The 144,179-nt window shown below is 49.0% G+C and overlaps 1 protein-coding gene across 1 annotated transcript; it reads right to left on the bottom strand.

Annotated features, from left to right (window-relative positions):
- Window positions 1-38,624: 38,624 nt before the first annotated feature.
- On the bottom strand, window positions 38,625-125,204 carry LOC137305284 (collagen alpha-1(V) chain-like). Its single transcript, XM_067974137.1, has 44 exons — window positions 125,184-125,204; window positions 118,445-118,498; window positions 116,080-116,124; window positions 114,503-114,556; window positions 114,337-114,381; window positions 112,707-112,760; window positions 109,927-110,034; window positions 108,921-108,974; window positions 103,990-104,043; window positions 102,872-102,916; window positions 102,593-102,646; window positions 101,702-101,746; window positions 100,707-100,760; window positions 99,693-99,746; window positions 96,905-96,958; window positions 96,693-96,800; window positions 95,332-95,421; window positions 92,235-92,288; window positions 90,058-90,165; window positions 86,261-86,368; window positions 84,751-84,803; window positions 84,013-84,067; window positions 81,383-81,490; window positions 80,213-80,266; window positions 79,891-79,948; window positions 79,747-79,799; window positions 78,604-78,657; window positions 77,465-77,572; window positions 76,009-76,062; window positions 74,166-74,219; window positions 74,020-74,073; window positions 69,849-69,902; window positions 68,740-68,847; window positions 64,528-64,581; window positions 63,603-63,656; window positions 61,894-62,001; window positions 60,425-60,478; window positions 58,631-58,666; window positions 56,507-56,560; window positions 54,928-55,198; window positions 49,565-49,677; window positions 48,050-48,118; window positions 45,687-45,920; window positions 38,625-38,778 (listed from the first exon to the last, which is right to left on the bottom strand). The coding sequence occupies exons 1-44, from the start codon at window positions 125,202-125,204 to the stop codon at window positions 38,632-38,634; spliced, it is 3,324 nt and encodes a 1,107-aa protein (XP_067830238.1). The 3' UTR covers window positions 38,625-38,631.
- Between the last annotated feature and the right edge of the window lie 18,975 nt (window positions 125,205-144,179).

Genomic DNA, 144,179 nt, shown 5'->3' with positions numbered 1-144,179 from the left:
TCATATAAGTTATGGACTGAGTCCACCCCACCTTGTATTTTACAGAATGTAAGACAAGATATGTACTGAGTTCACCCCACCTTGTATTGCACAGAATGTAATATAAGATATGGACTGATTCCACCCCACCTTGTAATGTCCAAAATGTAATATAAGATATACACTGAGTCCACCCCACCTTGTATTATACAGAATGTAATATAAGATATGTTCTGAGTACACCCCACCTTGTATTGTAGAGAATGTAATGAAAGATATGTCCTGAGTCCATCCCACCTTGTAATGTACAGAATGTAATATAAGATATGGACTGAGTCCATCCCACCTTGTAATGTATAAAATGTAACACAAGATGTGTTCTGAGTCCACCCCACCTTGTATTGTACAGAATGTAATATAAGATATGTACTGAGTCCACCAGAACTTGTAATGTACAGAATGTAATATAAGATATGTTCTGAGTCCACCCCACCTTGTAATGTACAGAATGTAATTTAAGATATTTTCTGAGTCCAACCCACCTTGTAATGTACAGAAAGTAATATGAGATATGTACTGAGTCCACCCCACCTTGTAATGTACGGAATGTAATGTAAGATATGTTCTGAGTCCACCCCACCTTGTAATGTACAGAATGTAATTTGAGATCTGTACTGAGTGCACCCCACCTTGTATTATACAGAATGTAATATAAGATATGCACTGAGTCCACCCCACCTTGTAATGTAGAGAATGTAATTTAAGATATGTTCTGAGTCCTGCCCACCTTGTAATGTACAAAATGTAATATAAGATATGCACTGAGTCCACCCCACCTTGTAATGTACAGAATGTAATGTAAGATATGTTCTGAGTCCCCCCCACCTTGTAATGTACAGAATGTAATTTGAGATATGTACTGAGTGCACCCCACCTTGTATTATACAGAATGTAATATAAGATATGTACTGAGTACACCCCACCTTGTATTATTCAGAATGTAATATAAGATTTGTACTGAGTCCACCCCACCTTGTATTGTACAGAATGTAATATAAGATATGTACTGAGTCCACCCCACCTTGTATTATACAGAATGTAATATAAGATATGTACTGAGTCCACCCCACCTTGTATGATACAGAATGTAAGATAAGATATGTACTGAGTCCACCCCACCTTGTATTATACAGAATGTAATATAAGATATGTACTGAGTCCACCCCACCTTGTATTGTACAGAATGTAATATAAGATATGCACTGAGTTCATCCCACCTTGTGTTATACAGAATGTAATATAAGATATGCACTGAGTTCATCCCACCTTGTTCTGTACAGAATGTAATCTCCGATGTGGGCTGAGTCCACCCCACCTTGTATTATTCAGAATGTAATATAAGATATGTACTGAGTCCACCCCACCTTGTGTTATACAGAATGTAATATACAATATGGGCTGAGTCCACCTCACCTTGTTTTATCGAGAATGTTTTATTAGATATGTTCTGAGTCCACTCCACCTTGTATTGTACAGAATTTAATGTCAGATATGTACTGAGTCCACCCCATCTTGTAACGTACAGAATGTCATATGAGATATGTACTGAGTATACACCACCTTGTAATGTACAGAATGTAATTTAAGATATGTTCTGAGTCCACCCCACCTTGTAATGTACAAAATGTAATATAAGATGTGCACTGAGTCCAGCCCACCTTGTATTATACAGAATGTAATATAAGATATGGACTGAGTGCACCCCACCTTGTAACGTACAAAATGTAATATAAGATATGGACTGAGTCCACCCCACCTTGTAATGTACAAAATGTAATATAAGTTATGGACTGAGTCCATCCCACCTTGTAATGTACCGAATGTAATTTGTGATACATACTGAGTCTACCACAACTTGTAATGTGCAGAATGTAATATAAGATATGTATTGTTTCCACCCCACCTTGTATTGTACAGGATATAATATCAGATTTGTACTGAGTACACCACACCTTGTATTGTACAGAATGTAATATAAGATATGTACTGAGTCCACCACAACTTGTAATGTACAGAATGTAATATAAGATATGTTCTGAGTCCACCCCACCTCGTATTTTTCAGAATGTCATATAAGATATGTTCTGAGTCCACCCCACCTTGTAATGTACAGAAAGTAATATGAGATATGTACTGAGTCCACCCCACCTTGTAATGTTCAGAAAGTAACATGAGATATGTACTGAGTCCACCCCACCTTGTAATGTGCAGAAAGTAATATGAGATATGTACTGAGTCCACCCCACCTTGTAATGTACAGAAAGTAATATGAGATATGTACTGAGTCCACCCCACCTTGTAATGTACAGAATGTAATTTAAGATATGTTCTGAGTCCAGCCCACCTTGTATTATACAGAATGTAATATAAGATATATACTGAGTCCACCACAACTTGTAATGTACAGAATGTAATATAAGATATGTTCTGATTCCACCCCACCTTGTATTGTACAGTATGTAATATAAGATATGTTCTGATTCCACCCCACCTTGTATTGTACAGAATGTAATATAAGATATGTTCTGATTCCACCCCACCTTGTATTATACAGAATTTAATATAAGATATGTTCTGATTCCACCCCACCTTGTATTGTACAGAATGTAATATGAGATATGTTCTGATTCCACCCCACCTTGTATTGTACAGAATGTAATATAAGATATGTTCTGATTTCACCCCACCTTGTATTATACAGAATGTAATATAAGATATGTTCTGAGTCCACCCCACCTTGTAATGTACAAAATGTTATGTAAGATATGGACTGAGTCCACCCCACCTTGTAATGTGCAAAATGTAATGGAAGATATGTTCTGAGTCCACCCCACCTTGTAATGTACAAAATGTCATCTCAGATATGCACTGAGTCCACCCCACCTTGTATTGTACAGAATGTAATGAAAGATATGTACTGAGTACACCCCAGCTTGTATTGTACAGAATGTAATAGAAGATATGTACTGAGTCCACTCCACCTTGTATTGTACAGAATGTAACATAAGATATGTAATGAGTCCACCCCACCTTGTGATGTACAAAATGTAATATAAGATATGTTCTGAGTCCACCCCACCTTGTAATGTACAGAATGTAATTTAAGATATGTTCTGAGTCCACTCCACCTTGTAATGTACAGAACGTAATGTAAGATATGCACTGAATCCACACAAGCTTGTATTATACAGAATGTAATATAAGATATGCACTGAGTCCACCCCACCTTGTATTATACAGAATGTAATATAAGATATGCACTGAATCCACACCAGCTTGTATTATACAGAATGTAATATAAGATATGCACTGAATCCACACCAGCTTGTATTATAGAGAATGTTTTATAAGATATGTACTGAGTCCACCCCATCTTGTCACATACAGAATGTAATTTGAGATATGTACTGAGCACACACCAGCTTGTATTGTGCAGAATGTAATATAAGATATGTAATGAGTACACCCCACCTTGTATTGTGCAGAATGTAATATAAGATATGTACTGAGTCCACCTCCCCTTGTATTATACAGAATATAATATAAGATTTGTACTGAGTCCACCTCCCCTTGTATTATACAGAATATAATATAAGATATGTAATGAGTACACCCCACCTTGTATTGTGCAGAATGTAATATAAGATATGTCATGAGTACACCCCACCTTGTATTGTGCAGAATGTAATATAAGATATGTAATGAGTACACCCCACCTTGTATTGTGCAGAATGTAATATAAGATATGTAATGAGTACACCCCACCTTGTATTGTACAGAATGTAATATAAGATTTGTACTGAGTCCACCTCCCCTTGTATTATACAGAATATAATATAAGATATGTAATGAGTACACCCCACCTTGTATTGTGCAGAATGTAATATAAGATATGTAATGAGTACACCCCACCTTGTATTGTGCAGAATGTAATGTAAGATATGTAATGAGTACACCCCACCTTGTATTGTACAGAATGTAATATTAGATTTGTACTGAGTACACCACACCCTCTGTGTAATAATCCCCTCTGTGTAATAATCCCCTCTGTGAAATATTCACCTCTGTGTAATATTCCCCTCCGTGTAATATTCCCCTCTGTGTAAGTTATGTACTGAGTCCGCCCCACCTTGTATTGTACAACAACTTGTATTTATAATATATATATATTACTGGTATATTTCTGATGTATTTATATATTTTGACGTGTATTTGCACAGGGACATCACGGCTGCAGGTACGGCAGCCGGCTTGGACGAAATGGAGGCCAGCGGGGAGTCCGGCCCGGACAAAATAGGGGCGAGCGCGACCACCATTTTGGAAAAAAGGCGGCTGCGCCGTCCGCCGCCATCTTCGTCAGATGGCGGCAAGGAGCCCACAGGGTGTCCCCAGTGATCCCGCAGTGAACCCAGAATGATGCCTGGGTGAACCCAATCAGCCCAGAGTGACGGTCTTGACGTTCAGACCACCACCACAACAACAAGAACTCCCACAACAATGTCCCAGTGACCCCCCCGCGAGTGTCCCCTGAATGTCCCAGTGACCCCCCCACATTGTCCCCTGTATATCCCAGTGATCCCAGTGTGCACCCAGTGACCCCAGAGTAAGCCAGGCATTACTCACGTGCTCCCCATTGGGTCCAGGCTGCGGTGAAGGTCTCAGTCAGTCAGTCCCCAGCGGAGAGAACGATTCTTGGCCCAGGATTTCTCCCACTCCTCCCCCTCCTCGCAAAATGTCTCTTTCTGGATCATCTCCTTGCAGCATTTCATCAAAAAGATTCCTGAGGGGGGAGGGAGAGAGAGAGAGAGGGAATTGATTAAAATACAAAAGCAAGGGATTAAAAAGGCACAGCAAGAGCCCAGAACTCCCTCCCTCTCTCTCTCCCTCTCTCGCTCTCCCTCCTCCCCTCTCTCCCTCCCTCTCTCTCTCTCCCTCCCACTCCCTCTCTCACTCTCTCTTTTTCCCTCCCTCCCTCTCACCCCCTCTCTCTCTCCCTCTCTCTCTCCCTCTCCCCCCTTCTCTCACTCCCTCTCTCCCTCTCTCTCCCTCCTTCTCTCCCTCTCTCTCTCTCCCCTCTCTCTCTCCCTCTGTCTCTCTCCCTCCCTCTCTCCCTCTCTCACACTCCCCCCCTCTCTCCCCCCTCTCTCTCTCCCTCTGTCTCTCTCCCTCCCTCTCTCACACTCCCCCCTCTCTCCCTCTCTCTCCCTCTCTCCCCCTCTCACGCCTCTCCCTCTCTCACACTCCCCCACTTGCACAGAATCTCTCCCGAATCCAAGTCTGCAGCTTGTTTCTCCCCTGCCTTTCCTCTGAATGCCTCTAACCGGTGCCGCACTGCCTGTCTGAGCTGCTCAGTGTTTGCTGCAGGGTCCAACCCTCCCCTGGGTGTGTTTTCTCTTCTGTCCCTGGGCCCCGCACACACCTGCTCTGGACATTGTTGCAACTTTTGTTCTGTCAGTTGCTGTCAGCGAAAGGTCAACAGCTTTTCCCTCAACTGTTTTCTCTTGTTTGAATTAGCAGCTCGCCCCTCCCTGTTCGATCTCTCCCCCTCCCTGTTCGATCTCTCCCTCTCCCTGTTCAATCTCTCCCACACTCTGTGAAATATTCCCCTCTGTGTAATATTCACCTCTGTGTAAGTTATGCACTGAGTCCAACCCACCTTGCAATGTACAGAATGTAATATGAGATATGTACTGAGTCCACCCCACCTTGTATTGTGCAGAATATAATATAAGATATGATCTGAGTCCACCCCACCTTGTAATCTACAGAATGTAATATAAGATATGAACTGAGTCCACCCCACCTTGTATTGTACAGAATGTAATTTTAGATATGTACTGAGTCCACCCCACCTTGTATTATACAGAATGTAATATGAGATATGTACTGAGTACACCCCACCTTGTAATATTCAGAACGCAATGTAAGATATGTACTGAATCCACACCAGCTTGTCATGTTCAGAATGTAATATAAGATATGTGCTGAGTACACCCCACCTTGTAATGTATAGAATGTAACACAAGATATGTACTGAGTCCACCCCAGCCTGTATTTTACAGAATGTAACATAAGATATGTACTGAGTCCACCCCAGCCTGTATTTTACAGAATGTAACATAAGATATGTACTGAGTCCACCCCACCTTGTAATGTTCAGAACGTAATGTAAGATATGTACTGAATCCACACCAGCTTGTCATGTTCAGAATGTAATATAAGATATGTACTGAGTCCACCCCACCTTGTATTGTACAGAATGTAATAGAAGATATGGACTGAGTCCACCCCACCTTGTATTATACAGAATGTAATATGAGATATGTACTGAGTCCACCCCACCTTGTATTGTACAGAATGTAATACAAGATATGTTCTGAGTCCACCCCACCTTGTATTATACAGAATGTAATATGAGATATGTACTGAGCACACCCCACCTTGTAATGTTCAGAACGTAATGTAAGATATGCACTGAATCCACACCAGCTTGTCATGTTCAGAATGTAATGTAAAATATGGACTGAGTCCACCCCACCTTGTATTGTACCGAATGTAATATAAGATATGGACTGAGTCCACCCCACCTTGTAATGCACAGAATGTAATATAAGATATGTACTGAGTCCACCCCACCTTGTATTTTACAGAATGTCATATAAGTTATGGACTGAGTCCACCCCACCTTGTATTTTACAGAATGTAAGACAAGATATGTACTGAGTTCACCCCACCTTGTATTGCACAGAATGTAATATAAGATATGGACTGAGTCCACCCCACTTTGTATTGTACAGAATGTCATATAAGTTATGTACTGAGTCATTTCCACCTTGTATTGTACAGAATGTAATATAAGATATGTAATGAGTCCACCCCAGCGTGAATTGTCCAGAATGTAATATAAGATATTTAATAAGTCCACCCCACCTTGTATGATACAGAATGTAATGAAAGATATGCACTGAGTCCACCCCACCTTGTATTATACAGAATGTAATGTAAGATATGTACTGAGTACACCCCAACATTTATTGGACATAATGTAATATAAGATATGTACTGAGCCCACCCCAACTTGTAATGTATAGAATGTAACTTTAGATATGTACTGAGTCCACCCCAGCCTGTATTTTACAGAATGTGATAAAATATATGTACTGAGTCCACCACAAGTTGTATTGTACAGAATGTAATACAAGATATGTACTGAGTCCACCCCACCTTGTAATGTACCGAATGTAATATAAGATATGTCCTGAGTCCACCCCACCTTGTAATGTACCGAATGTAATGTGAGATATGTACAGAGTCCATCCCACCTTGTAATGTACAGAATGTAATTTAAGATATGTACTGAGTCCACCCCACCTTGTAATGCACAGAACGTAATGTAAGATATGTACTGAATCCACACCAGCTTGTATTGTACAGAATGTAACATGAGATATGTGCTGAGTCCAGCCCACCTTGTATTATTCAGAATGTAATATAAGATATGTACTGAGTACACAACACCTTGTATTGTACAGAATGTAATATTTGACATGTAATGAGTACACCCCACCTTGTATTGTACAGAATGTAATATGAAATATGGACTGAGTCCACCCCACCTTGTATTGTACAGAATGTAATTTTAGATATGTACTGAGTCCACCCCACCTTGTATTATACTGAATGTAATATAAGATACGTACTGAGTACACCCCACCTTGTATTGTACAGAATGTAACATAAGATGTGTACTGAGTCCACCACACCTTATATTATACAGAACGTAACATAAGATATGGACTGAGTCCAGCCCACCTTGTATTGTACAGAATGTAATGTAAGATATGTACTGAGTCCACCCCACCTTGCAATGTACAGCATGTAATTTTAGATATGTACTGAGTCCACCCCAGCCTGTATTTTACAGAATGTGATAAAAGATATGTACTGAGTCCACCACAACTTGTATTGTACAGAATGTAATATAAGATATGTACTGAGTCCACCCCACCTTGTAATGTACTGAATGTAAGATAAGATATGTGCTGAGTCCACCCCACCTTGTAATGCACAGAACGTAATGTAAGATATGTACTGAATCCACACCAGCTTGTATTGTACAGAATGTAACCTGAGATATGTACTGAGTCCACCACACCTTGTATTACTCAGAATGTAATATAAGATATGTACTGAGTACACACCACCTTGTATTGTACAGAATGTAATATTTGACATGTAATGAGTCCACCCCACCTTGTAATGTTCAGAACGCAATGTAAGATATGTACTGAATCCACACCAGCTTGTCACGTTCAGAATGTAATATAAGATATGTGCTGAGTACACCCCACCTTGTAATGTATAGAATGTAACACAAGATATGTACTGAGTCCACCCCAGCCTGTATTTTACAGAATGTAACATAAGATATGTACTGAGTCCACCCCAGCCTGTATTTTACAGAATGTAACATAAGATATGGACTGAGTCCACCCCACCTTGTAATGTTCAGAACGTAATGTAAGATATGTACTGAATCCACACCAGCTTGTCATGTTCAGAATGTAATATAAGATATGTACTGAGTCCACCCCACCTTGTATTGTACAGAATGTAATAGAAGATATGGACTGAGTCCACCCCACCTTGTATTATACAGAATGTAATATGAGATATGTACTGAGTCCACCCCACCTTGTATTGTACAGAATGTAATACAAGATATGTTCTGAGTCCACCCCACCTTGTATTATACAGAATGTAATATGAGATATGTACTGAGCACACCCCACCTTGTAATGTTCAGAACGTAATGTAAGATATGCACTGAATCCACACCAGCTTGTCATGTTCAGAATGTAATGTAAAATATGGACTGAGTCCACCCCACCTTGTATTGTACCGAATGTAATATAAGATATGGACTGAGTCCACCCCACCTTGTAATGCACAGAATGTAATATAAGATATGTACTGAGTCCACCCCACCTTGTGTTTTACAGAATGTCATATAAGTTATGGACTGAGTCCACCCCACCTTGTATTTTACAGAATGTAAGACAAGATATGTACTGAGTTCACCCCACCTTGTATTGCACAGAATGTAATATAAGATATGGACTGATTCCACCCCACCTTGTAATGTCCAAAATGTAATATAAGATATACACTGAGTCCACCCCACCTTGTATTATACAGAATGTAATATAAGATATGTTCTGAGTACACCCCACCTTGTATTGTAGAGAATGTAATGAAAGATATGTCCTGAGTCCATCCCACCTTGTAATGTACAGAATGTAATATAAGATATGGACTGAGTCCATCCCACCTTGTAATGTATAAAATGTAACACAAGATGTGTTCTGAGTCCACCCCACCTTGTATTGTACAGAATGTAATATAAGATATGTACTGAGTCCACCAGAACTTGTAATGTACAGAATGTAATATAAGATATGTTCTGAGTCCACCCCACCTTGTAATGTACAGAATGTAATTTAAGATATTTTCTGAGTCCAACCCACCTTGTAATGTACAGAAAGTAATATGAGATATGTACTGAGTCCACCCCACCTTGTAATGTACGGAATGTAATGTAAGATATGTTCTGAGTCCACCCCACCTTGTAATGTACAGAATGTAATTTGAGATCTGTACTGAGTGCACCCCACCTTGTATTATACAGAATGTAATATAAGATATGCACTGAGTCCACCCCACCTTGTAATGTAGAGAATGTAATTTAAGATATGTTCTGAGTCCTGCCCACCTTGTAATGTACAAAATGTAATATAAGATATGCACTGAGTCCACCCCACCTTGTAATGTACAGAATGTAATGTAAGATATGTTCTGAGTCCCCCCCACCTTGTAATGTACAGAATGTAATTTGAGATATGTACTGAGTGCACCCCACCTTGTATTATACAGAATGTAATATAAGATATGTACTGAGTACACCCCACCTTGTATTATTCAGAATGTAATATAAGATTTGTACTGAGTCCACCCCACCTTGTATTGTACAGAATGTAATATAAGATATGTACTGAGTCCACCCCACCTTGTATTATACAGAATGTAATATAAGATATGTACTGAGTCCACCCCACCTTGTATGATACAGAATGTAAGATAAGATATGTACTGAGTCCACCCCACCTTGTATTATACAGAATGTAATATAAGATATGTACTGAGTCCACCCCACCTTGTATTGTACAGAATGTAATATAAGATATGCACTGAGTTCATCCCACCTTGTGTTATACAGAATGTAATATAAGATATGCACTGAGTTCATCCCACCTTGTTCTGTACAGAATGTAATCTCCGATGTGGGCTGAGTCCACCCCACCTTGTATTATTCAGAATGTAATATAAGATATGTACTGAGTCCACCCCACCTTGTGTTATACAGAATGTAATATACAATATGGGCTGAGTCCACCTCACCTTGTTTTATCGAGAATGTTTTATTAGATATGTTCTGAGTCCACTCCACCTTGTATTGTACAGAATTTAATGTCAGATATGTACTGAGTCCACCCCATCTTGTAACGTACAGAATGTCATATGAGATATGTACTGAGTATACACCACCTTGTAATGTACAGAATGTAATTTAAGATATGTTCTGAGTCCACCCCACCTTGTAATGTACAAAATGTAATATAAGATGTGCACTGAGTCCAGCCCACCTTGTATTATACAGAATGTAATATAAGATATGGACTGAGTGCACCCCACCTTGTAACGTACAAAATGTAATATAAGATATGGACTGAGTCCACCCCACCTTGTAATGTACAAAATGTAATATAAGTTATGGACTGAGTCCATCCCACCTTGTAATGTACCGAATGTAATTTGTGATACATACTGAGTCTACCACAACTTGTAATGTGCAGAATGTAATATAAGATATGTATTGTTTCCACCCCACCTTGTATTGTACAGGATATAATATCAGATTTGTACTGAGTACACCACACCTTGTATTGTACAGAATGTAATATAAGATATGTACTGAGTCCACCACAACTTGTAATGTACAGAATGTAATATAAGATATGTTCTGAGTCCACCCCACCTCGTATTTTTCAGAATGTCATATAAGATATGTTCTGAGTCCACCCCACCTTGTAATGTACAGAAAGTAATATGAGATATGTACTGAGTCCACCCCACCTTGTAATGTTCAGAAAGTAACATGAGATATGTACTGAGTCCACCCCACCTTGTAATGTGCAGAAAGTAATATGAGATATGTACTGAGTCCACCCCACCTTGTAATGTACAGAAAGTAATATGAGATATGTACTGAGTCCACCCCACCTTGTAATGTACAGAATGTAATTTAAGATATGTTCTGAGTCCAGCCCACCTTGTAATGTACAAAATGTAATATAAGATATGCACTGAGTCCACCCCACCTTGTATTATACAGAATGTAATATAAGGTATGTACTGAGTGCACCCCACCTTGCATTGTACAGAATGTAATGTAAGATATGTTCTGAGTCCACCCCACCTTGTAATGTACAGAATGTAATTTGAGATAGGTACTGAGTGCACCCCACCTTGTATTATACAGAATGTAATATTAGATATGCACTAAGTCCACCGCACCTTGTATTATTCAGAATGTAATATAAGATATGTACTGAGTCCACCCCACCTTGTAATGTACAGAATGTAATGTAAGATATGTTCTGAGTCCACCCCACCTTGTAATGTACAAAATGTAATGAAAGATATGGACTGAGTCCACCCCACCTTGTAATGTACAAAATGTAATATAAGATATGGACTGAGTCCACCCCACCTTGTAATGTACAGAATGTAATGTAAGATATGTTCTGAGTCCACCCCACCTTGTAATGTACAGAATGTAATTTGAGATATGTACTGAGTGCACCCCACCTTGTATTATACAGAATGTAATATAAGATATGCACTGAGTTCATCCCACCTTGTGTTATACAGAATGTAATATAAGATATGCACTGAGTGCACCCCACCTTGTATTGTACAGAATGTAATATAAGATATGTACTGAGTCCACCCCACCTTGTGTTATACAGAATGTAATATACAATATGGGCTGAGTCCACCTCACCTTGTATTATTCAGAATGTAATATAAGATATGTACTGAGTCCACCCCACCTTGTATCATACAGAATGTAATATAAGATATGTACTGAGTCCACCCCACCTTGTGTTGTACAGAATGTAATATAAGATATGTACTGAGTCCACTCCACCTTGTATTGTACAGAATGTAATATAAGATATGGACTGAGAACACATCACCTTGTTATGTATAGAATGTAATACAAGATATGTACTGAGTCCACCCCACCTTGTATTATACAGAATGTAATATCAGATATGTACTGAGTCCACCCCACCTTGTATTATACAGAATGTAATATAAGATATGTACTGAGTCCACCCCACCTTGTCATGTACAGAATGTAATATAAGATATGTACTGAGTCCACCCCACCTTGTATTATACAGAATGTAATATACAATATGGGCTGAGTCCACCCCACCTTGTTTTATAGAGAATGTTTTATAAGATATGTTTTGAGTCCACTCCACCTTGTATTGTACGGAATTTAATGTCAGATATGTACTGAGTCCACCCCATCTTGTAACGTACAGAATGTAAAATGAGAAAAGTACTGAGTATACACCACCTTGTAATGTACAGAATGTAATTTAAGATATGTTCTGAGTCCACCCCACCTTGTAATGTACAACAAAATGTAATATAAGATGTGCACTGAGTCCACCCCACCTTGTATTATACAGAATGTAATATAAGATATGGACTGAGTGCACCCCACCTTGTATTGTACAGAATGTAATATAATATATGGACTGAGTTCACCCCACCTTGTATTGTACAGAATGTAAGACAAGATATGTACTGAGTTCACCCCACCTTGCATTGTACAGAAAGTAATATAAGATGTGTTCTGAGTCCACCCCACCTTGTAATGTACAAAATGTAATATAAGATATGGACTGAGTCCACCCCACCTTGTAATGTACAAAATGTAATATAAGTTATGGACTGAGTCCATCCCACCTTGTAATGTACAGAATGTAATGTAAGATATGTTCTGAGTCCACCCCACCTTGTAATGTACAGAATGTAATTTGAGATATGTACTGAGTCCACACCAGCTTGTATTGTACAGAATGTAATTTAAGATATGTGCTGAATCCACCCCATCTTGTAACGTACAGAATGTAATATGAGATATGTACTGAGTACACACCACCTTGTAATCTATAGAATGTAATATAAGATATGTAATGATTACACCCCTCCTTGTATTGTACAGAATATAATATAAGATATGTACTGAGTCCACCCCACCTTGTATTATACAGAATGTAATATAAGATATGTACTGAGTCCACCCCACCTTGTATAATACAGAATATAATATAAGATATGTACTGAGTCCACCCCACCTTGTATTGTACAGGATGTAATATAAGATTTGTACTGAGTACACCCCACTTTGTATTGTACAGGATGTAATATCAGATTTGTACTGAGTACACCACACCCTGTTTTGTACAGAATGTAATATAAGATACGGACTGAGTCCTCCTCACCTTGTATTATAGAGAATGTAATATAAGATATGTACTGAGTCCACTCCACCTTGTATTGTACAGAATGTGATATAAGATATGGACTGAGAACACATCACCTTGTTATGTCTAGAATGTAATACAAGATATGTACTGAGTCTACCCCACCTTGTAATGTATAGAATGTAATATAAGATAGGGACTGAGTGCACTCCACCTTCTATTGTACAGAATATAATGTAAGATATGTACTGAGTCCACCCCACTTTGTATTATACAGAATATAATATAAGATATGGACTGAGTCCACCCCACCTTGTATTATACAGAATATAATTTCAGATATGGACTGAGTCCACCCCACCTTGTATTATACAGAATATAATATAATATATGGACTGAGTCCACCCCACCTTGTATTATACAGAATATAATATAAGATATGGACTGAGTCCACCCCATTCACTTAACCTGTCAATATCCCTTTGCAGACACTTTGTGTCCTCATCACAACTTGCTTTTCCACCTGTCTTTGCATCATCAGCAAATTTGGCCACAAGACACTCTGTTCCTTCATCCAAGTCATTGATATATATTGTAAATAGTTGAGGCCCCAGCACTGATTCCTGCGGCACCCCACTCGTTGCAGATTGTCATTTTGAAAATAACCCTTTTATCCCGACTCTTTGTTTTCTGTTAGCTAGCCAATCCTCTATACATGCCAGTATATTACCTCCAACACCATGAGCTCTTATCTTTGAAAAATCAACAAAGCCATTCCCTGCTTTCTGTTTGACCTCATTTTATCATGACCAATTCGACACGTTGGGCAATGAGTGCTAAAAACATATTCACCGCGTGCTCAAAACATAGGCCACTTTCCATATTTAACATAGCATTCCAAACTGCCAGGTGTACAATTCCTGTCACTGGACCATACCTTCTTTATCACTTCTCAAGGGTATGGTATTTGATTTTGTGCAATAGTGTGAAACGGGTGATCGCGAATCGTCAGTCCATTTTACATCACTCCATTTGTGAGCCATTAGATAAGTGTTTCCTATCAGTCACAATTATGTGTTCATTGATATTATATAAACAAACAATTTCATTACCACTTGGGAATTCGTTCAACACAGTTAGGACCATCACTGCTATAAAGGTCATGACATTCCCTTGAGATGCAGTCCACTCAAGTTATTCATAGATGGCGATTATCCAATCTATACAAATTTAAGCATTATAATGTCCGAATCGTCCCAACAATATCATAGAATCTTGACACTCTAAATCCTCAACAACATGCACCCAAATATCAATCAGTAGCTGGTATCCCAGAATATGGCTCCCTACCTAATCCAGTGGCGCTGTGGCTATTTTCAATGCGCGTAAGAACATAAGAAATAGGAGGAGAACTAGGCCATACAGTCTCTTGAGCCTGTTCCGCCATTCAATAAGATCATGGCTGATTTTTTACATTAACTCCAATTACCCGCCCTATCCCCATATCCCTTGATTCCCTTCGTGTCCAAAAATCTATCGATCTCAGTCTTGAATATGCTCAACGACTGAGCATCAACAGCCCTCTGGGGTAGAGAATTCCAAAGATTCACAACCCTCTGAGTGAAGAACTTTTCCTCCTCTCGCTCCATAATGGCCGACCCCTTATCTTGAGACTATGACTCCTCGTTCAATACTCTCGAGTCAGGTGGAAACAGCCTCCCAGTATCTACCCTGTCAAGCCCTCCAAGAATTTTATACGTTTAATGAGATCAACTCTCGTTCTTCTAATCTCCAGAGAGTATGCGCCCATTCTATTCATATCTCTCCTCATCCCAGGAATCAACCTAGTGAACGTTCATTGCACGCCCTCTAAGGCAGGTATATCCTTCCTTAAATAAGGAGACCAAAACTGCACACAGTTCTCCAGGTGTGGTCTCACCAGAGCCTTATATATTTGCAGTAAGGCCTCCTTACTCTTAAACTCCAACCATCTTGCAATAAAGACTAACATACCACTTGCCTTCCTAATTGCTTGCTGTACTTGCATATTAACTTTCTGTGATTCGTGTGCAAGTACGCCCAAATCCCTCTCACTGCCAACTTTTCTTAGACTCTCATTTAAAAAAAAATATTCTACTTTTCTATTCTTCCTACCAAAGTGGATAGTTTCACATTTTCCCTATATCATACTATATCTGCCACCTTCTCACCCACTCACTTAGCCTGTCTATATCCCTTTGCAGCCTCATTGCATCCTCCTCACAGCTTACTTTCCAACCTAGCATTGTATCAGCAGCAAACTTGGATACATTACACTCGGTCCCCTCATCTAAGTCATTCATATATATTGTAAACAACTGAGCCCCAAGCACTGATCCTTGCGGCACCCACTAGTCACTTTATCTGAATGCACACAGCATTCGCAATGAGGTAGATGAATTGACGGCACAAATAGAAGTAAATGGGTCTGATCTAATTGCCATTATGGAGACGTGGCTGCAGGGTGACCAAGACTGGTAACTGAATATTCAAAGATATTTGAAATTTAGGAAGGACAGCCATAAAGGGAAAGGAGATGGGGTAGCACTGTTCATGAAGGATGAGATCAGTACAGTAGTGAGAAAGGATCTTGACTCAGAAGATGAAGATGTAGAATTAGTTTGAGGGGAGCTATGAAACAGCAAGGGGCAAAAAATATTGGTGAGAGTTGTTTATAGGCCATCAAAAGTGGTGGTAATGTAGGGCATGGTATAAAGCAGGAAATTAGAAATGCATGTAACAAGGATAATACAATAATCATGGGGGACTTTAATCTACATATAGATTGGCAAACCAAATTAGCACTAATATGGTGGAGGACGAATGCCTGGAATATATACAAAATGGTTTTCTAGATCAGTATGTTGAGGAACGAACTAGGGAACAGGCTATTTTGGATCTAGCATTGTGCAATGAGAAAGGGTTAATTAATAATCTTGTTGTAAAGACGCTATTAAGGAAGATTGACCATAATATGCTAGAATTCTTCATTAAGTTTGAAAGTGATGTCGTTCAATCCAAAACTAGGGTCTTAAAAGGTAATGATTCTATAAAGGTATGAGGTGCAAGTTTGACTGTGGTTGATTGGGGAACTACATTAAAAGGTATGATGGTCGACAGTCAATGTCTACTAGTACAGGCTAGTATTTAAAGAATTAACACATAATTTACAACAAATATATATTCCTTTAAGGCACAAAAACCCAACAGGAAATGTGGTCCAACCGTGGCTAACAAGAGAAATTAAAGATAGTATTGAATCAAAGGAAGAGGCAGATAAAGTTGCCAGAAAAAGCATTAAGCCTGAGGATTGGGAACATTTTAGAATTCAACAAAGGAGGACCAAGAAATTGATAAAGAAAGGGAAAATAGAATATGAGAGTAAACTAGCGAGAAACATAAAAATGGACTGTAAAAGCTTCTATGGGTATGTAAAAAGGAAAAGACTGGTGAAGGCAAATGTGGATCCCTCACAGTCAGAGGCGGGAGAATTCATAACGTGGAATAAGGAAATGGCAGAGAAATTAAACAAATACTTTGTGTCTGTCTTCACGGAAGAAGACACAAAAAACCTCCCAGAAATACTAGAGAACCAAGGGTCTGGCGAGATTGAGGAACTGAAAGAAATTAGTATTAGTAACAAAATGGTGCCAGAGAAATTAATGGGACTGAAAGTCGAAAAATCCCAAGGACCTGACGATCCACATCCCAGGGTTTTGAAAGACGTAGCTATAGAGATAGTGGATGCATTGGTGGTCATCTTCCAAAATTCTATCGATTCTGGAATGGTTCCTGCAGATTGGAGGGTAGCAAATGTATCCCCACTTTTTAGAAAAACGAGGGAGAGAGAAAACAGGGAATTACAGACCTATTAGTCTGACATCAGTAGTGGGGAAAATGTTAGAATCGACTATAAAGGATGTGTTTACATGACACTTAGAAAATAACAATAGGATTTGGCAGAGTCAACATGGATTTATGAAAGGAAAATCATGTTTGACAAACCTACTGGAGTTCTTTGAGGATGCAACTCGTAGAAGAGATAAAGGGGAACCAGTGGATTTGGTGTATTTGGATTTTCAGGAAGTTGGTGAACAAAGTTAGAGCACATGGAATTGGGTGTAATATACTGGCATGGATTGAGAATTGGTTAACAGACAGAAAACTGAGAGTAGGAATAAAGGGGTATTTTACAGGTTGGCAGACTGTGACTAGTGGGGTATCACAGGGATCGGTGCTTGGGCCCCAGCTATTCACAAGATATCAATGATTTGGATGAGGGGACCAAATGTAATATTTCCAAGTTTGCTGATGACACAAAACTAGGTGGGAATGTGAGTTGTGAGGAGGATGCAAAAAGGCTTCAAGGGGATATAGACAGACTAAGTGAGTGGGCAAGAACATGGCAGATCGAATATAATGTGGAAACATGTGAATTCTTCCAACTTGGTAGGAAAAACAGAAATGCAGATTATTTTTTAAATGGTGAGAGATTGGGAAATGTGGATGTTCAAAGGGACCTGGCTGTCCCTGTACATGAATCACTGAAAGCTAACATGCAGGTACAGCAAGCAATTAATAAGGCTAATGGTACGGTTGGCCTTTATTACAAGAGGATTTGAGTACAGGAGTAAAGATGCCTTACTGCAATTATATAGGGCCTTGGTGAGACCGCGCCTGGAGTATTGTGCACAATTTTGGTCTCCTTACCTAAAAAAGCATATACTTGCCATAGAGGGAGTGCAACGAAGGTTCACCAGACTGATTCCTGGGATGGCGGGATTGTCGTATGAAGAGGGATTGAGTAGACTAGGCCTATATTCTCTGGCGTTCAGAAGAATGAGAGGTGATCTCATTGAAACATACAAAATTATTACTGGGCTCGACAGAGTAGATGCAGGGAGGATGTTTCCCCTGGATGGGGAGTCTAGAACCTGGGTCACGGTCTCAGAATAAGGGGTAGGCCATTTAGGACTGAGATGAGGAGAAATTTCTTCATTCAGAGAGTGTTGAATGTTTGGAATTCTCTACCCCAGAGGGCTGCGGAGGCTCAGTCACTGAGTACATTCAAAACAGAGATCGATAGATTTCTAGATATTAAAGGCACCAAAAGATATGGGATATTGCAGGAAAATGGCGTTGAGGGAAGAGGCCAGCCGTGATCTTGTTGAATGACGGAGCCGGCTCGAGGGGACGGATGGCCTCCTATTTCTTATGTTCTTACAATCTGCCAACCCGAAAATGACCTGTCTATTTCTAATCTCTGTTTTCTTTCTGTTAACCATTCCTCAATCCATGCCAATATATTACCCCCAATTTCATGAACCCTAATTTTGCAGAACAACCTTTTGTGTGGCACCTTATCAAATGCCTTCAAAAATCTAAATACACTTCATCCACTAGTTTCTCCTTATCTTCCCTTCTAGTTACACCTTCAAAAAACTCTAATAGATTTGTCAAACACCATTTCCCTTTCATAAAAACGTGTTGACTCTGCCCAATCTTATTATGATTTTCCAAGTGCCCTGTTGCTACGTCCTTAATAATTGATTCCAACATTTTCCCTATTACTGCTACCAGGTTAACTGGCCTATAGTTTCCTGATTTCCCTCCATTCTTGAATAGGAGGGTTACATTCGCTAACTTCCGATCCACCATGTACAGAATACTGCAGGTAAAATGGAACGATTCATTCCTGTCTCGTTCTCTATGGTCAGTGTATGTCTGATTGACAGCTCCTGTCTCGTTTCGTCTCGTACAGTACGTCGTGTGTGTGTCTCAATGAAATCTTCGGTACATGTACAGGACACAGAAGGTAAAAATGAATGATTCACTCCCGTCTGATACTTTATGACCCGTGTCTGCCTCAGTTTCAACTCCTGTGCACATACAGCACACAGCAGATAAGAAGGAATAATCCAGTTTCAGACTTATTTCTCTCCTCCCCTTCTAAGCTGACCCACCACCCCCAAACTGACCACTCACTCCCAACCAGTCCCAACAACAACAACAACAACAACAACATGCTGACCACCCAACTTCCCTTCTTGGCCCCCATGTTAGCTGATATTGTTAATGGTTCCGTCTCCTCAGGTACTGTCCCCCTCCCCTTCAAATCTGCCATCATCACCCCCCTCCTCAAAAAAAACACCCTTGACCCCAGTCCTTGCAAACTACCGCCCCCATCTCCATACTCCCTTTCTGCTCTGAAGTCCTTGAATGTGTTGTCGCATCGTAAATCCATGCCCATTTGTCCCACAACTCCACCATTGGCGGCCGTGCCATCAGCTGCCTCGGCCCGAAGCTCTGGAATTCCCTCTCCAAACCTCTCCGCCTCTCTCTCCTCCTTTAAGACGCTCCTTAAAACCTATCTGTTTGACCAAGCTTTTGGTCACCTGGCCTAACATCTCCTGATGTGGTTGACTTTCAAATTTTGTTTGATGATCGTTCCTGTGAAGCGCCTTGGGATGATTTGCTACAATACGGGCACTCTATAAATGCAAGATGTTTTTCTTGTTGTTGTGGGGCCTGTGGAATTTCAGGGCCTTGGTGTCTGGGGTCTTGTGGAATATCAGATTGCCCCCTCCTCACATTAACTGTGAGCCCTGTTTTATAAATAGTGCTGAGGAACTTTAAACACAAGAAGTGACACAGAGGTACTGTGATACAGAGAGACACCAACAGAGGGAGACGACAGCAAGCGGGAGAGTCTGGATCACCCGCTAACTCTGGACGAACTGACAAAGGCCGTCCGATCCTTCGAGAAGAGTAAGACTCCCGGAAGCGACGGCTTACCGGTGGAGTTGTACTCGGCTCTGTGGGACTGGATACGCCCAGACCTGCTGGAAGTGTACGGGGGTATGCTCCTGTCAGGCAGCATGTCAGACTCCATGAGGAAAGGCATCATCACCCTCATCTGCAAGCAGAAGGGGGAGAGGGAAGAAATCAAAAATTGGCGACCCATCTCACTACTTCACGTGGACTACAAAATTCTGTCCAAGGTCATCGCCAATCGGGTCAAGTCAGCCCTGGAGGTGGTGATCCACCCCGATCAGACCTGCGCCGTACCCGGCAGGAAGATCTCTGATAGCCTGGCGCTACTCAGGGATACGATTGCCTACGTACAGGACAGGGGGGTGAACACCTGCCTGATCAGCCTGGACCAGGAGAAGGCCTTTGACAGAATATCCCACACGTACATGATGGACGTGCTCTCCAAAATGGGGTTTGGGGAGGGAATCCGCAATTGGATCCGACTGCTCTACACAAACATCAGTCGCGCAGTTTCAATCAACGGGTGGGAATCAGAAAGCTTTCCGATCAAATCTGGAGTCAGGCAGGGCTGTCCTCTCTCCTCCGTCTTGTTCGTGTATTGCATCGAACCCTTTGCCGAGTCCATCAGGAGGGACGCGGGCATAAGAGGGGCGACGATCCCAGGCAGCGGAGGCACTCAGGTCAAGGCCTCCCTGTACATGGATGACGTTGCCGTCTTTTGCTCAGATCAGCTGTCGGTCCGCAGATTGATGAGCATCTGCGACCAGTTCGAACTGGCCTCGGGGGCCAGGGTAAATCGTAGCAAGAGCGAGGCCATGTTCTTTGGGAACTGGACCGACCGATCCTTTGTCCCCTTCACCGTCAGGTCGAATTACCTGAAGGTGGTGGGGATCTGGTTCGGGGGGGCCGGGGCGTGCACCAAAAACTGGGAGGAGCGTATCTCCAAGGTTAAGCAGAAACTGGGACTGTGGGATCAACGATCCCTCTCGATCGTGGGCAAGAACCTGGTCATCAGGTGCGAGGTGCTCTCGGTGTTGCTGTACGTGGCGCAGGTCTGGCCCATACCTCGCTCCTGCGCCGCGACAGTCACCCGAGCCATCTTCCGCTTTGTCTGGAGATCAAAAATGGACCGTGTCCGCAGGGTCACGATGTACAAATCTCCAGAGAAAGGGGGGAAAGGCGTGCCCAACATGGCCCTCATCCTGATGGCCACCTTTGTGTGCGGCTGCATCAAGCTGTGCATAGACCCTCAGTACGCAAACACAAAGTGTCACTACGTGCTGAGGTTCTACCTGTCCCCGGTGTTGAGAAGGATGGGCCTGGCCACGCTGCCACGGAACGCTCCATCCAGTTGGACCGTTCCGCCCCACCTGTCCTTCGTGGAAAGGTTTGTGCAGGAAAACACCTTTGACCACAAGGCGATCAGCAAGTGGTCCGCACGTAACGTCCTCGAGACCCTGCGGGAAAAGGAGATGGTGGGTCCTGTCGGTTGGTTCCCCGAGCAGACTGTCAATGTCATTTGGCAGAACGCCTCATCGCCAGAGCTCTCAAACAAGCACCAAGACCTAGCTTGGCTGGTGGTGAGAAGGGCCCTTCCCGTCAGATCCTTCATGCACTCCCGGACTCTCAGCGCCACCGCGCGCTGTCCCAGAGGAGGCTGCGGTGGAGACGAGACCGTCACCCATCTCCTTATGGAATGTGCCTTTGCAAAGAAGGTCTGGAGAGAGATGCAGTGGTATCTGTCCAGGTTCGTCCCGAGCAGTTCCGTAACACAGGTTTCTGTGCTCTACGGGCTGTTCCCGGGGACGCACACTGAGACGGACATCAACTGCTGCTGGAAGACCATCAACTCGGTGAAAGACGCCCTTTGGTCTGCCTGAAACTTGCTGGTCTTTCAGTACAAGGAGCTGTCCTCGACCGAGTGTTGCAGACTGGCACATTCCAAGGTCCAGGACTACGTGCTGAGGGACGCACTGAGGACGGGTGCGGCCGCCGCAAAGGCTCTGTGGGGAAAGGCAACCGTTTAGAGCCTTCCCGCCATTATATACCGAGGGGCTGCAATCAGGGAGAAACCCCCTCGGGCAGAATGTAAAATTCAAATTGCTGTAATGTACCTGTAATGAATCTGAAATGGACCTGAAATGAATCTGTGAGCAATAATCTGTGTTGAGTATGATGCAATGAGACACCCTAGAGTGTCATGAACTGTAATTATGTCCAATGTGTTCATTGAACTGTACTTGACGTAACCTGCAAATTGTATAATCTGTATTGTGTACGTTTGGAATGTGATATGACAACTGTATTGTCTGTACTGCTGCAAATTTTATGAATAAAGTATATTTTTTGAAAAAAAAACAGAGGGAGATCGATAAAGGGGAGATGGAGCACAGTGATACAGAGAGACACCAACAGAGGGAGATCGATAAAGGGGAGATGGAGCACAGTGATACAGAGAGACACCAACAGAGGGAGATCGATAAAGGGGAGATGGAGCACAGTGATACAGAGAGACACCAACAGAGGGAGATCGATAAAGGGGAGATGGAGCACAGTGATACAGAGAGACACCAACAGAGGGAGATCGATAAAGGGGAGATGGAGCACAGTGATACAGAGAGACACCAACAGAGGGAGATCGATAAAGGGGAGATGGAGCACAGTGATACAGAGAGACACCAACAGAGGGAGATCGATAAAGGGGAGATGGAGCACAGTGATACAGAGAGACACCAACAGAGGGAGATCGATAAAGGGGAGATGGAGCACAGTGATACAGAGAGACACCAACAGAGGGAGATCGATAAAGGGGAGATGGAGCACAGTGATACAGAGAGACACCAACAGAGGGAGATAATAAAGGGGAGGTGGAGCACAGTGATACAGAGAGACACCAACAGAGGGAGATCGATAAAGGGGAGATGGAGCACAGTGATACAGAGAGACACCAACAGAGGGAGATCGATAAAGGGGAGATGGAGCACAGTGATACAGAGAGACACCAACAGAGGGAGATCGATAAAGGGGAGATGGAGCACAGTGATACAGAGAGACACCAACAGAGGGAGATCGATAAAGGGGAGATGGAGCACAGTGATACAGAGAGACACCAACAGAGGGAGATCGATAAAGGGGAGGTGGAGCACAGTGATACAGAGAGACACCAACAGAGGGAGATAATAAAGGGGAGATGGAGCACAGTGATACAGAGAGACACCAACAGAGGGAGATCGATAAAGGGGAGGTGGAGCACAGTGATACAGAGAGACACCAACAGAGGGAGATCGATAAAGGGGAGGTGGAGCACAGTGATGCAGAGAGACACCAACAGAGGGAGATAGATCAAGGGGAGATGGAGCACAGTGATACAGAGCGACACCAACAGAGGGAGATAATAAAGGGGAGATGGAGCACAGTGATACAGAGAGACACCAACAGAGGGAGATAATAAAGGGGAGATGGAGCACAGTGATACAGAGAGACACCAACAGAGGGAGATCGATAAAGGGGAGATGGAGCACAGTGATACAGAGCGACACCAACAGAGGGAGATCGATAAAGGGGAGATGGAGCACAGTGATACAGAGAGACACCAACAGAGGGAGATCGATAAAGGGGAGATGGAGCACAGTGATACAGAGAGACACCAACAGAGGGAGATAATAAAGGGGAGATGGAGCACAGTGATACAGAGCGACACCAACAGAGGGAGATCGATAAAGGGGAGATGGAGCACAGTGATACAGAGAGACACCAACAGAGGGAGATAATAAAGGGGAGATGGAGCACAGTGATACAGAGAGACACCAACAGAGGGAGATCGATAAAGGGGAGATGGAGCACAGTGATACAGAGAGACACCAACAGAGGGAGATAATAAAGGGGAGATGGAGCACAGTGATACAGAGCGACACCAACAGAGGGAGATAATAAAGGGGAGATGGAGCACAGTGATACAGAGAGACACCAACAGAGGGAGATAATAAAGGGGAGATGGAGCACAGTGATACAGAGAGACACCAACAGAGGGAGATCGATAAAGGGGAGATGGAGCACAGTGATACAGAGAGACACCAACAGAGGGAGATCGATAAAGGGGAGGTGGAGCACAGTGATACAGAGAGACACCAACAGAGGGTGATCGATAAAGGGGAGATGGAGCACAGTGATACAGAGAGACACCAACAGAGGGAGATCGATAAAGGGGAGATGGAGCACAGTGATACAGAGAGACACCAACAGAGGGAGATCGATAAAGGGGAGATGGAGCACAGTGATACAGAGAGACACCAACAGAGGGAGATCGATAAAGGGGAGGTGGAGCACAGTGATACAGAGAGACACCAACAGAGGGAGATCGATAAAGGGGAGATGGAGCACAGTGATACAGAGAGACACCAACAGAGGGAGATCGATAAAGGGGAGATGGAGCACAGTGATACAGAGAGACACCAACAGAGGGAGATCGATAAAGGGGAGATGGAGCACAGTGATACAGAGAGACACCAACAGAGGGAGATCGATAAAGGGGAGATGGAGCACAGTGATACAGAGAGACACCAACAGAGGGAGATCGATAAAGGGGAGATGGAGCACAGTGATACAGAGAGACACCAACAGAGGGAGATCGATAAAGGGGAGATGGAGCACAGTGATACAGAGAGACACCAACAGAGGGTGATAATAAAGGGGAGATGGAGCACAGTGATACAGAGAGACACCAACAGAGGGAGACAGATAAAGGGGAGATGGAGCACAGTGATACAGAGAGACACCAACAGAGGGAGATCGATAAAGGGGAGATGAAGCACAGTGATACAGAGAGACACCAACAGAGGGAGACAGATAAAGGGGAGATGGAGCACAGTGATACAGAGAGACACCAACAGAGGGAGATCGATAAAGGGGAGGTGGAGCACAGTGATACAGAGAGACACCAACAGAGGGAGATCGATAAAGGGGAGATGGAGCACAGTGATACAGAGAGACACCAACAGAGGGAGATAGCGAGAGGTGTGAATTGGAACAATCACAGACACAGGGATCACTCTAATGCTGATTGTACTGAGCAATGGCCCTCTTGTAATGATGTAATTTTGTGCAGTGAGTTAAAGGGATCTGTTCTATTCCGTGTAAAAGCAGCTGGATAGACACTGAGTCCTCACCCACCAGTGAGACAGACAGACAAAGCTCACTATATACATCCCAGGGACACGAACAGGCCCAACTGCAGAATATACAGAGTGAGCAGGGCAAATGTGTGGAATCGCAGGGATAAAATGGGGAACGAGGAAGAGAGGGAGAGAAAACAGCAGGAGGGGGGAAACTATAAGAACAGAAAGGGTGCAGAGAAAAATCAACCAAATGAGAGGTGAGAACTGAACAGGTATCAGAGAGACAGGCAGCAGGATAAATACAGACAGACACAGTGATGGATCAAGACAATGAAACCGTGCAGCTGAGTGAGGCTCCCCTCGGTGCATCAGCCCAGTCTCTGACTGTACTCTATGGTTGACGGAGCCTGGCAGGGAGCAGCTCATAGACCTGGATCCCAGTGAAAGGCCTCACACAGGCCTCAGGAAGGAACCATTTGGGACACTGACACAGGGCAAGAGACCCAGTCCCCCTCTGGTTTACAGACAGGCTCACCTTGCACTCTCTCACACTGGGGGGCTGAGTTAAGGTGGGAAAAGCAGGTACATGATAGGTGAGGGGCTTTGGACTGGGAGGAGGGGACTTTTGGCTGATAAGTCTTAACTACATCAGGGGAGGGAGACTGACCCACCCTCTCTCTGCCCCTGGGATGTGCTACTGCAGTCAGGTCGGTAAGTGTTTCTGTATCTTTAAACTCTCTGTCTCACTTACACCCCCGGTGTAATTACCCCACTGTGAACTGTCCCTCCGTGTAATTACCCCACCTGTGAGCTATCCCCCGGTATAATCCGCCCTCCCCCCGGTGTAATTAACCCCCCACCCAGTGACCCGCCCCCAGTATAAATCCCACCCCCCCCTGTGTAATCTCCCCCTCTGCTTCCTATCTCTCTGACCCTGTTGCTCTCTCTCTCTCCCTGTCTTTGTCTCTCTCTCTCTGCCTCTGTCTCTCTTTCTCTCTATGTTCTCTCTTTCTGTCCCTTTCCCTCTCTCTCTCTCCCTTTCCCTGTCTCTGCCTGATGCATTCTCTTTCTCTCTCTGTTCCCATCTCTCTCTCTGTCCCTTTCCATGTCTCTCTGCCTATCCTTGTCTTTTTCTCTGTCTGTCCCTAACTCTCTCTCTCTCTCTCTCCCTTTCTCTCCCTATGCCGTTCTCCCTCTCTCTGTCAATATCTCTTCCCATCTCTCTCTGACCCTATCTCTTTTTATCTCTGTCTCTCTCTATCCTTCTTTCTCCCTCTCTCCTTCCCGCTCACTTTCTCACTCTCTATGTACCACCCTCTCCCTCTCTCCCTATCAGTGTGTCTCTCTTTCTCTCCATCTCTGTGTCCCTGTCTCTCTCTTTCTCTCTCTCTTTGTCCCTGTCTGTCTTTATGTCTCTCTCTCTTTGTCCCTGTCACTCTCTCTCTCTCTGTCTCTATCCCTGACTCTCTCGCTCTATCTCTTTGTGCCAAGTCTCTCTCTCAGGGCCCAGAATATATCCCTGGTTTATTGAGTCCTGTAACTGTTGCAGGGATTTAAAATGGGCTGAGAAGGGGGTTTAAAAAGATGTTTAAAAGTGGTTTAAAATTGGCTTTTTCAAAGAGTTGAAAAGAGTATTAAAAAGGTGTTTAAAAGGGGTTTAAAGAGGGGGTTATAAAAAGGGGGGTTAAAAAGGAGGTTTAAAAGTGGGTTTATAATTGGGTTTTAAGGAGGGGTTTAAAATGGGGCATAAACAGTAGTTTTACAGGAGGGTTCAAAGGAGTTCTAAAGGCAGGTTAAATGGGTTTTAAAAGGGAGTTAAAAAGGGTTAAAGATGGGTTTAAAACGGCAGCGAAAATTGGTTTATAAAGGGGTTAACAATGGATTTTAAAATGGGTTTAAAAAGAGGTTTGGGTGGCATTTAAAAGGGGGGTCCAAAAAGGGGATTTGAGTAGGTGGTTTAAAAGGGGGGTTAGAAATGGGATTAAAACATGTTCAAAAGAGGGGTTAAGGTTGGTTTTAAAGGAGTTTAAAAAGGGGTTTAGAAGGGAGTTTAAAAGGGAGTTCTGAAACAGTCCTGTATCTGTTACAGGGGTCCTCAGGGGCAAGTATGGAGCCAGTGCTGTGCCAGCATTCATTGTGGTCGTAATCCAGATAGTTGGCACCAATATCAGCAACTTCATTCCCCAACCCAAGATACTCTGTGACCAGAGGGCACTACTGGATACAGGCAGTGGAATTAAAGGGCAGAATGAAAGCCTCATTTAACATTCCAATATCAGTTTAGTTTGTCTGGGCCCATTGTCTCAGTGGCCCCCTCCTCTGAAAGAGGGCACTTGTACAATGTATTGTTTTTGTGCTGGAGGCACTGGGATATCCCAGCACCGCCCGAGTGGCCCATTCAAAAAAGTTCCAACCAAAGGGTTAATGGGGAAGTTGCTACACCTGTCAATCATTGTTGGAACTGAGCTCCGAGATCCAATGCTGTCCAGGCGATAAAAGTCGCAATGAGTCCTGACTCCCCCAGGTGCGTCGAGGAGGCTCAAGTGTCTGGAGCGATCCCGTCCGATATAATCCCCGCTCGGACGGAATCTCTCATCGGCGCCAGGCCCCGAAACCTCCCTCGGGAACCTGCGCCTCACAACTCGGGCAGCATCTCGGAAATCCCCTCCGTGCCGTTCCACTCTGTACGGAGGGGTTTCCTGTAGGGGTTGCTCCTGCACACTCTCCACTTCACTCCGCCCTTGTCTCCCGTCCTAACGCGCCTTGGCTGAGGCCCGTATGCAGTTCTACCCGGGTCAGCATTTGGGTAAATGGGTCACAGCATTTGGGCAGAAATGTCTGGTGACTTCTGGCCCCACGCCCAGATTTCTGGGGAACTCCTTTGATCTGGAATGAAATGTTTACTATGTGCAGTGGATTGTGAATCTTTGAACATTTCCTCTAACGTGGCTTGTAATATTGTAAGATGTCCTCTCTGTAAGGTGAGGAACATCGTGTATATTTGACCTGCAGTTCATCCCACACCGAGTCCCCATTAAAGTGGAATGTGCTTCACTCCAGTAAATGAACAGTTGGCTCATCGCTAAACTCAATCACCGTCCTACGTGGCCGTCCACCGACCAGATGGACTCGAGTGACCCTGGGACTTTGTTCCGCCGTTCCACTCGCCCTGTCTCTGGACCCTCAAACAGCAAACCCTTGGCTGCTGCTGTCTGAGGACCTGACCAGCGTGAGAGACATCGATACCGAGCGGCCGCTTCCCGACAGCCCGGCGAGGTTTGACGTCTGTGTCCCCGTCCTGGCCACTGAGGGATTCACGGTGGGGACTCACTACTGGGAGGTGGGGGTGAGCGACAAGACCAAGTGGGATGTAGGGGTGACCAGAGATTCCAGCGACAGGAAGGGAGGCATCGCCCTAAAGGCCAAGAATGGAGACTAAGCATTGTCCCTGAGCAATGGGAACTGGTTCTGTGCTCTAACATTCATTCTAAGTACATTCAAAACAGAGATCGATAGATTTCTAGATATTAAAGGCATCAAGAGATATGGGGATGGTGCAGGAAAATGGCGTTGAGGTAGAAGATCAACCATGATCTTGTTGAATGGCGGATCAGGCTCGAGGGGTCGGATGGCCCACTCCTGCTCCTATTTCTTATGTTCTAACCTCACTGACAGTCATCACATTGGCTCTGAGGGTGAAGCCCAGCCGGATTAGGGTTTACTTGGACTATGATGGAGGCCAAGTGTCCATTTACACTGCTGCTGACATGTCTCATCTCCACACGCTTATGGAGGCATTTGCCAAGAGATTGTTGCCTTTCTTTTGCCCCTGTTTGAATGGCACTGGGGACAATGGCGCTCCTCTCGCAGTGTGTTGAATGTGTCTTGGTAACGTCGACAGATCTGGTCAGCTCGAGCTGCTCTTGGGGAGCTCGGTGTATTATTAAAAACACTTCACTGGGAATGTATAACCGTGAGTGTGAGAGCGGGAGCAATCAACGATTACAATTGTCTTTCAAATCTAACCTGCATTGACCAATCGCTACTCTCTAAACCTAGTGGGGCAGGAATGTGTATTACATGGGGGGAGGGGGAGGGGATGTGTATTACACGGGGGGAGGGGGAGGGGATGTGTATTACACGGGGGGAGGGGGAGGGGATGTGTATTACACGGAGGGAGGGGGGAGGGGATGTGTATTACACGGGGGGAGGGGGAGGGGATGTGTATTACACCGGGGGGAGGGGGAGGGGATGTGTATTACATGGGGGGAGGGGGAGGGGATGTGTATTACACGGAGGGGCAAGGATGCATATTACACAGGGGGGCAAGGATGTTTATTACACGGCGGGGGGGCAAGGATGTGTATTACATGGGGGGTTAGGGATGTGCATTACACAAGGGGGCAGGGATATTTATTACACGGGGGCAGGTGTGTGTATTTCACGGAGGGAAGGGATGCGTAATACAGGGGGGGGCAGGGATGTGTCTTACATGGGGGGGGGCAGAAACATGTATTACACGGGGGGCAGGGATGTGAATTACACTGGGAGGGATGTGTATTACAAGATGTAGAAATGTGTATTACACGGGGGTTGGGGTGTGTTTTACATGGCGGGGGGCAGGGTTGTGTATTACACTGGGGGCAGAATATTACACGGGGAGCAGGAATGTGTATTATACTGGGGGGGGGCAGGGGTGTGTATTACACGGGGGGGGCAGGGATGTGTATTACACGGGGGGCAGGCACGTGTATTACACTGGGAGGGATGTGTATTATAAGGGGCAGAAATGTGTATTGCACGGGGGTTGGGGTGTGCGTACTACACGGGGATTGTGGTGTGTTTTACACGGGGGGGGCAGGGTTGTGTATTACACTGGGGGCAGAATATTACACGGGGAGCAGGAATGTGTATTATACTGGGGGGGGGCAGGGGTGTGTATTACACGGGGGGGGCAGGGATGTGTATTACACGGGGGGCAGGCACGTGTATTACACTGGGAGGGATGTGTATTATAAGGGGCAGAAATGTGTATTGCACGGGGGTTGGGGTGTGCGTACTACACGGGGATTGTGGTGTGTTTTACACGGGGGGGGCAGGGTTGTGTATTACACGTGGAGCAGGAATGCGTATTATTTGCGCGGCAGGGATGTGTATTATATTGGGGGCAGGGATGTGTATTATACGGGGGTCAGGGATGTGTATTACATGGGGGGGGGGGTCAGGGATGTGTATTATATTGGGGGCAGGGGTGTGTATTATACGGGGGTCAGGGATGTGTATTACATGGGGGGGGGTCAGGGATGTGTATTATATTGGGGGCAGGGGTGTGTATTATACGGGGGTCAGGGATGTGTATTACATGGGGGGGGCAGGGATGTATATTAAATGGGAGCAGGAATGTGTATTACATGGGAAGTAATGTTTCTTCATTGTACCTGTGTCTCCACATCTCCATTACTATGAAGTATAATGTTCAAAAATTTCATCCTTGACAAATACACAAAATTTCTCCTGGTCCTTTTTGTCCCTCCGTGGGTCCCCACCCTCCATGGATCTCCTGTCACAGCCCAATTATTCTATCCCCCCACAGATAAATAACCTGCCAACAACCACAGACCAACAGGAAGCAACCAAAGTGAATGGTGCACTTCATAGTTAAACTGCATCTGCAATACCATTCCTTACTGCACTTTGTGCTCAACATAATCTTCATGAGGTGATGGTTATATTTGACCCTTGTATAAAAATAGTTGGCAAACGTGTGTCATTCTGGCACCCAATATGGTTTATTTATAGAATAATGGATACCCGGGAGTGAGTTACAGACTGGAATCTAATCGAGGGGTTCAGATGGTTTATATATAGAATAATGGATACCCGGGAGTGAGTTGCAGACTGGAATCTAATCGAGGGGTTCAGATGGTTTTATATATAGAATAATGGATACCCGGGAGTGAGTTACAGGCTGGAATCTAATCGAGGGGTTCAGGTGGTTTATATATAGAATAATGGATACCTGGGAGTGAGTTGCAGACTGGAATCTAATCGAGGGGTTCAGATGGTTTATATATAGAATAATGGATACCTGGGAGTGAGCGACAGACTGGAATCTAATCGAGGGGTTCAGATGGTTTTATATATAGAATAATGGATACCCGGGAGTGAGTTACAGACTGGAATCTAATCGAGGGGTTCAGATGGTTTATATATAGAATAATGGATACCCGGGAGTGAGTTACAGACTGGAATCTAATCGAGGGGTTCAGGTGGTTTATATATAGAATAATGGATACCCGGGAGTGAGTTACAGGCTGGAATCTAATCGAGGGGTTCAGATGGTTTATATATAGAATAATGGATACCCGGGAGTGAGTTACAGACTGGAATCTAATCGAGGGGTTCAGGTGGTTTATATATAGAATAATGGATACCCGGGAGTGAGTTACAGGCTGGAATCTAATCGAGGGGTTCAGATGGTTTATATATAGAATAATGGATACCCGGGAGTGAGTTACAGGCTGGAATCTAATCGAGGGGTTCAGATGGTTTATATATAGAATAATGGATACCCGGGAGTGAGTTACAGACTGGAATCTAATCGAGGGGTTCAGGTGGTTTATATATAGAATAATGGATACCCGGGAGTGAGTTACAGACTGGAATCTAATCGAGGGGTTCAGATGGTTTATATATAGAATAATGGATACCCGGGAGTGAGTTACAGACTGGAATCTAATCGAGGGGTTCAGATGGTTTATATATAGAATAATGGATACCTGGGAGTGAGTTACAGACTGGAATCTAATCGAGGGGTTCAGATGGTTTATATATAGAATAATGGATACCTGGGAGTGAGTTACAGACTGGAATCTAATCGAGGGGTTCAGATGGTTTATATATAGAATAATGGATACCCGGGAGTGAGCTACAGACTGGAATCTAATCGAGGGGTTCAGATGGTTTATATATAGAATAATGGATACCCGGGAGTGAGTTACAGGCTGGAATCTAATCGAGGGGTTCAGGTGGTTTATTTATAGAATAATGGATACCCGGGAGTGAGTTACAGACTGGAATCTAATCGAGGGGCTCAGATGGTTTATATATAGAATAATGGATACCTGGGAGTGAGTTACAGACTGGAATCTAATCGAGGGGTTCAGATGGTTTATATATAGAATAATGGATACCTGGGAGTGAGTTACAGACTGGAATCTAATCGAGGGGTTCAGATGGTTTATATATAGAATAATGGATACCCGGGAGTGAGTTACAGACTGGAATCTAATCGAGGGGCTCAGGTGGTTTATTTATAGAATAATGGATACCCGGGAGTGAGTTACAGACTGGAATCTAATCGAGGGGCTCAGATGGTTTATATATAGAATAATGGATACCTGGGAGTGAGTTACAGGCTGGAATCTAATCGAGGGGTTCAGATGGTTTATATATAGAATAATGGATACCTGGGAGTGAGTTACAGGCTGGAATCTAATCGAGGGGTTCAGATGGTTTATATATAGAATAATGGATACCTGGGAGTGAGTTACAGGCTGGAATCTAATCGAGGGGTTCAGATATATATACATGGAATAATTCTGGTCGATGAGTTCCTCCAGGCTTTTCGAGGGGAGGGGGAGGGGTCAGACACATTACACCCGGGTGGTGGAGAAGCCCAGGGCTCCCGCACCACACCAACTCCGGTTCATCAGAACCGTGTCCCTCACACTTCACTGAGGCACCACAGCATCCATGTTGCACACCATCCCTAGTACATGAAGCTTGAAGCCTTTACCTCCAGGCAGGTGGCAATTGATTTCATTCAAACCGGTTGGGCCGGTTTGCTGGGTCTGCTCATGCTCAAAAGGGTCACATTTCTCCAGTGCCCGACACGACCGCCAGCACCAAAGAATTATCCTTCTGGTCAGGCAGGTATTTGACACACACGCACCGAAACCCTTCACCGCGGCTGTGAGTCTCCAAACCCGAGGGATCCACAGAGGAAATGTTTCCCATCTGCTTGACAGAGTGAACACTCTCGCCCTGGAGGCACACTTTGTGAAGCAAACGCTGCGAGGCCCCAGTGTGGGCTGAGGGGACGTCATCGGGCCCGTCCTTGGTCTGATCTGGACATCCCAGGCGTCGGCTGGCACCACAAGGTAAAGGTGCGGCCACTGGTCGCAAGCTGTCCCGCCTTCACTGGCTGCAGGGCGGGAGGAAGTCAGGGACAGTCATGGAGGCCGCGCTATCCCAGCAATCACTGCGGGTGTGAAACCCCTCTATTCAGACACCAGGCCCTTTAGATCCAATGGAGGGCATTCACCAGAGGCATGAACGCTGGGATGACCCGACCTTCATAGACATCTCTCCAATACCAGTACGAGAAGTCCTGGAACAGGGCCCATTGGAGACTGCCCATCAGGAGCTGGCACCTTAGACTCCTGCCAAATGGGGGAGAAGGATTAGATCTCCATATATAGAAACACAGGAAATAGGAGCAGGAGTAGGCCATTCGAGCCCTGCTCCCCCATTCAATGTGATCATGGCTGATCCTTTATCTCAATACCACATTCCTGCTCTCTCTTCATACCCCTTGATGCCTTTTGTGTCTAGAAATCTATCTAGCTCCTTCTTAAATATATTCAGTGACTTGGCCTCCACAGCCTTCTGTGGTAGAGAATTCCACAGGTTCACCACCCTCTGAGTGAAGAAATTTCTCCTCATCTCAGTCCTAAATGGCCTACCCTGTATCCTAACACTGTGACCCCTAGTTCTGGACCCCCATCCTGTCTGTCTAACCCTATCAGAATTTTATATGTTTCAATAAGATCCCCTCTCATTCTTCTAAACTCGAGTGAATACAGGCCGAGTTGACCCAATCTCTCCTATTACAACAGTCTTGCCATCCCAGGAATCAGTCTGGTGAACATTCACTGCACTCCCTCTATGGCAAGTATATCCTTTCTTAGGTCAGGAGACCAAAACTGCACACAATACTCCAGGTGTGGTCTCACCAAGGCCCTGTATAACTGCAGTAAGACATCCTTGCTCTTGTACTCAAATCCTCTTGCAATGAAGGCCAACATACCATTTGCCTTCCTAACTGCTTGCTGCACCTGCATGTTTGCTTTCAGTGACTGGTGTACAAGGACACCCAGGTCCCTTTGTACATCAACATTTCCCAATCTATCACCATTTAAATAATACTCTGCCTTTTTGTTTTTCCTTCCGAAGTGGATAACTTCACATTTATCCACATTATACTGCATCTGCCATGTATTTGCCCACTCACTCAACTTGTCTAAATCACCTTGAAGCCTCTTTGCACCCTCCTCACAACTCATGAACCCCTCCCAGTTTTGTGTCGTCAGCAAACTTGGAAATATTACATTTGGTTCCCTCAACCAAATCATTGATATATATTGTGAATAGCTGGGGCCCAAGCACTGATCCCTGCGGTACCCCACTAGTCACTGCCTGCCACCCCGAAAAAGACCCATTTATTCCTACTCTCTGTTTCCTGTCTATTAACCAATTTTCAATCCATGCCATTATATTACCACCAATCCCATGTGCTTTAATGTTGCACACTAACCTCTTATGTGGGACTTTATCAAAGGCCTTCTGAAAATCCAAACACACCACATCCACTGGTTCTCCCTTATCTATTCTACCAGTTACATCCTCAAAAAACTCCAGTAGGTTTGTCAAACATGATTTCCCTTTCATAAATCCATGTTGACTTTGTCCAATCCCGTTGATATTTTCTAAGTGTCCTGTTATCACATCCTTTATAATAGACTCTAGCATTTTCCCTACTACTGATGTTAGGCTAACCGATCTGTAGTTCCCTGTTTTCTCTCTCCCTCCTTTTTTAAATAGTGGGATTACATTTGCCACCCTCCAATCTGCAGGAACTGTTCCATAATCTATAGAATTTTGGAAGATGACAACTAATGCATCCACTATTTCCATGGCTACCTCTTTTCGTACTCTGGGATGCAGATTATCAGGCCCTGGGGATTTATCGGCTTTCAGTCCCATTAATTTCTCCAGCACTACAGAGACCAACCTCCTCCAGTCAAAACATTCAACTGTTGGGAAGAATCCACTCATTTAAATTTGCAGCGAGAGGGGGGAGCATGCGTTTATTTATCAATATATTATGTTATTTTAATGCATAACATTTTAAAATAGCATTCAATAAATTAGTCTCATATCTAAATGCGCGGGGAACATAATGTCACCAAACCCAAAATGATAAGAAGTTTTCGTGTGTTGGTGCTGGTCCCTTGGTGGGTGTTTTGTCTGTGTGTGTGTGTGTGTGTGTGTGTGTCTCGTGTAACAAACCCAGTGCTACAGATCATGTCGTGAGCTGATCAAAGTAAAGAAAGAACGAACTCGCATTTATATAGCGCCTTTCACAACCTCGGGAAGTCCCAAAGCTCTTCACAGCCAATGAAGTACCTTTGATGTGTAGTCACACTAAGTTTTAAAAAAGGGAGACAGGCAGGGTGATATTGGTGATTTACGATCTATTAAAAGATTCGCTCCACTCAGACACAAACAGTACAGTACAGCGAGTGACCTACCACATGGCGACTACACTTAATTTCTCAGACAAAAAAAAAGGAGACGATAAAATGAAACAGCGCAAGTGAAAGATTGTAACTCGGTGATGTGCTGGGTCCAGGGTCTGTAACGGGGGGCTGTAATGAAAGACTGTAACTCGGTGATGTGCTGGGTCCAGGATCTGTAACTGGGGGCTGTAATGAAAGACTGTAACTCGGTGATGTGCTGGGTCCAGGATCTGTAACTGGGGGCTGTAATGAAAGACTGTAACTCGGTGATGTGCTGGTCCAGGATCTGTAACGGGGGGCTGCAATGAAAGACTGTAACTCGGTTATGTGCTGGTCCAGGATCTGTAACGGGGGGCTGTAATGAAAGACTGTAACTCGGTGATCTACTGGGTCCAGGGTCTGTAACTGGGGGCTGTAATGAAAGATTGTAACTCGGTGATGTGCTGGGTCCAGGATCTGTAACTGAGAGCTGTAATGAAAGACTGTAATTCAGTGATGTGCTGGGTCCAGGTTCTGTAACGGGGGGCTGTAATGAAAGATTGTAACTGGGTGATGTACTGGGTCCAGGGTCTGTAACTGGGGGCTGTAATGAAAGACTGTAACTCAGTTTTGTGCTGGATCCAGGGTCTGTAATGGGTGGCTGTAATGAAAGACTGTAACTCGGTGATGTGCTGGGTCCAGGGTCTGTAACTGGGGGATGTAATGAAAGCCTGTAACTCGGTGATGTGCTGGGTCCAGGATCTGTAACTAGGGGCTGTAATGAAAGACTGTAACTGGGTGATGTGTTGGGTCCAGGGTCTGTAACTGGAGGCTGTAATGAAAGCCTGTAACTCAGTGATGTGCTGGGTCCAGGGTCTGTAACTGGGGGCTGTAATGAAAGACTGTAACTCGGTGATGTGCTGGGTCCAGGGTCTGTAACGGGGGGCTGTAATGAAAGCCTGTAACTGGGTGATGTGCTGGGTCCAGGGTCTGTAACGGGGGGCTGTAATGAAAGCCTGTAACTCGGTGATGTGCTGGGTCCAGGATCTGTAACTAGGGGCTGTAATGAAAGCCTGTAACTCGGTGATGTGCTGGGTCCAGGATCTGTAACTAGGGGCTGTAATGAAAGACTGTAACTCGGTGATGTGCTGGGTCCAGGGTCTGTAACTGGGGGCTGTAATGAAAGCCTGTAACTTGGTGATATGCTGGGTCCAGGATCTGTAACTGGGGGCTGTAATGAAAGACTGTAACTCGGTGATGTGCTGGGTCCAGGATCTGTAACTGGGGGCTGTGGTCAAGAGTATAAAATGTGAGGGAGGGATAGAGGGAGAGAGAGAGAGAGAGAAGATGGCAGCAGGACATGGGGAGATCATGTGTTAGTGAGTGAGAGAGTGAAGGAAAAGAGAAAAGCATTGGGAGAGAGAGAGGGGGAGGGTTAAAAACACACGAGCCACCTACAGGGGTTTCTATACAGAAAATTAACACAACAAGCAGCAATTTATAGATATATTTTACATTAGAAATAAAAAATACTTACAAACATATAATAACACTCTGAGCACCTTTTTTTTAAAGGAGAGTAAATACAATTTTTTGGAGCACCATATTTACTAGTAAAGCTTCACAGACTTCATTCATCTTTTTATTTGCTGTTTGGTTCAATTTACGGCAGGTTTGCGAATTAAATAAAATCGTCTCTCTCTCTGTTGTGGTTTTATATTACAATCTATGGAGAACATTTTTAATAAAAAAAACACATTTCTCTTTTTGCCGCTTTCCTTAAACAAGAAAAACACCGACGTCATACCAGGCCGCTATCACCGCAGGGAAAGGGGCCTTAAAGGGCCAGTACGGGGTGGAGGGAAACGGTTCTTAAAGGGACTATACCGGGGGAGGGAAACTGCTCTTAAAGTGATAGTACGGGGGAGGGACACTGGTCTTAAAGCGACAGTACCAGAGGTGAGGGAGGGAAACAGGTTTTAAAGGGACAATATGGGGAGGAGGGAAACTGGTCTCAAAGGGACAGTACGGGGGAGGCGGTGGGAAACGGGTCTTAAAGGGACAGTATAGGGAGGGGGTGGGAAACGGGTCTTAAAGGGAAAGTACAGGGAGGGGGAGAGAAGCGTGCCTTAAAGGGACAGTATGAGAGGGGAGGGAGGCAAACGGGTCTTAAAGGGACAGTGCGGAGGGAAACAAGTCTTAAAGGGACAGCGGAGGGGGAAAGCAGTAGACAAATTGATATATATTTTTCAACACTTTGTTCTTCACACAAACATGTAACTGTTCTCTGAGGGTCTTCAGGTCGGAGAACACAGTCGTCATGGCAAGTTGCTCGCTGAGGTTTTCTCTCTTTTCCCGAGGCGTTGCTTGGTCGTACGACAGCTATGGATAAGGGGGTGAGGGAGTGGGCGAAAGGGGTCAGTGGCGGTGATAGTGACGCTGGTCGTGGTGAGGTGGGGGAGAAGGGGGTTTTTTTTAGCCCTGGAAGCAGACGGGTCCCACATCGAATCCAAACTTTTGGTTGGGTTCGGCAAAGTCGGTGAACAGCACGTCGACGAACGGCATCTGCTCCACCTGAGGAGTGTTGATCTCCAGCACCGTTTTGTCATTGCCCTTCCTCACCTGGGCCGGGACACAAGGAGACGGGGAGTTAGTGGGGCCGCACAGGAGTCAGACACTAAACAAGATCATCCCCACATCAACCGCACTCCACCTGTGTTTAGCTTTTCTGTCACTCCAGGTATTATCTCCAGGTTCCCCCTCCCCCCAGGATTACTCTCCAGTTTCCCCCTCCCTTTCTCTCCCCCCAGGATTAATCTCCAGTTTCCCCCTCCCTTTCTCTCCCCCCCAGGATTAATCTCCAGTTTCCCCCTCCCTTTCTCTCCCCCCAGGATTACTCTCCAGTTTCCCCCTCCCTTTCTCTCCCCCAAGGATTAATCTCCAGTTTCCCCCTCCCTTTCTCTCCCCCCAGGATTAATCTCCAGTTTCCCCCTCCCTTTCTCTCCCCCCCAGGATTAATCTCCAGTTTCCCCCTCCCTTTCTCTCCCCCCAGGATTACTCTCCAGTTTCCCCCTCCCTTTCTCTCCCCCAGGATTACTCTCCAGTTTCCCCCTCCCTTTCTCTCCCCCCAGGATTAATCTCCAGTTTCCCCCTCCCTTTCTCTCCCCCCAGGATTAATCTCCAGTTTCCCCCTCCCTTTCTCTCCCCCCAGGATTAATCTCCAGTTTCCCCCTCCCTTTCTCTCCCCCCAGGATTAATCTCCAGTTTCCCCCTCCCTTTCTCTCCCCCCAGGATTAATCTCCAGTTTCCCCCTCCCTTTCTCTCCCCCCCAGGATTACTCTCCAGTTTCCCCCTCCCTTTCTCTCCCCCCAGGATTACTCTCCAGTTTCCCCCTCCCTTTCTCTCCCCCAGGATTACTCTCCAGTTTCCCCCTCCCTTTCTCTCCCCCCAGGATTAATCTCCAGTTTCCCCCTCCCTTTCTCTCCCCCAGGATTACTCTCCAGTTTCCCCCTCCCTTTCTCTCCCCCCAGGATTAATCTCCAGTTTCCCCCTCCCTTTCTCTCCCCCAGGATTACTCTCCAGTTTCCCCCTCCCTTTCTCTCCCCCCAGGATTAATCTCCAGTTTCCCCCTCCCTTTCTCTCCCCCAGGATTACTCTCCAGTTTCCCCCTCCCTTTCTCTCCCCCCAGGATTAATCTCCAGTTTCCCCCTCCCTTTCTCTCCCCCAGGATTACTCTCCAGTTTCCCCCTCCCTTTCTCTCCCCCAGGATTACTCTCCAGTTTCCCCCTCCCTTTCTCTCCCCCCAGGATTAATCTCCAGTTTCCCCCTCCCTTTCTCTCCCCCAGGATTACTCTCCAGTTTCCCCCTCCCTTTCTCTCCCCCCAGGATTACTCTCCAGTTTCTACCTTTCTCTCGAGAAGGTGGAGAATTTTATTACGATAAAGTAGGCCCCGTTTCCACGGTGACTCTCTTGCACCTCGCCTCAGTATCCACTTTCTACGATGACCGTAGCCCAGCCCAATCCTCTCCTCCCTCAGTGCCCACTATCTACGATGACCGTAGCCCAGCCCAATCCTCTCCTCCTTCAGTGCCCACTTTCGACGATGACCGTAGCCCAGCCCGATCCTCTCCTCCCTCAGTGCCCACTATCTACGATGACCGTAGCCCAGCCCAATCCTCTCCTCCCCCAGTGCCCACTTTCTACGATGACCGTAGCCCAGCCCAATCCTCTCCTCCCCCAGTGCCCACTTTCTACGATGACCGTAGCCCAGCCCAATCCTCTCCTCCTTCAGTGCCCACTTTCTACGATGACCGTAGCCCAGCCCAATCCTCTCCTCCCTCAGTGCCCACTTTCTACGATGACCGTAGTCGAGCCCAATCCTCTCCTCCCCCAGTGCCCACTTTCTACGATGACCATAGCCCAGCCCAATCCTCTCCTCCCTCAGTGCCCACTATCTACGATGACCGTAGCCCAGCCCGATCCTCTCCTCCCTCAGTGCCCACTTTCTACGATGACCGTAGCCCAGCCCGATCCTATCCTCCCCCAGTGCCCACTTTCTACGATGACCGTAGCCCAGCCCGATCCTCTCCTCCCTCAGTGCCCACTTTCTACGATGACCGTAGCCCAGCCCGATCCTATCCTCCCCCAGTGCCCACTTTCTACGATGACCGTAGCCCAGCCCGATCCTCTCCTCCCTCAGTGCCCACTTTCTACGATGACCGTAGCCCAGCCCGATCCTCTCCTCCCTCAGTGCCCACTTTCTACGATGACCGTAGCCCAGCCCAATCCTCTCCTCCCCCAGTGCCCACTTTCTACGATGACCGTAGCCCAGCCCGATCCTCTCCTCCCTAAGTGCCCACTTTCTACGATGACCGTAGCCCAGCCTGATCCTCTCCTCCCTCAGTGCCCACTTTCTACGATGACCGTAGCCCAGCCCGATCCTCTCCTCCCCCAGTGCCCACTTTCTACGATGACCGTAGCCCAGCCCGATCCTCTCCTCCCCCAGTGCCCACTTTCTACGATGACCGTAGCCCAGCCCGATCCTCTCCTCCCTCAGTGCCCACTTTCTACGATGACTGTAGCCCAGCCCGATCCTCTCCTCCCCCAGTGCCCACTTTCTACGATGACCGTAGCCCAGCCCGATCCTCTCCTCCCTAAGTGCCCACTTTCTACGATGACCGTAGCCCAGCCTGATCCTCTCCTCCCTCAGTGCCCACTATCTACGATGACCGTAGCCCAGCCCGATCCTCTCCTCCCTCAGTGCCCACTTTCTACGATGACCGTAGCCCAGCCCGATCCTCTCCTCCCCCAGTGCCCACTTTCTACGATGACCGTAGCCCAGCCCGATCCTCTCCTCCCTAAGTGCCCACTTTCTACGATGACCGTAGCCCAGCCCGATGCTCTCCTCCCTAAGTGCCCACTTTCTACGATGACCGTAGCCCAGCCCGATCCTCTCCTCCCTAAGTGCCCACTTTCTACGATGACCGTAGCCCAGCCTGATGCTCTCCTCCCTAAGTGCCCACTTTCTACGATGACCGTAGCCCAGCCCGATCCTATCCTCCCCCAGTGCCCACTTTCTACGATGACCGTAGCCCAGCCCGATCCTCTCCTCCCTAAGTGCCCACTTTCTACGATGACCGTAGCCCAGCCCGATGCTCTCCTCCCTAAGTGCCCACTTTCTACGATGACCGTAGCCCAGCCCGATCCTATCCTCCCCCAGTGCCCACTTTCTGCGATGACCGTAGCCCAGCCCGATCCTCTCCTCCCTAAGTGCCCACTTTCTGCGATGACCGTAGCCCAGCCCGATCCACTCCTCCCTAAGTGCCCACTTTCTACGATGACCGTAGCCCAGCCCGATCCTCTCCTCCCTAAGTGCCCACTTTCTGCGATGACCGTAGCCCAGCCCGATCCTCTCCTCCCTAAGTGCCCACTTTCTACGATGACCGTAGCCCAGCCCGATCCTATCCTCCCCCAGTGCCCACTTTCTACGATGACCGTAGCCCAGCCCGATGCTCTCCTCCCTCAGTGCCCACTATCTACGATGACCAGAGCCCAGCCCGATCCTCTCCTCCCTCAGTGCCCACTTTCTACGATGACCGTAGCCCAGCCCGATCCTCTCCTCCCTCAGTGCCCACTATCTACGATGACCAGAGCCCAGCCCGATCCTCTCCTCCCTCAGTGCCCACTTTCTACGATGACCGTAGCCCAGCCCGATCCTCTCCTCCCCCAGTGCCCACTTTCTACGATGACCGTAGCCCAGCCTGATCCTCTCCTCCCTCAGTGCCCACTTTCTACGATGACCGTAGCCCAGCCCGATCCTCTCCTCCCCCAGTGCCCACTTTCTACGATGACCGTAGCCCAGCCCGATCCTCTCCTCCCTAAGTGCCCACTTTCTGCGATGACCGTAGCCCAGCCCGATCCTCTCCTCCTTCAGTGCCCACTTTCTACGATGACCGTAGCCCAGCCCGATCCTCTCCTCCCTAAGTGCCCACTTTCTACGATGACCGTAGCCCAGCCCGATCCTCTCCTCCCCCAGTGCCCACTTTCTGCGATGACCATAGCCCAGCCCGATCCTCTCCTCCCTAAGTGCCCACTTTCTGCGATGACCATAGCCCAGCCCGATCCTCTCCTCCCTCAGTGCCCACTTTCTACGATGACCGTAGCCCAGCCCGATCCTCTCCTCCCTAAGTGCCCACTTTCTGCGATGACCGTAGCCCAGCCCGATCCTCTCCTCCCTAAGTGCCCACTTTCTGCGATGACCATAGCCCAGCCCGATCCACTCCTCCCCCAGTGCCCACTTTCTACGATGACCGTAGCCCAGCCCGATGCTCTCCTCCCCCACTGCCCACTTTCTGCGATGACCGTAGCCCAGCCCGATCCTCTCCTCCCCCACTGCCCACTTTCTGCGATGACCGTAGCCCAGCCCGATCCTCTCCTCCCTAAGTGCCCACTTTCTACGATGACCGTAGCCCAGCCCGATCCTCTCCTCCCTCAGTGCCCACTATCTGCGATGACCGTAGCCCAGCCCGATCCTCTCCTCCCCCACTGCCCACTTTCTGCGATGACCGTAGCCCAGCCCGATCCTCTCCTCCCCCAGTGCCCACTTTCTACGATGACTGTAGCCCAGCCCGATCCACTCCTCCCCCAGTGCCCACTTTCTACGATGACCGTAGCCCAGCCCGATCCTCTCCTCCCCCAGTGCCCACTTTCTGCGATGACCGTAGCCCAGCCCGATCCACTCCTCCCCCAGTGCCCACTTTCTACGATGACCGTAGCCCAGCCTGATCCTATCCTCCCCCACTGCCCACTTTCTACGATGACCGTAGCCCAGCCCGATCCACTCCTCCCCCAGTGCCCACTTTCTACGATGACCGTAGCCCAGCCCGATCCTATCCTCCCCCAGTGCCCACTTTCTGCGATGACCGTAGCCCAGCCCGATCCTCTCCTCCCCCAGTGCCCACTTTCTACGATGACCGTAGCCCAGCCCGATCCTCTCCTCCCCCAGTGCCCACTTTCTGCGATGACCATAGCCCAGCCCGATCCTATCCTCCCCCAGTGCCCACTTTCTACGATGACCATAGCCCAGCCCGATCCTCTCCTCCCTCAGTGCCCACTTTCTACGATGACCGTAGCCCAGCCCGATCCTCTCCTCCCTCAGTGCCCACTTTCTGCGATGACCGTAGCCCAGCCCGATCCTCTCCTCCCTCAGTGCCCACTTTCTACGATGACCGTAGCCCAGCCCGATCCTCTCCTCCCCCAGTGCCCACTTTCTACGATGACCGTAGCCCAGCCCGATCCTCTCCTCCCCCAGTGCCCACTTTCTGCGATGACCATAGCCCAGCCCGATCCTATCCTCCCCCAGTGCCCACTTTCTACGATGACCGTAGCCCAGCCCGATCCTCTCCTCCCTCAGTGCCCACTTTCTACGATGACCGTAGCCCAGCCCGATCCTCTCCTCCCCCAGTGCCCACTATCTACAATGACCGTAGCCCAGCCCGATCCTATCCTCCCTCAGTGCCCACTTTCTACGATGACCGTAGCCCAGCCCGATCCTCTCCTCCCTCAGTGCCCACTTTCTACGATGACCGTAGCCCAGCCCGATCCTATCCTCCCCCAGTGCCCACTTTCTGCGATGACCATAGCCCAGCCCGATTCTATCCTCCCCCAGTGCCCACTTTCTACGATGACCGTAGCCCAGCCCGATCCTATCCTCCCTCAGTGCCCACTTTCTACGATGACCGTAGCCCAGCCCGATCCTCTCCTCCCTCAGTGCCCACTTTCTACGATGACCGTAGCCCAGCCCGATCCTCTCCTCCCTCAGTGCCCACTTTCTGCGATGACCGTAGCCCAGCCCGATCCTCTCCTCCCCCAGTGCCCACTTTCTACGATGACCATAGCCCAGCCCGATCCTCTCCTCCCTCAGTGCCCACTTTCTACGATGACCGTAGCCCAGCCCGATCCACTCCTCCCTCAGTGCCCACACTTTCCAGCAGTGATTGACTGCATAGCGATCAGAAGGAAACCCCTGGCTCATTCGCCCTTTTGTAACCCAGGCCCCTGTGACGGGGAATCCAGTTTGGATTCGTGTCCATGGACCTTCTGCTCTTCATGTGTTAGACGGTGAAACCTTTCTACATTTCGCGGATATTCTGTACACATCATGTTGAGTGATCAGACTGCACGATGGGAGATCGGGGTCATCACCGAATACGTCCAGGTCAGGTACAGCACGGGTTAGATACAGAGTAAAGCTCCCTCTACACTGTCCCATCAAACACTCCCAGGGCAGGTGCAGCACGGGTTAGATACAGAGTAAAGCTCCCTCTACACTGTCCCATCAAACACTCCCAGGGCAGGTACAGCACGGGTTAGATACAGAGTAAAGCTCCCTCTACACTGTCCCATCAAACACTCCCAGGGCAGGTACAGCACGGGTTAGATACAGAGTAAAGCTCCCTCCACACTGTCCCATCAAACACTCCCAGGGCAGGTACAGCACGGGTTAGATACAGAGTAAAGCTCCCTCTACACTGTCCCATCAAACACTCCCAGGGCAGGTACAGCACGGGTTAGATACAGAGTAAAGCCCCCTCTACACTGTCCCATCAAACACTCTCAGGGCAGGTACAGCACGGGTTAGATACAGAGTAAAGCTCCCTCTACACTGTCCCATCAAACACTCCCAGGGCAGGTACAGCACGGGTTAGATACAGAGTAAAGATCCCTCTACACTGTCCCATCAAACACTCCCAGGGCAGGTACAGCACGGGTTAGATACAGAGTAAAGCTCCCTCTACACTGTCCCATCAAACACTCCCAGGGCAGGTACAGCACGGGTTAGATACAGAGTAAAGCTCCCTCTACACTGTCCCATCAAACACTCCCAGTGTCAGTTTGTTGGTGAAAACGGGACAGGTTCATTCCCTGGCCACGCACTCAATGCGGAACCTGCCCAAATTCATTTCACATTCCGTAACAATGTTCTACAGACAAACAGGAGAGCGTTACTCGGGAAAGAGCAGAGACTGACCGCACAGCCGTCCACAATGGCCTTGATGTAGGGGTTGTTGTCGAATGACATCTCCTCGTCGTTGGAGCCCAGGAAGCGCATGGCTTTGTCGTAGTTGTCGGCTGCCAGCTGGTACCAGGCGACTGAGCGGTGGCAGTGATAGGTGAAGTTTTGGCGGGCTGCCACGCTCAACAGTCGCAAGAAGGTCATCTGGACAACGCCGATGGGGTTACTGTCAGAGTCCACGTAGGAGAGCTGGAGGAGAGGGTGTGGGAAAGAAAGAACTTGGATTTACATCAAGCCTTTCACCACCTCAGGATGTCTCAAATCACTCGACTCCCTCAGTACTGCACTCCCTCAAACAATACAGGACTCCCTCAGTACTGTACTCCCTCAGACAATACAGGACTCCCTCAGTACTGCACTCCCTCAGACAATACAGGACTCCCTCAGTACTGCACTCCCTCAGACAATACAGGGCTCCCTCAGTACTGCACTCCCTCAGACAATACAGGACTCCCTCAGTACTGTACTCCCTCAGACAATACAGGACTCCCTCAGTACTGCACTCCCTCAGACAATACAGGACTCCCTCAGTACTGTACTCCCTCAGACAATACAGGACTCCCTCAGTACTGCACTCCCTCAAACAATACAGGACTCCCTCAGTACTGCACTCCCTCAGACAATACAGGACTCCCTCAGTACTGCACTCCCTCAGACAATACAGGACTCCCTCAGTACTGCACTCCCTCAGACAATACAGGACTCCCTCAGTACTGCACTCCCTCAGACAATACAGGACTCCCTCAGTACTGCACTCCCTCAGACAATACAGGACTCCCTCAGTACTGCACTCCCTCAGACAATACAGGACTCCCTCAGTACTGCACTCCCTCAGACAATACAGGACTCCCTCAGTACTACACTCCCTCAGACAATACAGGACTCCCTCAGTACTGTACTCCCTCAAACAATACAGGACTCCCTCAGTACTGTACTCCCTCAGACAATACAGGACTCCCTCAGTACTGTACTCCCTCAGACAATACAGGACTCCCTCAGTACTGCACTCCCTCAGACAATACAGGACTCCCTCAGTACTACACTCCCTCAGACAATACAGGACTCCCTCAGTACTACACTCCCTCAGACAATACAGGACTCCCTCAGTACTGTACTCCCTCAGACAATACAGGACTCCCTCAGTACTGTACTCCCTCAGACAATACAGGACTCCCTCAGTACTGTACTCCCTCAGACAATACAGGACTCCCTCAGTACTGCACTCCCTCAAACAATCCAGGACTCCCTCAAACAATATAAGACTCCCTCAGTACTGCACTCCCTCAGACAATACAGGACTCCCTCAGTACTGCACTCCCTCAAACAATACAGGACTCCCTCAGTACTGCACTCCCTCAAACAATACAGGACTCCCTCAGTACTGCACTCCCTCAGACAATACAGGACTCCCTCAGTACTGCACTCCCTCAAACAATACAGGACTCCCTCAGTACTGCACTCCCTCAGACAATACAGGACTCCCTCAGTACTGCACTCCCTCAAACAATACAGGACTCCCTCAGTACTGCACTCCCTCAAACAATACAGGACTCCCTCAGTACTGCACTCCCTCAAACAATACAGGACTCCCTCAGTACTGCACTCCCTCAGACAATACAGGACTCCCTCAGTACTGCACTCCCTCAAACAATACAGGACTCCCTCAGTACTGCACTCCCTCAGACAATACTGGACTCCCTCAGTACTGCACTCCCTCAGACAAAATAGGACTCCCTCAGCACTACACTCCCTCAGCACTACACTCCCTCAGCACTACACTCCCTCAGACCTGACTGTAATGTCAGCAATCCGGGGGTGAGGTTTGATCCCACGACCTCCTGACCCCGAGGTGAGAGTGCTGCTCGCCTATCAGAAGCCACACTTTCCAGGTAAATAGATTTGAAATTGAGGACAAACAAAATGAGGAAAATAAGTTCACCATTGAACGCGTCAGTTAGAAAATGAATGAAACTAACGTTAGATTGGAACAGGACCTCCGGGATCTGATTAAAGAGAGGAAATAATGGGGCCAATGGGGTAACAGGCTGGACCCAGGTCCGGGATTTAATATTCTGATTGATGTGTAAAATTGGGCCTTGGGTGTTCATCTTATGATTTTCTATGCTGCCGTCCTCTTGTCCTGATGATTAATTCATCCCCGTGGTTTGGTTGTCTTGATGTGACCTCTCCTACCTCACCCAGATGCCCATTACATACACACACATCACGCACACATATAAACATATCCACACATGTACATACACATACCACTGTGGCCCGGTCTCCCTCACCTGCCCCGCTTAGTTCCCATTCCTTACCTGTGCCCCTCGTTTGAACTCACTGAACCAGGCCCCAGGGTACTCGTTGTTCCACGAGGACATCTTCACCTGGAGATCACAATCAGAAAGTGAGGCAGTCTGATGGACTTTCAAAGTCTCAGTCAGAGTCAGAACCAACAGTACAAGTGTGAGGATTCCCCACCCAGTATTCCCCATGAACCACATGGTACCAGATTGTGGGTAAGAGAGCGAGAGAGAGAGAGGGAGAGAAAGAGAAAGAGTGAGAAAGAGAAAGTGTGTGTGTGTGTGTGTGTGTGTTGGTGTGTCTGTTTTCTGCGGGGGCATGTGCTTGTGTGTTGGTGTGAGTGGGTGTGTGTGTTGGTGTGTCTGTTTTCTGCGGGGGCATGTGCTTGTGTGTTGGTGTGTGTGGACGCGTGTGTCGGTGTGTGCATGTCCGCGTGTGTTGGCATGAGTGGACATGTGTGTTGGTGTGAGTGGGTGTGTGCGTTGGTGTGAGTGGGTGTGTGCGTTGGTGTGAGTGGGTGTGTGCGTTGGTGTGAGTGGGTGTGTGCGTTGGTGTGAGTGGGTGTGTGCGTTGGTGTGAGTGGGTGTGTGCGTTGGTGTGAGTGGGTGTGTGCGTTGGTGTGAGTGGGTGTGTGCGTTGGTGTGAGTGGGTGTGTGCGTTGGTGTGAGTGGGTGTGTGAATGTGCATGTGTGTTGGTGGGCATGTGCTTGTGTTGGTGGGCGTGGGCACGTTTGTGGGTGGGCATGTGTAGGCGTGTGTCTGGGTATGTGTTGGTGTACATGTGGACGTGTGTGTTTGCTGTGTGCTCGTGGGCGTGACTTGGTGTGTGTGTGCCTGCGCACCTGTGTGCGCGCATTCCTGTGTGCGTGTGTGTAAATATGTGTGTGTACATGAATGTATGTGTGTGTGTTCATGTGTGTGCGCACATGTGTGTTAATGTGTGTTTGAATACATGTGTGTGTTTACATGTGTGTGTGCATGTGCGTACCTGTATATATGTGTATGCTTTTGTGTGTGTTTGAGTACGTGTGTGCGCACGTGCATGTGCATATGCATTTTTAAAAACTCATTCATGGGATGTGGGCGTCGCTGGCGAGGCCGGCATTTATTGCCCATCCCTAATTGCCCTTGAGAAGGTGGTGGTGAGCCGCCTTCTTGAACCGCTGCAGTCCATGTGGTGAAGGTTCTCCCACAGTGCTGTTAGGTACAGAATTCCAGGATTTTGACCCATAATTTTGTGTACACATGTGTGTGTGTGTGTGTGTGTGTATACGCGTGTATGTGTGAGTGTGTGCATGTGCATGTGTAGGCGTACATGTGTGTGTACATGTATGTGTTTAAGTGTGTGCACGTGTATGTTTTTATATGTGTACATGTGCGTCTGTGTGTGTGTACGTGTATCTGTGTACGTGTGTGTGTGTACTTGTGGAGGTATGTGTATGTTTGTTTGTGTACGTGTGTTTGTGTACGTGTACGTGTGCGTGTGATGGACCGAGATTTGTCCAGGATGATGCAGAGTCTTCACTCACCCCTTGGGATTTCTTGTCTGGGAAGAGGCAGGTCTCTCCACCAGCTGTGAAGTTGCAGTAAACCCTGAAGGAATCGGCTGAGCAGCCCTGGTTCGGGTCAATCCAATATTCACCTGAGGGGAGGAGGAGGGAGAGAACACAGTGTAAAAACCACATCCAATTAAAGAACCCTGGAGACAGAAAAACCTGGAGACAATCACTGTGGACAGACCAGGCAGCCATTTTGCACACAGTAAGGTCCCACAAACAGCCACAGAAGACAAATGGTCAGTCAATCTGTTTTTGGTAGTGATGGTTAAGAATACAAGAAACAGGAGCAGGAGTAGCTCATACGGCCCCTCGAGCCTGCTCCGCTGTTCAATAAGATCATGATGTGGAGATGCCGGTGATGGACTGGGGTGGACAAATGTAAGGAGTCGCAAAACACCAGGTTATAGTCCAACAGCTTGTGCACTGCACCTGATGAAGGAGCAAAGCTCCGAAAGCTTGTGATTTCAAATAAAGCTGTTGGACTATAACCTGGTGTTGAGCGACTCCTTACAATAAGATCATGGCTGATCTTCAACCTCAACTCCACTTTCCCGCCCATTCCCCATATCCCTTGATTCCATTAGTGTCCAAAAATCTATCGATCTCAGTCTTGAAAATACTCAACGACTGAGCACCCACAGCCCTCTGGGGTAGAGAATTCCAAAGATTCACAACCCTCTGAGTGAAGAAACTTTTCCTCATCTCAGTCATAAATAGCTGACCCCTTATCCTGAGACTATGACCCCTAGTTCTGGATTCTCCAGCGGAAAACAGCCAGAGGAACCAGCCTCTCAGCAACGACCCTGTCACGCCCTCTAAGAATTTTATATCTTTCAATGAGATCACCTCTCATTCTTCTAAACTCCAGAGAGTATAGGCCCATTCTACTCAATCTCTCCTCATAGGACAACCCTCTCATCCCAGGAATCAATCTAGTGAACCTTCATTGAACTGCCTCTAAGGCAGGTATATCCGTCCTTAGGTAAGGACATGGGAACTGTACACAATACTCCAGGTGGTCTCGCCAGAGCCCTATATAATTGCAGCAAGACCTCCTTACTCTTATATTCCAACCCCCTTGCAATAAAGGCCAACATACCATTTGCCTTCCAAATTGCCTGCTGTGCCTTTGTGTTAACTTTCTGTGATTCATGTACAAGGACACCTAAATCCCTCTGAACACCAACATTTCTTAGTCTCTCACCTTTCAAAAAAATATTCTGCTTTTCTATTCTTCCTACCAAAGTGGATAATTTCACATTTCCACACATTATACTCCATCTGCTACCTTCTCGCCCATTCAATTAATCTGTCCATATTCCTTTGCAGACTCCTCACAGCTTACTCTCCCACCTAGCTTTGTATCATAAGCAAACTTGGATACATTACACTTGGTCCCCTCATCTAAGTCATTGATATACATTGCAAACAGCTGAGGCCCAAGCAGTGATCCTTGCGGTAACCCACTAATTGCAGCCTGCCAACCCAAAAGTGACCCGTTTATTTTTACTCTCCTTTTTTCTGTCCCTTTACCAATCCTCTATCCATGCTAATATATTACCTCCAATCCCATGGGCCCTAATCTTGTGTAACAATCTTTTATGTGGCACCTTATCGAATGCCTTTTGAAAATCTAAATATACTACATCTACTGGTTCCCCATTATCCACCCTGCTAGTTACACCCTCAAAAACTCTAATAGAATGTTCAAACACGATTTCCCTTTCATAAAACCATGTTGACTCTGCCTAATCATAATATGATTTTCTAAGTGCCCTGTAACTTCGTCCTTAGTAATAGATTCTAGCATTTTCCCTACGACTAATGTCAGGCTAACTGGCCTGTAGTTCCCTGTTTTCTCTCTCCCTCTTTTCTTGAATAGTGGGGTTACATTTGCTACTTTCCAATCCACGGGGAGCGTTTTAGAATCTAGGGAATTCTGGATGATCAAAACCAATGCATCCACTATCTCTACAGCCACCTCTTTTAAATCCCTAGGGTGTAGACTATCAGGTCTAGGGGATTTATCAGATTTTAGTCCCATTAATTTCTCCAGTACTTTTTCTTTACTAATATTAATTACTTTAAGTTCCTCACTCTCATTAGACCTTTGGTTCCTCACTATTTCTGGTATTTTTTTGTGTCTTCCACTGTGAAGACAGATACAAAATATTTGTTTAACGTCTCTGTCATTTCCTTATTCCCCATTATAATTTCTCCTGTCTCTGCCTCTAAGGGACCCACGTTTACTTTCGCTGCTCTCTTCCTTTTTACATACTTGTAGAAGCTCTTTACAATCTGTTTTTATATTTCTTGCTACTTTACTCTCATATTAAACTTTCTCCCTCTTTATCAATTTCTTGGTCATCCTTTGCTGATTTCTAAAACCCTCCCAATCCTCAGGCAACATTGTAAGCACCTTCTTTTAATCTAATACTATCCTTAACTTCTCTAGTCAGCCACGGTTGGATCACTTTTCTGTGGAGTTTTTATTCCTCAAGGGAATGTATATTCGTTGAGAATTATGAATTATTTCTTTAAATGTTCACCATTGCTTATCCACCGTCAGTGGTTTGAGCCCATAATCCAGGCTGGCACTTTAAGTGCTTTCCCGAGGGATCGCCAATGTGACCTCAACAGTAAAAGGCAGATGCTATCAGGTTACCCTCATCACTAGGATCAGAGCACTTCACTCTCAATGAGGGCCAGATCCAGCTCAGCTCCAACTGAGGCAAGGAGTCCCAGAGTCCACGAGTCCCAGAGTCCACGCGTCCACGAGTCAATGGGGTAGATCTTGACTTTGTGCGACAGCGTAAAGCGGGTGATAGCGGATTGGCAGCCCGTTTTATATCACTCCCGATGTTTATTTCCGTTGATTCCAAAGTCAAAATCTATCCCAATGAGTTCTGATTACAGGCAGTCCTGAGACTAACCCAACCGAGGCAATAAGTCCCAGAGTCCGTGAGTCCCAGAGTCCGTGAGTCCCAGTCTCCGTGTGTCCCAGAGTCCGTGTGTCCCAGAGTCCGTGAGTCCCAGAGTCCGTGAGTTCCAGAGTCCGTGTGTCCCAGAGTCCGTGAGTCCCAGAGTCCGTGAGTCCCAGTCTCCGTGAGTCCCAGTCTCCGTGAGTCCCAGTCTCCGTGAGTCCCAGTCTCCGTGAGTCCCAGAGTCCATGAGTCCCAGTCTCCGTGAGTCCCAGTCTCCGTGAGTCCCAGTCTCCGTGAGTCCCAGTCTCCGTGAGTCCCAGTCTCCGTGAGTCCCAGAGTCCATGAGTCCCAGTCTCCGTGAGTCCCAGTCTCCGTGAGTCCCAGTCTCCGTGAGTCCCAGAGTCCGTGAGTCCCAGTCTCCGTGAGTCCCAGTCTCCACGAGTCCCAGTCTCCGTGAGTCCCAGAGTCCGTGAGTCCCAGTCTCCGTGAGTCCCAGAGTCTGCGTGTCCCAGAGTCCGTGAGTCCCAGTCTCCGTGAGTCCGTGAGTCCCAGAGTCCGTGAGTCTCAGAGTCCGTGAGTCCCAGAGTCTGCGTGTCCCAGAGTCCGTGAGTCCCAGTCTCCGTGAGTCCCAGTCTCCGTGAGTCCGTGAGTCCTAGAGTCCGTGAGTCCCAGTCTCCACGAGTCCCAGTCTCCGTGAGTCCGTGAGTCCCAGTCTCCGTGAGTCCCAGAGTCTGCGTGTCCCAGAGTCCGTGAGTCCCAGAGTCCGTGAGTCCCAGAGTCCGTGAGTCCCAGTCTCCGTGAGTCCCAGTCTCCGTGAGTCCGTGAGTCCCAGTCTCCGTGAGTCCGTGAGTCCCAGTCTCCGTGAGTCCGTGAGTCCCAATCTCCGTGAGTCCCAGAGTCTGCGTGTCCCAGAGTCCGTGAGTCCCAGTCTCCACGAGTCCCAGTCTCCACGAGTCCCAGTCTCCGTGAGTCCCAGTCTCCGTGAGTCCCAGAGTCCGTGAGTCCCAGAGTCCGTGTGTCCCAGTCTCCGTGAGTCCCAGTCTCCGTGAGTCCCAGAGTCCGTGTGTCCCAGTCTCCGTGAGTCCCAGTCTCCGTGAGTCCCAGTCTCCGTGAGTCCCAGAGTCCGTGTGTCCCAGTCTCCGTGAGTCCCAGTCTCCGTGAGTCCCAGAGTCCGTGTGTCCCAGTCTCCGTGAGTCCCAGTCTCCGTGAGTCCCAGTCTCCGTGAGTCCCAGTCTCCGTGAGTCCCAGATTCCGTGAGTCCCAGAGTCCGTGAGTCCCAGTCTCCGTGAGTCCCAGTCTCCGTGAGTCCCAGAGTCCGTGAGTCCCAGTCTCCGTGAGTCCCAGTCTCCGTGAGTCCCAGTCTCCGTGAGTCCCAGAGTCCGTGAGTCCCAGTCTCCGTGAGTCCCAGTCTCCGTGAGTCCCAGAGTCCGTGAGTCCCAGTCTCCGTGAGTCCCAGTCTCCGTGAGTCCCAGTCTCCGTGAGTCCCAGTCTCCGTGAGTCCCAGAGTCCGTGAGTCCCAGTCTCCGTGAGTCCCAGTCTCCGTGAGTCCCAGAGTCCGTGAGTCCCAGTCTCCGTGAGTCCCAGTCTCCGTGAGTCCGTGAGTCCCAGTCTCCGTGAGTCCCAGTCTCCGTGAGTCCCAGTCTCCGTGAGTCCCAGAGTCCGTGAGTCCCAGAGTCCGTGAGTCCCAGAGTCTGCGTGTCCCAGTCTCCGTGAGTCCCAGAGTATGTGTGTCCCAGAGTCCGTGAGTCCCAGTCTCCGTGAGTCCCAGTCTCCGTGAGTCCCAGTCTCCGTGAGTCCCAGAGTATGTGAGTCCCAGAGTCCGTGAGTCCCAGAGTCTGCGTGTCCCAGAGTCTGCGTGTCCCAGTCTCCGTGAGTCCCAGTCTCCACGAGTCCCAGTCTCCGTGAGTCCCAGTCTCCACGAGTCCCAGTCTCCACGAGTCCCAGTCTCCGTGAGTCCCAGAGTATGTGAGTCCCAGAGTCCGTGAGTCCCAGAGTCTGCGTGTCCCAGAGTATGTGTGTCCCAGTCTCCGTGAGTCCCAGTCTCCACGAGTCCCAGTCTCCACGAGTCCCAGTCTCCACGAGTCCCAGTCTCCGTGAGTCCCAGTCTCCACGAGTCCCAGTCTCCACGAGTCCCAGTCTCCACGAGTCCCGGTCTCCGTGAGTCCCAGTCTCCACGAGTCCCAGTCTCCGTGAGTCCCAGTCTCCGTGAGTCCCAGTCTCCGTGAGTCCCAGTCTCCGTGAGTCCCAGTCTCCGTGAGTCCTAAGACTCTCAGTCACCCACTGCCTGTGATTCCCAGGGACGGAAGTGTGAACTTGGTGGAGTGGCTGTGCTGTCCCACCGCCTTCCGTTTCAGGCCGGGTGAACCTGCCCAACAGGACAGTGAGATTTATTATTTCACGGGTACTCACCATCCTTGTAGTCTTCATGGCAGAGCTGCAGGTCCCTGCAGGTACGGGCTGGATTTTCCTTTGTTCCGATGGGGTGTTTCATCTGCTCGATCTCCACTTTCAGCGAGTTCAGGGATCCGAATATCTCCTCCATTCCATCGGCATAGTCGAGAATCTGGTCTCCCATCATCAGCTCGTCCGACATGATCTGGCTTCCATCGATGGGCACCGATCGCTTGCTCTTCTTGCGCCTCTGGATGGGCAGTGGTTGAATGACTTCGCCTGAGGGACCCTGAGGAAGACGAGACGGTGAAGAGATAGCGACGTGGGCGGCAGGTGACAATTGGTGGGCGGACTTGTCCCCTCGAAACCCTGAGGAGATGCCCAGAGCATCGATAGCACGAGAGGGATCTGAGAGTTAATCAGCGACCCGGCACTCCCAGCACAGATCCTCGCTCGAAGGCAGCCCTCTGTCTTTGGTACCCGATACTTTTAACTGTGCCACCCTAACCCCCTGCCCTCCTCCTTGAATCCTTTGCCCAACAGGGGACAACTTTCTTAGATCCAAGTTCTCCAGACCACTGTCAAGCTCTCCACCGCCCCCCAATCATGCTACGAACCAGAGAGACAAGTCCCGGGGCGGATGATCTTTCCGCATAACTCAGCCTTCTAACTTCGGGGAACAGCCTCATATCCATCCACTGGACCCCAATAATTCTACCTCTTTCCTGTAATACGGAGACAAAAATTCGCTTCCTCTACACTGTCCCATCAAACACTCCCAGGGCAGGTACAGCACGGGTTAGATACAGAGTAAAGCTCCCTCTACACTGTCCCATCAAACACTCCCAGGGCAGGTACAGCACGGGTTAGATACAGAGTAAAGCTCCCTCTACACTGTCCCATCAAACATTCCCAGGGCAGGTACAGCACGGGTTAGATACAGAGTAAAGCTCCCTCTACACTGTCCCATCAAACGCTCCCAGGGCAGGTACAGCACGGGTTAGATACAGAGTAAAGCTCCCTCTACACTGTCCCATCAAACGCTCCCAGGGCAGGTACAGCACGGGTTAGATACAGAGTAAAGCTCCCTCTACACTGTCCCAGTTGAGTTTGTGCAGCATTCTTAATTGCGCTAGTGAAATATCTATTTTTAGAATCAGCCGTCTTTGTGGCATCTCTGAGTGAGTTGCTGGTCTCTGGAAGGAGATTTTCATCAGATCATTCTGGGCTGGATTTGAACCCAGAGCCGTGAACTGAAACGACAGTGTCTCACCCACTGTACCAGCCTGCCCCAATCTCACTTCTATACAGGAAAGGCTGTCTGGAAACTGTAGATTTCTGCTCTTTGTCCTCACCGGAGGTAGGTGGGCAGCCCCGGACGAGGTGGGAATGGATAATTGGAGAGTACGACACAGCGGAGAAAAGTGGCCATCCTGACGTCTACCTTTGCACCAGGAGACGGTCCGACCCATCGGAGACTACGCCTCTCCCCAGATTCTCTCAGCTGGGTCAAACCTCATCGCAACAGCTATCTACTACGGCACTGTCTTCATGTGTAGGAGTGAAAGGGCAGAGAACGTAAGAAAGTCCGACTTACAGGAATACCAGGAGGACCAGGAACACCTCGCTCGCCTTTTGGACCAGCATTACCCTGTATAAATCAGAGGGAGAGAAGACACATTTAAACATAACAGCAACAACTTGCATTTATATAGCCCCTTTAATGCAGTAAAACGTCCCAAGACGCCACACAGGAGTGATTATCAAACAAAATTTGACACCGAGCCACATAAGGAGATATTAGGACAGGTGACCAAAAGCTTGGTCAAACTGGTAGGTTTGAAAGGGCGTCTTAAAGGAGGAGAGAGAGGCGGAGAGGTTTAGGGAGGGAATTCCAGAGCTTAGGGCCCATGTAGCTGAAGGCACGGCCGCCAATGGTGCAGCGATTAAAATCAGGGATGCACAAGAGGCCAGAATTGGAGGAGTGCAGAGATCTTGGAGAAAACAAAGGCAAGAGATGGAGGAGGAGAACAGTGGGTCACTCTCCCTTTAATAAGCGCTCCCTTGGTCGTACAATACTGCTCTTCAACGTTGGGGCTGAGGTGCTGTCATAGTTGGAACATTTTGGTCAACACTTGCACCTGAAGTGCCTCTGCTCCCCATTTCAACGAACGTGTGAACCCGGGTGAATGAGTTTCACACAAACACGTTACAAGTATCGTTTAGTCGAGCGCCCGCCCCTCAGAAACTGACAGAACCAGGACCAGGGCGTCCTCCCGATCTCCCGGCGTAACCCCGGTGGAAAGCCCTGAGAAAACGGCGAGGGATCGGGAGAACCCTCCTGCAGGAACTGGACGCCAAGACGCTCCGGCATCATCGGAAACCTCATTCCCGAGTCTCGGCACCGAGATTCCTCTGCAGAGTGATTCGTGCGGCAGCGTGCCTGAGCACGAGTGAAACTCATCTCAACGAGCGGTGAGAGAGTCCCGTGTCGATTACCTCCCAAAACTCACCCTCACCCAGACCCAGGCTGTGGTCACGCCCACTGCTCTTGCACGGATAAAAAGGGGGACATCGCAGTGTAACTCAGCAGGGACGGTTCCCATCTGGCTCCCGAGCAGATGAAAACCAGGCAGTTTGAGAACCCTTCCCCTCTCTTCCTCTCCCCTGCCTCGCCCGCACCACCCACAAAGGCCAGCCTCACGCAGCTGCGAGTTCACGGTATAACTCCAATCCCTGCTCAAAGTGACATGTGAGCCTCCCGCGAACGTTGAAGCTTTGGATGGATTCTTCTGAATGTGAGGGGAGAGTGGAGCCAATGAATTTATTGGGCGAATACATCCATATGAGACACAAGAGGGAAGCCTGAATGAGCAAAAGGCCATTCGGCTACTTTCTCCAATAGATCATGTACAATTCGCACATCATGGGCTCCCCCCAGCCTGCTTAATACTCCAAGCGAGGTGAGTGACAGCAGTTAACTTTGGTGAAAACTCCGGGGCAACAGTCTTAACATTAGAAACAACACTGCCCAATCTCGGCAAGCCGCAATCCACAGATCACATTCCCATGGCCCCTGAATGAACTGGAACCATTGTGATCATGAAAGACTTGCATTGATATAGCGCCTTTCACGACCTCAGGACGTCTCAAAGCGCTTTACAGCCAATGAAGTACTTCTGAAGTGTGATCACTGTTGTAATGTTGGAAATGCGGCAGCCAATTTGTGCACAGCAAGATCCCATTAACAGCAATGAGGTGATGACCATGTGTTTTAGATGTTGGTTGAGGGATAAATATTGGCCAGGACACTGGGGAGAACTCCCCTGCTCTTCTTCGAAATAGTGTCATGGGATCTTTTACGAACACCTGAGAGGGGAGACGGGGCCTCGGTTTAACGTCTCACCCGAAAGACGGCACCTTTGACAGTGCAGCACCTCCCTCAGTACTTTACTGAAGTGATCTATCGAGTACACGATCGTCTCCATCTACACTTCTCACTACAAACCCTCAGTCTCGTTCACCCATCTCTTTTTTTTCAAAGAGCTTCATTGACGCAATATCAACTGATTGCTTCTCCTGGGAGTCCAGTATTCCGTGGAGGGAAACATTCTTCCCCAAACAAGAAACTCTCCTTTTCCGTTTGCGTCCTCTAGATCTGCGATCGCGTTTTGCTTTCAACAACTGGCTCAGGATGTAACTGTGAAGAGGGTCGACTCACCATAGAACCTTTCGAACCTTTCGGACCAGCGGGACCCTGGAAGAGGAGGAGAGAAAAGGAACACAAAGTGAGGGAGACTGCAGTGAAAGTTTGAGTGCCTGCCCGTCAGCAAAGTCCCGCACTTTAAAGGGCGCAGCAGCACCAACTGAAGGAACTCCAATATGGACCATTGCATCGTGGATGACATCACCACGTGTACCTAGGTTTAGAAATACTGACGCCTCTGTATCAGCAGGTAGGAGACAACCTCCATGTTTCTTGTCAAGTTTGTGCTTCTCCAGGTAGAAACTTTCACAAAGAGGTGAAGGGATATCGGTGCAGGGGAACGAAACACACTTCCATTTCGTGTACCCGCGGCAGGTTCTCCTGTTCCTGTGGATATTGGATCACCTGGGCACAGGGAATGTCGGGGAATCGGGCAGGCTCCCTTGTGGACATGAACTCTCTGTCCAATGTCCCTGTACTCAAGGCTCCCGGGCAAACCGACAGCCTCGGAGGCAGGAACAGGACAATCGACCGCTCGTGTCAGTATCAAACACTCCCAGGGCAGGAACAGCATAGATTAGAGACAGAGTAAAGCTCCCTCTACACTGTCCCATCAAACACTCCCAGGGCAGGAACAGCACGGGTTAGATACAGAGTAAAGCTCCCTCTACACTGTCCTGTCAAACGCGCCCAGGGCAGGTATAGCGCAGGTCAGAGACAGAGTAAAGCTCCCTCTACACTGTCTCATCAAACACTCCCAGGGCAGGTACAGCACGGGTTAGATACAGAGTGAAGCTCCCTCTACACTGTCCCATCAAACACTCCCAGGGCAGGTACAGCACGGGTTAGATACAGAGTGAAGCTCCCTCCACACTGTCCCATCAAACACTCCCAGGGCAGGTACAGCACGGGTTAGATACAGAGTAAAGCTCCCTCTACACTGTCCCATCAAACACTCCCAGGGCAGGTACAGCACGGGTTAGATACAGAGTAAAGCTCCCTCTACACTGTCCCATCAAACACTCCCAGGGCAGGTACAGCACGGGTTAGATACAGCGTAAAGCTCCCTCTACACTGTCCCATCAAACACTCCCAGGGCAGGTACAGCACGGGTTAGATACAGAGTAAAGCTCCCTCTACACTGTCCCATCAAACACTCCCAGGGCAGGTACAGCACGGGTTAGATACAGCGTAAAGCTCGCTCTACACTGTCCCATCAAACACTCCCAGGGCAGGTACAGCACGGGTTAGATACAGAGTAAAGCTCCCTCTACACTGTCCCATCAAACACTCCCAGGGCAGGTACAGCATGGGTTAGATACAGAGTAAAGCTCCCTCTACACTGTCCCATCAAACACTCCCAGGGCAGGTACAGCACGGGTTAGATACAGAGTAAAGCTCCCTCTACACTGTCCCATCAAACACTCCCAGGGCAGGTACAGGGTTAGATGCAGAGTAAAGCTCCCTCTACACTGTCTCAACAATGTGCCCCAGCCCCAATTTTAGAAGAGTGCCCCCTCCAGCAGCAGAGAGGCGTTTTCCCATTTCCCACGGCAACCATCCAATATCCCCTCTGACTGAGGTTGCCAGCTGGTACCTAAAGTATCAGCAGTTTGATCCTGGGGACCCAGGCCCACTGGACCAGGGCAAGTCTCGGCAGAATCTAAGCTGAGACTAACCTGATAGGGTGAGATGAAGTAGGGTGGGAGGAGGTAAGTTACTGCCGGGCTAAGTTACTGCCGGGTACGGTGATGCTCTTGAGCTCAGTGCCATTAAACAGCGTTATCTCCGAGCGGTGGTTAAACTTACCGGTAAACCAGGAGGACCTGAAGGACCCGAAGGGCCACTCCCACCAGAAATACCCTAGGGTCAAGGAGAAGAAAAAGTGAAAAATAAACACGCCATTGAGCACGAGGGAAGCTCTTTACTGCTTTAGGTAACTTGGTGATCCCTGTGGTGGGGCTCATGGAAAAATGTTTCTCTGCTTCTCTCTCAATTTCTATTCTTTCTGTCTCCCTTTTTCTGCACTTGGTTCTGTGTGTGTGTATGTGTCTCTCTCTCTCTGTCTGTCTGTCTGTCTGTCCGTCACTCACTCCCTCTCTGTCTGTCACTCACTCTCTTGCTATCTGTCACTCACTCACTCCCTCTGTCCCTCCGTCACTCCCTCCCTCCGTCATTCCCTCCCTCCGTCACTCCCTCCTTCCGTCCCTCCGTCACTCCCTCCTTCCGTCCCTCCGTCACTCCCTCCCTCTATCCCTCCATCACTCCCTTCCTCCATCATTCTCTCCCTCCATCATTCCCCCCCTCCATCACTTACACTCACTGTCACTCACACTCACTGTCACTCTCTGTGTTGCTCTCATTTTTGTTCTGTACATCTCCCAAGTTGTCTGTAAGCCTCTCTTTCCATGTCTTTAAATGTCTCCCAGAACCAACCAGTATATACAAGTATCAAACTTGTCTAAAGCTAATAGTGTTTTGGTGTAATAGCCTCACACTGTAATACTCTAAACACTGTAAATAGTCCAATGCTGCAGCGTAACACAGTCACAGCATACTGCTCTAATAGTAGAACACTTAGTCTAACATTGTAAAAACGCAACACCACGAGGGACCGACCCCACGAGGGACCCCGACCCCACGAGGGACCGACCTCACGAGGGACCCCGACCCCACGAGGGACCGAACCCACGACAGACTCCGACCCCACGAGGGACCCCGACCCCGCGAGGGACCGACCCCGCGAGGGACCGACCCCGCGAGGGACCGACCCCGCGAGGGACCCCGACCCTGCGAGGGACCGAACCCACGACAGACTCCGACCCCACGAGGGACCCCGACCCCGCGAGGGACCGACCCCGCGAGGGACCGACCCCGCGAGGGACCGACCCCGCGAGGGACCCCGACCCTGCGAGGGACCCCGACCCCGCGAGGGACCGACACCTTCACACAAGAGTTGACAGTCATTCAGGAACTCAAGCAAATGGCCGTTCTTCCTGTGAGAGCTGAGTGAGTGTCGAGGTATCGCAGCCCACCATGGATCCAAGGCCCACACACACTCAACAAGCAATTTCACTCCACCCTTGCCCAGCGGCACTGAGGCCAAGTGGCTGATACCAGCTGACACAGCGCAGACCAGGATTGAACCTGGGACCTTCGGGGAGCTGTAACGATTTCATTCTGTAATAGCACAACACAGACACGGTAATAAATACTGTTACTAAAATGCTGCAGGAAACTGGTGCCAGTTTTGAACCCTGGAGAATGTGGGTAATTACATTGTCTCCTTTATGACCTTCTATTCCCTGAGGACCCTGGAGACCTCGGTCTCCCTTCTCTCCCTGCTCTCCTGGAGGTCCAATTAATCCAATGAGACCAGGGTGACCCTGAAACAGAAACACAGAGGGGTGAACATGTGAAATTAAAGGGAGTAAAAGTAGCATCACAAACTGGTCAATACAGAACTGCAGAACGACAAATATATGATTCACACAGGGTCAAACGAAGACCCAGATAGAGGGACCAGAGGGGAACAAACATAGACACAGATACAGGGCCCAGAGAGGGACAAACATAGACCCAGATAGAGGGCCCAGAGAGGGACAAACATAGACACAGATACAGGGACCAGAGAGGGACAAACATAGACACAGATAGAGGGCCCAGAGAGGGACAAACATAGACCCAGATAGAGGGCCCAGAGAGGGACAAACATAGACACAGATACAGGGACCAGAGAGGGACAAACATAGACACAGATAGAGGGCCCAGAAAGGGACAAACATAGACTCAGATACAGGGACCAGAGAGGGACAAACATAGACCCAGATAGAGGGCCCAGAGAGGGACAAACATAGACACAGATACAGGGACCAGAGAGGGACAAACATAGACACAGATAGAGGGCCCAGAGAGGGACAAACATAGACACAGATAGAGGGCCCAGAGAGGGACAAACATAGACCCAGATAGAGGGCCCAGAGAGGGACAAACATAGACCAAGATACAGGGACCAGAGAGGGACAAACATAGACACAGATACAGGGACCAGAGAGGGACAAACATAGACTCAGATACAGGGACCAGAGAGGGACAAACATAGACCAAGATACAGGGACCAGAGAGGGACAAACATAGACACAGATAGAGGCACCAGAGAGGGACAAACATAGACACAGATACAGGGACCAGAGAGGGACAAACATAGACTCAGATACATCGGCTCCCGGTCCGGCAATGCCTCCATTTTAAAATTGTTATCCTTGTGTTCAAATCCCTCCATGGCCTCGCCCCTGCTCCCTGTCTCTGTAACCTCCTCCAGCCCTACAACCCTCCGAGATCTCTCCGCTCCTTAAATTCTAGCATCTTATGTACCCCCGATTTTAATCGCTCCACCATTGGTGGCCGTGTTTGGCTAGGCCCTAAGCTATGGAATTCTCTCCCTAAACATCTCCGTCTCTCCACCTCTCTCTCCTTCTTTCAGACACTGCTTAAAACCTATCTCTTTGACCAAACTTTTGAGCACCTGTTCTAAAATCTCCGTATTTGTCTGATAATCTCTCCTGTGAAGCGCCTTGGGACGTCTTACTTTGTTAAAGGCGCTATATAAATGCAAGTTGTTGTTGATCACACGTAGAATGTGTCAAATTACCTCACAGGGCATTTGCCGCACATCCAGTGTCAAGAGGTGGCAGCATTGCTGCGTTTTGGACCCTCAGCCCGGTTTTTGAGGGGACGCCGTGCTGATTCCTCGAGATCACACCAATCGCCGTGGAATGAGCTGACATTCCAGATACTTGCTGGTACTTCCTGGTCCATGACCAATCCTTAGGGAGCACACTTCCCAACAGGGGAAGTGAAAGGCCCATCTTTCTAGATTTCAGTATGAGATGAGTGAGAGGCTGGTGTTCATAACCTGTGTGACCCCCCCCCGCAATGAAATCTGCCCATCCTTTGGAACACTGCAGGTGTGACTGGGAAGTCTTACCTTCTCTCCCTTAGCACCACCATCTCCCTTCAAGCCAGGTAAACCCGGTGGTCCCTACAGAACAGAGGAATCAAACAGGAGAACAATTATCATCATAAGTCTACAGTATGGTGCACAACACAGTAATGCAACCCAAGTACATTGATATACCTGAAAACCAACCCAGATACATTGATATACCTGAAAACCAACCCAGATACATTGATATACCTGAAAATCCACCCAGATACATTGATATACCTGAAAACCAACCCAGATACATTGATATACATGAAAGTCCATCCAGATACATTGATATACCTGAAAATCTGCCCAGATACATGGATATACCTGAAAATCCGCCCAGATATATGGATATACCCGAAAATCTGCCCAGATACATGGATATACCTGAAAATCTGCCCAGATATATTGATATACCTGAAAATCCACCCAAGTACATCGATATGCCTGAAAACCAACCTAAGTACATTGATGTACCTGACAACCAACCCAAATACACTCAGGTACCTGAAAATCTGCCCAGATATATTGATATACCTGAAAATCCACCCAAGTACATCGATATACATGAAAACCAACCTAAGTACATTGATGTACCTGAAAATCCACCCAGATACATTGATATACCTGACAACCAACCCAAATACACTCAGGTACCTGAAAATCCGCCCAGATACATCCACATGCCCCATAAGCCCACCCAGATACATTCACAAGACCCACAATCCTACTCAGAGACTGACAGATTACCCTAAGAATTAATGCTCACAGAACCATCTCATTGGATTCATGGAGCTCAGAGCTACATCTTGTTCACAACCAGTGGCTTCATGTATCAAACCTATCTCTGTATCCCTGACTGGCCTGGATGTCCCAACAGGCAGTATGGGCCAGAGGTGAAATGCCAGCATAGTTTACGTACCATTGGACCAGGAGGTCCAGCCTGTCCAGAGATTCCAGGAGATCCTTGTTCACCCTGTCAAAGGAAGAAAGTCATCAGTAACAATAGGAGATAAAACAGAGAGACAGAGAGAGGAGAAAAGGAGAGAGACAAGAAAAGAAGAGAGACAGGCAGATGGAGAGAGAGGGGAGAAAAAGAGAGGGACAGAGAGAGAGGGGGGAGAAAAAGAGACAGACAGAGAGAGAGAGGAGAAAAAGAGACAGACAGACAGAGGGACAGACAGACAGAGATAGAGAGAGAGCAAGAGAGAAACAGACAGAGAAACAGAAAGAGATTGACAGACAGAGACAGATACAGACAGAGAGAATGTGTGAGAGAGTGTGAGGGAGAGCATGAGAGAGTTTGCGAGAGAGAGAGCACTAGAGAGAGAGCGAGCAAGGGCGCGAGAGAGAGAGCAAGAGAGGGAGCGAGGGCGCGAGAGAGAGGGAGCGAGGGCGCGAGAGAGAGGGAGCGAGGGCGCGAGAGAGAGGGAGCGAGAGCGAGGGAGCGAGGGCGCGAGAGAGGGGGAGCGAGAGCGAGGGAGCGAGGGCGCGAGAGAGGGAGAGCGAGGGCGCGAGAGAGAGGGAGCGAGGGCGCGAGAGAGGGCGCGAGAGAGAGGGAGCGAGGGCGCGAGAGAGAGGGAGCGAGGGCGCGAGAGAGAGGGAGCGAGGGCGCGAGAGAGGGGGAGCGAGGGCGCGAGAGAGGGGGAGCGAGGGCGCGAGAGAGGGGGAGCGAGGGCGCGAGAGAGGGGGAGCGAGGGCGCGAGAGAGGGGGAGCGAGGGCGCGAGAGAGGGGGAGCGAGGGCGCGAGAGAGGGGGAGCGAGGGCGCGAGAGAGAGGGAGCGAGGGCGCGAGAGAGAGGGAGCGAGGGCGCGAGAGAGAGGGAGCGAGGGCGCGAGAGAGGGGGAGCGAGGGCGCGAGAGAGAGGGAGCGAGAGAGAGGAGCGAGGGAGCGAGAGAGAGGGAGCGAGAGAGAGGGAGCGAGAGAGAGGGAGCGAGAGAGAGGGAGCGAGAGAGAGAGAGCGAGAGAGAGGGAGCGAGAGAGAGGGAGCGAGGGAGCGAGAGAGAGGGAGCGAGGATGCGAGAGAGAGGGAGCGAGAGAGAGGGAGCGAGGACGCGAGAGAGAGGGAGCGAGAGAGAGGGAGCGAGAGAGAGAGAGCGAGAGAGAGGGAGCGAGAGAGAGGGAGCGAGGGCGCGAGAGAGAGGGAGCGAGAGAGAGAGAGCGAGAGAGAGGGAGCGAGAGAGAGGGAGCGAGGGCGCGAGAGAGAGGGAGCGAGAGAGAGGAGAGAGGGAGCGAGAGAGAGGGAGCGAGAGAGAGGGAGCGAGAGAGAGGGAGCGAGAGAGAGAGAGCGAGAGAGAGGGAGCGAGAGAGAGGGAGCGAGGGAGCGAGAGAGAGGGAGCGAGGATGCGAGAGAGAGGGAGCGAGAGAGAGGGAGCGAGGACGCGAGAGAGAGGGAGCGAGGACGCGAGAGCGAGGGAGCGAGAGAGAGGGAGCGAGGACGCGAGAGCGAGGGAGCGAGAGAGAGGGAGCGAGGGCGCGAGGGAGAGAGTGAGGGCGCGAGGGAGAGAGAGTGAGGGCATGAGAGGGAGAGAGCGAGGGCACGAGAGGGAGAGAGCGAGGGTACGGGAGAGAGAGCGAGGGTACGGGAGAGAGAGCGAGGGTACGGGAGAGAGAGCGAGGGTACGGGAGAGAGAGCGAGGGTACGGGAGAGAGAGCGAGGGTACGGGAGAGAGAGGGAGGGCACGGGAGAGAGAGCGAGGGTACGGGAGAGAGAGCGAGGGTACGGGAGAGAGAGCGAGGGTACGGGAGAGAGAGCGAGGGCACGGGAGAGAGAGCGAGGGCACGGGAGAGAGAGGGAGGGTACGGGAGAGAGAGCGAGGGTACGGGAGAGAGAGCGAGGGTACGGGAGAGAGAGGGAGGGCACGGGAGAGAGGGCGAGGGTACGGGAGAGAGAGCGAGGGTACGGGAGAGAGAGCGAGGGTACGGGAGAGAGAGCGAGGGTACGGGAGAGAGAGCGAGGGTACGGGAGAGAGAGGGAGGGCACGGGAGAGAGAGCGAGGGCACGGGAGAGAGAGTGAGGGTATGGGAGAGAGAGCGAGGGCACGGGAGAGAGAGGGAGGGCACGGGAGAGAGAGCGAGGGTACGGGAGAGAGAGCGAGGGTACGGGAGAGAGAGCGAGGACACGAGAGACAGCACGAGAGGGAGAGAGCGAGGGTACGGGAGAGAGAGCGAGGGTACGGGAGAGAGAGCGAGGGTACGGGAGAGAGAGCGAGGACACAAGAGACAGCACGAGAGGGAGAGAGTGTGAGCGCGAGAACTCAGAATTCCACTGTTCAAACTGATAGCGTGTACACCTCCCCTGCGCAGTGGCTGCACCTCTTCAATCCCATGTACTCATGGGTTCACACACCTCTCCACCTGATGGAGACTCCTCTGGGAAACGTCCTCCCCACCTCGTGCACTTGTACCGGATCTGCACACTCCTGTATCGAGGAACGCAGAGGCTGATCGAGAGGCCACCTGCGGTAGATCAGCAGTAGCGAAGGCCGGGGAGAAGCACCCTTGGGCGCCTCTCCCACCTCAAGCAGTCGGGCAGGATTCACAGCTCTTCCGCCGCGTTCAGCGGCGCGGAAGGGTTCCGTGCCGCACTGGTCTCCTACTCTGGGGCGGGCTGTCCCATCGCGTGAACCTCTGTCCCCACCTCGTGTACCCACACAGGGCGGGCACCTGTTCTGACCCACGCAGCTCAGCTCCCTCCCCCAACGCGGGGGCTCATCGCGTACATGAGACGCCGCGCACGCCTCCTGTGCGTGAGGGTTTGCGCACACTCCACCCTCACAGACTCGTAGAGGAAGTGCACCCCGTCCTGCCTCAACTTGTACAGCGGACGCTCGGTACTGATCCCTGACTGATGTACGGCAAACGGTAAATATCCACATTCCAAGAAATAGATTTACCAGAATGGTTCCAGGGGTGATGGACTTCAGATATGTGGAGAGACTGGAGAAGCTGGAATTGTTCTCCTTAGAGCAGAGAAGGTTACGGGGAGATTTAATAGAAGCGTTCAAAATAATATGGGGTTTTGAGAGAGTAAAGAGGGAGAAACTATCCCGAGGGACTGGCGAAGGTGCAAATAAGATTTACTAGGATGATACCAGAATTGGGAGGATATATTATCGGGAAAGATTGAACAGGCTGGGGCTCTTTTCTCTAGAAAAGAGAAGGCAGAGGGGCGACCTGATAGAGGGCTTTAAGATTATGAAAGGGGTTCGATAGGGTAGACGTACAGATGTTTCCACTTGTGGGGGAGACCAGAACCAGGGGGCCATAAATATAAGAGAGTCACTAATAAATCCAATAGGGAATTGAGGAGAAACGTCTTCAGCCAGAGAGTGGTGAGAATGTGGGACTCGCTCCCACAAGGAGTGGTTGAGGTGAGTCGCATTTAAGGGGACGCTGGATAAACAAATGAGGGAGAAAGGAATGGAAGGATATGGTGATGGGGTGAGATGAAGTCGGGAGGGGGGAGGCTCGTGTGGAGCATAAACACCAGCATGGACCTGTTGGGCCGAATGGCCTGTTTCTGTGCTGTACATTCCATGTAGTTCTATGTAAACAGTTTCCACTGGCAGGTGGGTCGGTGACCAGAGGATACAGATTTAAGACAATCGGCGAAAGAACCAGAGGGGAGATGAGTCTTTTTTTTTTAACGCAGCGAGTTGTTCTGATCTGGAATTCACTGCCTGAAAGATTCAATCATAACTTTCAAAAGGGAATCGGATAAATACTTGAGAAGGAAAAAACGCAGGGCTGCGGGGAAAGGGCAGGGGAGTGGGACTAATTGGAAAGCTCTTTCAAAGAGCCGGCCCAGGCACGGTGGGCCGAATGGCCTCCTTCCGTGACTTCAATGAGCTGAATCACTGAGGCAGTCACTGAGAAAGGTGAAAGAGAAACTTCTATCGTGTTCTGGGGTGCAGCCTTTGAGTTAAGGAACGGACGAGGGTCTTTATCGCTGTCTCACCAGAGCGCAAAAACCCACCGAGACATCCCTCACCGTTCCACCAGTTAAACTGTTGTCAGTCGCGGCTCAGGGGACACCTTTAAGAGGTTCGCTGAGCAGTTCCCTGTCAGAACGCACACGCGTGACAACCGATGTCTGAAACCCCCTCCCTCCTCACCGACCAACAGGACTCACCACAGCACCAGGAATGCCCCGGAGACCCTCGGGACCCTGTTTCCCTGGGGTGCCCTGCGGGCCGACAGGACCAACCTTCCCAGGAGGTCCTGCTGCACCAGATTCACCCTGAAATAAAAGCAAAGAAACAGCCAACAGGTTAACGAATGGAAACCTGCAGCATCAGGTCCCACGGCCGCTCGGCCGCCCCGCGACATGGCCAATCGGACGGTTTGGAGCCATCTTCTCCTCTCCTCCCTCCCTCCCCCCCCCCCCGCCCGCCCCCATTCTCCGCTCCTCGAGCCGCTGGCTCCTGGCCAGGTGACTGGAACCCCCCCGCCGCCCACCCCCGACCTCTGCTGTGTCGCCCATTCTTCCGTACGCCAACCCCGACCGTAAACGTGGGCCTGTAAATAAACCAGAAGGGTGAGGCACAGCCCACCCTGTCCACGGCCAATATCCGCGCACTCCCACAACGGGGGGCAGTGAGCTCGGCGGGGTGGGGGGGCGGAGAGTTGGGTTTTTTTCCCCCCCTCGATCCGAACAAGGGATCACTGAGGCCAAACGGAACACCCCAGAGGGAGATTCGAGAGGGGAAGGCCCGTCACACCGACCGGCCACTGATTCATCCACCGGGATCAGGAAAGAATCATCCTGAGGCTCACCCCTCTCCAGCTCTCGGACATACCGGCGGGTCTCCCGTGGCATTGCTCCTGGTTACAGCAGCTGCGCAACAGGAGCCTCAGAGTGCACTCGGTATTATTCCGCTGCTGAAAGGGAGCTGGTTTTCAGCTGCTCCGTCCTCTTGAAGGCCAGGGTGTCCAGATGTCCACCCCACGTCGCCTCCTCTCCCTCCATTCACCAAAGCCTCTCCGAGGTGCCGGGAGGCTGGTCTACCGACTGGGCGCCCAGGCAAACCGTTCGGGCACCAGATGCTGCCCCTCGCCTTCTTGAAATGGCTGTTGGACCACTTCCCAGTGGTAGGCCTTGCACTCCACGGGCACGGCTGTGGCAGGCTCCACCGCATGGCCCACCCTCCCCGACCCCAGCACCGTGTCCCCTCCCTACCTCCGCACCGACTCGAGCGAACGGCCCCAGGATGGGGGGGGGGGGTCTCAGAAACCCGTTACCTTGCTTCCTTTTTCTCCCTCTCGCCCCTCGGGACCGCGTGCTCCGGCCGGACCCTGCGAGAAAACAAACAGAGAGAGAGAACGAGATGTTACACCCGGAGGTGGAGAAGGACAGGGACCATCACCAGCACTGGAAACCTGAGAATGGGGAGGTGACGTCAGAAAATGCGAGAAGGCCTTTCGGCCCCAACAAGACGTCCCGTGATGGCAGGTCAACTCCACCTCGCCACATCCGCCCTGACGCACCCCCCAGTCAACCGGTTTACAGGGCCCACCCCCGTGGGCCTCCCCGGCAACTTATTCCGCCATTCTATCAACCTTCATCGGTGAAGAAGACTTCCCCATTTATGTCCACCACGCTCATTAGTACTTGTGTTCCCCCAACAACCCCTCATTGCATTCGACAGTTTCTTCATCATCGTTCAGGGGCTGCACTGTGAGCCTCCAGGAGGCCCAACAAGGGCAGGAGCGCGGGGCAACGCCAGACAACGTTTGAGTGACCGAGGGCAGGGGGCTTCAAATATAGACCTCACTCAGGCCCTAAACCCCAGATATAGACCTCACACAGGCCCTAAACCCCAGATATAGACCTCACACAGCCCTAAACCCCAGATATAGACCTCACACAGCCCCTAGACCCCAGATATAGACCTCACACAGCCCTAAACCCCAGATATAGACCTCACACAGCCCCTAGACCCAGATATAGACCTCACACAGCCCCTAGACCCCAGATATAGACCTCACACAGCCCCTAGACCCCAGATATAGACCTCACACAGCCCCTAGACCCCAGATATAGACCTCACACAGCCCCTAGACCCCAGATATAGACCTCACACAGCCCCTAGTCCCAGATATAGACCTCACACAGGCCCTAGACCCCAGATATAGACCTCACACAGCCCCTAGACCCCAGATATAGACCTCACACAGCCCCTAGACCCCAGATATAGACCTCACACAGCCCCTAGACCCCAGATATAGACCTCACACAGCCCCTAGACCCCAGATATAGACCTCACACAGCCCCTAGACCCCAGATATAGACCTCACACAGCCCCTAGTCCCAGATATAGACCTCACACAGGCCCTAGACCCCAGATATAGACCTCACACAGCCCCTTGACCCCAGATATAGACCTCACACAGCCCCTAGACCCCAGATATAGACCTCACACAGCCCCTAGACCCAGATATAGACCTCACACAGCCCCTAGACCCCAGATATAGACCTCACACAGCCCCTAGACCCCAGATATAGACCTCACACAGCCCCTAGACCCCAGATATAGACCTCACACAGCCCCTAGACCCCAGATATAGACCTCACACAGCCCCTAGACCCCAGATATAGACCTCACACAGGCCCGAGACCCCAGATATAGACCTCACACAGCCCCTAGACCCAGATATAGACCTCACACAGCCCTAAACCCCAGATATAGACCTCACACAGGCCCTAAACCCCAGATATAGACCTCACACAGCCCTAAACCCCAGATATAGACCTCACACAGCCCTAAACCCCAGATATAGACCTCACACAGGCCCTAAACCCCAGATATAGACCTCACACAGCCCCTAGACCCCAGATATAGACCTCACACAGCCCCTAGACCCCAGATATAGACCTCACACAGCCCTAAACCCCAGATATAGACCTCACACAGCCCTAAACCCCAGATATAGACCTCACACAGGCCCTAGACCCAGATATAGACCTCACACAGCCCTAAACCCCAGATATAGACCTCACACAGCCCCTAGACCCAGATATAGACCTAACACAGATCCTAGACCCCAGATATAGACCTCACACAGGCCCTAGACCCAGATATAGACCTCACACAGCCCCTAGACCCCAGATATAGACCTCACACAGCCCTAAACCCCAGATATAGACCTCACACAGGCCCTAGACCCAGATATAGACCTAACACAGGCCCTAGACCCAGATATAGACCTCACACAGCCCCTAGACCCAGATATAGACCTCACACAGCCCCTAGACCCCAGATATAGACCTCACACAGCCCTAAACCCCAGATATAGACCTCACACAGGCCCTAGACCCAGATATAGACCTCACACAGGCCCTAGACCCAGATATAGACCTCACAAAGCCCCAAGACCCAGATATAGACCTCACACAGGCCCTAGACCCAGATATAGACCTCACACAGGCCCTAGACCCAGATATAGACCTCACACAGGCCCTAGACCCAGATATAGACCTCACACAGCCCCTAGACCCCAGATACAGACCTCACACAGTCCCTAGACCCAGATATAGACCTCACACAGGCCCTAGACCCAGATATAGACCTCACACAGCCCCTAGACCCAGATATAGACCCCATACAGCCCCTAGACCCAGATATAGACCTCACACAGCCCCTAGACCCAGATATAGACCCCATACAGCCCCTAGACCCAGATATAGACCTCACACAGGCCCTAGACCCAGATATAGACCTCACACAGGCCCTAGACCCCAGATATAGACCTCACACAGGCCCTAGACCCAGATATAGACCTCACACAGGCCCTAGACCCAGATATAGACCTCACACAGGCCCTAGACCCAGATATAGACCTCACACAGGCCCTAGACCCAGATACAGACCTCACACAGCCCCTAGACCCCAGATATAGACCTCACACAGTCCCTAGACCCAGATATAGACCTCACACAGGCCCTAGACACAGATATAGACCTCACACAGCCCCTAGACCCAGATATAGACCCCATACAGCCCCTAGACCCAGATATAGACCTCACACAGCCCCTAGACCCAGATATAGACCCCATACAGCCCCTAGACCCAGATATAGACCTCACACAGGCCCTAGACCCAGATATAGACCTCACACAGGCCCTAGACCCCAGATATAGACCTCACACAGGCCCTAGACCCAGATATAGACCTCACACAGCCCCTAGACCCAGATATAGACCTCACACAGCCCCTAGACCCAGATATAGACCTCACACAGCCCCTAGACCCCAGATACAGACCTCACACAGCCCCTAGACCCAGATATAGACCTCACACAGCCCCTAGACCCAGATATAGACCCCATACAGCCCCTAGACCCCAGATATAGACCTCACACAGCCCCTGGACCCAGATATAGACCTCATACAGCCCCTAGACCCAGATATAGACCTCACACAGCCCCTAGACCCCAGATATAGACCTCACACAGCCCCTAGACCCAGATATAGACCTCACACAGCCCCTAGACCCCAGATATAGACCCCATACAGCCCCTAGACCCCAGATACAGACCTCACACAGCCCCTAGACCCCAGATATAGACCCCATACAGCCCCTAGACCCAGATATAGACCTCACACAGCCCCTAGACCCAGATATAGACCCCATACAGCCCCTAGACCCCAGATATAGACCTCACACAGCCCCTAGACCCAGATATAGACCTCACACAGCCCCTAAACCCCAGATATAGACCTCACACAGCCCCTAGACCCAGATATAGACCTCACACAGCCCCTAGACCCAGATATAGACCTCATACAGCCCCTAGACCCCAGATATAGACCTCACACAGCCCCTAGACCCAGATATAGACCTCACACAGCCCCTAGACCCAGATATAGACCTCATACAGCCCCTAGACCCCAGATACAGACCTCACACAGCCCCTAGACCCAGATATAGACCCCATACAGCCCCTAGACCCAGATATAGACCTCACACAGCCCCTAGACCCAGATATAGACCCCATACAGCCCCTAGACCCCAGATATAGACCTCACACAGCCCCTAGACCCAGATATAGACCTCATACAGCCCCTAGACCCCAGATACAGACCTCACACAGCCCCTAGACCCAGATATAGACCCCATACAGCCCCTAGACCCAGATATAGACTCACACAGCCCCTAGACCCAGATATAGACCCCATACAGCCCCTAGACCCCAGATATAGACTCACACAGCCCCTAGACCCCAGATATAGACCTAACACAGCCCCTAGACCTGAGATTTAGAATTCACGGCTCCTGGGCTCCTGATGAGTTGAATCAGCACAGAGCAGGTATCAAACCTAAGGCCTTGCTGGTCTGTATGCGTCAGGCACTCACCGAATAAAGCCCCTAAGCATTCCGTATGAATAACCTTATCGCAAATGTTTGCTTACCCTCTTTCCGGGAGGACCTGGTGGGCCCACTTCACCAGTTGGACCTGGAGACCCCTGCGTGAGAAGGAAACGGAGAGAAAGGAGTCAATGAACCTTCAGAGACACCCAAACAAAACCTGTGGGATCAGAGCTCCATCACTACTTACAGCTTGTCCTTGCTCGCCGTCCTCTCCACTTTCACCTTTGGCACCATCTTGACCCTAAAACGGGAAGAAAAGAAAGACAAGTCTAAGCTTGACTACAATCAAACAGCTCTGGTTGACGGGCCCAACTGAATCCCTTCTGAAAAGGGGCCACGTAATGGTGGGCTCCAATTTTAAACAGGAGAACAAGTAGCTCATAAGAGTAATTTCTGGCTCACATTTCAGTTGCACAGATTCTTAGCTGCAAGGTGAAGGGATGAGGCCTAAAGTGTAGGACGGGGTCAGGTGAAGGGCCGAGGCCTACAGTCTAGGACAGGGTCAGGTGAAGGGCCGAGGCCTACAGTGTAGGACGGGGTCAGGTGAAGGGATGAGGCCTACAGTGTAGGACGGGGTCAGGTGAAGGGCCGAGGCCTACAGTGTAGGACGGGGTCAGGTGAAGGGCCGAGGCCTACAGTGTAGGACAGGGTCAGGTGAAGGGCCGAGGCCTACAGTGTAGGACGGGGTCAGGTGAAGGGTCGAGGCCTACAGTCTAGGACAGGGTCAGGTGAAGGGCCGAGGCCTACAGTGTAGGACGGGGTCAGGTGAAGGGTCGAGGCCTACAGTGTAGGACGGGGTCAGGTGAAGGGTCGAGGCCTACAGTGTAGGACGGGGTCAGGTGAAAGGATGAGGCCTACAGTGTAGGACGGGGTCAGGTGAAAGGATGAGGCCTACAGTGTAGGACGGGGTCAGGTGAAAGGATGAGGCCTACAGTGTAGGACGGGGTCAGGTGAAGGGTCGAGGCCTACAGTGTAGGACGGGGTCAGGTGAAGGGTCGAGGCCTACAGTGTAGGACGGGGTCAGGTGAAGGGCCGAGGCCTACAGTGTAGGACGGGGTCAGGTGAAGGGCCGAGGCCTACAGTGTAGGACGGGGTCAGGTGAAGGGCCGAGGCCTACAGTCTAGGACGGGGTCAGGTGAAGGGCCGAGGCCTACAGTGTAGGACGGGGTCAGGTGAAGGGCCGAGGCCTACAGTGCAGGACGTCACCAAGTTTGAAAAGAGTTATGGATTAGATAAATGGAGAACGTCTAAGCTACGCCCAAGAACTTGTAGTTCATAGAAAGAAGGCAAGACCAAGGGAGGGGAGGAGCTCCAGAGGTTTTGAGGTCCTGAGAAAGAGTGAGTTCGAGCAGGAAAACATGAGGATACAGGGAGGGGGGAAAGAACACACAGGATCCCATTGGACGTCAACCCAGAATTCAGAGCCGGAGCTCCAGGTCACCACCCACCCCTGGTTTGAACCCTGCATCTTCTGACTCAGAGGTGGGAATATTACCACTGAGCCAAAGGCTCTCTCCAAATAAGGTGATGCTAAGCTTGGCTTTGAAAAGCTTGTCGAATGTAGCAGGAAGGGATGATTGTGGGAGGGGACGAGTTTCAAGTGTTTGAGGTCCTGGGAAAGGATCGAGTTGGAGTGGGAAACGGTGTAGTGAGTTTTGATTCAACACAGGAAGGAGGGAGACTTCAAAGTTCCCCTGCAAGTCACACACCATCCCGACTTGGAAATATATCGCCGTTTCTTCATCGTCGCTGGGTCAAAATCCTGGAACTCCCTTCCCAACAGCACTGTGGGAGAACCTTCACCACACGGACTGCAGCGGTTCAAGAAGGCGGCTCACCACCACCTTCTCAAGGGCAATTAGGGATGGGCAATAAATGCCGGCCTCGCCAGCGACGCCCACATCCCGTGAATGAAACAGAAAGACAGAGTGGAAGGAACAGGGGAGCAAAGTTCAGACGAGCGACAATAGCACCAATAACATTTTTTAAGAACGAGGATGAGAAGTTCTGCAAAGTCCGTTGACACTTACGCGTGGTCCAAGTTCACCAGGCGGGCCGGGATCACCAGGGAAACCAACAGGACCCTGCGGGGAGAAAGAGAGGTGAAATAAATGGCAGGTCAGTCAACCTGCAGCATCACCGCCGCACAATAAGAGACGCCCAGCTACAGCAAAGGGTTCGGACGGTCAATGGGTCCTCTGCTCACAGACCCAACACAGAGGGCACAGGACATCAGGAAACCCCCTGCTTACTGACCATCAGCAGAGAGAAGGCAACCTGCCCAGGACATTCGTATCATGACCTTACTCCAGAGACGGTGGAGAAGGTTTTATTTATACATGATGGTCCTCTCCGTCCGTCCTTTCAATGAACATAGGGAAATTAGGAACAGAAGTAGGCCATTCAGCCCCTCAGGGCTGCTCGGCCATTCAGTTAGATCATGGCTCATCTGCGCCTCAACTCCATTTCCCCACCTTTGCTCCGTATCCCTTGATACCCTCACCTAACAAAAATCTATTGACCTTAGTCCAATTGTCCCCTAGAATCCATAGCCTTTTTGGGGAGGGAATTCCTGATTCCCACTGCCCTTTGTGTGAAAAAGTGCTTCCTGATTTCGCCCCTGAATGGCCTAGCTTTAATTTTAAGATTGTTTTAATATTTTTAACACTTCAAATCTGGTTGCCACGTCAACAAGTATCAATTTCTGTCCAGACAAAGTCTGCCACAAGAGTAGGTGCAGAGTAAAGCTCCCACTACTCTGCCCCAACCTCCAGCCATCACATTCCTCACATCATCCAGCCCGATGTTACAACTGGTGGTGAATGATGGAATACGAGAGCCTGGTCTTCAGTTGCTTCCAAGCCTTTATTCACAGAGATCCACATTAAACCCACAACACCCCCTAGATCAGCTCTCTTTTCAATGGATACAAGAGAGTCCCCAATTGATGTGCACCGCCTGAATACAATTAACACTAATTGATATAAATCACATGGATCCCATGAGCACCCGAGGCCTCTCTCAATGAGACTGCCAATTGGTGCCATTGTGTGCTGGAGGCCAATGGCCACGCGGAACTGGGTTGAGACGGCCCGAGTCCTTTTCACATAGCGGCCTTACAGCCAGCAGACAGAGGAGACTGACATCCCATTGGTCTGGGCTGGAATCAAACCCAAGGCCCGCAGGTGAAAGGTCACCATCTAACCCACTTGCACCAATCGGATTCCCTGCACTGGTTGTTGCAGAACTCAGCATACGGCAGCCAATAGCGTAAGAACTACAGCCATAGTCTACGCAGGAAGGGCGCATCTCAACTCAAGTCCAGGCCTTCCCCTCGGGCTGGTACATGGGATTCTGAACCAATTAACCCCATTCCCGGAGATAACTGAGCGAAACCTCTCAATCATCGGCTCTCTGAAAGCTGAACGCTGCAGTCGCAGAAAGAGTTGAAAATATAGCAGCGAGGCAGATTTGCGGCCGGCTTACAGGATTGCCCTTGGGTCCATCGTCACCGGTGGGTCCTTTGGTGCCTGCAGGTCCAGCAGTGCCCGGCTGTCCAGACTCTCCTTTCTCTCCTCTTTCACCTTTAGGACCCTGTTTTTTAAATAAAAAAGAACCACATGAGAAAGGGCAGGTTATTTCTTGCCTGTTGGATCGACAGTCTCCTTTTAGCTTCGCTCCCGGTTTCCTCTGGCCTCCTCTCCCAGCGACGCCCCCCCACTCTGGCTGAGCTACCGTTCCAATGGGCCACCTGCCAAGCCTTCAGCGACTCGCCCGAGCGGCCCTTCTTGGCGTCAGGGCCTGGACAGAGAGCGACGGTTTGCTCCGTGCCCAATTTGGACGTGCCCTCACCCAACTTCCACGCGTCTGCACCATCCCGACAGCGATCGTGAGGTGGCAAGTCGAGCTCCCCAGCAGGATGGGTGCTCACTTTTGCTTTCTTAAATTGAGACGGAAACAGGTTGCGTTCATACAGCACCTTAATGTCGAAAAAAAATGTCCCGAGTTGGATCTCAGAGGCGTGACCAGACAAAAATGGACGGCCAGCGAAGAAAGTTATTCGGTGGGGGTGGGGGGGTGACTTGGTCAAAGGGGTGGGTGTTAAGGAGGGTCCTCAATGAATAGAGGGAGCCGGAGAGGTTTTGGGGAGGGAATTCCACAGCGAGGGAACAAGGCGGCTGAAGGCATGTGGTGGGACGGCCAATGGTGGGCCGAAGGGAAGCGGGGGGGGCATGCAGAAGGGATGGTTGAAAGTTCGAACCATTACCTTGGATTGGATCGGTGTTAATCAGCTCAGGATAACCCTAAGTGTGGCATGAACAGACTGGTGTCACTTATTACCTCCTCCCCTCTCCGTCACCCGATTGAGGAATAAATCAGCCTGCGATCAGTGCGACTCAGCCGGCCCAGTCGGAGATTCTGATTAGGGTGGATGATACTGGGCGCCAGATCATTGCCGCTCCCCACCCTGCCCAGACAGTCCCCTCTCTCCCTTCCAATCCGGCTTGCTGCCTGTTGCCCGCTCTCGAGGTTTATTCCCTAACCCTTCCGACGTGGCAGGGCCGAGATGCTCCTCCCGCCGACCGCAGCCCCACTCTGGTGAGGACCCCGGGCGTTGTACGTACCCTTCGTCCGGGAACGCCTTGAATTCCTGGAGCTCCAGATTCACCAGATTCGCCCTGAAGGGAAGACGACATTTCGGGTGAGGATGAGGCGAACGACAATTACAGCAGCTCAATAAATGTTCTCGATAATCCGGATCAATTTACAACAAAGACCGAAGGTTACCCCTCCCCCTGTTTGCGACGGAGTTCGAAAATCCAAGAGTAAATGTCGTCAAGACAATTGAAATATCCATTCTATTAAAAAGACCCATCATCTATTGTGTCTCCATGCCCAGTTGACTGGCCATCCAGCCACTCACTATACATATGGTCACTGAGTCTCTCTCAGTCTGATTTACTGATCATTAACTCACTATATACCGTCCTCTCTCTGTTGAAATCAAGATTCGACATAACGGGGGTGATTTTAACCCCCGAGAACGGGTGGGTTGGGGGCGGGCGGGAGTTGAAAATAGTTGTTTTTTGGGTCGCGACCGCAACCCGGCTTTATTTCCGGGATCAACGTCGGGGCGGAAAAGTCCAGGCTTCTCACTGGGAAATGCAAAGTCCGAAAATTTTGCCACCCGAAAAAACAATTATTTTCAACTCCCGCCCGTCCCCAACCCACCCGTTCTTGGGGGTTTAAAATCACCCCCTAATGTCTTCAAGTCAGACTTTCCAAGGACCTCAAAACCAGGTCCATTCTTTCCTGCGTTGCTTTTCCCTTCTTCCAATAATCTACAGGCTTCGAAATTCCAAGCTTGGCATCATCTAACCATTGCCTCTCGAGTCCACTCTTCTCTACTCTTTTCAATCTGCACTCTGGCCCCTTCACTTAAGGTTTCCAAAAAGAAAGATAAGAGGGCTACTAGGGAAAGAAAAAATTGCAGGGCTATGGGAAAGAGCAGGGGAATGGGACTAATTGGAGAGCTCCTTCAAAGAGTTGGCACAGGCCCGATGGGCCGAATGGTCTCCTCCTGTGCTGTACCTACTATGATACTTTCAGTGTCTCTCAGTCCAGTTTACTAAATGTTCAAGTAACTCTATGACCCAGAATTGGTGCTGATCGAATTGCCCTCTCTTTGCTGATGATAAACCGTTGAGTTGTACATGACGATAGCGTCAACTCTTTCCTGCGTTGGGTGAGGTTTTCTGACAGCTCACCTTTTCGCCGAGAGACCCTGGGTTACCGAGACCTCCGGGGGGACCTTGGGACCCTGCGGACACAAGACGACAAGAACGGGGTCAGAGGTGAGCACGGCCACGGGTTTGCAAACAGCGAATTCAAACTAACAAAGGAAGGCGGACTTACATCTGCTCCGGAAGGACCAGCCGGGCCTCTTGGACCTGGGGGGCCAGGTGGACCCTGCGAAGGGAAAGACAAAGAGAATCATTAGGGACAGCATCTTAGGACGGTACAGGAGGAGGTAACAGCACAGTGTGAAGCCGAAGCTTTTTCTTCTGACCACTGCTCGTTCACAAACAACGTAAAGAAAAATATCCACCTGTCCCTTTGGTATTAAGCTCACGCGGATTGAAGTTAGGGGGTCTCTCTTGTAATCTCATTGTTAGTAATAACACAATACTATTAAAAGCCGAGAGACCTCGACAAGTAAGGACAGGAACTCACCATTGGACCAACATCACCAGTTTCACCCTTCTCTCCCGAAGGCCCAGGCATGCCCTGGAATATCAAACAATATCAGTCAATTCATCATCATAGTCTCTCAACCATAAAACACACTCCGATACGATTCACCCAATACACTGTACAAAACATAGTCGCACTGTGGGGGGAGGGGATTGTAGGGTAAGGTAGGACTGTGGGTGAGGGGTCGTAAGGTGAGGCAGCACTGTGGGTGAGGGGTCGTAAGGTAAGGCAGCACTGTGGGTGAGGGGTCGTAAGGTAAGGCAGCACTGTGGGTGAGGGGTCGTAAGGTAAGGCAGCACTGGGTGGAGGGGTCGTAAGGTAAGGCAGCACTGTGGGGGAGGGGTCGTAAGGTGAGGCAGCACTGTGGGTGAGGGGTCGTAAGGTGAAGTAGCACTGTGGGTGAGGGGTCGTAGGTGAGGCAGCACTGTGGGTGAGGGGTCGTAAGGTGAAGTAGCACTGTGGGTGAGGGGTCGTAAGGTGAGGCAGCACTGTGGGGGAGGGGTCGTAAGGTGGGGGGTAGACTGGGTTACACAAACTTCAAACCGCTGATTGATGACATCCACTATATTTAAGAGCAGGGTAACCAGGGAGGGTGGGGAGAAAGGGGGGGGGGTGGGGAGAAAGGGGGGGGTGGGGAGAAAGGGGGGGGGTGGGGAGAAAGGGGGGGGGGTGGGGAGAAAGGGGGGGGCGGGGAGAAAGGGGGGGCGGGGAGAAAGGGGGGGGCGGGGAGAAAGGGGGCGGGCAGAAGGGGGGGCGGGGAGAAGGGGGGAAGGGGGGGGTCGGGGAGAAGTGGGGGGGGGGGTCGCATCAAAACAAGGGTCAGAGACCTCATTCCCACCCTCCCCCCGGCCTGGCCTGTGTCACCATTCCACCCTCCCCCCGGCCTGGCCTGTGTCACCATTCCACCCTCCCCCCGGCCTGGCCTGTGTCACCATTCCATCCTCCCCCCGGCCTGGCATGTGTCACCATTCCATCCTCCCCCCGGCCTGCCGTGTGTCACCATTCCATCCTCCCCCCGGCCTGGCGTGTGTCACCATTCCACCCTCCCCCCGGCCTGCCGTGTGTCACCATTCCGCCTTCCCAGACCCAGGAATTTCAGGATCGCCCCTTTCTTTTCCGACTTTCTTTCGAGGGAGATCGGACCCTCACCTGCAGACCGATCGGACCAGGTGACCCTGGGAATCCTCTTGGACCTTCGTCACCCTTCTGTCCGAAATAGCCTTGCTGACCTCTGGCCCCAGGCTCTCCATCAGCACCCTGAGAAGGAGACACAATCAACAGTGAGCGATGACACAGTAACAGTTTCAGGCAGGAGAAGCCCTTCGGCCCATCGAGCCCACCTATCCACAGAGTTCCTTCGAATAAGCCTGAACCCCATTTGTGGGCAAGAACCCACCTGGTTCCTTCTGGAAACTCATTAGGGTTTCTTGGTCCACCAAGGAATCTGTTCCACATACTTACCAACCGTTTAGTAAATCAGAAAAGTACCAAGATGGCCTCCGAGTGGGGGCTGTCCGCCTTGGCCACACGCTACTGGTCAGTGTTGAGCCTTGTCATACAACTGAGGGGTCACCTCAGGCCACAATGGTCAACGTGATTCTAAGTGGCCATCTGCGTCTGTCCCGTGGACTGCAGGGGCCAGACAAGTGCCGCAAATGTATTTCTCATCAACCGTCCAGGGGTTAAACGACTGTTCGGTGGTGAGCCTCAAACAAGTGTTGTGCGCCAACTGCGAATAATCGTCGCTAGTCCGTGAGTCCCGTTCGACCTTTTGCCGAACTCTTGCTCGCATTTTAACCAAATTCAAAGTAGAAACTCTGGGGTAATTTTAACCTAACGAGCCAGGCGGAACGCTGGTTTTTACGCCCCCCGTCTCCCACCCTCCCTTCTCTCCCTCCCTTCTCCTCCTCCCTTCTCCCTGACCTCGTCTCCCTGACCTCGTCTCCCCCCTCTCCCTTCTCCCCGCCTCCTTCTCCCCACCCCCTTCTTCCCCTCCCTCCTCCCCGGCCCCCTTCTCCCCCTCCCCCTTCTCCCCCTCCCCCTTCTCCCCTCCCATTATACTCCTCTCCCTTCTCCCCTCCCCCGCCCCCCTCTCCCCGCCCCCCTCTCCCCGCCCCCTTCTCCCCCCCTCCCCACCCATTCTCCCCCCTCCCCACCCATTCTCCCCCCTCCCCACCCATTCTCCCCCCTCCCCACCCATTCTCCCCCCCTCCCCACCCATTCTCCCCCCTCCCTACTCACTGCCCCCTTCTCCCCCTCCCCCCTTCTCCCCCCTCCCCCTTCTCCCCCTCCCCCTCCTCCCCCTCCCTACTCACCGCCCCCTTCTCCACCTCTCCCCCTCACTTCTCCCCCTCTCCCCCTCCCCCCTTCTCCCCCTCCCCCTTCTCCCCCTCCCACTTCTCCCCTCCCACTTCTCCCCCCCTCCCTACTCACCGCCCCCTTCTCCCCCTCTCCCCCTCTCCCCCTCTCCCCCCCTCCCCTCTCCCAATATCACTCTCCACAGATTTTAACGGACAGTAAAATCATGGCAGGATGTAAAACCAGCATCACTCCCAATCCCTCAGTTTCCCGACGGGCGAGTTAGCTTAAAATTACCCCCTGTGTCTTTGCTGACTTTTTCTGAAATTACCCCACTTTTTATACAGGGGATTCAATGTTTAATCCCCCGCTGACATTCTCCATCTTTTTAAACACTGAAAATAAAACCTCAGGCAATAAACACCGATTTTAATGATCTGTACATATCTGAGAGTGCTGTTCAAAGATGTCAGTATGTAGCTAGTCTCTACAGGAACAAGAATACTATCTGAACTGTGAACCTTGTGATCTGCCAAATATCCTATTATTCAGCTGTACCCGGGGCCCTGATATCCACTGTAATCGATGTGAATCAATTGGCAAATGAATTTCAATATAGGTAAGTGTGAGGTGGTGCATTTTGGTAGGAAGAATAAGGAGGTCACATACTGCTTGGATAATAGAGTCTAAATGGGGTAAAGTCAAAGAGATCGAGGGGTACAGATACACAAATCATTAATAGTAGCGACGCTGGTTAACAAGGCCATAAAAAAGGCAAATCAAGCACTGGGGTTCATTTCTAAAGGGATAGAATTGAAAAGCAGAGAAGTTATGTTGAACTTGTATAGAACCTTGGTTAGACCACACTTGGAGCACTGGGCACAGTTCTGGTCTCCATATTATAAAAAGGACGTAGAGGCATTGGAGAGGGCGCAAGGCTGATACCAGAACTGAGAGGATACAACTATCAGAAATGACTGAACAGGCTGGGGCTCTTTTCTCCAGAAAAGTGAAGGCTGAGGGTGACCTGATGGAGGTCTTTAAAATCATGAAGGGATTTGATAAGGTAAATGTGGGAGAAATTGTTTCCACTTCTGGGGAGTCCAAAACTAGAGGCCATAAATATAAGAGAGTCACTAATAAATCCAATAGGGAATTCAGGAGAAACCTCTTTACGCAGAGTGGTGAGAATGTGGAACTCACTATCACAGGGAGTAGTTGAGACGAATAGCATAGATACATTTAAGGGGAAGCTGGATAAACACACGAGGGAGCAAGGAATAGAAGGATATGGTGATGGGGTTAGATGATGAGGTGGTAAGAGGAGCTTGTGTGGAGCATTAACACCGGCACAGACCGGTTGGGCCGAATGGCCTGTTTCTGTGCTGTAAACTCGATGTAAATTCGATGTAATGCAGCCGATTGTCTATTGGTAAAAGGTCCTGAAAGATCACAAAATTCCAATAACGGTGGATACTTACAGAAGGACCTGGCTGACCGACTGGACCGATGGGACCAGGAGGACCTGGTGGGCCTGAACAAGATACAAACACAGAGAAACTGTTACAAATCTGTGCACCAAAATGATCAAAAATATGTGACGAAACACAGCAATGATTTACCAGTTATGTTTAGATTGCAGAGGACACTTCAACATTTCACACATTTCTGTAAATTTATATTTATGACCCAACTGGATTTCTATTTCCAACGAGTTAATTTAATTTAAAATTATAGTGGTGGCTGTTGGAAGCTCTAAATTGTATTGGGCCAGAGGTGGGGAGGAGGCCAGAGACAATGGTGAGATCCTGATTGATATATATTACTAATTAAATACCAACGTTCAGATTATATTTGCTGTTAGTTTTCCGGCCTGCTCTCCTGAAGGCACAGACTCTTCTCTGGAGTAAGCCCTACAGGTGAAAGCTGCCCCCTGGTACTTTCTCAAGTCTACATTATTCACGTGTAGGCCGGGACACAAGACCCTGAAATTCCACAGGCCCCTGGACGTCAAGGCCCATCCCATAGTTTGGTGAGGGTGTAGACATGGTAGGTTTAGGATAATGTCCATTTAGTGACCCTCCTCCCTCCGATTCCCATGGTTAGCTTGGCATCTGGAGATTCACGCGGATAAGGCCTCAGGCACCCACACCGTTCCCCTCCCTGTTTGTTGGCGTCCGTTTGTAACGAAGGCTGGTGAATTAAAAGTTGTACTCACATGTTCACCTTTGTCGCCCTTCCTTCCCCGATGACCCGCCTCACCAACTTCACCCTGAAAACAAAGGGTAACACATTTACCAGTGACTTGCATAATAATTGAACCAGAAAACCCATCAGTTTGCTGCAATAATTCAATATGTATTTATATTGTGAACAGATCCTGTGCTCCACACCCAAACCCACTCTGTGACCCAAGGTGATGGTCGGGATCTTTCTGTTACAACTGATCCCTGAACTTTGTGTTTGCGTGAAATTTTGCACCACAATTAATTCTCGTTAATAGGAGAGACCTCCAACAAATACTTCCTGTTCACAGGTACAGTCCGCCACAAGGACCCCCAACTCTAATTTATTTTACCTTCGAGCAAATACTCGCATAACACTACTTCAGCTTTCGTGCCCCTCAATCGCTTTCTCTGCCAAATATCTATCCAGTTCCTTGTTGAATTTGCTAAGGACATCTGCCTCCCCACGCAGACTCCTCCATATATTCACCTTCCCCTGTACAAAACAGTCCAATCCGTTCACCCTCCCTCCTCTCAGATTGAGGAACATTAGGAACAGGAGGAGGCCATTCAGCCCCTCGAGCCTGTTCCGCCATTCAATTAGATCATGGCTGATCTGTATCTCAACTCCATCTGCCCGCCTTGGTCCGTAACCCTTAATACCTTTGCCGAACAAAAATCTATCAATCTCAGTTTTGAAATTTTCAATTGAACCCCCCCAAGCTCAACAGATTTTTGGAGGGAGAGAGTTCCAGATTTCCACTCCCCTTTGTGTGAAGAAGTGCTTCCTGACATCACCCCTGAACGGCCTAGCTCTAATTTGTTCTGGGCTTCCCCACCAGAGGAAATAGTTTCTCTCTATTTATCTTATCAAATCCATGAGGCCCCATTCCCTTGCCGTAGTGATCACATCAAACAGACTACTAAGCTTCAGTTTATCTATACCCCTTGGAATCTTGAACTCCTCAGTGAGACCTCCTGCGAGCCCTGTTTTCTGCACTGTGAATATTCCCAGGCACCGTGATCTCGCCCCATCGCTAAGTGCCTAACTCGGGGTAACACTTCAGTTCTAAATATCTAATTGAGCTAAACCGAACCGTTGCTCAGAACCAAACTATAAAGTGGATGGCAAGTTATAATGCTGCCGAACGCATCACACAACAGGTCAGAATAACACATGGTCCCCTAAACATACGGACCCTGAAATCACGCATGGGTTCTCTCCACCCCCCCACCCCACCGCCCGCCTCCAGTCTCCGACCGTAACTCTGGCAGGAGACCATACACAGTGAACGCTAACAGGCGTTTACACTCCTCCACTGTGGTGTTCGTGTTGGCCTCCAGCCGAGGTTCTGGCAGGAGACCAGGAGAGACCGCCCCTCTTCCCTCAAACCACCGCAATCCCATCCCCGCCCCAAAACCCCCGTGGGATTCTCAGGGTCCCGTAGAATTCGAATCGATTTCTTCCTCGTAGAAGGGTGGCTGCGTCCGCAGTGGGCCCTACCTTGTCACCGTCCTCACCGGGAACTCCTGGTGTCCCTGCAGGTCCTGGAAGACCAACGGGACCTTGGACACCATCTCGACCAGCCGGACCTATCGGGCCCTTCTCACCCTACAATCAGAGACGAAAGAGACAAACTGTGAATGGTGAGAGCTTGGCTCAATAAGAAAAATCATCGCCGGTCAATCGACCCATAAACCGACCAGTGGTACACCGGACGCTGCCCCCCTCCTACGTTCACACAAGGAACGTCACCAAAGCCTTTCCGCGAGGTGAAGTGTGTGTTTGGCTTCCCAGTTGCACACCAGGGTAGCACTGAACCTTTTGTTCTCGGGATGAGCACGACACTGGTGAGGCAGGACTAATTGCCCATCTCTAGTTGCCCACGGAGGCATTAAGAGTCAATCAACCATGTAGTATGGGACTGGAGTCAGGTGTAGGCCAGATCGAGTCGGGGGTAACAGGTTCCCTCCCACGAACGACATGAGCGAACCCGCTGGGTTTTTATAATCTGGAAGCTCTCATGGTCATTCTTCTGGTCCCAGCCCAAAAATAACCAGATTTATTGAATTCAATTTCACATCTTGTGGTGGGATTTGAACCCATTATTTCATTGTCCGTCACAACTATTAGGCTACCTGGTGATTAAGAAGGCTGAATCAATGGAGCCTAGTTCACCCTGTAGCTTATTGTTAATGTATCATCCACACGTATCTTCACATAGATTTAATTGAAACAGGGCCCAAGAGAATGAATCGATACTGTAAGAGGAGCTCCTCGATTGTTATTGACGAAAGGACCTTGCTTGGTCTGTGAGTTCAGTCGGGAACCAATGAAACGTTAACTGCCCTGAACCAATGGGCACACACTTACCCCCCTGAACCAATGGGCACACACTTACCCCCCTGAACCAATGGGCACACTTGCCCCCTGAACCAATGGGCACACTTACCCCCCTGAACCAATGGGCACAGACTTACCCCCCTGAACCAATGGGCACACTTACCCCCCTGAACCAATGGGCACACACTTACCCCCCTGAACCAATGGGCACACACTTACCCCCCTGAACCAATGGGCACACACTTACCCCCCTGAACCAATGGGCACACTTACCCCCCTGAACCAATGGGAACACACTTACCCCCCTGAACCAATGGGCACAGACTTACCCCCCTGAACCAATGGGCACACTTACCCCCTGAACCAATGGGCACACTTACCCCCCTGAACCAATGGGCACACACTTACCCCCCTGAACCAATGGGCACACACTTACCCCCCCTGAACCAATGGGCACACACTTACCCCCCTGAACCAATGGACACACACTTACCCCCCTGAACCAATGGGCACACTCCCCCCCTGGACCAATGGGCACAGACTTACCCCCTGAACCAATGGGCACACTTACCCCCCTGAACCAATGGGCACACTTGCCCCCTGAACCAATGGGCACACTTACCCCCCTGAACCAATGGGCACACACTTACCCCCCTGAACCAATGGGCACACACTTACCCCCCTGAACCAATGGACACACACTTACCCCCCTGAACCAATGGGCACACTCCCCCCCTGGACCAATGGGCACAGACTTACCCCCTGAACCAATGGGCACACTTACCCCCCTGAACCAATGGGCACACTTACCCCCCTGAACCAATGGGCACACACTCACCCCCTGAACCAATGGGCACACACTTACCCCCCTGAACCAATGGACACACACTTACCCCCCTGAACCAATGGGCACAGACTTACCCCCTGAACCAATGGGCACAGACTTACCCCCTGAACCAATGGGCACACACTTACCCCCCTGAACCAATGGGCACACTTACCCCCTGAACCAATGGGCACACTTACCCCCCTGAACCAATGGGCACACACTTACCCCCTGAACCAATGGGCACACTTACCCCCCTGAACCAATGGGCACACACTTACCCCCCTGAACCAATGGGCACACACTCACCCCCTGAACCAATGGGCACACACTTACCCCCCTGAACCAATGGGCACACTCACCCCCTGAACCAATGGGCACACTCACCCCCTGAACCAATGGGCACACACTTACCCCCCTGAACCAATGGGCACAGACTTACCCCCTGAACCAATGGGCACAGACTTACCCCCTGAACCAATGGGCACACACTTACCCCCCTGAACCAATGGGCACAGACTTACCCCCTGAACCAATGGGCACACTTACCCCCCTGAACCAATGGGCACACACTTACCCCCTGAACCAATGGGCACACTTACCCCCTGAACCAATGGGCACACACTTACCCCCCTGAACCAATGGGCACACACTCACCCCCTGAACCAATGGGCACACACTTACCCCCTGAACCAGTGGGCACACACTTACCCCCTGAACCAATGGGCACACACTTACCCCCCTGAACCAATGGGCACAGACTTACCCCCTGAACCAATGGGCACACACTTACCCCCCTGAACCAATGGGCACACACTCACCCCCCTGAACCAATGGGCACACACTTACCCCCTGAACCAATGGGCACACACTTACCCCCTGAACCAATGGGCACACTTACCCCCCTGAACCAATGGGCACACACTCACCCCCCTGAACCAATGGGCACACACTTACCCCCCTGAACCAATGGGCACACACTTACCCCCCTGAACCAATGGGCACACACTCACCCCCCTGAACCAATGGGCACACACTTACCCCCCTGAACCAATGGACACACTTACCCCCCTGAACCAATGGGCACACTTACCCCCCCTGAACCAATGGGCACACACTCACCCCCTGAACCAATGGGCACACACTCACCCCCCTGAACCAATGGGCACACGCTTACCCCCCTGAACCAATGGGCACACACTCACCCCCCTGAACCAATGGGCACACACTCACCCCCCTGAACCAATGGGGACACACTTACCCCCTGAACCAATGGGCACACATTTACCCCCTGAACCAATGGACACACACTTACACCCCTGAACCAATGGGCACACACTTACCCCCTGAACCAATGGGCACACTTACCCCCCTGAACCAATGGGCACACACTCACCCCCCTGAACCAATGGGCACAGACTTACCCCCTGAACCAATGGGCACACTTACCCCCCTGAACCAATGGGCACACACTTACCCCCCTGAACCAATGGGCACAGACTTACCCCCTGAACCAATGGGCACACACTTACCCCCCTGAACCAATGGACACACACTCACCCCCCTGAACCAATGGGCACACACTTACCCCCCTGAACCAATGGACACACACTTACCCCCCTGAACCAATGGGCACACTTACCCCCTGAACCAATGGGCACACACTCACCCCCCTGAACCAATGGGCACACACTCACCCCCCTGAACCAATGGACACACACTTACCCCCCTGAACCAATGGGCACACACTTACCCCCCTGAACCAATGGGCACACACTCACCCCCCTGAACCAATGGGCACAGACTTACCCCCTGAACCAATGGGCACACTTACCCCCCTGAACCAATGGGCACACACTTACCCCCCTGAACCAATGGGCACAGACTTACCCCCTGAACCAATGGGCACACTTACCCCCCTGAACCAATGGACACACACTTACCCTCCTGAACCAATGGGCACACTTACCCCCCTGAACCAATGGGCACACTTACCCCCCTGAACCAATGGGCACACACTTACCCCCTGAACCAATGGGCACACACTCACCCCCCTGAACCAATGGGCACACACTTACCCCCCGAACCAACGAGCACACTCCCCCCCCCCTGAATTAATGGGGACACTTACCGGCACTCCTTTCTCTCCGGCAGGGCCGGGTGGTCCTTGAGGGCCTGGTCGACCCGGGAGACCGATGGGACCTCCTGGACCTGCTTTTCCTCTCGTACCAGGGGAGCCCTGAGGAGTGAGAGAGGGGATTCCAGAGTGAGTGAAGAATGAAAAGACAGGAGTCGACTATTTAAACTCCACCCCCCCCACAACACCGTCCCCAACAGCAGGGGTCTCCAACCTGCAGCCCGGGAGTCAAAGGCGGCCCCCAGACCCTAGCAGCCAGGCCCTTCATCCTATTTCTTATTTGCTGGTTCCTCCTGTTTGAATCATGTGGGCCGGAGACATTTGGAAATGGGCGGTTCTTAATGTCGCCGCCTGAGTGGGTAAATCCTCAATCACGACATTGGCATCTGTTAGCGTCGGCAACTGGAGCTAATTGCCGACGAATGGGAAGGTGGAGGTAAACTTTACGCCCTTCCCCCGAGGGTCCGTGGTATGCAGCTTGGCAACGACCAAAGCTTGGGCACCCTTGCCCTGAAGCGTGCGGCTTAATCCAGGGCGAGAGCGCCAGCATCGCGATGCCCTCAAGAGCTTGATTTTCCTCTTCCGTCCTTGCCGCGGCGGGAAAAGGGGCAGAAATTGGACAGTGTGGCCTGCTTGATTTTCTCTCTCCCCCACCCCTGCCCCCTCTGGGACCGCTGCTCGACGTTCCTTCCTCGCAAATTCCGGGGTAGAAGGGGGTGAGGGGAGGGGCAGGTTTACGGCCCGTTTCCCTCCCGTCAGTCCCTGTCCCCGGGACTGTCAGGTGAACCCTAACAGAAGGCCCGGGGTAGCGATGGGAAAGACCTCAGATGTTAAAAGGGCTAAAAGGCTTATATAACGAGGACATGTACTCCCTCGAGTATAGAAGATTTTTTTTTATTCGTTCATGGGATGTGGGCGTCGCTGGCGAGGCCGGCATTTATTGCCCATCCCTAATTGCCCTTGAGAAGGTGGTGGTGAGCCGCCTTCTTGAACCGCTGCAGTCCGTGGGGTGACGGTTCTCCCACAGTGCTGTTAGGAAGGGAGTTCCAGGATTTTGAGCCAGCGACGATGAAGGAACGGCGATATATTTCCAAGTCGGGATGGTGTGTGACTTGGAGGGGAACGTGCAGGTGGTGTTGTTCCCATGTGCCTGCTGCCCTTGTCCTTCTAGGTGGTAGAGGTCGCGGGTTTGGGAGGTGCTGTCGAAGAAGCCTTGGCGAGTTGCTGCAGTGCATCCTGTGGATGGTACACACTGCAGCCACTGTGCGCTGGTGGTGAAGGGAGTGAATGTTTAGGGTGGTGGATGGGGTGCCAATCAAACGGGTAATAAGGGGTGATCTGATGGTATTTAAGATGATTAAAGGATTCCATGGGGTAGATAGAGAGAAACTATTTCCTCTGATGGGGGGAGTCCACAACAAGGGGGCATAATCTTAAAATTAGAGCTAGGCCATTCAGGGGTGATGTCAGGAAACATTTCTTCACACAAAGGGGAGTGGAAATCTGGAACTCTCTCCCCCAAAAAGCTGTTGAGACTGGGGGTCAATTGAAAAACTCAAAACTGAGATTGATAGATTTTTATTAGGCAAGAGTATTAAGGGTGAAAGAACCAAGGCTGGTAGATGGAGTTGAGATACAGATCAGCCATGATTTAATTGAATGGTGGAACAGGCTCGAGGGGCTGAGTGGCCTCCTCCAGTTCCCAATGTTCCCAATGGATGGTGAGGGCCCAGTTTCGGCTTCCTCTCCGCACAGCTCGCCTTACCCGCTGAAGGCCTCAGGCCTGGCCGTGGTCTACAGTCGATGACTCCTGGGAGTCCTCGGGGCCTGCTATCCCTTTCAAGTCTTCCCCGGGCCTCTTTGGTTATTACAGCAGTGGTCCTGACACAGCCTGCAGCTTCCTGGGCGGGGGGGCCACTGGCAGCAGTCCCCTCGGGAGCCCACCATGATCCGATAGTGACCTTCAAACACAGGAAAATTGGCCGGGGCTGCGGGCGGAAGTCCCACCCATTCCCTGCAGGGGGAGCGGGATCAGGGAAATCCAGCCCCCAAAATGTCCTTGATGAACAACCCAGGCTCTTTTATCCCCTCTATCAGACGAAAGGCACGTTTACCAACCGACCTTTTCCAGATCACTTCACCCCGTCCGCATCGTGAGGTCAGATACTTACTGCTGGGCCGGGTGGGCCTGGAGGACCCTGACCACCTTTCAATCCTGATCCACCCTGCGGAGAAAGGAGAAAGGGAGAATTAAAGACCATCGTGTGATATATCGCAGGCTAAAACCAAACCTGAGGAGCAGGCCACAGGGCTTCTATGTGTGAGCGCAGCCTGACATAGTGATTATAAATAGTACGTTCCACTTGTCGGGTTTATACAGGATATTATATATCCCTATTACCCTTATGTGTGGGATATTATGTGATATTGTCATATATCCTATTGCCCTTATGTGGGATATTATAGGATATTGTCATATATCCTATTTCCCTTATGTGGGATATTATAGGATATTGTCATATATCCTATTGCCCTTATCTGGGATATTATAGGATATTGTCATATATCCTATTGCCCTTATGTGGGATATTATAGGATATTGTCATATATCCTATTGCCCTTATGTGGGATATTATAGGATATTGTCATATATCCTATTGCCCTTATGTGGGATATTATAGGATATTGTCATATATCCTATTGCCCTTATGTGGGATATTATAGGGTATTGTCATATATCCTATTGCCCTTATGTGGGATATTATAGGATATTGTCATATATCCTATTTCCCTTATGTGGGATATTATAGGGTATTGTCATATATCCTATTGCCCTTATGTGGGATATTATAGGATATTGTCATATATCCTATTGCCCTTATCTGGGATATTATAGGATATTGTCATATATCCTATTGCCCTTATGTGGGATATTATAGGATATTGTCATATATCCTATTGCCCTTATGTGGGATATTATAGGGTATTGTCATATATCCTATTGCCCTTATGTGGGATATTATAGGATATTGTCATATATCCTATTTCCCTTATGTGGGATATTATAGGGTATTATCATATATCCTATTGCCCTTATGTGGGATATTATAGGATATTGTCATATATCCTATTGCCCTTATCTGGGATATTATAGGATATTGTCATATATCCTATTGCCCTTATGTGGGATATTATAGGGTATTGTCATATATCCTATTGCCCTTATGTGGGATATTATAGGGTATTGTCATATATCCTATTGCCCTTATGTGGGATATTATAGGGTATTGTCATATATCCTATTGCCCTTATCTGGGATATTATAGGATATTGTCATATATCCTATTGCCCTTATGTGGGATATTATAGGGTATTGTCATATATCCTATTGCCCTTATGTGGGATATTATAGGGTATTGTCATATATCCTATTGCCCTTATCTGGGATATTATAGGATATTGTCATATATCCTATTGCCCTTATGTGGGATATTATAGGATATTGTCATATATCCTATTGCCCTTATCTGGGATATTATAGGATATTGTCATATATCCTATTGCCCTTATGTGGGATATTATAGGGTATTGTCATATATCCTATTGCCCTTATGTGGGATATTATAGGGTATTGTCATATATCCTATTGCCCTTATGTGGGATATTATAGAGTATTGTCATATATCCTATTGCCCTTATGTGGGATATTATCGGGTATTGTCATATATCCTATTGCCCTTATGTGGGATATTATAGGGTATTGTCATATATCCTATTGCCCTTATGTAGGATATTATAGGGTATTGTCATATATCCTATTGCCCTTATGTGGGATATTATCGGGTATTGTCATATATCCTATTGCCCTTATGTGGGATATTATAGGGTATTGCCATATATCCTATTGCCCTTATGTGGGATATTATAGGATATTGTCATATATCCTATTGCCCTTATGTGGGATATTATAGAGTATTGCCATATATCCTATTGCCCTTATGTGGGATATTATAGGGTATTGCCATATATCCTATTGCCCTTATGTGGGATATTATAGGGTATTGCCATATATCCTATTGCCCTTATGTGGGATATTATAGGGTATTGTCATATATCCTATTGCCCTTATGTGGGATATTATAGGGTATTGTCATATATCCTATTGCCCTTATGTGGGATATTATAGGATATTGTCATATATCCTTTACCTTTAATACAAGCAAAGACTGGGAAACACTGAAACCTCTGCTTAATATTCTTATTAAATCAAGTCAATTAGATAATAAAACACAAGCCTCTACATACAATGTGTTAAGTTCTGGGTTCTAATTAACTCACGAGATGTCAGTTCGACATATTGCTTTCGTAATTAAAGCCCATGTGAACTTAATTGGACATTACATTAATCGACAGTTAACAAGAGTCTCTCAGACCTACTCTGATACAAGCAGCATTAAAGTAGCTGATTACAGATTTACACGCTTGGGACATGCGGCTGGGTTCGGATGCTATCTCCTGCTCTCCCAAAGTGACCAATATCAAGAGCTTTGTCCCCCACTTTGTAGTCACTTCATTGCCCGTAAAACGTCACATATGTAACTTTTACAATTTACTTAGCTTGTGATCCTTAAGTCATTGAGTTTAACTTTGTTGGGCATCTTAATGACCCTTGGGTCAATGATCAGATTGCTGAATACGCACAGGCATAGGGGCCCTATCCGTATCAATATCCCGTTCCATTGTCTAATTCCAATCTTATCCCAGTAACCTTTGCTTCTTGTCTTTGCTCCTCCCGAACCATGACTTTACTCAGGAGTGTCACTCTGATCGTAGATAGGATTTGCGAGCACGCAGTTTAAACCAATTCATGCTGTTCAACCAGAATTCCTCCATTGGCCGTTCGTGCCGTGTTAAAAACAACAAAAGCAAATGTGTGTATTCTCCAACACCGCTGACTTCCCGTCTTATTCCCAAGTTTGCGATGTTTAACGGGAGACATCCTGGGATTTGTAAAGTTTGCCCAGCTCATCAATTTCCTTCAAAATCTGGAAAACCTCAAACCGGAGGATGAAGGAGGAGGGGGTCGCCTCAAAGTCTCTCCTCTTTTCTAGAGAGAATCAGCCCAACTTCCTTAATATTTCCTCGTAACGTCAATTCCCGATACCCGGAACTATCAAAAAGAGTCTCGCAGATCGGTTGAACGAGTTCCTCCCTAATTCCTGTCCCGTTAAGACTATTGGAGTTGCACTTTTGTGTCAATTTACTCACCGCGGTTCCAGGCAATCCAATCTCACCAGGGAATCCTCTCAGTCCCGGGGGTCCATTTTTGCCTGCAGATCCAGGGGGGCCAGGGTCACCCTGTGGTAGACAAGAGGGGGGCAATGGTTCAACAATGGTCCATGCAAGACGAGGGCTTGTTCAGATAGGCCCAGCACAATTCAGTGAAGAGAACGAGCAACAGATGGACATGAGCAGGTGGGGAGAGGAGAGAATGTAGAAGAGGAAGAAATAGAGAGCGAGTGAGAGAGCGAGAGAGATAGAGTGAGAGGGAGAGAGAGAGTGAGAGGGAGAGAGCGAGAGTGAGAGAGATAGAGGGAGATAGAGTGAGAGGGAGAGAGTGAGAGGGAGAGAGAGTGAGAGTGAGAGAGTGAGAGTGAGAGAGTGAGAGTGAGAGAGTGAGAGTGAGAAAGAGCGAGATTGAGTGAGAGAGAGTGAGTGTGAGAGTGAGAGTGTGTGAGAGTGAGAGAAAGTGAGAGAGAGAGTGTAAGAGAGAGTGAGAGAGCGAGAGAGAGTGAGAGAGAGAGAGAGTGTAAGAGAGAGTGAGAGAGCGAGAGAGAGTGAGAGAGAGTGTAAGAGAGAGTGAGAGCGAGAGTGAGAGAGATAGAGGGAGATAGAGTGTGAGAGAGAGTGAGAGAGAGTGAGAGTGAGAGTGAGAGTGAGTGAGAGTGAGAGTGAGTGAGAGTGAGAGTGAGAGTGAGTGAGAGTGAGAGACACACACATAAAACAAAAAGCAAAACTACCCATTTGTCACCCATGGTGGGTGTGCTACCCCTGGCACACTTTGACCTCAGGAATCCCCACCTGAGATACGCAGGTGTTTGCCCCACTTGCTGCCACGTTTACCAGCTGGAGCTCAGTCGGAGCTGGGTCTGTCTATAAAACACGTTCTGTTGAGAGCCGGCACGGTACAGGCCCGACCGATCCTGGCACTCAAGTACCAGTTCCTACCACCTTAAAAGGCACAATTTAAAAACCAGATTTGCTGACGACATTCTCACTGGTCTCCCTTTGCTACCTCTCACCAGCACAGGAATGTGTTGCAACGGTAATCGGGGGGGTTCTAGGGACACAGACAGACAGCTGGACAGCGATCCAAATCAACACTCAGACAAGCCGGTAGCTGGAGAGCTAAACAGGCCAACAGAAAGGGAGACACAACTTGCTAAGAACACGGGCAGGCAGAGAACTACAGTTACCCAAACAGGAAGCCCAATAATTAGGTAGCCACAAAGAAGGGCAGACAGCTACACTGTGAGCAAGACAGATAGCTGGGGAAAGCCTGGTAAATATCCAAACACAGCACCACCACCCAACCAAGGACAGATGATCCAGACTGTTGATTCACTCACCTTTGTGCCTTCTTTCCCAGATGGGCCTGATAGTCCTTGCTCCCCAGGTGGCCCAGGAGGTCCTGGATGTCCCCTCTCCCCCATTGGTCCCGATTCACCACTAGAACCCTAGAGTAAAAGTCAAAGAGCTGTAATAAGATCAGAACTTGGAAAAGAAGAGCCTGGTACAGACAGGAGGGGGGGGGTCAGTGAATTGTAAAACATGGACTCACCTGAGGTCCAACTACACCAGGTGGGCCTGGAGGGCCAGTCTTCCCTTGGAAACCCTGGAGACAGGAATCGATATATTAGCAAGCATTACCCATGGACATGTGGAAACATGAGACAAGTCAGGGATGAGAAAAAGCTTTCCACCCATCAAAGCCTCTCATACATTAATTCTCCGATCGAAGATAATCCCACTCGTAGATTAATCCTCCCATCATAGTCTCTCCCTCTAGTTCATTAACTCTCCAATGAAGCCCATCCCTCTAATACATTAACTCTCCCAATGAACCCCATCCCTCCAGTACATTAAACCTCCAATGAACCCCATCCCTCCAGTACATTGAACCTCCAATGAACCCCATCCCTCCAGTACATTGAACCTCCAATGAACCCCATCCCTCCAGTACATTAAACCTCCAATGAACCCCATCCCTCCAGTACATTGAACCTCCAATGAACCCCATCCCTCCAGTACATTAAACCTCCAATGAACCCCATCCCTCCAGTACATTGAACCTCCAATGAACCCTATCTCTCCAGTACATTGAACCTCCAATGAACCCCATCTCTCCAGTACATTGAACCTCCAATGAACCCCATCTCTCCAGTACATTGAACCTCCAATGAACCCCATCCCTCCAGTACATTAAACCTCCAATGAACCCCATCCCTCCAGTACATTAAACCTCCAATGAACCCTATCTCTCCAGTACATTAAACCTCCAATGAACCCTATCTCTCCAGTACATTGAACCTCCAATGAACCCCATCCCTCCAGTACATTAAACCTCCAATGAACCCCATCCCTCCAGTACATTAAACCTCCAATGAACCCTATCTCTCCAGTACATTAAACCTCCAATGAACCCCATCCCTCCAGTACATTGAACCTCCAATGAACCCTATCTCTCTAGTACATTAAACCTCCAATGAACCCCATCCCTCCAGTACATTGAACCTCCAATGAACCCCATCCCTCCAGTACATTGAACCTCCAATGAACCCCATCCCTCCAGTACATTAAACCTCCAATGAACCCCATCCCTCCAGTACATTGAACCTCCAATGAACCCTATCTCTCTAGTACATTAAACCTCCAATGAACCCTATCTCTCCAGTACATTAAACCTCCAATGAACCCCATCCCTCCAGTACATTAAACCTCCAATGAACCCTATCTCTCCAGTACATTAAACCTCCAATGAACCCCATCCCTCCAGTACATTAAACCTCCAATGAACCCCATCCCTCCAGTACATTAAACCTCCAATGAACCCCATCCCTCCAGTACATTAAACCTCCAATGAACCCCATCCCTCCAGTACATTGAACCTCCAATGAACCCCATCCCTCCAGTACATTGAACCTCCAATGTACCCCATCTCTCCAGTACATTAAACCTCCAATGAACCCTATCTCTCTAGTACATTAAACCTCCAATGAACCCCATCCCTCCAGTACATTGAACCTCCAATGAACCCCATCCCTCCAGTACATTGAACCTCCAATGTACCCCATCTCTCCAGTACATTAAACCTCCAATGAACCCTATCTCTCTAGTACATTGAACCTCCAATGAACCCCATCCCTCCAGTACATTAAACCTCCAATGAACCCTATCTCTCCAGTACATTAAACCTCCAATGAACCCTATCTCTCCAGTACATTAAACCTCCAATGAACCCCATCCCTCCAGTACATTAAACCTCCAATGAACCCCATCCCTCCAGTACATTGAACCTCCAATGAACCCCATCCCTCCAGTACATTGAACCTCCAATGAACCCTATCTCTCCAGTACATTAAACCTCCAATGAACCCTATCTCTCTAGTACATTGAACCTCCAATGAAGCCCATCCCACCAGTACATTAAACCTCCAATGAACCCTATCTCTCCAGTACATTAAACCTCCAATGAACCCTATCTCTCTAGTACATTGAACCTCCAATGAAGCCCATCCCTCCAGTACATTAAACCTCCAATGAACCGCATCCCTCCAGTACATTAAATCTCCAATGAACCCCATCTCTCCAGTACATTAAACCTCCAATGAACCCCATCCCTCCAGTACATTAAACCTCCAATGAACCCTATCTCTCCAGTACATTGAACCTCCAATGAACCCCATCTCTCCAGTACATTGAACCTCCAATGAACCCTATCTCTCTAGTACATTGAACCTCCAATGAAGCCCATCCCACCAGTACATTAAACCTCCAATGAACCCTATCTCTCCAGTACATTAAACCTCCAATGAACCCTATCTCTCTAGTACATTGAACCTCCAATGAAGCCCATCCCTCCAGTACATTAAACCTCCAATGAACCGCATCCCTCCAGTACATTAAATCTCCAATGAACCCCATCTCTCCAGTACATTAAACCTCCAATGAACCCCATCCCTCCAGTACATTAAACCTCCAATGAACCCCATCCCTCCAGTACATTAAACCTCCAATGAACCCTATCTCTCCAGTACATTAACTCTCCCAATGAACCCAATCCCTCTAGTACATTCACTCTCCAATGAAGCCCATCCCTCGAGTACATTAAACCTCCAATGAACCCCATGCCTCTAGTACATTAACTCTCCCAATGAACCCGATCCCTCGAGTACATTAAACCTCCAATGAACCCCATGCCTCTAGTACATTAACTCTCCCAATGAACCCGATCCCTCCAGTACATTAGCTCTCCCAATGAATCGCTCTTGGATGTACTGAGGCCGTGAAAGACCCAATATAAATGCAAGTTCTGTCTTTTGTCATCTCTTTCGGATGGATCTACTCACCACTTCGCCTCTCTGTCCAGGGTGTCCTGGGAGACCATCCTTTCCTGACGGTCCCTACCATTTGGAAACAGAAGAAAGCGGAGTTAGTCAGGGAGATCTCTGCCTGCCTCCCACGGCAACGGCGCAGCAATCGCGGGACTCCGGAGTCAGGCTGCCGATCGACTGTGCCAGCGTGTTGTAGCCGCAGGCATGGATCCCTCACCAATAGGCTGGGTACAGGCTGGAGTTATGGCACGATCCGGGCGCGGAGTCAGAGGTTGGCACTGCCTCGCCAGGAGCTGGGCCGGTAAAGCCCATCGGGGGAGAGAGGTGTCCTTTCCAAAGAGTCCAGCGCTTTTACTGCCAGTCTGCGTTTGATGTTCGCCCGGTGCCTGGTCCCGCAGACAGGCCCGGAAATTGTTTCACACGGTGGTACACTCACCAGTCTGTCCGAAAGAGCATCTCACGAGCCCCATAACACTCACTCTCAGCCTTCGCTCCTGAGCTCTGACCAGTACATGTCTTGTAACTGCGCCCCATAACACTCACTCTCAGCCTTCGCTCCTGAGCTCTGACCAGTACATGTCTTGTAACTGTGCCCCATAACACTCACTCTCAGCCTTCGCTCCTGAGCTCTGACCAGTACATGTCTTGTAACTGTGCCCCATAACACTCACTCTCAGCCTTCACTCCTGAGCTCTGACCAGGACTGGCTCCTGTTCTCAGCACCTCTACAATGGATCCGTGCTGAGACGTTTAATCCAAAGAAGGCACAGGGAGGTTAAAGACCTGCAGTCTGATTTTGGTATCTTATCGGTTTATGTGTTGGTGTGAATCCCCTCTGCTGACTATCTCAGCCTGTTTAGTTTATCCGATCACACTGACCCGTGTGTTACGCACATCTTTCAGCCAGTGTACGCGACCGTCTCTAGATCCTCATGCCCCCAGGGACGCTCTCAGGGACATTACGGTCCCGAGAGACTGGGGCTCGCGGCCGGAGTCGGTAAATGACGGAAGTGTTTTAAATTCACTTACGGGTGGTCCTTTCGGTCCTGGGAAGCCGGTGGGACCTTGAGGTCCTGGAAGGCCCTACATTGAAAAGGAAAGAAGAAGAAAAAGCTTGTTTAATTGAAACGATGCTGAGGGCAGGTCTGAACTGAGCACCTCAACTCTCTAACACTGTGTAGGGCAGTGAGCTGAGGACTCCCCAATCAACAAATATTTATATTTCACTTAAAGATCCCAGACTCACAAATACCATGCATAAGGTGAGGACCCACAACCTCACTCTCCAACTGAATCTTGTCCCCCCATTAGCCAAACTCTCCCACTGAATCTTGTCCCCCAGGACCCCAACTCTCCCACTGAATCTGGTCCCCCCATTACCCCAACTCCCCCACTGAATCTGGTCCCCCCATTACCCCAATTCTCCCACTGAATCTGGTCCCCCCATTACCCCAACTCTCCCACTGAATCTGGTCCCCCCAGTACCCCAGTTTTCCCACTGAATCTGGTCCCCCCAGTACCCCAACTCTCCCACTGAATCTGGTCCCCCCAGTACCCCAGCTTTCCCACTGAATCTGGTCCCCCAGTACCCCAGCTTTCCCACTGAATCTGGTCCCCCAGTACCCCAGCTTTCCCACTGAATCTGGTCCCCCCAGTACCCCAACTCTCCCACTGAATCTGGTCCCCCCAGTACCCCAGCTTTCCCACTGAATCTGGTCCCCCAGTACCCCAGCTTTCCCACTGAATCTGGTCCCCCAGTACCCCAGCTTTCCCACTGAATCTGGTCCCCCCAGTACCCCAACTCTCCCACTGAATCTGGTCCCCCCAGTACCCCAGCTTTCCCACTGAATCTGGTCCCCCAGTACCCCAGCTTTCCCACTGAATCTGGTCCCCCCAGTACCCCAACTTTCCCACTGAATCTGGTCCCCCCAGTACCCCAACCATCTGTTAGACCTATTGGGTGTTTCCTGTTCTGAAGGCACTGGCTGTTCTGGTTACAGTTTGATATAATTGGACAGACTCACCCTTTCACCAGAAGGACCTGGAGGCCCATCAGTTCCTGAGGTTCCCTGTTCGAGAGAGCAAAAAATACAATGAGCTGCAATGCTTTATTACACGGAATAAACCTGCACCCTCCCAAAACACTGCAAATCAGCATCCCAGTCCAGCCCCATTACAAGGGCTTTCAGTTATAACACTCTCTCTATTACACACCCTGGCCCCATTACAAGGGCTTTCAGTTATAACACTCTCTCTATTACACACCCAGGCCCCATTACAAGGGCTATCAGTTATAACACTCTCTCTATTACACATCCAGCCCCATTACAAGGGCTTTCAGTTATAACACTCTCTCTATTACACACCCAGGCCCCATTACAAGGGCTTTTAGTTATAGCACTCTCTCTATTACTCACCCAGGCCCTATTACAAGCGTTTTCAGTTACAACACTCTCTCTAGTACATACCCAGGTCCGGTTACAAGGCTCTAAAGTTATAATGCACTATTAGTCACCCAGGCCCCGTTATAAAGGCTCTCAGTTATAACACGCTCTCTATTACACACCCAGTCCTGATTACAAAGCTCTCAGTTACAACATCTCTCTATTGCACACTCAGGCCCCATTACAAGCCTCTCAGTTGTAATACTCTCTCCATTACACACCCAGGCCCCATTACAAGGCTCTCAGTTGTAATACTCTCTCTATTACATACCCAGGCCCCATTACAAGGCTCTCAGTTGCAATACTCCCTCTATTACACACCCCACTCTCAGTATACAGTTGTGTTATAATATCATACACCAGTATGATTAATATATGAATCTGACGATGTTAGGAATTCCAGCTCATGTTCTTTAGTGTTTCCCACTCCCCCCGGACCACCATGATAACCCCCTTTTCCTAAAGACTCACCTTTGCCCCTGGTTTTCCAGTTGAGCCTCTTGGTCCTCGTTGACCCCTTGGGCCCTGGGAGAGAAAACCAAAGTTATTAATCACTCAGTGACCGCCCAAGCCTGGCCGCTAATGGTCCAATGTAAAAGTAGAGCTGGGGGACCATGTCTGCTCTATCTCACACTCCCATTGGGCGGCCGGCTGTTATGCTTCCTCTCACTCCCGTTAACCTGGGTTACATTTTGTGAGCAGTTACTAAATCGAGAAAGAATTCAATTCAAATTCTTAAAGCTGACGTACCGTTGGTCCACGTTGTCCTCTTGGTCCCAACTTGCCTTGCAAACCCTGGGAGGATAGAAGGAAGAGCAAAAAAAAAAGAGATGGAGGAGAAAGAGCAGAACAAGAGAGGAGACAGGGGGAGAAAGAGAGATGGAGAGAGACAGGGATGGAGGAGAAAGAGCGGAGAAAGAGAGGGAGAGAGGAGAAATAGAGATGGAGAGAGACAGGGATGGAGGAGAAAGAGCAGAGAAAGAGAGGGAGAGAGGCAGAGATAGAGCAGAAAGAAGGGGAGAGAGACAGAGGCAGAGGGGAAACAGCAGAGAAAGAGAGGAGACAGAGGGAGAAAGAGAGAAGGAGAGGGACAGGGTTGGAGGAGAAAGAGGGGGAGAGACAGAGGTGGATGGGAAAGAGCAGAGAAAGAGAGAGAGACAGAGATAGAAGAGAAAGAGAGAGAGACAGAGATAGAGGAAAACGAGCAGAGAAAGAGAGACAGAGATAAAGGAGAAAGAGAAAGAGAGACAGAGCCCGAGGGGAAGGAGCAGAGAAAGAGAGGGAGAGAGACAGAGATAGAGGACAAAGAGACAGAGATAGAGCAGAGAGCAGGAGAGAAATAAATGGATGAGAAAGAGCAGGTTGAGGAGAGAGAGAAGAGCCAGGGGGAGAAAGAGAGACAGAGATGGAAAGTAGAGAGCAGAGGGATCGGAAGAGAGATAAAGTGACAGAGAGAGAGATGGATAGAGATAGAGAACAGAGAGAGAACATACAGAAAAAGAGAGGGAGTTGGAGGAGAGCAAAGAGAGAGAGAGAGAGAGAGACCAAGATAGAGAATGAGAAAGAGAGAGACAGATACACAGAAAGAAATACAGAGAAAGGGAGAGGTACATATCGATGCAGAGATAGTGAGAAAGACAGAGATAGAGAAAAGGGTACAGATCAAGTGAGAGACACAAAGACAAAGAGAGCAAGAGTGAGAGAGATAGGCAGAGAGAGACAGAGAGAGAAAGAACGAGAGACAAAGACAGACAGATGATCAGTTCCAATCGCTGTACGTGGCTTTCCTTGTTAACAATAAGATGCTGAAGAATTTGTTGACATGTTTTCTGATGGTGAGACGTTGAGACCCATCTCTCAAAACTTACCCGAGCACCTTTCTCTCCGTTAGTACCTGGGAATCCTGGGAAACCAAGGGAGCCCTGGGAAAAGGAAGCGGATGGTTAGACAGAGCAGACAGCGCGGTGTTACTGATCTTCCAGCGCACTCCCACCAGCGCTGCAGGGGCCTTTTCAATTCTTAGGGGGGGACATTTTAATCTAACCTGCCCAGTGGGAAACTGACGGGCTCGGGCCCAACGCTGGTTTTACTCCCCGACTGATTTTTCTCTCCATTGACTTCACTGCCCCCGTGTGGTATGGAGCCATATTGACCTGGAAGGTGCAAGGTGCGATTGCTGGTCTGGGCTGATTTTGTTGATCTCACGGGGTAGGACATGACAATTGGCCACAGGCTAGGGAAGGGAAACACCAGTCAGGGTATAGGTACACTCACGGGTACAGGCGCACGCACACAGGTACAGGCGCACACACACAGGTACAGGAACACACACACAGGTACAGGAACACACATAGGTACAGGAGCACACACAGGTACAGGAGCACACACACAGGTACAGGAGCACACACACAGGTACAGGAGCACACACAGGTACAGGAGCACACACACAGGTACAGGAGCACACACACAGGTACAGGAACACACACACAGGTACAGGAGCACACACACAGGTACAGGAGCACACACAGGTACAGGAACACACACAGGTACAGGAGCACACACACAGGTACAGGAGCACACACACAGGTACAGGAGCACACACACAGGTACAGGAGCACACACACAGGTACAGGAGCACACACACAGGTACAGGAGCACACACAGGTACAGGAGCACACACAGGTACAGGAGCACACACACAGGTACAGGAGCACTCACAGGTACAGGAACACACACAGGTACAGGAGCACACACACAGGTACAGGAGCACACACAGGAACAGGAGCACACACACAGGTACAGGAGCACACACACAGGTACAGGAGCACACACAGGTACAGGAACACACACAGGTACAGGAACACACACAGGTACAGGAACATACACAGGTACAGGAACATACACAGGTACAGGAGCACACACACAGGTACAGGAGCACACACAGGTACAGGAGCACACACACAGGTACAGGAGCACACCCACAGGTACAGGAACACACACAGGTACAGGAGCACACACACAGGTACAGGAGCACACACAGGTACAGGAACACACACAAAGGTACAGGCGCACACACAGGTAGAGGAGCACACACACAGGTACAGGAGCACACACAGGTACAGGAGCACACCCACAGGTACAGGAACACACACAGGTACAGGAACACACACAGGTACAGGAACACACACAGGTACAGGAGCACACACACAGGTACAGGAGCACACACACAGGTACAGGCGCACACACAGGTAGAGGAGCACACACACAGGTACAGGAGCACACACAGGAACAGGAGCACACACACAGGTACAGGAGCACACACAGGTACAGGAGCACACACAGGTACAGGAGCACACACACAGGTACAGGAACACACACAGGTACAGGAACACACACAGGTACAGGAACACACACAGGTACAGGAGCACACACAGGTACAGGAGCACACACACAGGTACAGGAGCACACACAGGTACAGGAGCACACACACAGGTACAGGAGCACACACAGGTACAGGAGCACACGCACAGGTACAGGAGCACACACACAGGTACAGGAGCACACACAGGTACAGGAGCACACACACAGGTACAGGAGCACACACAGGTACAGGAGCACACACACAGGTACAGGAGCACACACAGGTACAGGAGCACACACAGGTACAGGAGCACACACACAGGTACAGGAGCACACACAGGTACAGGAGCACACACAGGTACAGGAGCACACACAGGTACAGGAGCACACACAGGTACAGGAACACACGCACAGGTACAGGAGCACACACAGGAACAGGAGCATGCACACAGGTACAGAAGCACAAACACAGGTACAAGAGCACACACATGTACTGGAGCACACACATGTACAGGAGCATACATACAGGTACAGGAGCACACACGCAGGTACAGAAACATACACACCGGTACAGGAGCACACACAGGTACAGGAGCACAAACAGGTACAGGAGCACACACAGGTACAGGAGCACAAACAGGTACAGGAGCACACACGGGTACAGGAGCACACACACAGGTACAGGAGCACACACACAGGTACAGGAGCACACACACAGGTACAGGAGCACACACACAGGTACAGGAGCACACACAGGAACAGGAGCACACACAGGAACAGGAGCACACACACAGGTACAGGAGCACACACACAGGTACAGGAGCACACACACAGGTACAGGAGCACACACACAGGTACAGGAGCACACACACAGGTACAGGAGCACACACACAGGTACAGGAGCACACACACAGGTACAGGAGCACACACAGGAACAGGAGCACACACACAGGTACAGGAGCACACACAGGTACAGGAGCACACACAGGTACAGGAGCACACACACAGGTACAGGAGCACACACACAGGTACAGGAGCACACACACAGGTACAGGAGCACACACACAGTTACAGGAGCACACACACAGGTACAGGAGCACACACACAGGTACAGGAACACACACAGGTACAGGAACACACACACAGGTACAGGAGCACACACACAGGTACAGGAGCACACACACAGGTACAGGAGCACACACAGGTACAGGAGCACACACAGGTACAGGAGAACACACACAGGTACAGGAACACACACAGGTGCAGGAGCACACACAGGTACAGGAGCACACACAGGTACAGGAACACACACACAGGTACAGGAGCACACACACAGGTACAGGAACACACACACAGGTACAGGAGCACACACACAGGTACAGGAGCACACACAGGTACAGGAGCACACACACGGGTACAGGAGCACACACAGGTACAGGAACACACGCACAGGTACAGGAGCACACACACAGGTACAGGAACACACACAGGTACAGGAACACACGCACAGGTACAGGAGCACACACAGGAACAGGAGCATGCACACAGGTACAGAAGCACAAACACAGGTACAAGAGCACACACATGTACTGGAGCACACACATGTACAGGAGCATACATACAGGTACAGGAGCACACACAGGTACAGGAGCACACACACAGGTACAGGAGCACACACAGGTACAGGAGCACACACAGGTACAGGAGCACACACAGGTACAGGAGCACACACAGGTACAGGAGCACACACACAGGTACAGGAGCACACACAGGTACAGGAGCACGCACGGGTACAGGAGCACACACGGGTACAGGAGCACACACAGGTACAGGAGCACACACAGGTACAGGAGCACACACACAGGTACAGGAGCACACACACAGGTACAGGAGCACACACAGGTACAGGAGCATGCACAGGTACAGGAGTATACACACAGGTACAGGAGCACACACACAGGAACATGCACAGGTAGAGGTACACGCTCTGGTTTGGAACACATAGTAATACAGGAACAACACTGGTAGAGGTACACACACAGGTAATAGATATGTGCACAGTGCAAGAACACACAGGCACAGGTACGTACACAGGTTAAGGGAGACACATACACAGCATACGCACTTGAAAGGTTTGCATTTATGTTGCACCTTTCACTACCTCAGGATGCTCCAAAGCACTTTCCAGCCAATGTAGTCACTGTTGTAGTGTAGGAAATGTGGCAGCCAATTTGTGCACAGCAAGATCCCACAAACAGCAATGAGATAATGACCAGATCATCTGTTTTGGTGATGTTGGTTGAGGAATAAATATTGGCCAGGACACGAAGAACTCCTCTGCTCTTCTTCAAAATAGTGTCATGGGATCTTTTACGTCCATCTGAGAGGGTAGACGGGGCCTCGGTTTAACGTCTCATCCAAAACACGGCACCTCCGACAGTGCAGCACCTCCTTCAGTAACGAACTGTCAGCCTGGATTATGTGCTCAAGGCTCTGGAGTGGGGTTTGAACCCATGGCCTTCTGATTCAGAGCCACGGCTGATGCCAAAGGTGCACACAGGCACACAACAGTTGTGCACACAGAGGTACAGGTGAAAATACACAGATAAACACACAATTATAAATACATCTAGAGGTACACACAAAGGACTGATTTTAGAAGTACCCGCTATCAGCAGCGAGTTGCACCTGTCGGTCACTCGTGTCAGGAACTCACGATGTTTGGTCCATTAATTATTCCCCATTTATCTACCTACACGTACATAGACAGACACACACACACACACACACACACACACACACACACACAGTATACACACACATACACATACACAGGTACAAAGACACACACAGGTGTATATACACACACACACACACAGTATACACACACACATACACATACACAGGTACAAAGACACACACAGGTGTATACACACACACATGTACAAAGACACACACAGGTATATGCGCGCGCACACACACACACACGTATATACACATACAGTTATACAAATACAGGTACACACACACACACACACACACACACGTACATAGACAAGCAGAGACAGATACATAGACACACACAAATAGGTACATGCATACACACAAACACATAGACACACACACACACATAATGACACACATACACACACAGGCACATACAGACACACAAAGAGATATACTAAAGTGCAGAAATGCACACACTCCCATATATACAGAGGCATACAGAGAGACACACACATAAAGAAGACGTATACACACATAACCAAACACAAACAGAGGCATGTACACACATATGTACTCGCATATACAAAGGAACAAGTATTACTCAAAGACATGCCTAAATAGATGACATATATACAGAATGTAATATATATTGATCATTGTAAGTGTTGTGTAATTCAGTGCTGGACTGTTGGGGATAGATTGATGTTCTTACCTTGGGGCCCTGACGTCCGGGATAACCAGGAAGACCAGGAACTCCGAGTTTACCCTAAAAACAGGAAAATAGTTGGTGTTAAACAGTAATAATCACAACACACAGAGTACCCCGTGTTATATATATGACTTGTACATTCATTGTCCATGAACAACTACAAAAATTTGCATTTATATAGCGCCTTTAACATAGTAAAACGTCCCAAGGCGCTTCACAGGAGCAATTATCAAACAAAATTTGACACCGAGCCACCTAAGGAGATATTAGGACAGGTGACCAAAAGCTTGGTCAAAGAGGTAGGTTTTAAGGAGCATCTTAAAGGAGGAGAGAGAGGCGGAGAGGTTTAGGGAGGGAATTCCAGAGCTTAAGGCCTAGGTGGCTGAAAGCACGGTGGCCAATGGTGGAGCAGAGGAACAGAAGATGTACAAGAGGCCAGAGTCAGAGGAACAGAGAGTTCTCAGAGGGCTGGAGGAGGTTACAGAGATAGGGAGAGCCGAGACCATGAAGGGATTTAAATACAGGGATGAGAATTTGAAATTGGAAGCGTGGGGTGGGGAGATGGGGAGCACGGGGGTGACGGGCGAGCAGGACTTGGCGTGAGATAGGAAACGGGCAGCAGAGTTTAAGGAGGGGGGAGGATGGGAAACCGGCCGGGAGAACATTGGAATAGTCGAGTCTGGAGGGCACAAAGGAATGGCTTCAGGTTTCAACAACAGAATGAGCTGAGGGAGGGGAGGAGGAGTCGAATGTTATGGAGCAGGAAGTAGGCGGACTTTGTGATGGAGGGGATATGAGGTCAGAAGGAAATAGTGATCCAACTCCAATTCCAATCCATCTACAACACCCTGCTCAGGGTCAATTTCATCATCTATGGGAAGGGATCACCCTGGAAGTAAGGAAAGGAAAGAAAGAAAAAGAAAGAGGGAAGAGAACCCTCTCACGTGACATTAACTTTGACAAGAATGCTTCACCCAGTTGGGGTGCACCGTACCACAGTGTCTCTCACCTTCTCACCTGTCGCACCCAATGGTCCCGGGTCACCTGGAGGTCCCACCCGCCCTTTGGGACCTTCAGGTCCATCCTCTCCTCGAGGACCACTTGGCCCGAGCTCACCCTGAGAGGAAAAGACAATTAAAAATACGTCACTATCGCAATCTTTTCAGACGAGATATTTCCAGTGACAGAGGTCACCGGTCAATGGGACACAACGGAGAGGGGCCGAGGCTTTTCATCACCCCTCCCTGCACCTCCCCGGTGAAAAATATTTGTTGGGGGACTTTCAGGATCTTCGAGGAAGAGCATTGCCAGTATGAGGATGCTCAGTATAAACAGTGATCCGAAAGGCAGTGTCTTATTGAGAGTTATCTTCATTCAGACTCGTTTCCCAGGAATTCCCAATTACTGACTCGTTTCCCATATTACACTCAGCCCAAGAGGTCAAAGGGCAGCCTCGGTATTAATATTCCTGATTAGCCCTTGTATCCTGAAACGCCTCACACGATGAATTGCTTTGAAGTGCAGTGACCATTGTTATGTAGGCAAGAGGTGGCAGCCATTTTGCACACAGCAAGATCCCACAAAAGCAGCAAAGAGACTTAATCTGTGTTTTGGTGTCGTTAGTTGAGGGACGAGCGTTGGGTAGGACACCGGGAAGAATTCCCTGCTTGTCTTCCAAATTTGACACAGGATCTTCAACGTCCACCTGAAAAGGTAAACAGGGCCTCATTTTAACATCTCAACCCAAGGACCCTTCCTTGAGCTGACATATCCAGGAGCTGAAGGTAGATATGTAGATAGACCTTTCACGACCTCAGGACATCCCAAAGCGTTTTGCAGCCAATTAAGTACTTTTTGAAGTGTATTCACTGTTGTAATGTAGGAAACCCGGCAGCCAATTTGTGCACAGCAAGGTCCCAAAAACAGCAATGTGATAATGACCAGATAATCTGTTTTAGTGATGTTGGTTGAGGGATAAACATTGGGGAGAACTCCGCTGCAAAATAGCAGCCATGGGATCTTTTACATCCACCTGAGAGGGGCAGACGTGTCCTCGGTTTAACATCTCATCCGAAAGACGGCACCTACCAACAATGCAGCACTCCCACAGTACGGCACTGGGAGTGTAAGCCTGGATTATATGCTCAAGTTTCTGGAGTGGGGACTTGAACCCACAACCTGCTAACTCAGAGGTGAGAGCTCTACCCACTGAGCCATGGCTGACACCTGATGTATGCAGTATCTGACTTCTTTCTAGGAGTTGCCAGCAGGACAGCTAGTGACTGATGGAGCCAGCCTAGGGTTTTTGGTCTATTAAAAGTGAGGCTGCCTCGTGGCTATCAAGCTCCCAGTATGTCCCGTGTAATGAGGAGTTGGGATTAACTTCTTGGGGACAAAGGAATGCGTGCTTTGGAAAAACTCAACGAAAGCAATCGGTCGTTCCAACTCTTTCAGGAGTGAATCAAACAGCTGAAGATTTTTGCAGGTCACATGTTTTCTCAGCGCAGCCCTTGAAGAATCTTATAAAGTCCCATAAAGTCCCTCATAGGAATCTCTGAAACATCTCCATACACTCATCACGGTCTTCAATGGAAACCCATTAAAAGCCCCTCACACTTCTCAATGGAAAAAGCGATCGCATCTCATGAAGAGCTTGTACTGCTGCTTGGAGATGCTCCAGGTCTTCACTGGTCTATAAATAAGCGAGCACCATACCCTCGTGTCCCACGGTTGTTGCTGCTGAGCAGTTGCAATGGTCCAATCGTGCTGCAGACGTCAAGAAAGATTGCTGCGAGATCCCAAGGCTGAGGGTTTTCAAGGATCTCGATATTCTCTTGCGTGGTTTTCTTCTTGGAGAAGTTTTCTTCCAGTCCAGTGCACTTCCTTTATCCTGTCCTGGTTTTATGACTCTCCGTCTAATCACTGGTGTAAACAAATCATTGATCAAAGCAGAGCAGGGCCCAATGGCATTGGGGTGTTATTCACAAATATAAGTCACTAACGGGTGATGGAGGTGTTTAAGATGATTAATGGATTTGATAGGTTAGATGGAGAGAAACTATTTCCTCTGGTGCAGGGGCCCAGAACAAGGGGGCAGAACATTAAGTTTAGAGCTCGGCCGTTCAGGGGTGATGTCAGGAAGCTCTTCTTCACACAAAGGGGAGTGGAAATCTGGAACTCTCTCCCCCCAAAAGCTGTTGAGGCTGGGGGTCAATTGAAAATTTCAAAACAGAGACTGATAGATTTTCGTTAGATATTAAGGGTTGCGGAACCAAGGCGGGTAGATGGAGTTAAGATACAGATCAGCCATGATCTAATTGAATGGCGGAACAGGCTCGAGGGGCTGAGTGGCCTCTTCCTGTTCCCATGACGATTTAAATTTTTGCTTGCTCTATATTGGGATGACATTCTATGGTCTGTTGCTACTGTTTCCATGGTGACACCCTTCCCCCCCTTGTATGATAAAAAAGACCCAAAAGGTGTGGCCTATAAAGGGCCTTTATTGTCTTTCACGGCAATGACTGTAAACCAGAAACCATGGGCCCAGCTTTCGGGATTCCCAACATGGAGTTGGCCAACTTTATCACCAGGTCAGTGTGTCGGGATTCCTCACAAAGTGACGTCAGGGTCATCTCATTCAGTTTACCTGAAAATAAAGTGTTGCAAACTTCAAGCCAGTGAAACTTCAGAGCCTAATAACACGCCAATAACATCTCCAAAATATGGCCTACTACATTTTCCTTTGTCCTTGGGAAACGCAAGCTGAGTTAATTAAATCAGTGCTCTTACTCGTTCACCCTTGAGGCCCATGTCTCCCTTGAAGCCTGGGAAGCCATCTTCACCCTAGGATAAAGCAGCACAACAGATTGGGAGTGAGTTACAGCGAAACAGAGTTATACAAGAAGCAAGTTCACCACCTCTCTCGACAAACAATCGCTAGAACTTGCATTTATATAGCGCCTTCCACAACCTCAGGACGTCCCAAAGCGCTTTACAGCCAATTAAGTACTTCTGAAGTGTAGTCACTGTTGTAATGTAGGAGACGCGGCAGTCAATTTGTGCACAGCAAGATCCCACAAACAGCAATGAGACAAATCACCAGATAATCTGTTCTTTTAGTGATGTTAGTTGAGGGATAAATATCGGGCCCAGGACACCGGGGAGAACTCCCCTGCAAAAATAGCGGCATGGGATCTTTTACATCCACCTGAGAGGGTAGATGGGGCCTGGGTTTAATGTGTCATCTGAAAGGTGGCACCTCCGACACTGCAGCACCTCCATCGGCACTGCACTGGAATGTCAGCCTAGAATATGTACTCAAGCCTCTGGAGTGGGATAGTGAACCCATGACCTCCTGATTCCAAGGCAAGAGTCTGACCCACGAGCACGGGTGAAACTAATGGAAAGGAATGGAAGAACTGGCAGGTTCTATAAGGACCAGGCCATCCTCCCCACCAGATCCTCCTCTCTGCGCTCTGCCCAGGCGATGTTATCACCCAGAGGGTAAAGACGACAATCTCACCCTGTGTGACACTCCCCCCCCCACCCCTCTCCCCACCACTTCTTGATTTACCTCTCAATTCTGGTCAGCATCACCCAGCAGGGCTATTATCCAAACCCATCGTTGCCCAGTGATAACACAAACTACAGTCATCTCAATAGTTTCTCCTTCACACACTTGCCTGGCCCTGCCGGAAGCCAGGTGAAGCTATTGGCTCCCAGTGGCACTGACGCATGCCTCCTAGTTGGCCCATTCCACAAGGTTCAACTGGAGCGCCCAGGCAAAATATCCGCACGTGGGCACAGTTATGACACAAAAACAGCAACTCCTGAGGTCTGCAGTGGGCCTGGGGCCAGCGGTGTCAGGTTGGTGCCAACTGGTGCCATTCCCATCTGTCCAGAAAGTGCCTCAGTCACTGTGCCAGGCGCGATGCTCTCGGGTCGGTGCCAGGCGGACCTGGCTCCTGTGCGGGAATAGCGGAGACGCCGAGGCCCACGGGGCACCACCCTGGAGGATGGCGGTAGCCGGGAAGACGAGCTAAAGGCGGGTATACAGCTGGTTGTTTGAAGCCAGGCCTGGGTTTTAAGAGCCTGTAGACTGTAGGAAGGGGAGAATATTGAGGAGACCCACAGTGTTGAGGCCCAGGAAAGGACGAGTTAGAGAGCAGGGGACGGTGCCGATGAGCCTCGATCCCGACACTGTGAGCGTGCGACGAAGAGAGGGTGAGGACAGGGAGATGGATCTCAGAGAGGAATGAGAGAGGAAAGCTCAGGGGAGCACAGACCATAGGAGAGAGATAAGAAACGATGGAGAAAGGGGTTGGAGGATGGAACTAAGAAAAGGATGGCCAATCAGTAAACTCTTGTTGGCACCTTGTTCAAATGGAGAAGACCAAAAATTGGATGAAAACGTTCTCACCTTTTCACCTTTGTGTCCCATCAGCCCTCGGATTCCCTCAGATCCCTAAAAGAGACAGAAGGACAGTTAGTTACGGTTACGAGTGACCGATGACTGCAAACCATGGCTCAACCAGGTTCAGGCTCACTCACAAATACAGGCAATCTCGCTCGATGATGATGCTCACCTTCACACCACGTGGTCCAGGATAGCCAATGGGACCTTGAGGACCTGAAGGACCCTGAGACAAACAAGAGAGAGGTGGTTACACAAACCATGGCCCAGAGAAGAGGGGGAGCTGTCTCACTTTGTATGTTACTAACATTGTCACTTCTCTAGAACTGTCACTAGGGAGTCCGGGGGCCTCACACTTAAATACTGGGGCCTCACACTCACATCGAATAGTGGAAATGCAGAGCTAAAGAACATCATGATTTCCACCTAAAAGAACAATTGATTGGACAGACCCTGGCAACACAGGAATTGGAAGGTCTGACTATCTCTGTGACATGCCTTCTGTTTACATAGAATGACATAGAGTTTACAGCACAGAAACAGGCCGTTCGGCCCAACTGGTCTATGCCGGTGTTTATGCTCCACACGAGCCTCCTCCCACCCCTCTTCATCTCACCCCATCAGCATATCCTTCTATTCCTTTCTCCCTCATGTGTTTATCTAGCTTCCCCTTAAATGCATCTATTCTAGTCGCCTCAACTATTCCTGGTGGTAACGAGTTCCACATTCTCACCACTCTCTGGGTAAAGAATTTTCTCCTGAATTCTCTATTGGATTTATTAGTGACTATTTTATAGTTATGGCCCCTAGTTTTGGACTCCCCCACATCTTCTCTACGTCCACCCTTTCATAATCTTAAAGACCTCCATCAGGTCACCTCTCAGTCTTCTCTTTTCTAGAGAAAAGAAGATTTGTGAGACTTGTGTTGGATTCGTACAGCCTGGTACAACCAGCAGTAGAGTGGTATTATATCTTTATGAGATGCATTTGGCATTTGAGCACACCTTCAGAACCCAGGTATTACTGTGCACTGTGTCCCTCCGTGAGACTTGACTGGGTACAGCCTGGGACCACATGCAGTTGAATCCCTGTGTCCTTCAGTGAGATTCCCCATGGTTGGCCTCCTTTGGCCGACCTCTGATAATACTGTTTGGGGGACCTGCCTCTAATTGGGAGCTAAGACAGTGGGGGAGAAAATTGGAAAACTGATACGAAAAACAAAGCAAAATCACAACTAAATGTACACAGCCTCCCCCATCATAACAGTCAGAGAAAGTTCCTCCTCAAGGGCATCCTTTAAATAACAAATAAAAAAAAGCATCCCTAAGCGCTACACAGCCAATTAATTACTTTTTGAAGTGCAGTCACTGTTGTTATGTAGGCAAATTGGGCAATCAATTTGCGCACAGCAAGGTCCCACAAATCAATGACTAACCAGATAATCTGTTTTTTAGTGATGTTGGTTGAGGGATAAATATTGGCCCAGGACACTGGGGAGAACTCCTCTGATGTTCTCCGAGATAGCGGCCGTGAGATCTTTTATATCCAAAGGACGGTGTCTCTGACAATGGAGCACTCCCCCAGCAGGGCACGAAGTGTCAGATAGATTATGTGCCCACAGTCCATGAACGAGTCTGAATTTACAGCCTTCAAGGATTCATTTAAAAAAAAAACGTCTCCACTCATCTCCGTGAAGTAAACAAAAACGAGTAACCCTTCCTTTGCCCAAGCCAAGCCCCGATGACGTACCTGGTTACCTTTGGAACCTGTTGGGCCTTCTTTACCCGGGTGACCCTGTAAAGAATGAAAACACAGGTCAGAGGTAAAGGAGCACGCACTGACAAAGGTCGGGGGGGGGGGGGTCAGAGATCACCAATAAAGGTCAGAGGTCACATGGCCACCACGAGCAAAACAAAATGTAACACCAGTAAATAATCTCCACAATTAATAAGATGATGTCACAGCTCCTGGAAGAGGGGCAGTTGAAGACTCTGGAAAACTTATCGTCAAAGCTTAATTTTTTGGTTACCCTTAATTTTGAGAAAACGAAAGTGTTAATAATGCTGTTTATAATTTTCCACACGAACCCACGAGTCTCATAAAGCTGCCTCCTGATCTTTGAGTGGCTTTAATACAGTAATATCAGTGCTTGCTTCAATATCGCACTGCCTGAGCTGACAACTGGTCTGCCCAGGGAGGCTGAGATGTCCCTTGTCCACTGGCAGTCGAAGAGTTAAACTCGCAACGCAGGCAGGGAGCTCGAACACCCTGAAATCGCCACCGTTTGTTATTTTTTTAAAAAAATGGGACAACTCCTTCTTTTGAAAGGACGTGCCCTCGCTCACTGGACAGGACGCAGAAACATCGCAACTTCTTCCAGAGCGAGTCAGTTCCGCAATTCGACCAGTCAAAGCCGATTAGCTGGACTTGCGCATCTAAATGTTCGCCGGGATATCGCAGTGATTTGTGGCAAAGTTACTGATAGACCAGCGAACATTTGTCCGACAAGACTGTGTTTTTCGATTCATTTGTTTTATTTGAATTGTCAAGATTAATGAAATTCCGATTTGAAAAATAGACTATTTGAAGCAATTTTTAGTCTTGTTTGGTTTAACAAGCTCCGAACACCAGCCCTACCACTCCGCCAAAAAAATCCTGTCCACGCCACTGGAATAATTTTTATTCCATCAACGGGAATTGGATTTATACTTAAGAAGGGAAAATTTGAGGGAGAGGGGGAAAGAGCAGTGAGGAGGGGGACTAATTGGACAGCTCTTTCAGAGAGCTGGCACAGGCACGACGGGCCGAAAGGCCTCCTTCTGTGTTATAGGACACCACGTTCCTTTCAGGGAGAAGAGGAGGAAGCAAGGGCTTTGGAGAGGGTGCAGAGGAGATTCACCAGGATGTTACCAGGGCTGGAGCGCTTCAGCTATGAAGAGAGACTGGGAAGATTGGGTTTGTTTTCCTTGGAGCAGAGGAGGCTGAGGGGGGACATGATTGAGGTGTACAAAATTATGAGGGGCACAGATAGGATGGATACTAAGGAGCTTTTTCCCTTCGTTGAGGGTACTATAACAAGGGGACATAGATTCAAGGTAAAAGGCGGGAGGTTTAGAGGGGATTTGAGAAAGAACTTTTTCACCCAGAGGGTGGTTGGAGTCTGGAACTCACTGCCTGAAAGGGTTGTGGAGGCAGGAACCCTCACAACATTTAAGAAGCATTTGGATGAGCACTTGAAATGCCATAGCATACAAGGCTACGGACCAAATGCTGGAATATGGGATTAGAGTAGACAGGGCTGATGGCCGGCGCGGACACGATGGGCCGAAGGGCCTCTATCCGTGCTGTATGACTCTATGACTCTATGACTCTAAGAGGTTGTTCGGTCCATCTGGCTCGTTCCTCGTGTCGAATTTACGCCATCATAATGCCCATTCGGTTAATCTCCTGATGGAACTGCAGGGAAAGGTTTTTAGCACAGAGAGCTCCAAGAAATCGATCCTTCATTCCCACTTCACCAAAAGAGCCTTGAACAGAAGGTCCTTGCGATGTCAATGTCGTACTGTTGGCTCGACCGTGTCAAGCCTTGACAGGCCCAGGAGGAGACGCAGCCAGTGACCACACTGTCTGCCGCTTGTCCAACCAGGAATACACGGCGCATTAGGTTCACAGGGCTATCTGAAGCCAAGTTAAAAGGATCCCAGCCTCCTCTCACCAGCCTCACCCCACCCACCCCGCGTGACAGGCCTACCCCTCCAGGCCCCACCATTGAGCCGGCTGGTCAATTATGAACAGTGCCCAGGGGCACTGCAGCCTTGCCTGGCTTGGGGATTCAGATTGCGGAGACGGCGACACAGCACTGACCCAGTTCCAAGCTCCAAACCTTTCACCGCAGGGACAACATGATCACAAAGCCAAGCCTTCTCCAAGGATGAGCGGCAAGCAGTCGGCTCATCCACGATGCTCAAAGGGTTAAAACGTCCGGTACCCAGACCAACCCGCCCACTCCCCCTCCCCATTCAGTCCATAAAGGAAATGACCCGTTATCGCTGAGTCGATCAACAAAGTGTGCAGGGCTCACTGAATGTAGGATAGATCGACTGTGGATACTTACAGGAGGACCATCAGCACCAGGGATTCCAGGCAGACCAGGCTTCCCAGTTGGGCCCTGCAGGAAGGGAAATCACGACAAAACATTAGTGTGATCTCACTCTCACCCGAAATCAAAACCAGGAACATTAGTGTGATCTCACTCGCAATTGAAACAAAAACAGGAACTTAAGTGTGATCTAACACTCACCCTGAATCAAAACCACAAACATTAGTGTGATCTAACACTCACCCTGAATCAAAACCACAAACATTAATGTGATCTCACTCTCACCCTGAATCAAAATCACAAACATTAGTGCATTCTCACCCTCACCTTGTATCAAAACCACAAACATTAGTGTGATCTCACTCTCACTGTGAATCAAAACCACAAACATTAGTGTGATCTCACTCTCAACCAGAATCGAAAACACAAACATTAGTGTGATCTCACTCTCACCCTCAATTAAAACCAGGAACATTAGTGTGATCTCACTCTCACGTGATTCAAAACCAGGAACATTAGTGTGATCTCACTCTCACCCTGAATCAAACTTACAAACATTAGTGTGATCTCAATCTCACCCTGAATCAAAGCCACAAATATTAGTGTGATCTCACTCTCACCCTGTTTCAAAACCAGGAACATTAGTGTGAACTCACGCTCAACCTGAATGAAAATCAGGAACATTAGTGTGATCTCACTCTCACCCTGAATCAAAACCAGGAACATTAGTGTGATCTCACTCTCACCCTGAATCAAAACCAGGAACATTAGTGTGATCTCACTCTCATCCTGAATCAAAACCACAAACGTTAGTGTGATCTCACTCTCACCCTGTTTTTTTTAATTATTCGTTCATGGGATGTGGGCGTCGCTGGCGAGGCCAGCATTTATTGCCCATCCTTAATTGCCCTCGAGAAGGTGGTGGTGAGCCGCCTTCTTGAACCGCTGCAGTCCGTGTTGTGACGGTTCTCCCACAGTGCTGTTAGGAAGGGAGTTCCAGGATTTTGACCCAGCGACAATGAAGGAACGGCGATATATTTCCAAGTCGGGATGGTGTGTGACTTGGAGGGGAACGTGCAGGTGGTGTTGTTCCCATGTACCTGCTGCTCTTGTCCTTCTAGGTGGTAGAGGTCGCGGGTTTGGGAGGTGCTGTCGAAGAAGCCTTGGCGAGTTGCTGCAGTGCATCCTGTGGATGGTACACACTGCAGCCACTGTGCGCCAGTGGTGAAGGGAGTGAATGTTTAGTGTGGTGGATGGGGTGCCAATCAAGCGGGCTGCTTTATCTTGGATGGTGTCGAGCTTCTTGAGTGTTGTTGGAGCTGCACTCATCCAAGCAAGTGGAGAATATTCCATCACACTCCTGACTTGTGCCTTGTAGATGGTGGAAAGGCTTTGGGGAGTCAGGAGGTGAGTCACTCGCCGCAGAATACCCAGCCTCTGACCTGCTCTCATAGCCACAGTATTTATATGGCTGGTCCAGTTAAGTTTCTGGTCAATGGTGACCCCCAGGATGTTGATGGTGGGGGATTCGGTGATGGTAATGCCGTTGAATGTCAAGGGGAGGTGGTTAGACTGTCTCTTGTTGGAGATGGTCATTGCCTGGCACTTATCTGGCGCGAATGTTACTTGCCACTTATGAGCCCAAGCCTGGATGTTGTCCAGGTCTTGCTGCATGCGGGCTGGGACTGCTTCATTATTTGAGGGGTTGCGAATGGAACTGAACACTGTGCAGTCATCAGCGAACATCCCCATTTCTGACCTTATGATGGAGGGAAGGTCATTGATGAAGCAGCTGAAGATGGTTGGGCCTAGGACACTACCCTGAGGAACTCCTGCAGCAATGCCCTGGGGCTGAGACGATTGGCCTCCAACAACCACTACCATCTTCCTTTGTGCTAGGTATGACTCCAGCCACTGGAGAGTTTTCCCCCTGATTCCCATTGACTTCAATTTTACTCGGGCTCCTTGGTGCCACACTCGGTCAAATGCTGCCTTGATGTCAAGGGCAGTCACTCTCACCTCACCTCTGGAATTCAGCTCTTTTGTCCATGTTTGGACCAAGGCTGTAATGAGGTCTGGAGCCGAGTGGTCCTGGCGGAACCCAAACTGAGCATCGGTGAGCAGGTTATTGGTGAGTAAGTGCCGCTTGATAGCACTGTCGATGACACCTTCCATCACTTTGCTGATGATTGAGAGTAGACTGATGGGGCGGTAATTGGCCGGATTGGATTTGTCCTGCTTTTTGTGGACAGGACATACCTGGGCAATTTTCCACATTGTCGGGTAGATGCCAGTGTTGTAGCTGTACTGGAACAGCTTGGCTAGAGGCGCAGCGAGTTCTGGAGCACAAGTCTTCAGCACTACAGCTGGGATGTTGTCGGGCCCCATAGCCTTTGCTGTATCCAGTGCACTCAGCCGTTTCTTGATATCACGTGGAGTGAATCGAATTGGCCAAAGACTGGCTTCCATGATGGTGGGGATATTGGGAGGATGCTGAGATGGATTATCCACTCGGCACTTCTGGCTGAAGATCGTTGCAAACGCTTCAGCCTTGTCTTTTGCACTCACGTGCTGGACTCCGCCATCATTGAGGATGGGGATGTTTGCAGAGCCTCCTCCTCCCGTTAGTTGTTTAATTGTCCACCACCATTCACGACTGGATGTGGCAGGACTGCAGAGCTTTGACCTGATCCGTTGGTTGTGGAATCGCTTAGCTCTGTCTATAGCATGTTGCTTCCGCTGTTTAGCATGCATGTAGTCCTGAGCTGTAGCTTCACCAGGTTGGCACCTCATTTTTAGGTACGCCTGGTGCTGCTCCTGGCATGCTCTTCTACACTCCTCATTGAACCAGGGTTGATCCCCTGGCTTGTTGGTAATGGTAGAGTGAGGAATATGCCGGGCCATGAGGTTACAGATTGTGCTGGAATACAATTCTGCTGCTACTGATGGCCCACAGCGCCTCATGGATGCCCAGTTTTGAGCTGCTAGATCTGTTCTGAATCTATCCCATTTAGCACGGTGGTAGTTTCAAAACCAGGAACATTAGTGTGAACTCACGCTCAACCTGAATGAAAATCAGGAACATTAGTGTGATCTCACTCTCACCCTGAATCAAAACCCGGAACAAGAGTGTGATCTCACTCTCACCGTGAATCAAAACCAGGAACATGAGTGTGAACTCACTCTCACCCAGAATCAAAATCACAAATATTAGTGTGATCTCACTCTCACCCTGAATTATAATCACAAATATTCGTGTGATCTCACTCTCACCGTGAATCAAAACCTGGAACATTCGTGTGATCTCACTCTCACCCAGAATCAAAACCACAAACAATAGTGTAATCTCACTCTCACCCAGAATAGAAACCACAAACAATAGTGTGATCTCCCTCTCACGCTGAAATAAAATCACAAACTTTAGTGTGATCTCACTTTCATCCTGAATCAAAACCAGGAACATTAGTGTGATCTCACTCTCACCCAGAATCAAAACCACAAATATTAGTGTGATCTCACTCTCACCCTGAATCAAAACCAGGAACATAAGTGTGATCTCACTCTCACCCTGAATCAAAACCGGAAACATTAGTGTGATCTCACTCTCACCCAGAATCAAAATCACGAACATTAGTGTGATCTCACTCTCACCCTGAATCAAAACCAGGAACATTAGTGTGATCTCACTCTCACCCTGAATCAAAACCAGGAACATTAGTGTGATCTCACTCTCACCCTGAATCAAAACCAGGAACATAAGTGTGATCTCACTCTCACCCAGAATCAAAACCACAAACATTATTGTGATCTCACTCTCACCCTGAATCAAAATCAGGAACATGAGTGTGATCTCACTCTCAACCTGAATCAAAACCACAAATATTAGTGTGATCACACTCTCACCCTGAATCAAAACCACAAATATTAGTGTGATCTCACTCACACCATGAAACAAAACCACAAACATTACTGTGATCACACTCTCACTCTGAATCAAAACCAGGAACATTCATGTGATCTCACTCTCACTCTGAATCAAAACCAGGAACATTGGTGTGATCTCACTCTCACTCTGAATCAAAACCAGGAACATTCATGTGATCTCACTCTCACTCTGAATCAAAACCAGGAACATTAGTGTGATCTCACTCTCACCCAGAAACAAAGTCACAAATATTAGTGTGATCTCACTCTCACCCTGAATCAAAATCAAGAAAATTTCTGTGATCTCACTCACCCAGAATCAAAACCAGGACCATAAGTGTGATCTCACTCTCACCCTGAATCAAAACCGGAAACATTAGTGTGATCTCACTCTCACCCAGAAACAAAATCACGAACATTAGTGTGATCCCACTCTCACACTGAATCAAAACCAGGAACATTAGTGTGATCTCACTCTCACCCTGAATCAAAACCAGGAACATGAGTGTGATCTCACTCTCACCCTGAATCAAAACCGGAAACATTAGTGTGATCTCACTCTCAAACTGAAACAAAATCACAAACATTAGTGTGATCTCACTCTCAAACTGAAACAAAATCACAAACATTAGTGTGATCTCACTCTCAGCCTGAGTCAAATTCACAATCATTAGTGTAATCTCACTCTCAGACTGAATAAAAACACAGAACATTAGTGTGATCTCACTCTCACCCAGAATCAAAATCACGAACATTAGTGTGATCTCACTCTCACCCAGAATCAAAATCACGAACATTACTGTGATCTCACTCTCACACTGAATTAAAACCAGGAACATTGGTGTGATCTCACTCTCACCCCGAATCAAAATCACAAACATTAGTGTGATCTCACTCTCAAACTGAAACAAAATCACAAACATTAGTGTGATCTCACTATCAGCCTGAGTCAAATTCACAATCATTAGTGTAATCTCACTCTCAGACTGAATAAAAACACGGAACATAAGTGTGATCTCACTCTTACCCTCAATCAAAACAAGGAAAATGAGTGTCATCTCACTCTCACCCTGAATGAAAACCACAAACATGAGTGTGATCTCACTCTCACCCAGATTCAAAATCAGGAACATGAGTGTGGTCTCACTCTCAATGTGAATCAAAACCAGGAACATTAGTGTGATCTCACTCTCACCCTGAATCAAAACCACAAATATTAGTGTGATCTCACTCACACCATGAATCAAAACCAGGAACATTGGTGTGATCTCACTCTCACTCTGAATCAAAACCACAAACATTAGTGTGATCTCACACTCACCCTGAATCAAAACCAGGAATATTAGTGTGATCTCACTCTCACCCAGAATCAAAGTCACAAATATTAGTGTGATCTCACACTCACCCTGAATCAAAACCAGGAACATTGGTGTGATCTCACTCTCACCCTGAATCAAAATCAAGAAAATTTCTGTGATCTCACTCTCACACTGGAAAAAACCATAAATATTAGTGTGATCTCATTCTGATACTGAATCAAAACCAGGAACATTAGTGTGATCTCACTCTCAATGTGAATCAAAACCAGTAACGTTAGTGTGATCTAACTTTCACCCAGAAAAAACCCCACAAACATGAGTGTGACCTCACTCTCAATGTGAATCAAAACCAGGAACATTAGTGTGATCTCACTCTCTCCCTGAATCAAAACCACAAATATTAGTGTGATCTCACTCACACCATGAATCAAAACCAGGAACATTGGTGTGATCTCACTCTCACTCTGAATCAAAACCACAAACATTAGTGTGATCTCACACTCACCCTGAATCAAAACCAGGAATATTAGTGTGATCTCACTCTCACCCAGAATCAAAGTCACAAATATTAGTGTGATCTCACACTCACCCTGAATCAAAACCAGGAACATTGGTGTGATCTCACTCTCACCCTGAATCAAAATCAAGAAAATTTCTGTGATCTCACTCTCACACTGGAAAAAACCATAAATATTAGTGTGATCTCATTCTGATACTGAATCAAAACCAGGAACATTAGTGTGATCTCACTCTCAATGTGAATCAAAACCAGTAACGTTAGTGTGATCTAACTTTCACCCAGAAAAAACCCCACAAACATGAGTGTGACCTCACTCTCAATGTGAATCAAAACCAGGAACATTAGTGTGATCTCACTCTCTCCCTGAATCAAAACCACAAATATTAGTGTGATCTCACTCACACCATGAATCAAAACCAGGAACATTGGTGTGATCTCACTCTCACTCTGAATCAAAACCACAAACATTAGTGTGATCTCACACTCACCCTGAATCAAAACCAGGAATATTAGTGTGATCTCACTCTCACCCAGAATCAAAGTCACAAATATTAGTGTGATCTCACACTCACCCTGAATCAAAACCAGGAACATTGGTGTGATCTCACTCTCACCCTGAATCAAAATCAAGAAAATTTCTGTGATCTCACTCTCACACTGGAAAAAACCATAAATATTAGTGTGATCTCATTCTGATACTGAATCAAAACCAGGAACATTAGTGTGATCTCACTCTCAATGTGAATCAAAACCAGGAACATTAGTGTGATCTCACTCTCACCCTGAATCAAAACCACAAATATTAGTGTGATCTCACGCACACCATGAATCAAAACCAGGAACATTGGTGTGATCTCACTCTCACTCTGAATCAAAACCACAAACATTAGTGTGATCTCACACTCACCCTGAATCAAAACCAGGAATATTAGTGTGATCTCACTCTCACCCAGAATCAAAGTCACAAATATTAGTGTGACCTCACTCTCACCTGAATCAAAACCACAAACATTCATGTGATTTCACTCTCACCGTGAATCAAACCCACAACACTGGTGTGATCTCACTCTCACTCTGAATCAAAATCAGCAACATTAGTGCATTGTCACTCTCACCCTGAATCAAAACCACAAACATTAGTGTGATCTCACTCTCATCCTCAATCAAACCCAGGAACATTAGTGTGATCTCACTCTCACCCTGAATCAAAACCACAAACATTAGTGTGATCTCACTCTCATCCTCAATCAAACCCAGGAACATTAGTGTGATCTCAATCTCACCCTGAACCAAAACCACAAACATTAGTGTGATTTCACTCTCACCCTGAATCGAAACCACAAATATCACCGTGAATTAAAATCACAAATATGAGTGTGATCTGACTGTTACCCTGAATCAAGCTCAAAGTATTAGTGTGATCGCACTCACAACAAGAATCAAAACCAGGAACATTAGTGTGATCTCACTCTCATCCTGAATTCAAAATCAGGAACATATCTGTGATCTCACTCTCACATTGATTCAAAATCAGGAATATTTGTGTGATCTCTGTCTCACCCTGAATCAAAACCACAAACATTAGTGTGATCTCACTCTCACCCTGAATCAAAACCAGGAACATTAGTGTGATCTCACACTCACCCTGAATCAAAACCACAAACATTAGTGTGACCTCAATCTCACCCTGAATCAAAACCTTAAAAAAATTAGTGTGATCTCACTCTCACCCTGAATCAAAACCACAAACATTAGTGTGATCTCACTCTCACCTGAATAAAAATCAGGAACATTAGTGCATTCTCACCCTCACCTTGTATCAAAACCACAAACATTAGTGTGATTTCACTCTCACCCAGAATCAAAACCAGGAACATGAGTGTGATCTCACTCTCACTGTGAATCAAAACCACAAACATTAGTGTGATCTCACTCTCAACCAGAATCGAAAACACAAACATTAGTGTGATCTCACTCTCACCCTCAATTAAAACCAGGTACATTAGTGTGCTCTCACTGTCACGTGATTCAAAACCAGGAACATTGGTGTGATCTCTCTCTCACCCTGAATCAAACTCACAAACATTAGTGTGATCACAATCTCACACTGAATCAAAGCCACAAACATTAGTGTGAACTCACGCTCAACCTGAATGAAAATCAGGAACATTAGTGTGATCTCACTCTCACCCTGGATCAAAATCACAAATATTAGTGTGATCTCACTCTCACCGTGAATCAAAACCAGGAACATGAGTGTGATCTCACTCTCACCCAAAATCAAACCCACAAACATTGGTGTCAACTCACTCTCACCGTGAATCAAAACCTGGAAAACTAGTGTGATCTCACTCTCAACCAGAATCAAAACCACTAACATTTGTGTGATCTCACTCTCACCCTGAATCAAACCCAGGAACATTAGTGTGATCTCACTCTCACCCTGGATCGAAACCACAAATATCACCTGGCCCTCACTCTCACCGTGAATTAAAATCACAAATATGAGTGTGATCTGACTGTTACCCTGAATCAAGCTCAAAGTATTAGTGTGATCGCACTCACAACAAGAATCAAAACCAGGAACATTCATGCAATCTCACTCTCACCCTGAATCAAAACCAGGAACATTCGTGCAATCTCACTCTCACCCTGAATCAAAACCAGGAACATTTCTGTGATCTCACTCTCACATTGATTCAAAATCAGGAATATTCGTGTGATCTCTGTCTCACCCTGAATCAAAACCACAAACATTAGTGTGATCTCACTCTCACCCTGAATCAAAACCACAAACATTAGTGTGATCTCACTCTCACCCTGAATCAAAACCACAAACATTAGTGTGATCTCACTCTCACCCTGAATCAAAACCACAAACATGAGTGTGATCTCACTCTCACCCTGAATTAATATGAGAATGATCTGACTTTTACCCTGAATCAAACTCACAAATATTAGTGTGATCTCACTCTCACCCTGAATCAAAACCACAAACATTGGTGTGATCTCATTCTCAACATGAATTAAAACCAGGAACTTTAGTGTGATCTCACTCTCACCCTGAATCAAAACCAGGAACTTTAGTGTGATCTCACTCTCACCCTGAATCAAAACCACAAACATTGGTGTGATCTCACTCTCAACATGAATCCAAACCAGGAACATGAGTGTGATCTCACTCTCACGTGATTCAAAACCGGGTACTTTCGTGTGCACTCACTCTCACCGTGAATCAAATCCACAAACATTAGTGTGATCTCAATCTCACACTGAATCAAAGCCACAAACATTAGTGTGAACTCACGCTGAACCTGAATGAAAATCAGGAACATAAGTGTGATCTCAGTCTCACCCTGAATCAAAACCAGGAACATTAGTGTGCTCTCACTCTCACCCTGAATGAAAATCACAAACATTAGTGTGATCTCACTCTCACTCTGAATCCAAACCAGGAACATTAGTGTGATCTCACTCTCACCCAATCAAAACCAGGAACATTAGTGTGAACTCACTCTCAGCCTGAATCAAAACCACAAACATTAGTGTGATCTCACTCTCACTCTGAATCAAAACCACAAACATTAGTGTGATCTCACTCTCACCCTGAATCAAAACCACAAACGTGAGTGTGACCTCAATCTCACCCTGAATAAAAATCAGGAACATTAGTGCATTCTCACTCTCGCCTTGTATCAAAACCACAAACATTAGTGTGATTTCAGTCTCACCCAGAATCAAAACCAGGAACAAGAGTGTGATCTCACTCTCACTGTGAATCAAAATCAGAAACATTAGTGTGATCTCACTCTCACCCTGAATCAAAACCACAAACATTGGTGTGATCTCACTCTCACCCTGAATCAAAACCACAAACATTAGTGTGATCTCACTCTCACGCTGAAACAAAATCAGAAATATTATTGTGATCTGACTCTTACCCTGAATCAAAATCACAAATATTCGTGCAATGAAAACTCACCATGAATCAAAACCACAAACTTTACTTTGATCTCACTCTGACCCTGAATTAAATCACAAATATTAATGTGATCTCACTCTCAACCTCATACAAAACCAGGAACATTAGTGTGATGTCATTCTGACCATGAATCAAAACCAGGTTCATTAGTGTGATCTCAATCTCACCCTGAATCAAAGCCACAAACATTAGTGTAAACTCACGCTCAACCTGAACGAAAATCACAAACATTAGTGTGATCTCACTCTCACCCAATCAAAACCAGGAACAAGAGTGTGATCTCACTCTCACTGTGAATCAAAACCACAAACATTAATGTGATCTCTGTCTCACACTGAATCAAAACCACAAACATTCGTGTGATCTCCCTCTCATGCTGCAACAAAATCACAAATATTAGTGTGATCTCACTCACAACATGAATCAAAACCACAAACATTAGTGTGATCTCTCTCTCACTGTGAATCAAAACCTGGAACATTAGTGTGACCTCACTCTCACCCTGAATCGAAACAAGGAACATTGGTGTGATCTCACTCTCACCTTGAAACAAAACCACAAACATTAGTGTGATCTCACTCTCACCCTGAATCAAATCCAGGAACATTAGTGTGATCTCACTCTCAGACTGAATAAAAACACGGAACATAAGTGCGATCTCACTCTTACCCTCAATCAAAACCAGGAAAATGAGTGTCATCTCACTCTCACCCTGAATCAAAACCAGAAACATTAGTGTGAACTCACTCTCACCCTGAATAAAAACCAGAAACATTTGTGTGATCTCACTCTCACCCAGAATCAAAATCAGGAACATGAGTGTGATCTCACTCTCACTCTGAATCAAAACTCGGAACATTAGTGTGAGATTACTCTCACCCACAATCAAAACTACAAACAATAGTGTGATCTCACTCTCACCCTGAATCAAAACCATAAACATTAGTGTGATCTCACTCTCACCCTGAATCAAACACACAAACAATAGTGTGATCTCACTCTCACCCTGAATCAAAACCATAAATATTAGTGTGATCTCACTCTCACCGTGAATCAAAACCACAAACATTAGTGTGATCTCACTCTCACCCTGAATCAAATCCAGGAACATTAGTGTGATCTCACTCTCACCCCGAATCAAAATCACAAACATTAGTGTGATCTCACTATCAAACTGAAACAAAATCACAAACATTAGTGTGATCTCACTATCAGCCTGAGTCAAATTCACAATCATTAGTGTAATCTCACTCTCAGACTGAATAAAAACACGGAACATAAGTGTGATCTCACTCTTACCCTCAATCAAAACCAGGAAAATGAGTGTCACCTCACTCTCACCCTGAATAAAAACCAGAAACATTTGTGTGATTGCACTCTCACCCAGAATCAAAATCAGGAACATGAGTGTGATCTCACTCTCAATGTGAATCAAAACTAGGAACATTTGTGTGAGATTACTCTCACCCTGAATCAAAACTAGGAACATTAGTGTGATCTCACTCTTACCCTGAATCAAACACACAAACAATAGTGTGATCTCACTCTCACCCTTAATCAAAACCATAAATATTAGTGTGATCTCACTCTCACCGTGAATCAAAACCACAAACATTAGTGTGATCTTACACTCACCCTAAATCAAAACCACAAATATTAGTGTGATCTCACCCTCACCCTGAATCAAAACCACAAATATTAGTGTGATCTCACTCACACCATGAATCAAAACCAGGAACATTAGTGTGATCTCACTCTCACTGTGAATCACACCCAGGAACATTAGTGTGATCTCACTCTCACTCTGAATCAAATCCAGGAACGTTCGTGTGATCTCTCTCTCAACCTGAATCAAAATCTGGAACAATAGTGTGATCTCACACTCACCTTGAATCAAATCCACAAACATTACTGTGATCTCACTCTCACCCAGAATCAAAATCAGGAACATGAGTGTGATCTCACTCTCAATGTGAATCAAAACTAGGAACATTAGTGTGAGATTACTCTCACCCAGAATCAAAACTACAAACAATAGTGTGATCTCACTCTCACCCTGAATCAAAACCATAAACATTAGTGTGATCTCACTCTCAATGTGAATCAAAACTAGGAACATTAGTGTGATCTCACTCTCACCCTGAATCAAAACCAGGAACATTATTGTGATCTCACTCTCACCCTGAATCAAAACCAGGAACATTAGTGTGATCTCACTCTCACCCTGAATCAAAACCAGAAACATTAGTGTGATCTCACTCTCACCCAGAATCAAAATCAGGAACATGAGTGTGATCTCACTCTCAATGTGAATCAAAACTAGGAACATTAGTGTGAGATTACTCTCACCCAGAATCAAAACTACAAACAATAGTGTGATCTCACTCTCACCCTGAATCAAAACCATAAACATTAGTGTGATCTCACTCTCAATGTGAATCAAAACTAGGAACATTAGTGTGATCTCACTCTCACCCTGAATCAAAACTACAAACAATAGTGTGATCTCACTCTCACCCTGAATCAAAACCATATACATTAGTGTGATCTCACTCTTACCCTGAATCAAAACTACAAACAATAGTGTGATCTCACTCTCACCCTGAATCAAAACCATAAATATTAGTGTGATCTCACTCTCACCGTGAATCAAAACCATAAATATTAGTGTGATCTCACTCTCACCGTGAATCAAAACCATAAATATTAGTGTGATCTCACTCTCACCGTGAATCAAAACCACAAATATTAGTGTGATCTCACTCTCACCAACAACAACAACTTGTGTTTATAATATATATATATTACCTGTATATTTATGATGTATTTGTATATTTGGAAGTGTATTTGCACAGGGGCAGCACGGCTGCAGGGACGGCAGCCGGGCTTGGACCAAATGGAGGCCAGCGGGGAGTCCGTCCCGGACAAAATGGGGGCGAGCGCGACCAACATTTTCAAAAAATTCGCCGCTCACGCGGCTCCCATGCCGTACAAAATGAGGCCCGCGTCGCCACCGCCTTGGACAAAATGGAGGCCAGCTTGGCTACCTCATTGGACAAAATGGAGGCCAGCTTGGCTACCTCATTGGACAAAATGGAGGCCAGCTTGGCCACCACCTTGGACAAAATGGAGGACAGCCAGGCCTACATTTTGGAAAAATGGCGGCTGCGCCGCTGCCGCCATCTTGGTCAGATGGCGGCAAGTAGCCAACCGAGTGTCCCCAGTGATCCCGCAGTCAACCCAGAATGATGCCAGGGTGCAGCCAGCGTTCCCAGCTTGCACCCAGTTATGCCGGAGTGATGCCAGAGTGGCGGTCTTTATCATCAGACCACCACCACCAACAACAACAACTTGTGTTTATAATATATATATATTACCTGTATATTTATGATGTATTTGTATATTTGGAAGTGTATTTGCACAGGGGCAGCACGGCTGCAGGGACGGCAGCCGGGCTTGGACCAAATGGAGGCCAGCGGGGAGTCCGTCCCGGACAAAATGGGGGCGAGCGCGACCAACATTTTCAAAAAATTCGCCGCTCACGCGGCTCCCATGCCGTACAAAATGAGGCCCGCGTCGCCACCGCCTTGGACAAAATGGAGGCCAGCTTGGCTACCTCATTGGACGAAATGGAGGACAGCCAGGCCAACATTTTGGGAAAATGGCGGCTGCGCCGCTGCCGCCATCTTGGTCAGATGGCGGCAAGTAGCCAACCGAGTGTCCCCAGTGATCCCGCAGTCAACCCAGAATGATGCCAGGGTGCAGCCAGGGTTCCCAGGTTGCACCCAGTCATGCCGGAGTGATGCCAGAGTGGCGGTCTTTATCATCAGACCACCACCACCAACAACAACAACTTGTGTTTATAATATATATATATTACCTGTATATTTATGATGTATTTGTATATTTGGAAGTGTATTTGCACAGGGGCAGCACGGCTGCAGGGACGGCAGCCGGGCTTGGACCAAATGGAGGCCAGCGGGGAGTCCGTCCCGGACAAAATGGGGGCGAGCGCGACCAACATTTTCAAAAAATTCGCCGCTCACGCGGCTCCCATGCCGTACAAAATGAGGCCCGCGTCGCCACCGCCTTGGACAAAATGGAGGCCAGCTTGGCTACCTCATTGGACGAAATGGAGGACAGCCAGGCCAACATTTTGGGAAAATGGCGGCTGCGCCGCTGCCGCCATCTTGGTCAGATGGCGGCAAGTAGCCAACCGAGTGTCCCCAGTGATCCCGCAGTCAACCCAGAATGATGCCAGGGTGCAGCCAGGGTTCCCAGGTTGCACCCAGTCATGCCGGAGTGATGCCAGAGTGGCGGTCTTTATCATCAGACCACCACCACCAACAACAACAACTTGTGTTTATAATATATATATATTACCTGTATATTTATGATGTATTTGTATATTTGGAAGTGTATTTGCACAGGGGCAGCACGGCTGCAGGGACGGCAGCCGGGCTTGGACCAAATGGAGGCCAGCGGGGAGTCCGTCCCGGACAAAATGGGGGCGAGCGCGACCAACATTTTCAAAAAATTCGCCGCTCACGCGGCTCCCATGCCGTACAAAATGAGGCCCGCGTCGCCACCGCCTTGGACAAAATGGAGGCCAGCTTGGCTACCTCATTGGACGAAATGGAGGACAGCCAGGCCAACATTTTGGGAAAATGGCGGCTGCGCCGCTGCCGCCATCTTGGTCAGATGGCGGCAAGTAGCCAACCGAGTGTCCCCAGTGATCCCGCAGTCAACCCAGAATGATGCCAGGGTGCAGCCAGGGTTCCCAGGTTGCACCCAGTCATGCCGGAGTGATGCCAGAGTGGCGGTCTTTATCATCAGACCACCACCACCAACAACAACAACTTGTGTTTATAATATATATATATTACCTGTATATTTATGATGTATTTGTATATTTGGAAGTGTATTTGCACAGGGGCAGCACGGCTGCAGGGACGGCAGCCGGGCTTGGACCAAATGGAGGCCAGCGGGGAGTCCGTCCCGGACAAAATGGGGGCGAGCGCGACCAACATTTTCAAAAAATTCGCCGCTCACGCGGCTCCCATGCCGTACAAAATGAGGCCCGCGTCGCCACCGCCTTGGACAAAATGGAGGCCAGCTTGGCTACCTCATTGGACGAAATGGAGGACAGCCAGGCCAACATTTTGGGAAAATGGCGGCTGCGCCGCTGCCGCCATCTTGGTCAGATGGCGGCAAGTAGCCAACCGAGTGTCCCCAGTGATCCCGCAGTCAACCCAGAATGATGCCAGGGTGCAGCCAGGGTTCCCAGGTTGCACCCAGTCATGCCGGAGTGATGCCAGAGTGGCGGTCTTTATCATCAGACCACCACCACCAACAACAACAACTTGTGTTTATAATATATATATATTACCTGTATATTTATGATGTATTTGTATATTTGGAAGTGTATTTGCACAGGGGCAGCACGGCTGCAGGGACGGCAGCCGGGCTTGGACCAAATGGAGGCCAGCGGGGAGTCCGTCCCGGACAAAATGGGGGCGAGCGCGACCAACATTTTCAAAAAATTCGCCGCTCACGCGGCTCCCATGCCGTACAAAATGAGGCCCGCGTCGCCACCGCCTTGGACAAAATGGAGGCCAGCTTGGCTACCTCATTGGACAAAATGGAGGCCAGCTTGGCTACCTCATTGGACAAAATGGAGGCCAGCTTGGCCACCACCTTGGACAAAATGGAGGACAGCCAGGCCTACATTTTGGAAAAATGGCGGCTGCGCCGCTGCCGCCATCTTGGTCAGATGGCGGCAAGTAGCCAACCGAGTGTCCCCAGTGATCCCGCAGTCAACCCAGAATGATGCCAGGGTGCAGCCAGCGTTCCCAGCTTGCACCCAGTTATGCCGGAGTGATGCCAGAGTGGCGGTCTTTATCATCAGACCACCACCACCAACAACAACAACTTGTGTTTATAATATATATATATTACCTGTATATTTATGATGTATTTGTATATTTGGAAGTGTATTTGCACAGGGGCAGCACGGCTGCAGGGACGGCAGCCGGGCTTGGACCAAATGGAGGCCAGCGGGGAGTCCGTCCCGGACAAAATGGGGGCGAGCGCGACCAACATTTTCAAAAAATTCGCCGCTCACGCGGCTCCCATGCCGTACAAAATGAGGCCCGCGTCGCCACCGCCTTGGACAAAATGGAGGCCAGCTTGGCTACCTCATTGGACAAAATGGAGGCCAGCTTGGCCACCACCTTGGACAAAATGGAGGACAGCCAGGCCTACATTTTGGAAAAATGGCGGCTGCGCCGCTGCCGCCATCTTGGTCAGATGGCGGCAAGTAGCCAACCGAGTGTCCCCAGTGATCCCGCAGTCAACCCAGAATGATGCCAGGGTGCAGCCAGCGTTCCCAGCTTGCACCCAGTTATGCCGGAGTGATGCCAGAGTGGCGGTCTTTATCATCAGACCACCACCACCAACAACAACAACTTGTGTTTATAATATATATATATTACCTGTATATTTATGATGTATTTGTATATTTGGAAGTGTATTTGCACAGGGGCAGCACGGCTGCAGGGACGGCAGCCGGGCTTGGACCAAATGGAGGCCAGCGGGGAGTCCGTCCCGGACAAAATGGGGGCGAGCGCGACCAACATTTTCAAAAAATTCGCCGCTCACGCGGCTCCCATGCCGTACAAAATGAGGCCCGCGTCGCCACCGCCTTGGACAAAATGGAGGCCAGCTTGGCTACCTCATTGGACGAAATGGAGGACAGCCAGGCCAACATTTTGGGAAAATGGCGGCTGCGCCGCTGCCGCCATCTTGGTCAGATGGCGGCAAGTAGCCAACCGAGTGTCCCCAGTGATCCCGCAGTCAACCCAGAATGATGCCAGGGTGCAGCCAGGGTTCCCAGGTTGCACCCAGTCATGCCGGAGTGATGCCAGAGTGGCGGTCTTTATCATCAGACCACCACCACCAACAACAACAACTTGTGTTTATAATATATATATATTACCTGTATATTTATGATGTATTTGTATATTTGGAAGTGTATTTGCACAGGGGCAGCACGGCTGCAGGGACGGCAGCCGGGCTTGGACCAAATGGAGGCCAGCGGGGAGTCCGTCCCGGACAAAATGGGGGCGAGCGCGACCAACATTTTCAAAAAATTCGCCGCTCACGCGGCTCCCATGCCGTACAAAATGAGGCCCGCGTCGCCACCGCCTTGGACAAAATGGAGGCCAGCTTGGCTACCTCATTGGACAAAATGGAGGCCAGCTTGGCTACCTCATTGGACAAAATGGAGGCCAGCTTGGCCACCACCTTGGACAAAATGGAGGACAGCCAGGCCTACATTTTGGAAAAATGGCGGCTGCGCCGCTGCCGCCATCTTGGTCAGATGGCGGCAAGTAGCCAACCGAGTGTCCCCAGTGATCCCGCAGTCAACCCAGAATGATGCCAGGGTGCAGCCAGCGTTCCCAGCTTGCACCCAGTTATGCCGGAGTGATGCCAGAGTGGCGGTCTTTATCATCAGACCACCACCACCAACAACAACAACTTGTGTTTATAATATATATATATTACCTGTATATTTATGATGTATTTGTATATTTGGAAGTGTATTTGCACAGGGGCAGCACGGCTGCAGGGACGGCAGCCGGGCTTGGACCAAATGGAGGCCAGCGGGGAGTCCGTCCCGGACAAAATGGGGGCGAGCGCGACCAACATTTTCAAAAAATTCGCCGCTCACGCGGCTCCCATGCCGTACAAAATGAGGCCCGCGTCGCCACCGCCTTGGACAAAATGGAGGCCAGCTTGGCTACCTCATTGGACGAAATGGAGGACAGCCAGGCCAACATTTTGGGAAAATGGCGGCTGCGCCGCTGCCGCCATCTTGGTCAGATGGCGGCAAGTAGCCAACCGAGTGTCCCCAGTGATCCCGCAGTCAACCCAGAATGATGCCAGGGTGCAGCCAGGGTTCCCAGGTTGCACCCAGTCATGCCGGAGTGATGCCAGAGTGGCGGTCTTTATCATCAGACCACCACCACCAACAACAACAACTTGTGTTTATAATATATATATATTACCTGTATATTTATGATGTATTTGTATATTTGGAAGTGTATTTGCACAGGGGCAGCACGGCTGCAGGGACGGCAGCCGGGCTTGGACCAAATGGAGGCCAGCGGGGAGTCCGTCCCGGACAAAATGGGGGCGAGCGCGACCAACATTTTCAAAAAATTCGCCGCTCACGCGGCTCCCATGCCGTACAAAATGAGGCCCGCGTCGCCACCGCCTTGGACAAAATGGAGGCCAGCTTGGCTACCTCATTGGACAAAATGGAGGCCAGCTTGGCTACCTCATTGGACAAAATGGAGGCCAGCTTGGCCACCACCTTGGACAAAATGGAGGACAGCCAGGCCTACATTTTGGAAAAATGGCGGCTGCGCCGCTGCCGCCATCTTGGTCAGATGGCGGCAAGTAGCCAACCGAGTGTCCCCAGTGATCCCGCAGTCAACCCAGAATGATGCCAGGGTGCAGCCAGCGTTCCCAGCTTGCACCCAGTTATGCCGGAGTGATGCCAGAGTGGCGGTCTTTATCATCAGACCACCACCACCAACAACAACAACTTGTGTTTATAATATATATATATTACCTGTATATTTATGATGTATTTGTATATTTGGAAGTGTATTTGCACAGGGGCAGCACGGCTGCAGGGACGGCAGCCGGGCTTGGACCAAATGGAGGCCAGCGGGGAGTCCGTCCCGGACAAAATGGGGGCGAGCGCGACCAACATTTTCAAAAAATTCGCCGCTCACGCGGCTCCCATGCCGTACAAAATGAGGCCCGCGTCGCCACCGCCTTGGACAAAATGGAGGCCAGCTTGGCTACCTCATTGGACGAAATGGAGGACAGCCAGGCCAACATTTTGGGAAAATGGCGGCTGCGCCGCTGCCGCCATCTTGGTCAGATGGCGGCAAGTAGCCAACCGAGTGTCCCCAGTGATCCCGCAGTCAACCCAGAATGATGCCAGGGTGCAGCCAGGGTTCCCAGGTTGCACCCAGTCATGCCGGAGTGATGCCAGAGTGGCGGTCTTTATCATCAGACCACCACCACCAACAACAACAACTTGTGTTTATAATATATATATATTACCTGTATATTTATGATGTATTTGTATATTTGGAAGTGTATTTGCACAGGGGCAGCACGGCTGCAGGGACGGCAGCCGGGCTTGGACCAAATGGAGGCCAGCGGGGAGTCCGTCCCGGACAAAATGGGGGCGAGCGCGACCAACATTTTCAAAAAATTCGCCGCTCACGCGGCTCCCATGCCGTACAAAATGAGGCCCGCGTCGCCACCGCCTTGGACAAAATGGAGGCCAGCTTGGCTACCTCATTGGACAAAATGGAGGCCAGCTTGGCTACCTCATTGGACAAAATGGAGGCCAGCTTGGCCACCACCTTGGACAAAATGGAGGACAGCCAGGCCTACATTTTGGAAAAATGGCGGCTGCGCCGCTGCCGCCATCTTGGTCAGATGGCGGCAAGTAGCCAACCGAGTGTCCCCAGTGATCCCGCAGTCAACCCAGAATGATGCCAGGGTGCAGCCAGCGTTCCCAGCTTGCACCCAGTTATGCCGGAGTGATGCCAGAGTGGCGGTCTTTATCATCAGACCACCACCACCAACAACAACAACTTGTGTTTATAATATATATATATTACCTGTATATTTATGATGTATTTGTATATTTGGAAGTGTATTTGCACAGGGGCAGCACGGCTGCAGGGACGGCAGCCGGGCTTGGACCAAATGGAGGCCAGCGGGGAGTCCGTCCCGGACAAAATGGGGGCGAGCGCGACCAACATTTTCAAAAAATTCGCCGCTCACGCGGCTCCCATGCCGTACAAAATGAGGCCCGCGTCGCCACCGCCTTGGACAAAATGGAGGCCAGCTTGGCTACCTCATTGGACGAAATGGAGGACAGCCAGGCCAACATTTTGGGAAAATGGCGGCTGCGCCGCTGCCGCCATCTTGGTCAGATGGCGGCAAGTAGCCAACCGAGTGTCCCCAGTGATCCCGCAGTCAACCCAGAATGATGCCAGGGTGCAGCCAGGGTTCCCAGGTTGCACCCAGTCATGCCGGAGTGATGCCAGAGTGGCGGTCTTTATCATCAGACCACCACCACCAACAACAACAACTTGTGTTTATAATATATATATATTACCTGTATATTTATGATGTATTTGTATATTTGGAAGTGTATTTGCACAGGGGCAGCACGGCTGCAGGGACGGCAGCCGGGCTTGGACCAAATGGAGGCCAGCGGGGAGTCCGTCCCGGACAAAATGGGGGCGAGCGCGACCAACATTTTCAAAAAATTCGCCGCTCACGCGGCTCCCATGCCGTACAAAATGAGGCCCGCGTCGCCACCGCCTTGGACAAAATGGAGGCCAGCTTGGCTACCTCATTGGACAAAATGGAGGCCAGCTTGGCTACCTCATTGGACAAAATGGAGGCCAGCTTGGCCACCACCTTGGACAAAATGGAGGACAGCCAGGCCTACATTTTGGAAAAATGGCGGCTGCGCCGCTGCCGCCATCTTGGTCAGATGGCGGCAAGTAGCCAACCGAGTGTCCCCAGTGATCCCGCAGTCAACCCAGAATGATGCCAGGGTGCAGCCAGCGTTCCCAGCTTGCACCCAGTTATGCCGGAGTGATGCCAGAGTGGCGGTCTTTATCATCAGACCACCACCACCAACAACAACAACTTGTGTTTATAATATATATATATTACCTGTATATTTATGATGTATTTGTATATTTGGAAGTGTATTTGCACAGGGGCAGCACGGCTGCAGGGACGGCAGCCGGGCTTGGACCAAATGGAGGCCAGCGGGGAGTCCGTCCCGGACAAAATGGGGGCGAGCGCGACCAACATTTTCAAAAAATTCGCCGCTCACGCGGCTCCCATGCCGTACAAAATGAGGCCCGCGTCGCCACCCGCCTTGGACAAAATGGAGGCCAGCTTGGCTACCTCATTGGACGAAATGGAGGACAGCCAGGCCAACATTTTGGGAAAATGGCGGCTGCGCCGCTGCCGCCATCTTGGTCAGATGGCGGCAAGTAGCCAACCGAGTGTCCCCAGTGATCCCGCAGTCAACCCAGAATGATGCCAGGGTGCAGCCAGGGTTCCCAGGTTGCACCCAGTCATGCCGGAGTGATGCCAGAGTGGCGGTCTTTATCATCAGACCACCACCACCAACAACAACAACTTGTGTTTATAATATATATATATTACCTGTATATTTATGATGTATTTGTATATTTGGAAGTGTATTTGCACAGGGGCAGCACGGCTGCAGGGACGGCAGCCGGGCTTGGACCAAATGGAGGCCAGCGGGGAGTCCGTCCCGGACAAAATGGGGGCGAGCGCGACCAACATTTTCAAAAAATTCGCCGCTCACGCGGCTCCCATGCCGTACAAAATGAGGACCGCGTCGCCACCGCCTTGGACAAAATGGAGGCCAGCTTGGCTACCTCATTGGACAAAATGGAGGCCAGCTTGGCTACCTCATTGGACAAAATGGAGGCCAGCTTGGCCACCACCTTGGACAAAATGGAGGACAGCCAGGCCTACATTTTGGAAAAATGGCGGCTGCGCCGCTGCCGCCATCTTGGTCAGATGGCGGCAAGTAGCCAACCGAGTGTCCCCAGTGATCCCGCAGTCAACCCAGAATGATGCCAGGGTGCAGCCAGCGTTCCCAGCTTGCACCCAGTTATGCCGGAGTGATGCCAGAGTGGCGGTCTTTATCATCAGACCACCACCACCAACAACAACAACTTGTGTTTATAATATATATATATTACCTGTATATTTATGATGTATTTGTATATTTGGAAGTGTATTTGCACAGGGGCAGCACGGCTGCAGGGACGGCAGCCGGGCTTGGACCAAATGGAGGCCAGCGGGGAGTCCGTCCCGGACAAAATGGGGGCGAGCGCGACCAACATTTTCAAAAAATTCGCCGCTCACGCGGCTCCCATGCCGTACAAAATGAGGCCCGCGTCGCCACCGCCTTGGACAAAATGGAGGCCAGCTTGGCTACCTCATTGGACGAAATGGAGGACAGCCAGGCCAACATTTTGGGAAAATGGCGGCTGCGCCGCTGCCGCCATCTTGGTCAGATGGCGGCAAGTAGCCAACCGAGTGTCCCCAGTGATCCCGCAGTCAACCCAGAATGATGCCAGGGTGCAGCCAGGGTTCCCAGGTTGCACCCAGTCATGCCGGAGTGATGCCAGAGTGGCGGTCTTTATCATCAGACCACCACCACCAACAACAACAACTTGTGTTTATAATATATATATATTACCTGTATATTTATGATGTATTTGTATATTTGGAAGTGTATTTGCACAGGGGCAGCACGGCTGCAGGGACGGCAGCCGGGCTTGGACCAAATGGAGGCCAGCGGGGAGTCCGTCCCGGACAAAATGGGGGCGAGCGCGACCAACATTTTCAAAAAATTCGCCGCTCACGCGGCTCCCATGCCGTACAAAATGAGGCCCGCGTCGCCACCCGCCTTGGACAAAATGGAGGCCAGCTTGGCTACCTCATTGGACAAAATGGAGGCCAGCTTGGCCACCACCTTGGACAAAATGGAGGACAGCCAGGCCTACATTTTGGAAAAATGGCGGCTGCGCCGCTGCCGCCATCTTGGTCAGATGGCGGCAAGTAGCCCACAGAGTGTCCCCAGTGATCCCGCAGTGAACCCAGAATGATGCCTGGGTGAACCCAGTCAGCCCAGAGTGACGGTCTTGACGTTCAGACCACCACCACAACAACAAGAACTCCCACAACAATGTCCCAGTGACCCCCCCGCGAGTGTCCCCTGAATGTCCCAGTGACCCCCCCCCATTGTCCCCTGTATATCCCAGTGATCCCAGTGTGCACCCAGTGACCCCAGAGTAAGCCAGGCATGACTCACGTGCTCCCCATTGGGTCCAGGCTGCGGTGAAGGTCTCAGTCAGTCAGTCCCCAGCGGAGAGAACGATTCTTGGCCCAGGATTTCTCCCACTCCTCCCCCTCCTCGCAAAATGTCTCTTTCTGGATCATCTCCTTGCAGCATTTCATCAAAAAGATTCCTGAGGGGGGAGGGAGAGAGAGAGAGAGGGAATTGATTAAAATACAAAAGCAAGGGATTAAAAAGGCACAGCAAGAGCCCAGAACTCCCTCCCTCTCTCTCTCCCTCTCTCGTTCTCCCTCCTCCCCTCTCTCTCTCCCTCTCTCTCTCTCCCTCCCTCCCTCTCTCTCTCTCTCTCCCACTCCCTCTCTCACTCTCTCTTTTTCCCTCCCTCCCTCTCACTCCCTCTCTCACTCTCCCTCTCTCCCTCTCTCTCCCTCCTTCTCTCCCTCTCTCTCCCCTCTCTCTCTCCCTCCCTCCCTCTCTCTCTCTCCCTCCCACTCCCTCTCTCACTCTCTCTTTTTCCCTCCCTCCCTCTCACTCCCTCTCTCTCACTCCCTCTCTCTCACTCCCTCTCTCTCACTCCCTCTCTCCCTCTCCCTCTCTCTCCCTCCTTCTCTCCCTCTCTCTCTCTCCCCCCTCTCTCTCCCCATCCCTCCCTCTCTCTCTCTCCCTCCCACTCCCTCTATCACTCTCTCTTTTTCCCTCCCTCCCTCTCACTCCCTCTCTCTCACTCCCTCTCTCCCTCCCTCACTCTCCCTCTCTCTCCCTCCTTCTCTCCCTCTCTCTCTCTCCCCCCTCTCTCTCTCCCTCTGTCTCTCTCCCTCTCTCTCTCTCCCCCCTCTCTCTCTCCCTCTGTCTCTCTCCCTCTCTCTCTCCCTCCCTCTCAACCCTCTCCCTCTCTCACACTCCCCCCTCTCTCTCTCCCTCTCTCTCTCCCTCTCTCTCTCCCCCTCCCTCCCTCTCTCTCTTTCCCTCCCACTCCCACTCTCTCTTTTTCCTTCCCTCCCTCTCACCCCCTCTCTCCCCCCCTCTCTCTCCCCCTCTCTCCCTCTCCCCCCTTCTCTCCCTCCCTCTCTCTCCCTCTCACCCCTCTCCCTCTCTCCCCCCTCTCCGCTCTCTCCCCCCTCTCTCCCCCCCTCTCCCTCCCTCTCTCTCTCCCTCTCTCCCCCTCTCACCCCTCTCCCTCTCCCCCCTTCTCTCCCCCTCTCTCTCTCCCTCTCTCTCTCCCTCTGTCTCTCTCCCTCCCTCTTTCCCTCTCTCACACTCCCCCACTTGCACAGAATCTCTCCCTAATCCAAGTCTGCAGCTTGTTTCTCCCCTGCCTTTCCTCTGAATGCCTCTAACCGGTGCCGCACTGCCTGTCTGAGCTGCTCAGTGTTTGCTGCAGGGTCCAACCCTCCCCTGGGTGTGTTTTCTCTTCTGTCCCTGGGCCCCGCACACACCTGCTCTGGACATTGTTGCAACTTTTGTTCTGTCAGTTGCTGTCAGCGAAAGGTCAACAGCTTTTCCCTCAACTGTTTTCTCTTGTTTGAATTAGCGGCTCGCCCCTCCCTGTTCGATCTCTCCCCCTCCCTGTTCGATCTCTCCCTCTCCCTGTTCAATCTCTCCCTCTCCCTGTTCGATCTCTCCCCCTCCCTGTTCGATCTCTCCCCCTCGCTGTTCGATCTCTCCCCCTCCCTGTTCGATCTCTCCCCCTCCCTGTTCGATCTCTCCCCCTCCCTGTTCAATCCCTCCCTCTCCCTGTTCGATCTCTCCCCCTCCCTGTTCAATCTCTCCCACACTCTGTGAAATATTCCCCTCTGTGTAATATTCACCTCTGTGTAAGTTATGCACTGAGTCCACCCCACCTTGTAATGTACAGAATGTAATATAAGATATGGACTGAGTCCACCCCACCTTGTAATGTACAGAATGTAATATAAGATATGGACTGACTCCACCTCACCTTGTAATGCACAGAATGTAATATAAGATATGGACTGAGTCCACCCCACCTTGCAATGCACAGAATGTAATATAAGATATGGACTGAGTCCACCCCACCTTGCAATGCACAGAATGTAATATAAGATATGGACTGAGTCCACCCCACCTTGTAATGCACAAAATGTAATATAAGATATGGACTGAGTCCACCACACCTTGTATTATAAAGAATGTAATATAAGATATGGACTGAGTCCACCTCACCTTGTAATGTACAGAATGTAATATAAGATATGGACTGAGTCCACCTCACCTTGTAATGCACAGAATGTAATATAAGATATGGACTGAGTCCACCACACCTTGTATTATAAAGAATGTAATATAAGATATGGACTGAGTCCACCTCACCTTGTAATGCACAGAATGTAATATAAGATATGGACTGAGTCCACCACACCTTGTATTATAAAGAATGTAATATAAGATATGTACTGAGTCCAGCCCACCTTGTATTGTACAGAATGTAATATAAGATATGGACTGAGTCCACCCCACTTTGTAATGTACAGAATGTAATATAAGATATGTACTGAGTCCACCCAACCTTGTAATGCACAGAATGTAATTCAAGATATGTACTGAGTCCAACCAACCTTGTAATGTTCAGAACGTAATGTAAGATATGTACTGAATCCACACCAGCTTGTCATGTTCAGAATGTAATATCAGATATGTACTGAGTCCACCCCACCTTGTAATGTACCAAATGTAATATAAGATATGGACTGAGTCCACCCCACTTTGTATTGTACAGAATGTCATATAAGTTATGTACTGAGTCATTTCCACCTTGTATTGTACAGAATGTAACATCAGATATGTAATGAGTCCACCCCAGCGTGAATTGTCTAGGATGTAATATGAGATATTTAATGAGTCCACCCCACCTTGTATTATACAGAATGTAATGTAAGATATGGACTGAGTCCACCCCACCTTGTATTGTACAGAATGTAATGTAAGATATGGACTGAGTCCAGCCCACCTTGTAATGTATAGAATGTAACACAAGATATGGACTGAGTCCACCCCACCTTGCATTTTTCAGAATGTAAGATAAGATA

The sequence above is a fragment of the Heptranchias perlo genome, chromosome 39 (assembly GCF_035084215.1).
Source record: "Heptranchias perlo isolate sHepPer1 chromosome 39, sHepPer1.hap1, whole genome shotgun sequence".
Classification (NCBI taxonomy): Eukaryota; Metazoa; Chordata; class Chondrichthyes; order Hexanchiformes; family Hexanchidae; genus Heptranchias; species Heptranchias perlo.
Note: the sequence above shows the minus strand (reverse complement) of the source record. Positions and strands in the feature narration are given on the sequence as shown.

Bases quoted from the DNA above. Each gene is read 5' to 3' on its own strand.
- LOC137305284 (XM_067974137.1), bottom strand. From the start codon at position 125,204: ATGTTTGTGGTTTTGATTCAG. The intron at 80,267-81,382 runs GTGAGGGTCCGA...TTGATATTCCAG, and splicing joins CTGGTCCGATCGGTCTGCAG to GGCATGCCTGGGCCTTCGGG. The intron at 55,199-56,506 runs GTAAGTCGGACT...CGTCTTCCTCAG, and splicing joins CTGGTCCTCCTGGTATTCCT to GGTCCCTCAGGCGAAGTCAT.